General features: G+C 43.1%; 1 protein-coding gene across 1 annotated transcript; it reads left to right on the plus strand.

Moving 5' to 3' along the window:
- Positions 1 to 587: 587 nt before the first annotated feature.
- Positions 588 to 55,595, plus strand: LOC311233578 (choline-phosphate cytidylyltransferase A-like; the record flags this gene model as incomplete). Its single annotated transcript, XM_084320545.1, has 8 exons — positions 588 to 1,439; positions 17,450 to 17,549; positions 20,259 to 20,375; positions 44,264 to 44,415; positions 47,917 to 47,995; positions 53,050 to 53,192; positions 53,631 to 53,819; positions 55,449 to 55,595. The coding sequence occupies 8 exons, from the start codon at positions 588 to 590 to the stop codon at positions 55,593 to 55,595; spliced, it is 1,779 nt and encodes a 592-aa protein (XP_084176671.1).
- Positions 55,596 to 144,179: the final 88,584 nt, after the last annotated feature.

Raw genomic sequence — 144,179 nt, forward strand, 5'->3', positions numbered from 1 at the left:
AGACATCTATTCAGCTGACAGCTAGGCAACCAGATAGATCAGACTGGAATAGGTCAGACAGAGGGGGTGTGGACGCCTCATGGCAACCAGATAGGTCAAGGTCAGACAGAGGGGGTGTGGACGCCTCATGGCAACCAGATAGGTCAAGGTCAGACAGAGAGGGTGTGGACGCCTCACGGCGACCAGAAAGGTCAGCCCAGACTGGGTCAGGCAGAGAATATGTAACCACCCAACGACCAAGGGATAGGATAGTGATGTTTGAAGAGCAGACGGAGCGAACAAGAGTGATACAAGCAGCTGAGAGAAAGGGTAATGAAGGCTATGAGGCAATGTTAAGAGAGAAAGAGTGGGAAAGGGTGAAGAAGGCCCATGGTCAGCCTCAGAGAGAGTGTAACCCCCAGAGAGACTACCAGAGAGAGCCTGTCCACCAGCGGGAGCACCCCCAAAGCTCCCCAGCTCATATGCCCCGTACTATATATCGAGAGCTCATTCCCCCCCAGCATTATACCTCCCCCCAACCACAGGGCCACAAGGGGGTAGCACCTGACAGTCACAAGATTGATCTCACAATACCACCACATGTGACTATGGTTGGAGTAGGTGAGGATCTGGAGTCTCTCGACATCGTACTTGGGGTACAGATGGGACGGATAAAAGATGATCTGACGGAGATAGAGCGGGGGCTCATGGACTTGGACCAAGATCAAACGGTCCTAGCAGGACAAAGACCCGGCCCTGAGGCCATGCAAGAGGAGGGGGAGGAATATCAGACATTCATGAGGACGCAGGCTGGCATTGAGGGGAAGCAAAAGGACCTAGAAGACAAAAAAGGAGAGAAGCAAGAGGCCCTTATGCGGATACAAGAGCGTGTACAAGAGCGTGTACAAGAGCGTGTACAGACAAGAGCCCAGACGAGAAACATGCAAGCCCCTATCCGCATGGCTCCTATAATAATAAGAGGACAGGACCTGGAATATCACCCCCTGAAGGTGTCGGACATGACACAGGTGACTGAGAAATTGCCACCCCTCGAGAATGGGGCCAATCCTTGGATTGCCAGACTGGAGGAGGTAATGGTTGGCACGGAATATGCAATGGGGGATGTCAAGAAAATATTGACAACCGTGATGGGAAAAGACTCCATGGAAAAGATACTGGAGGCGGCTCGCCTGCAAGGCCATGTGGGGACTGGAGCGCATGATGCGGACCTGTTCCTAGCGTACAGGGGAGTAACGTGGGCGGCCCTACGAGAAGCCTATCCAATGAGACTGCACGCAGACCAAATTCCGATTGGTCCTTTGGAGACATCAGGGCACCCCAGGCAATACGTACAAAAAGCCTACTCCACGTGGAAGAACACAACTGGTCGGGAGGCGGGACTTGACCCTATGCTTGAAGCCCAGTTGAGAACCAAGATTGAGAGCGGTCTCCCCATAGAGGTAAGGCAGAAATTGGACGAGGTGGTGTCATTGTCAAAGATGGCCGTGGAATTATATACAGATCAAATAGAGCATTACGTTGAACTGTATCGGAAGAAAGAGCAAAGAGCAAAGGAGAAGGATGCAGAGCAACAACGTAAGATCATGTACCAACAGCCGACCGAGGCAGTAAAGGTAGTGGAATACCTTCAAGCCTTAGTCCAGGCGGCCCCACGACCAAGAAATGGGACAGGATATGAAGGGGAACCACAGGGACAGAGACGGGCTCAAGTGGGAACACAAGAGGGTTATGCGCCGGACCAACAACAGAGGCCGAGAGAGTGGCAACCACGGCAGAAAGCAAGAGGACAACCCCGGAATCCGGGAGGATTCCGGCCACGGGTGGTGGTGTGTTGGACATGTGGCGTGACTGGTCATATCGCACGGGACTGTAGACAGGATTGTCAACCCGGAGAGGGAGACCAGGAAAGAACTTGGCAAGGCCAAGGTCAACCCCGAGTCCAAGACCGAAATGAGAACAATGGCCCGGTAAATCCAGCAAGAGGGCCAAATGAATCATCACTATGAAGAGGCCCAGAGAGTCCAATGGGGAGGTGTCAGCTGTCAGTGTCGTCTTTAAGGGAGGAGCCTATTGTGTGCGTAACGGTGAATGATAAATCTGTCGAGATGATGGCAGACACCGGCGCGGCTTACACGGTAGTACAACCCCAAGACGCGACGCACCTAACCTTGTCCGGTCGATATGTACGGACAATTGGATTTGAGGGAATAAACCAGCTGACGGCTGTTACCGAACCTGTGACTCTGAGATATCAAGGCAGGGAAGCGACTCTCCCTGTGCTGGTCTCGGAGAGCACACCTATTAACTTGCTCGGCCGAGATGGGCTGGGGTTACTGGGGATGGACATTAAATGTACTGCGGAGGGTTGCGTGATAGCCGAACGAGAAGACCAGTACTATCAGATGGTACAACGAATTGACAGTGAACCACCAGAGATCTATTGTCTAGGGGGATTGGACCAAGAGTTACTTGGCCCCGCCTTACAATGGGAGAAATTCATCACTGCCAATATGCCTGAAGCAAGGGATCCAAAGACCCCCTATCACTGCACTCTGCAGTATCATAGAGATGCAGACTCGTCACAGACTAAGGAGTGGCTGAGGGTGCAACCTGACAAAGTACAGCTGAATGCTACCAATATCATATTGGGGCCACAGGGAGCAGCGTTACGTATTGCACGGAGTGACTATCTGAGTAAAGAGCACGGCATAATGGATAGTGTTCCCCATGTGACTTTGAAGGTAATCAGCTCATGTGATCAACAACACATAGGCGAAATGATGAAAAAAGCTGAAGGGATTGAATTTGAACAGATGAAAGAAAACAAACGGATCTGGATAAGCCCTGATAGAAGGTTTATTAAGATCATGGTTCAAGGCACAGGGATGGGTCATCCCCAAACTGTGCAATTATCCCAAGAGACACTGGGAGAACTCCCTAATGCATCAAGCCTCCAAGAGGACATGATGGAGGCGGTGCCTGAGACGCTGTGGGCAAAGAACAGCACTGACATTGGACTAATCAAGTCCGCTCAACCTGTGAAGGTGGAGCTTAGACCTGGGGCCACCCTGCCTTGGAAGAAACAGTATCCATTGAAGGAGAAAGCAGTGGCTGGAATCGAGCCACAAATTAAAGGACTTTTAGCTGCGGGAGTCTTACGGAAAACAACTGATCCCCAGAGCAACACGCCGTTGCTACCCGTGGAGAAGCCGGATACCTCTTACCGGCTGGTGCACGATCTGAGAGCGATCAACGAGGTGTTACTTGACTATCCGTCCGATGTCCCCGACCCCCATGTGCTATTGACATTTATCCCGTCGAAAGCCGAGTACTATACAGTTATAGATTTGTGTAGTGCATATTTTAGTGTGCCCTTGAGCGAGGAGTGCCAGCATTTTTTTGGGTTTACTTATAAGGATGAACATTATGAGTATACTAGGATCCCGCAGGGACTAAAACATTCGCCACACATATTCAACAAAATCCTAAGGGAGGATTTAGAGGGGTTGGATAAAGTCATGACCTCTAGGGTCATTCAGTACATGGATGATCTGATACTGTGCGCGGACGATCAGGAAACATGTCATCGCGATTCCGTGGTACTGTTGCAACTGTTGGCGAAAAACGGCCATAAGGTGTCGTTGAAAAAGTTGCAATATTGTAAACCTAAAGTGGTCTATTTAGGACAAACAATTTCACAGGGCCATCGGGCTATTTCAGAAGAACATTTGGTGGCCATAAGGACGGCACCCAAGCCTGTGACGGTACGACAGCTAATGGGATTTCTGGGTATAATGGGGTACAGCTCTCCGTGGGTCGAGAACTATACGGAAATAGTGAAACCATTGAGAGAGATGCTGAAAGAAACGGGCGTTGATAAACTGAGCAGTAAAGTGGTATGGACCGAAGATGGCTCACGGGCATTCGAAACAATCAAGTCCCGACTGTTAGAGGCGCCGGCCTTGGCGTTGCCTAACTATACCAAGAAATTCGTACTATACGTCTCTTCTTCACCAGATCAGAAGCAGGCGTGTGCGGTGTTGGCTCAGGACACAGGGGTGGGGGCGCGGCCACAGCCGATGGCGTACTACTCAATTGCCTACTCGGAAGTAGAGATGGGGATGGCTCCATGCTACCGAGAAATGGCTGGAGTGTATACGATGTACGAAAAAGCCGCAAGTATTACAATGGGATATCCAGTGGATATCATGGTGAGGCATGACTTGAAGAGTCTGTTGGAGTCCGGTAAATATGCACTGACGATGCCTCGCATTAAACACTACTACAGACTTTTGGAACAGGAAGATGTGACGTTGGTCAGGTGTTCCGTAACGAACCCGGCAGCTGACATCCCTACGCCTGAAGATGGAGAGCCCCACGACTGTTTAGTCGAAGTCGAGAGGTACTCTAAACTCAGAGCAGACTTGCAGGCATTTCCATTTGACAGTCCAGATCTGGAATTATGGACTGACGGCTCTTGTTATCGTGTTGGCGAGGGACTAAAAGCAGGTTACTCCGTGGTAAGGTCACAGGGCGAAGGATTTGTGGTGGAAAAAGCCGAAGCATTATCACAACCTTGTTCAGCCCAGTTAGCAGAATTGGTCGCACTGACGGAAGCATGTAACATGGCAGAGGGCAGAACTGTAAATATCGTAACAGACTCCGCCTATGCACATGGTACCGCCTTCTTGTTTGGCACAGTGTGGAAAGGGAGAGGATTCAAGAAAGCCGACGGAAGCGCCATAAAACATTGTAGTCAGATTAAACGTTTGTTAGAAGCAATTATGAAACCAAAGCAGGTTGCGATAATCAAGTGTGCTGCTCATCAGTCAGACGAGTCCAAGATGTCTCGAGGGAACAGAAGAGCGGACGAAGCTGCCAAGGAAGTGACAGGGGCTGACAGAGCAGGCAAGGTATTGGTTATCACACACGGAGTTGAGTTGGAGGACAAGATAACCTACAAAGAGATTTTGACTTTCCAGGAGGAGGCTAGTCAGGTGGAACGGAACCTCTGGATAACCAGGGGAGCTAGTCAGGATGATTCAGGTTTGTGGCGCGACGCCGGTGGATTTGTGGTGGCTCCTGCTGGCCTGGTCGGACTGCTGATCCACACGGCGCACGACTTTTGCCATGCGCATAAAGGAGAGGTAAGGAGAAAAATCAGAGAATATGGCTTTTGGGCGCCAGATTTGGGCAGTCAAATTGATCATGTGTTACAAAGGTGTGTAATATGTTTGAAAAACAATATACGTAAGGGGATTAGTGTGTCACCAGGACATATCCCCACGCCCAATGGCCCAATGCGAGACCTTGTAATTGATTACATTGACATGATTAAGCCCATTAATCAGAGGAGATATATTCTTGTCGTTGTCTGTCGTTTTTCAAGGTGGGTGGAGGCGTGCGCCACCCGGCACAAGGATGCAGCATCTGTGGCTAAGTTCCTGTGCCAAGAGGTAATTCCCCGTTTTGGTTTACCAGATAGAATCTCGTCGGACAATGGAAAAGAGTTTGTTGACAAAACTGTACGTTTAATACTCCAACACTTAGGCATAAAACAGCGATTGGGGGCCGTTTATCATCCGCAGACCCAGGGGTTGGTGGAACGCATGAACGGGACACTAAAAAACAAATTAGTAAAGATCTGTCAACACACAGGCTTGAATTGGCTAAACGCTCTTCCTTTAGCTTTGATGGCTTGTCGTTCGTGCGAACTTCGCGGTCTGCGTTTGACACCGCACGAAATGATGCTAGGTCGCTGCATGGTAGTACCAGGTTTGCGCGCGACAGGCAAAGGTCCGAGTTTGGACATCCTGGACAACGACATGCGTGAGTACGTAAAATACATGTCAGAGATACACAAAAGTATTCTGGTTCATGTCTCCAGTAGACAGGAGCATGAAACCGGGGAGGAGGTGAATAGGCAGACTACACCTCAAATCATACCAGGCGACTACGTTTATGTCAAAGTATTTAGACGCAAGTGGTTTGGCGCGAGACGGGAAGGGCCATACAAAGTCGTTCGAGCCACCGAGAGGGCTTTACAAGTTGAAGGATCGCCTATGTGGTTTCACGTTACTCATTGTGTAAAAGCAACCAATACGGACCAAGAATGGGAACCTGAACCACAAGACCTTGACGGTAAGACCGGGGCGTCGCAACCGTTACACGAAGGCGAAGTGAAGGCGGCGCTAACCCCAAACGATGGGGAAGACCCGGATGATTATGGCGAGCCAGACCGAGGGGGCCACGATTGGCCACCAGTAGAAGATGAAGGTTAGGGAGGGGATTAGGCACCCCGAACCTCTAGCCTTCAACAGGCGGCAGTGGGCTCGCAAGAGTCTGGGCGCACGTTAAACACAAATCTATAGTGCTGGGGAGAAACTGAAGGCCCTCGTGCGTAACGAGGTATGAAATAACATACCACTGTGGTACCGTCTAGTCGGCCCAGGAAACGTCGCACGTAAGTTGGTGTGGGCACTGGGTGGTACGTGGGCGACAGTCCACACCTAGGAGCAGGGCGGTGCACCGTAGGGGGCACAGCTCCTGCCATGAACAGGCAAGGCTGGCGAAAACGGTCAATATTTCCATGCCCAGAGCAAGCGGGGTGGGGACAAGACCGTCGGTTTCTAAACTGAGTGGCTGATAGGTACTACGGACAGTCAGCTGCTTGGGGTCCTGACTTGATGACGGACTATGAGGTCGCTATCGACTGGGTCGCCAGCCGGTCAGGAGAGCGTTATGACCCCTGCTTATAGTCACAGATAGCGGGACGGGGACCGTGAGTGACTGGACAGTATGGGCATAAATGCACTTGGCTCAATGTACAGTCAGGCCATGGTAACCTTACTAGCCGATACAGGGTTAGTAGGCGAGCTGTGCTTCTGTGATCAGTGTTTTTGAAAAGAAAATGCTGGGAAGCAGAGGGATGAGGGGTGTCAATTCAGAGGAATCTGAATTGTCTCTCCTAAGATTGGAAAGGGACCCAGCCTTAAACTGCACCTGAAGGTAAAATAAGGGGACTTCTTCTGTTCATGTGAGGAGACCTTAGCCTGGAAGTGGAGGCCTGTATCCTTGGTTGGGTGAGAGGGGGTCCAGTGTAGGCGGCAATGCGGCCCTGAAAAAGCCGGTTTCCCCACACGTGGTATCTCCTGATCCTGGAGGGGAGAGGTGCATCTAAGTAGGGCAAGGAGTGCATCCGAACGGGAGGAGGGTACTCTTAACTGGAAGGAGGTTAGAAGGGTCAAAGCGTTTTTACAGGAACCGGACAGAGGAGAGGATTATGAATTGGAACATAATAACTTCTCCTCTGTGGACATGGAGAAGGTACCAGAAGAGCCAGAGGAACCAGTGCTTAGCACAAGCCCGGAACAAGATACTCGACCACAACGAGTCATCAAGAAGCCTAAACGATATACATAGGCAAAGGAAGGGATAGTGTAACTGATAGGCCTTGGAGAGGGCGTGTACATATTAATTTTTGATTTTTGATTTTTCATTAGCTAAGCTCTCTCCTTTTTTAGAAATGTTTAGATAGTAAATGTAATGTAAGGTCTTTTCTTTCAGAGTGAATTGCACAAAACAGACACATTTGGATAAAAAAACACATAAAGTATAGTCTAAAACCTGGTAATTGGTACGATCATCTTTTTGTATAAAGGGACGGACCTAGACGGAAGTGAAATTGATATAACTGATAACATTGTATATAACCTGCAAAATGAGTGGAAATTGTTAAACGGTGTGAGTGAATAGAGAACTGTGTAAATAAAAGATGGGTCCATAGTCGGTCAGTAGGGGAGGGAGTAATGTGGGTGTTGAAAGTAAATGATACTAACAAATACGGAAAATGAGTCAGAAGGATTCTGGAAAGGTTTGGCTCTGAGGTAATTAGGTTAAACAGTAAGGTTAAGGTAATTGTAAACAGTTTGTTTGAGGAATTACTAACATGTATCTTGGGGATTATCAATCCCCAAACCGGGGAAACTGTAGTAGAATTCCAGTCAAACTGTGTTTATTGCACTATATACCATGGAGCTCAGAATGGCACAACACCGACAGGTAATATGCATTCACAAATTCTCCTGGCTTCTCTGCCGCTATCCATTTCTATTCAACAAAACCAACAAGACGTATCTGTGGTTTGAAACAGCTGCGTGGACTCAAGGCTCTGAACCAGAGTGATTGAGACAGGCAGCTGTTGATCAAACGAAGAGATAGTCTCGTTGGGACTTCCTGGGAGTAATAAACTGAGTGATTTTTCACCCTAAGTGTTCGAGGCAAATGGTCCAATACAAAGGGACTGCTTTGAGAGACGCCAGACAGTCTCTTCTATACAAAGGGGCAGTTGATCAAAGGGTTTGGACCTAGAATCCACATCGTGACGCAATTCGATGTAAAACGTCACGATAAGGAGTTAGCCAATGAGAGTTGAGAGTAAGTGTCCTCCAATAGGAACACTCGAGGAGAGTTTGGAAAACGCCCGCTTGCCGTAAAACTAGAGGCGGAGCCTAAATTTGATATTAGCAAAGACTCCGTGCTAGTAGAGTCACAACAACACACCCGAACAGAGACCCAGGAAGCAACAGGAAACACACACCCTTTTTCTCCACAACAGACCCAGCAGGAGGAGAAATCGACGCAGCAGAATTGAAGAACGAGACGAGACATGTTTTTAGACAGAGCTTTTTATTGAGAAATTAGTCTGAATTTCTGCAAACATCCGGCATATTGGATGCGTCTTGCAGGTTCATTGCACAATATTTCTTTTGTAACATCTAATTGAAATCCTTTTTTCATTAAAAAACGGGTTCTTTTTCAAACTGCTCAGACCTCGCTTCATTTCAACGGCCGCGCCGTATTTTCAATCTGGGTAAATAGAAGGCAGTAACCAAGTTAAAACACTGGTTATCTGCATTTAGAACAGAGTGGATCCCAAGAGCTTGTAAACACAACGCAGAAAGAAGTAATAGATAGGGAATTTAAGCTGGGAATTCACTTCAGTAACATAGTCCCATCCCAAATATAAAAATTTATTTAGCAGAGCCACCAGACAGAAACCACACAAATGATAAGAAAACAAAACTATCTGACACATTGGAAAGAATCAATCCAAAACCAGAGCAGATTGGAATGCTATTTGGCCCTAAACAGAGAGTACACAGTGGCAAGAAGATCCTTGACTAGGTACAGACTCAGCGAGCACAGTCTAGCCATCGAGAAAGGCCACCATAGGCAGACCGGCCCTCATTCATCAACGTGCCGTAGAAAATGTTCTATTTCCACACGTAAGCACAGAATTTAGAATGAGTGCACGCACAAAATAAACAGGATTTACCACACGTGCGTACGTACGCAGGTTCTACGCACACCTGTCATGATAAATATCACCTTGGCCCTGCGCCGAGGCTCGTGCACACTTTCACGTATTTGCATACCAAAACCGCCCCGATTAACCATATACGGTAATGGACACCCCCATGAAATGTGGAAGAATGGACTAAACCGAGGGAAGCGTGTTATGAGACAGGCTGACAGACGTGTACACGTACGGTGATGTCGAATGTGATATCTATTAACCATTGCTGCCTGGGCAGCGCAAACACTAATAAAGACCGTGCTGGAATATGACTGCCTTTTTCCGTTTTGTTTGATTAATACCCAGGGATTAAAGTTCTCCTCAATTTTATTCCAAATCGCGACGGATTTTCCGTCAATTTTCTACCTGCTGCATATGATTTCTAGAGTCATACAATCTATTTTGATGTCAGTATTGGGTAGCCTATATAAACAATAATACGAGAGCATATACAAGAACAATGAATCTCACTGCCAATGATGTAGCCTATACGCCATGTGTAGCCTGCCTATATGTGATCAATACAAACTTGAACTTGAATTCCATCATGTCTGTGTGCGGGTCACTGCGGGAACTCACAAGGCTGTTGTCACAATGTAAATAAGAACGTGCACTGAAAAGTTACAGTATGTAGTTGGTTGATTATTTGTATGACAGTCAGTAAACCCTTGCAAAAAGTATCCGTTTTATTTAATGAATTGAAAACATTCAGCATCGCCTTCCTCCCGGCATGCAGCAACAACATGTATCAGGCAAATGCGCATCGCAACATTGACTTAGTGGAATCCCTTTCTATTCACATAACTGCATTTGTGATGGAGCTTTGACAGCTACAGTAACAGTCTATTGCTCGATCCATCTCCAATATCACGATGGACCGTGCCGGTGGCAAAGACCCGAGGGTGGAGAGGATCTTGAATGAATTCCATCATCATATTTATATGTTGTGTGTCTGTCCACTATGTCTGTTACTTTGTTATTCCCCCCCCCCTATCTATGTAAAGCGACCTTGGGTCTCTTGAAAGGCGCTATATAAAATGAAGCTATTATTATTATTGTTATTATTATTATTATCACATCTGAGCGGGAGCTCACAAATAGACTGTTAGTCTCAGTGAAGTTTCAACGGAGGTCATCTATTCTATTCTAACCAACAAATTGAAGTAGAAAGCATTTCGTGACCAATCTTATTTGGAAACATGACACACAAAATAATTCGCTTTTTATTTGAAACAATATTTAATCGCGTTTGGAGGTTGGTGTTTTGCGTCTGCCCCCCCATGCCAAACAAGCAGGCCAACCTCTTGTTCGCGTGTGAGCCCGTTATAATTACACTACTGTCGCTATTTTATAATGAACTATAATGAATTACGGGTCATACAGAAGTTGAACACTAATGCACGGAAGCTTATTTCCGCCTTGAAACTAATGCAGAACTGAGGAGCGCTTGTGCCGTAGTAACGATATTCTACCACTGGGCGTCAGCTAAGTGTGCTCAGAGCTGTGCGTACACATAAGCACGAAGTCAAGTTCAAGTTGAAATTGATGAATCCCACTCTTTGCTTAGAAATGGTCGTACGCACAGGTTAAGCACATATCTGTGCGTAAGTCAAGTTGATGAATGAGGGCCCTGGCTCCCAAGAGAAGACAGACTGTGCACCCACTGCACACAACTTAGAAGAGGTGGAAACCGAGCTACACTTCTTAACAACCTGCCCACTATACCAAGACATCAGAGCAGGCACGTGCACACATAGAGGCCAAGGGGTGCCTGAGCACCTGCCTTTTTGAGCCTCATCAAAAAAGTGCCCTTTTTGAAAAAAAATATAATTTTTTTTTTTTTTTTTTTTACTGTTACGCATATAGACTGCCCTTCCAACTGAAAAATGTCAGGATAGAATCAAAATATTAGGTAAAGAGAGAGAGATGCCCCATATTCCATTGCAGTTTGCACGGCCTCCTCAGCATGCCTCTCCGCGGACCTATATATTTTATGCATAGCGTGGGTGGTGATGATGATCATGATAGAAACCGCTGTTGAATGCTGGTATTACACTCATTGAGGGACACAAAGAAGTCAAGTCCGATGGGATTTGGGAATCTCAAATACAAATCGGGATTGGAATAAAAAATGCATTAAACAATACAGAATATACAGCACTTCTTGGGGTCTGTAGGGTAAGCACTTATTCCCTCCCCCCTGAACATTTATGGAGATGTATGGGCCTTTTAAGTCAGTGATAAAAGTGTCTTTCAAGGATAAGTGAGCTCCTGCACTGATTATTATAGTTCAATATTCAATATTTGATCACCAAAACCCCCCAAAAAGCATAAAAAGGGGGCCCCCCGCCCGAAAAGGGCCCTTAAAAATCCCGCTCGCGCGCTATGCGCGCTCGCTTAATATATATACACAAGTGTAGTGCCCTTTTCAGCCTTTGAGCACCTGCCCCTCTAAAGTCCTGTGCACGTCCCTGCATCAGAGACATATACTTCCCACAAATTGCAAACACCCAAAGAGACTTCGAAAACATGGCAAATAACGCAAAACTCCCATACCTACTGGCTGAAATACAACAATGTGCAAACACAGCAGCAAGATTTGTGAGCTGTATTGTACTACTGATTTCTTATGGTTTCTCTGTTTGATTGTTTTGTTTTGTTTTGTTTTGTTTTGTTTGTTTTAACACTGGCTTTGGCAATGTAAACATATGTTTCCCTTTGAATTGAAAAAATGTATTGAGAGAGAGAGCATGTACTGTATGTGTAGGTAGGGAGAGAGAGAGAGAGAGAGAGAGAGAGAGAGAGAGAGAGAGAGAGAGAGAGAGAGAGAGAGAGCATGTATGTTCAGGTAGAGAGAGAGCATGTACTGAATGTGTAGGTAGGAGAGAGAGGGAGAGAGAGAGGATGTACTCTATGTGTAGGTAGGAGAGAGAGAGAGAGAGAGAGAGAGAGAGAGAGAGAGAGAGAGAGAGAGAGAGAGAGAGAGAGAGAGAGAGAGAGAGAGAGAGAGCATGGCTGTGTAGGTAGAAAGGAGAGTGTTCAGGCCTGCTAATTGGCTTGTGACTTGTACTAAATTGACTACAGTGGCGTGTAGGCTCATCATTCTGTCCTCAGCCAATAGGAAAGCAGCAGTCCCCCCCCCCCCCCCCCCCCTCTCGTTCAATAGTTATGATCAGGACTATCTGGAGTCAGCTTTTATTGGCCATGCTGGCTTGAACTTTGCTCGCTGGGTTCCCTCGTCACCGGGGTCGGACTTTAAAACACACACGTACTGCAACACACACACACACACACACACACACACACACACACACACACACACACACATACTGTACACACACACACATACTGTACACACACACACACACACACACACACACACACAGGGTTAGGGTTAGCACGGTCAGCAGTCTGCAGGAAGAAGGCTTCAGGTCAGGTTTGCGATGGTCGGACGGAGACGAGGAGGACGAGGTCCTCAGCAGCAGAGAGACACGCCGAGACGCAGAGGGGGACCTCGAGCGGTGAGTACAAGTCTGGTAGTAGACACTTCACCCCCTAACTGCTCCCCATGAGCAAGGCATCTTGACTGGTCGCCTCTGCCTGTGTGAGTGGTGAATGTGAGGCAGACGCTGTAAAGCGTTTTTTGATAAAAGCTGTTATATAAATGTAGTCCGTTTAGTATTTAGTAGGGGTCACTTAACCCTTTCACTGCGACAATACACAGAAGGTTAACCCTTTACTATCACACTACAGGCGGTTAACCTTCTGTCGTGTGGTAGTGAAAGGGTTAACCCGTTGTCGCGTGGCAGTGAAAGGGTTAACCTTCTGTGTTGTCACAGTGAAAGGGTTAACATTCTGTAGTGTGGCAGTGAAAGGGTTAATGAAGCTGTTCTTCCTGCAGGACGAGTGGACAGATGTGGCTGTAGCTGTACTGTATCTGTACTGTGACTGTACTGTAGCTGTGACTGTACTGTAGCTGTGACTGTACTGTAGCTGTGACTGTACTGTAGCTGTACTGTAGATGTGACTGTACGGTAGCTGTGACTGTACTGTAGCTGTGACTGTACTGTAGCTGTACTGTAGATGTGACTGTACTGTAGCTGTGACTGTACTGTAGCTGTACTGTAGATGTGACTGTAGCTGTGACTGTACTGTAGCTGTGACTGTACTGTAGCTGTGACTGTACTGTAGCTGTACTGTAGATGTGACTGTACTGTAGCTGTGACTGTACTGTAGCTGTACTGTAGATGTGACTGTAGCTGTGACTGTACTGTAGCTGTGACTGTACTGTAGATGTGACTGTACTGTAGATGTGACTGTAGCTGTGACTGTACTGTAGCTGTGACTGTACTGTAGATGTGACTGTACTGTAGATGTGACTGTACTGTAGATGTGACTGTACTGTAGATGTGACTGTAGCTGTGACTGTACTGTAGCTGTGACTGTACTGTAGCTGTGATTATACTGTAGCTGTGACTGTAGCTGTGACTGTACTGTAGCTGTGACTGTAGCTGTGACTGTACTGTAGATGTGACTGTAGCTGTGACTGTACTGTAGATGTGACTGTACTGTAGCTGTGACTGTACTGTAGATGTGACTATACTGTAGCTGTGACTGTAGCTGTGACTGTACTGTATATGTGACTGTACTGTAGCTGTGACTGTAGCTGTGACTGTACTGTATATGTGACTGTACTGTGACTGTACTGTAGCTGTGCTGTAGATGTGACTGTACTGTAGATGTGACTGTAGCTGTGACTGTACTGTAGCTGTACTGTAGCTGTGACTGTACTGTAGCTGTGCTGTAGATGTGACTGTACTGTAGCTGTGCTGTAGATGTGACTGTACTGTAGATGTGACTGTAGCTGTGACTGTACTGTATATGTGACTGTAGCTGTGACTGTACTGTATATGTGACTGTAGCTGTGACTGTACTGTATATGTGACTGTACTGTGACTGTACTGTAGATGTGACTGTACTGTGACTGTACTGTGACTGTACTGTAGATGTGACTGTACTGTAGCTGTGCTGTAGATGTGACTGTACTGTGACTGTACTGTGACTGTACTGTAGATGTGACTGTACTGTGACTGTACTGTAGCTGTGCTGTAGATGTGACTGTACTGTGACTGTACTGTAGATGTGACTGTACTGTAGCTGTGACTGTAGCTGTGACTGTACTGTAGATGTGACTGTACTGTGACTGTACTGTAGCTGTGCTGTAGATGTGACTGTACTGTGACTGTACTGTAGATGTGACTGTACTGTAGCTGTGCTGTAGATGTGACTGTACTGTGACTGTACTGTAGCTGTGCTGTAGATGTGACTGTACTGTGACTGTACTGTAGCTGTGACTGTAGCTGTGACTATACTGTAGATGTGACTGTACTGTGACTGTACTGTAGCTGTGCTGTAGATGTGACTGTACTGTGACTATACTGTAGATGTGACTGTAGCTGTGACTATACTGTAGATGTGACTGTACTGTGACTGTACTGTAGATGTGACTGTACTGTAGCTGTGCTGTAGATGTGACTGTACTGTAGCTGTACTGTAGATGTGACTGTAGATGTGACTGTACTGTGACTGTACGAGGCCACGGCTACATTTTCCACTGTGATGGAAAGGTCGGTCAGCGGGGAGGGTTTGGCCGGCAGGTGAAGCAATCCTGTTTTCCTTAAGTTCAGTTTGAGGTGGTTGGTCGTCCTACAGGGGGAGATGTCGGACAGACAGGCCGAGATCCGCTCAGAGACGTGCATATCTGAGGGAGGAAAGGAGAGGTAGAGTTGGGTATCATTGGCATAGCAGTGATACGAGAAGGCATGAGACGTGATAATGTTACCCAGAGATTTGGTGTAGAGGGAGAAGAGGAGGGGTCCAAGGACCAAGCCCTGGGGGACACTCGTCCGCGGGGGGGGGCGACAGGGTCCCTCTCCATGACACTCGGTAGGAGCGGACGTCGAGGTAGGATGTCAGCCATGTCAGCACAGAGCCAGCCACTCCCATTCCTGCGAGGGATGCGAGGAGGATCTGATGGTTGACTGTGTCGAAGGCTGCAGAGGAGGAGGAGGAGAGGCCTTTTGCTTTTGCTATGTGAAGTGCCTCTGTCACCACTATGAGGGCCGTCTCTGTGGAGTGACCAGTCCTGAAGCCTGACTGATTAGGGTCTAGGAGGTCATTCTGTCAAAGATAATCAGTAAGTTGGTCCTATACCTGTCTGAACCCATCACACCATATTATCCTACCTGTCTGAACCCATCACACCATATTATCCTACCTGTCTGAACCCATCACACCATATTATCCTACCTGTCTGAACCCATCACACCATATTATCCTACCTGTCTGAACCCATCACACCATATTATCCTACCTGTCTGAACCCATCACACCATACTGTCCTACCTGTCTGAACCCATCACACCATACTGTCCTACCTGTCTGAACCCATCACACCATATTATCCTACCTGTCTGAACCCATCACACCATATTATCCTACCTGTCTGAACCCATCACACCATATTATCCTACCTGTCTGAACCCATCACACCATATTATCCTACCTGTCTGAACCCATCACACCATATTATCCTACCTGTCTGAACCCATCACACCATACTGTCCTACCTGTCTGAACCCATCACACCATACTGTCCTACCTGTCTGAACCCATCACACCATACTGTCCTACCTGTCTGAACCCATCACACCATACTGTCCTACCTGCTCTCTATTCTGTCTCCTCCTCACTGTCCTACCTGTCCTGTCTGGTAGTCAGAAGGTTAGGGTAACTTAGACAGTGACTCAGGAGGTAGAGCAGGTCGTCTGGTAGTCAGAAGGTTAGGGTAACTTAGACAGTGACTCAGGAGGTAGAGCAGGTCGTCTGGTAATCAGAAGGTTAGGGTTAGACAGTGTCTCAGGAGGTAGAGCAGGTCGTCTGGTAATCAGAAGGTTAGGGTTAGACAGTGGCTCAGGAGGTAGAGCAGGTCGTCTGGTAATCAGAAGGTTAGGGTTAGACAGTGGCTCAGGAGGTAGAGCAGGTCGTCTGGTAATCAGAAGGTTGGGTTAGACAGTGTCTCAGGAGGTAGAGCAGGTCGTCTGGTAATCAGAAGGTTAGGGTTAGACAGTGGCTCAGGAGGTAGAGCAGGTCGTCTGGTAATCAGAAGGTTGGGTTAGACAGTGTCTCAGGAGGTAGAGTCTGGTAATCAGAAGGTTAGGGTTAGACAGTGGCTCAGGAGGTAGAGCGGTCATCTGGTAATCAGAAGGTTAGTGTTAGAATGTCATAAATGTATAGATGTAGCAGTACTGTCTATCTGTATGTCATGTATGTCATATATGTTATGATGAATTGAAAATGGGGGACCCTGATGTAAACAAGACGAAAGTCTTTCTCTGGTCTGCATCCCCTTAACAATTGTATGTATTGAGCTGTACTGTACTGTACCCATTCTGCAATCTGTTAATAAAGTTTTCAATCAATGAATCAATCAATCAATCAATCAGACAGTGTCTCAGGAGGTAGAGCGGTCGTCTGGTAATCAGAAGGTTAGGGTTAGACCTACCCAAAGCTGTAAAGGAATGTGAATCACTACCCACTTTCAAAACCACTCTCAAAGAACACCTACGGGAGACTGCAATTCGAGACTGGCCCCTGTAAATGTCCTAACCCAACCCCCTCCAATGTACAGTAAATGACCTATGAATACACGAGACCCTCCTCTTGGAACCAAGTATGGTTTCGTCAATATTCCAATGTACAGTTTTGCTTGTACAGTTGTACAGTTTGATTTGTACCTGGTTTGATTCTGGCTCCTCCCGGCAAGGTGCCGAAGTGTCCTTGAGCAAGACACTGCACAACTGCTCCCGATAAGCAGGTTGGTAACTTGCACGGTTGCCTCCGCTGTCGGTGTGAATGTGAGGCATAAGTTGTAAAGAGCTTTGTATAAATAAATAAATGCAGTCCATGATGTACCATTCCGTTTACCAAGAGTGTTTTGTAAGTGCAATCTTACAAACACAAACTGAAAAGCACTGGTTCAAACTTGATAAAAACTCTAATCCCCTCCCTTGTTTCTGTCTTTGTAATCAGACTCTCAAGGAGCCGGCTATATTTGCTAAGGCCACAGGCTGTGAATTGGGCCTCCCCCACGAAAAGCTGACCATCGCCCAGGCACGGAGGGGCACTCCAGGTTAGCGATCTCCATTAGCTACTGTGTCCATGCTGCTATACTGTCCAGTGTCCAGGTTAGCTAATATATCTACTAGTGTACATGGTGCTATACTGTCCAGGTTAGCTATCTACTAGTGTACACGCTGCTATACTGTCCTGGTTAGCTATATATCTACTAGTGTACATGGTGCTATACTGTCCAGGTTAGCTATATATCTACTAGTGTACACGCTGCTATACTGTCCAGGTTAGCTATATATCTACTAGTGTACATGGTGCTATCAAGTTCACGTTCAAGTTCAAGTTTGTTTTTATTTGTCAGAACAAAATACAGGATACTTTATAATGAAATGCTTGTTTCTTATGAGCCCCTGAGAGTGTGCTACATACAGTAAAGTGAAAGTAAGTACAAAATTAAGAAGTTAAAAGTAGGTAAAGTCAATATATATACAATATACAATACAGAGTAAAATGAGTAACAGTGAGGTACAATGCAGAGGTACAAAACTTGGGGTAGGGTGCAAACGAGGTATGAATGTGGTGCAAATCTCTTAGATAGATAAATATAAAGTGTGTTAAAGTGTCTAAAGTAAATAAAGTGAGTGGTAAGGTGAGTGTTTGTTTAAAGTGAGTGTGTACATGTGGATGTGTGTGCAGTGTGTGTAGATGATGGGTTGTTACATAGTCTCATTGTCATTGCATCCTGATGGCCTGGGGATAGAAGCTCCTTCTGAGTCTCTCTGTACTGGCCATGAGACTCCGGTAGCGCTTGCCTGACCGCAACAGTTCAAAGAGGCAGTTGTTTGGGTGACTAGAGTCTTTGATTATTCTCTTAGCCTTGGCCCTGCAACGCTTGTTATAGACGTTCTGGAGAGTGGGAATCCCACCTCCAATTGTGCGCTCGGCTGAACGGGTCACTCTCTGTAGTCTGCTGCGGTCAGGATGCTCTCTATTGTGCACAAGTAGAAGTTCTTGAGGATCTTCTGACTCATTTTTTACTTCCCTAGGCACCTAAGGAAGTAGAGGCGTTGCCGTGCCTTCTTCACTACACTGTCAATGTGTGTGGTCCATGTCAAGTCCTCGGATATGTGGACTCCGAGGTAGTTGAAACTGCTCACTCTCTTGACCGGTGCCCCGTCAATGCTGTAGTCCCTGGCCCCCAACCTCCTAAAGTCCACAATCATCTCTTTCGTTTTGCTGACGTTCAGGGAGAGGCTGTTCTCCTGACACCATTGCACCAGGTCCTCTACCTCTTCCAGGTAGGCCCTCTTGTCATTTGCAGAGATCAGGCCCACCACGACTGTGTCATCAGCAAACTTGATAATTGTGTTGTTGTTCCGCTGTGCCACACAGTCATGTGTACAGCGAGTAGAGGAGGGGGCTCAGAACACATCCCTGGGGGCCCCCTGTTGAGAGTTGTGATGGATGAGGAGATTAGAGTTAGACAGTGGCTCAGGAGGTAGAGCGGTCGTCTGGTAATCTGAAGGTTAAGGTTAGACAGTGTCTCAGGAGGTAGAGCGGTCATCTGGTAATCTGAAGGTTATAGTTAGACAGTGTCTCAGGAGGTGGAGAGGTCGTTCTGGTAATCTGAAGGTTAGAGTTAGAGAGTGGCTCAGGAGGTAGAGCGGTCGTCTGGTAATCAGAAGGTTAGGGTTAGACAGTGGCTCAGGAGGTAGATCGGTCGGCTGGTAATATTTTTTTTTTTTATCCACTTTTTCTCCCATTTTCTATTTTTCTCCCATCCCAATTTCGTATCATCCAATTCAACCCTCCCCTGTCTCGAACGCTGTTTCTTGCCTCCCACAAGCCGGCTGCAATGTGGACTAAGTCATACATAACACGAGTCCCCTCCGATACTCGAGGTAACAGCAGTCGCATCTTTTCACCTGCGTTAGCGCGATCTTTCAGCGTCAGGGGTTTGCGCTTTGGAAGGGCGCCGCCTCCATCACTTCCTGATTCTACTACGCAGGCGCACCAACCGACCTGTAGGAGTCGCTGTCCACAACGCCCGATCCCCACCCATCAGTTTCCCACCCCCTAATACTGCCAATGTGTATTAGTACGGACGACCAGCTAAACTGAAAGCAATGTGGAGCGCTGGGCTCGAACAGGCGAACCCAGCGTCTCCAGTATTCGTGGTGAGCGCCTTGCCCACTGCACCACGTAGCCGCCCTGGTCGTCTGGTAATCTGAAGGTTAAGGTTAGACAGTGCCTCAGGAGGTAGAGCGGTCGTCTGGTAATCAGAAGGTTAAGGTTAGACAGTGTCTCAGGAGGTAGAGCAGTCGTCTGGTAATCTGAAGGTTAGAGTTAGACAGTGGCTCAGGAGGTGGAGAGGTCGTTCTGGTAATCCTTACCTTAAGGCACTTTAACCCTAACCAACCTGGCTGTGAGCAAAGAGCAGCATTCTTATCATCATGGGGCGACAGTAGCTCGGGAGGTAGAGCAGTCGTCTGGCATTCCGGAGGTTCGCGGTTCGATTCCTGCTCCTCCCCGGCAGCGTGTCGATGTGTCCTTGAGCAAGACACTTAACCCCTAATTGTTCCCGATGAGCAGGTTGGCACCTTGCATGGTTGCCTCCACCGTCTGTGTGTGAATGTGTGAGTGAATGTGTGAGTGAATGGGTCAAATGTGAGTAACAAATTGTAAAGCGCTTCGGATAAAAGCACTATATAAAAAACCAGCCATTTACCATTTACCATGTATAAAATGCCCTCTTCTCTTCCTGCAGCTCACCGTCCGGTCCGGGTCTATGCAGACGGGATCTTTGACCTGTTCCACTCGGGCCACGCCCGGGCTCTGATGCAAGCCAAGAACCTGTTCCCGAACACACAGCTGATAGTAGGAGGTGAAGCACACTATTAACATGTGAAAGACAGATCATCAAGCTATATGTCACCAAGATAATCAGCAAGCTCAGCGTTACATGGTACCACTGGGTGATATCATCAGAGAACATAATGTAGGTTTCCACGGCTATGCAGATGATACACAGTTGTACATATCTGCTGAAACAAATGATACAGCTATTAACTCCATTACCGACTTATTGCTTATTGGCAATAAATAAATGGATGAGTATAAACTTCCTTGAAACTAAATGAGAACAAAACTGAAATTCAAATTATCTTCCCCAAAACAAAAACAAATAAACGGTAATTAAGAACCTGGGAGGATTAACCCCTTGTATAAAATCTGAGGTCACAAGTCTTGGGGTTATCATAGATTCAGAACTGAACTTTCTCTTATTAACAAAGTGAGCAAAACATTGTTCTTTCATCTCAGAAATATTTATAATCTGACCATTTATAAACCATTTATAAATCAAACAATGCTGAGAAGCTAATTCATGCATTCATATCTAACCAGTTAGACTACTGTAATGCACTTTTCACAGGTCTCACAGGCTTCTATATGAATTGAAAATGGGGGACCCTGATGGAAACAAGACAAACGTCTTTCTCAGGTCTGCATCCCCTTAACAATTGTATGTATTGAGCCGTACTGTATTGTACCCATTCTGCAATCTGTTAAATAAAGTTTTCATTCATTCATTCATTCATTCATTCATTCATTCATTCATTCATTCATTCATTCATTCATTCATTCATTCATTCATTCATTCATTCTCCCTAAGAAAACCACAGAGAGGCTTCAGCTAATCCAAAACTCTGCAGCCCCACTTCTAACCAAAACCAAAAAGAGAGAGTACATTAGTCCAGTCTTAGCTATTTTACACTGGCTTCCTGTAACATTTAGAATTGACTTCAAGGTCCTTCTCCTTACATACAAAGTGTTATGGTTTGTAACCGACCCCAATCGCACAACACAAGACAGGTATGAGAGTAAGCCAAGAACTGGGCATTTATTGAAAACACAAGGAAAACGGCACTGTCCCTTTAAGGGAGAACACAAAATAATGGATAACAAGAAAGGGAAAAGGTACAGTGCCTTTAAGAGGCGAGCTGGCTAAGGGGAAGGCTAAGGGAAGGCTATCGGAAAACAGGGCCGGGGCAAGGGAGGAAAGGGAGGACTAGGAGGACTGGACAGGGAGGACTAGGAGGACTAGAGAGGGGAGACAGGGACAGAGGCCCGCGGAGGCGGGCTGGGGACAGGGAGGACTAGGAGGACTAGAGTGGGGAAAACAGGGACAGAGGCCCGCGGAGGCGGGCTGGGGAGAGGGAGGACTGGAGGGACTAGACAGGGAGGACTAGGAGGACTAGAGAAAAACAGGGTAAGAGAAAAACAGGGTAAGGCCTTGGAACAGGGCGAGGGCTGGAGCTGCTTACAGGGACAGAGAAAACAGACAACGCCTGGGATAAGCATTAATTAATGTTGCTGCTCTGCAGCTTCTCCCGGGATGGTAGTCTGGGGAAGCAGACGATGACGTCAGAGCCGCTCTGCAGACTTCTCTCGGCAGAATCTCCGAGGTGGTAGCGGGACTGAGAGGGAGAGAGGGAGCGAGTTAGCTCAGAGTGCAGTTGGAACAGAGCAGGTGACAGGAGAGGTGACTTGTACCCAAAAACAGAGTAATCCAAGTGACAGAATCTTCGGTGTATATACACACTGTGAGTAACGTCCCAAACACAATTCCACGTGATAGAAATCTTCTGTGCAAAATAAACACTGTGAGCGAAGTCCCAAAATACAAATCCAAGTGATAATATCTTCGGTGTGTAAACACACAGTGAGCGATGTTAAGGCCGAAATATTATCCCAATGAAACAATCCAAAAAAGCTGAACGCTGGGTGAGTGACTGTCTGATAAAAAGCAGGAAATCTTCAGTGTTATATAAACACACGAAAAACGGATAGGATCAAAGACAGTCATAAAAACTCACCCAGGCGCTGTGCGTAAAGAGAGTAGGATCAAAACAGGGCGCCACCGGGGAACCGGTTGTCCAAGCGGAGGTCAGAGTGGTGCGCGACTGCTTGGAGTACGCGCCGGTACGAAGGGCGCATCTGGCGCGGAGGTCTGAGTGGTGCGCGACTGCTTGGAGTAAGCGCCGGTACGGAGGGCGCATCTGGCGCGGAGGTCTGAGTGGTGCGCGTCTGCTTGGAGTATGCGCCGGTACGGAGGACGCATCTGGAGTGCGTCTGAATGCGCGTCTGGAGTGAAGAGCGCGTCTGCGCGGAAGAGCGCGCCGGCTCGGAGAGACGCATCCTCCCGTAGAGTATTAGGAAGCGATGCGCGTCTGGGGTGCAGAGTGCGTCTGCTGGGCGGAGGTCTGGATGCGCGTCTGCGCGGAAGAGCGCGCCTGGCTCGGAGAGACGCATCCTCCCGTAGAGTATTAGGAAGCGATGCGCGTCTGGAGTGAAGAGCGCGTCTGCTGCGCGGAGGTCTGGATGCGCGTCTGGGCGTCTGCTGCGCGGAGGTCTGAATGCGCGTCTGGGCGTCTGCTGCACGGAGGTCTGGATGCGCGTCTGGACGTCTGCTGCGCGGAGGTCTGAAGTGGAACACTGGAATACCTCCCGTGGAAGTTCTAGAGAGCGCAGTCCAGTGTCTCCTTTCAGGCAAACGGAGACAGGAGGCGAAGGCTAGAGTGCATCTCACGCCGGAGATGAAAGCAGCATAAACAGACAGAGAACCTCCTGAAGGAGTCTTGGTGATAGGGATATGATACGGAATGATACGGGACGACCCGACAAGGGACAGAGGGGAGAGCCAGGTACTTAAAGCCCACAGGGGAACTAATTAGAATGCACATCAGGTGCGGGAGGTAATTGATAATCGAACTAGAAGCGTGTGTTCGGCACCAGACCAATCAACACATAATGACAGGTAGTCCAAGGGTGTGGTTGCCGAAGAGCAAACGAACGCGAGGGTGGGGGCTAGTGAGGTGAGCAATGGACAAAACCTCACACAAAGCTCTAAATGGATAGGGACCTAGCTATACATCGCCAACACTCTAATAAAATATAGGCCAGCAAGAACACTGCGATCATCAGCGGCTGGGCTACTAGAGGCTCCCAGAAACAGTCAAAAGAGGATCTGTGATGCAGCCTTTATCAACTATACCCCAAAACTATGGAACAAACTACCCAAAAACATCAGGGAAGCCAACTCACTAAATATCTTCAAAATACATCTCTTTGCTCAGGCATTTCAATAATTTGTATGCACTTCCTGTCAAATTCATGTGTCAGTTCTATGCAAATGTTCTTACTACCTCTGTAATTTAGAACTGAACACCATTTCCGCTGCGAACCGAACTTTGTAAAGAAACTCAAAGTGTTAAGAGTGATGCACTGCTCTGTTGTAAGTCATTTAGAACTGACTTTTCTTTTTTACAAACTTGCAGTGAGGGGAACGGCTCCCTCCTACCCCTGGTCAATGATCTCTAATTACACACCCTCAAGACCCCTACACTCTGCATCTTCTAACTACACACCCTCAAGACCCCTACGCTCTGCATCTTCTAACTACACACCCTCATGATCCCTACGCTCTACATCTTCTAACTACACACCCTCAAGACACGACACTTAACAGACTAAGGAGTTGACCCATTCGCTTCTTAACGTTGTTTGATCTTTATAACCATACCTCTGTCCACTATGGTTAACGGTTCGTCTCTGGATTTACCTGGCTCATCATAGGTGAGTCTAATTATTGGCTTTATTGCTCGTTTAGGCCTGGTTTGTGTCTCAGGCATAACTTCTTCTTCAGAGCTGCTAGCATGCTCTCCTTGTATGTCCGATTCAGACTCAGGAGACTCTGACTCAGGAGATGGCTCCTCTTCGCTCTGTTCATCCTCGTATGTGTCAGGAGCTCTGACTGGTTCTTCATCAGGGATGACGACAACTGGCTGTCGCACAGTCCTTTTCTTCAGGATCCCTTCCAGGTATGTACTGTAGGGTCTGCGCTCCCTTACCCTACTTTGAAGTAGAGTACTACTTCAGAGGATGAGTCAGACGTCGGCTCACTCTCTTCTGTTGTAGGAGGAGACGGTATACGATGTTGCTTCTTGATAGTTCCTGCCCTAGTTCTTGGTTTCACAGGTGTGTTGTGGTCACTCTCCATTCTTGGCATCCGTACCAGTTGTCCAATGGGTAGGAGATGATCTCTGTGTAGGGTCCTTGTGCATCCTATTCCATCTTCCGGACTCAATCAGTAAACAGGTAAGTTGGGCATTTTGCTCACCACCACGTGAGGAACAGCACTCCATCGGCTTTGGAGTTTGTGTTTTCCTCTCAACCCCAGGTTTCTCAACAACACTGTCACCAGGTTCTAAGGTTTGGCAGGTCACTCTCTTGTCGTAGGACTTCTTGTTTCGCTGGTGTACTTTATCAGCTGCGGCAGAAGCTAGTTCAAAGGCTCTTTGCAGGTCTTCTTTCAGCTTAGCCACATACTTGATATGGTGACCCCCTTCCTTGCCATCCGGCGACGTACCGAAACACACATCCACGGGAAGTCTTGCTTCTCTTCCGAACATCAAGAAGTACGGGGAGTATCCGGTGGCGTCGCACTTGGTGCTATTGTATGCATGCACTAAGTAAGGTACTTGCTGACTCCACTGCTGCTTCTTTTCTTGACTCAGCGTGCCCAGCATTGACAATAGCGTGCGGTTACATTTACATTTACATTTACATTTAGTCATTTAGCTGACGCTTTTATCCAAAGCGACTTACAAGTTCTGTACGACAAGCCATCAGGAAGGGCACAACTCTATCAGCTGAGCAACAATGTTCATCAAAGTGTTGAGTGCTACAGTGTAGGTTAGTTTATTAGGACAAGTGCATGACAGTACGGTTAGTTAGGGTTAGATTTTTTTTTTTTTTTTTTTTTTTTTTTTTTTTTTATTCAGATAATGGTTGAAGAAGTGCGTCTTTAGTCGACGGCGAAAGATTGGACGTGATTCGGCTGTCCTAACTGGGGTGGGTAGTTCATTCCACCATTGTGGGGCAAGGACTGAGAATAGGCGACTTCTCTTTGATGACCCTCCCGGAGCTTGGATAGGAGTAGGTCTGAGGCGGCCAGAAGATGCAGAGCGTAGGGGTCTTGAGGGTGTGTAGTTAGAGACCATTGACCGGAGGTAGGCGGGAGCGGTTCCCTTTGCCGCACGGTATGCTAGGTCGAGGGCCTTGAAGCGGATTCGTGCAGCAATGGGGAGCCAGTGCAGGTCCCTAAGAAGTGGGGTGACATGGGCCGACTTCGGTAGGTTTGAGATCAGGCGGGCCGCTGCGTTCTGAATGAGTTGAAGAGGCTTAGTGGCAGTGGCCGGGAGGCCAGCGAGCAGTGCATTGCAGTAGTCGAGGCGGGAGATGACTGTTGATTGGACGAGGAGTTGGGTGGCTTCTTTTGTCAGGAAGGGGCGTATCCTTCTGACATTGCTCAGGAGGAATCGGCAGGTTCTGGTCGTCGCTGCGATGTGAGCAGAGAAGTTCAATTGGTCGTCGAGGACAACACCAAGGTTCTTGGCGGTCGGGGACGCAGTCACAGCTGCATTCTCGACTGTGATTGAAAGGTCGGTTAGGGGGGAGGATTTGGCCGGCAGGTGGAGCAATTCTGTTTTGCTTAGGTTCAGTTTGAGGTGGTTGGACGTCATCCAGGCTGAGATGTCGGACAGACAGGCCGAGATCCGCACAGAGACGTGGATATCTGAGGGAGGGAAGGAGAGGAAGAGTTGAGTATCGTCGGCATAACAATGGTAGGAGAAGCCATGAGACGTGATAATGTTACCCAGTGATTTAGTGTAGAGGGAGAAGAGAAGGGGTCCTAAAACCGAGCCCTGGGGGACACCCGTCCGCAGGGGGCGGGTGGCCGACAGGGTCCCTCTCCATGACACTTGGTAGGAGCGGTCATTGAGGTATGATGACAGCCATGTCAGCGCAGAGCCAGCCACTCCCATTCCTGCGAGGGCCGCAAGGAGGATCTGGTGGTTGACTGTGTCGAAGGCTGCAGATAGATCTAGGAGAATCAGGACAGAGGAGAGGCCTTTCGCTTTTGCTAAGTGAAGTGCCTCTGTGACCGCAATGAGGGCTGTCTCTGTGGAGTGACCAGTCCTGAAGCCTGACTGATTAGGGTCTAGGAGGTCATTCTGTAAGAGATAAGTAGTAAGTTGGTTGGATACAGCACGTTCAAGTGTTTTAGAAAGGAAGGAGAGAAGAGAGACAGGACGGTAGTTGCCTATGACAGTAGGGTTCAGGGTTGGTTTTTTTATGAGCGGCGTGACTCTGGCTTGTTTTAGGGAGGTGGGGACCACCCCCGAGTTGAGTGAGGAGTTGATGGTTGCAGTTAGGAATGGGAGGATGTCTGGTGCTATGGTCTGGAGGAGTGGGGAGGGTAGCTGGTCCAGCTGGCAAGTAGTCGGACGGTTTGACGTTACCAGTGTCAGGGTCTCGGTTAAAACGTTCGGACTGTGGGTCTCCTTGTGGGTGATACGGAGTGCTTCTGGATTTCCGTATTCCCATCATTTGCAGCATCTCCCGGATCAGTCGACTTTCAAAGTCACAGCCTTGGTCCGAATGGATTTTTTTTTTAATTTCTTTATTGCAGGAAAAGTAGTACATACATTTACAATCGTCAATATTATACATTTTCCATATTTTCTTCTTTTCTTCCCCTTTCATTTCCCCTTCCCCTCCCTCATACCCACCCCATCCCCCCCACACCGAGGTTTTTGAAGACACACCTGCCAAACATCCAAACATACAGCATAGATTCTACTGGGAAAGAAAAACAAAAAAAACAAAAACAAAAAACAATAATAGTATCAATCAGACCTATTAGAAAATAGGAATAAAATAACGATAAAAAATAAGGAAGTGCAACTAGAGGTGTAAAGCTCTATCCTTTCTAAGTCTCTTCATTGATAGTCAGGGTATCGATGTGTTGCAGAAACGGTTGCCAGGTCACTTGGAATGTTTCAAGGGAGCCCTTTAGGGAGAATCTGATTCGCTCAAGCTTAACGCAATGTAGTATCTCATGTATCCATCTGTTGTGAGTGGGCGGGGAAGGGTGTATCCACTTAAAGAGAATAAGTCTCCTAGCGAGGAGGGTAGTAAACGCCACAACTCGTTTTGCAGCCCTAGATATTATCGTAGGGGTATTCGGGATTCCGAAAAAGGCAGTGAGTGGATCTGGGTCTAACGCCACTCCCAGGACCCTACTTAGTGTATTGAATATTGTAGTCCAAAACTCTGTGAGTTTGGGGCACATCCAAAACATGTGCATATAATCGTCTGGAGATTGTTTACATCTATTACACGCATCCGTTCTATCCGGGTATATCTTTGCTAACCTTGCATTGGTGTAGTGAACTCTATGCAGTATCCTACACTGCAGCAAACTGTGTCTTGCACATATAGAGGAAGTGTGTACCAGGTCTAGTATATGATCCCATTGTTCATCTGTAATGATAATTCCCAGATCCTCGTCCCATTTGGCTTTCAGGGAGTCTAAGCAAGTTGGGTTCATTCAAAATATTTTATCATATAAAATTGAGACGAGCCCTTTCCGCCCGGTACCGAGCGATAGGAGAGGGTCAGTCCTAGAGTCTGGAGGACGGCCAGGGAATTGTGGGAATTGGTTCTGAACAAAATGTCTGATCTGAAAAAAACGGAAAAGGTGGGAATTTGGGAGACCAAATTTTTTCAACAATTCTGCAAACGACGAGAACACACCTCCGGAGTAGAGGTGGTTAATGGTTAGCAAACCTTTGTTTGCCCAGCTTCTGAATACAGGATCCGAACAGGATGGTAAGAATAGGTGATTACGAGAGATTGGAGCTAGCCCTGACGGAGCGTGTAGGCCAAATTGTTTCCTAAACTGACTCCAGATTTTCAAAGTTTTTGTCACAATTTGGTTCTGAGCCACCTGTTTAATAGGGATCGAAATGAGTAATTGGGATGTTGCCACAGACCAGAGTGAGTACTTTGAAGAGGAGACCTCCATCCGAGCCCATTGGGGTTGGTCTTCTTCCTCCCTCCTGGTCCTCCAGTAAAGGAGTTTGTTTATATTACATGCCCAGTAGTAATAGCGAAGATTAGGCAAAGCCAAACCCCCTTCCGATTTGGGAAGTTGCATAATCGTCCTCTTAATACGTGCTCTTTTGTTGCCCCACAGGAATGAACCTATAAGTTGATCAATCGAAGTGAAAAAGGCTTTATTAAAGGTGACATGTACTATAAATGTCATTTTTCAGTCTCTAGCATTGTATTATAGTAATAGAAGTTCGTATCAATGTGTTTTAGTGTCTAAATACCATATTGGCGGATTGCTATGATTCAGCTCAGCCCCTTTCCTCCTCCAGTAAATCAGGCCATTTTGATTTGAACGGCTGATATATGTCATACGGCCGCTGGGTGATGCGATTGGCTCTGTGGTTGGAGCTAATGCCCGCCCCCATTCTACCTAGACTAGACAGCGAGTGGAAGAAGCCACTTCCTCAATGCTGCGAGGCGGAGTGGGGCCCGTGCGCTCTGGAGGGAGAGAGACATGGAGAGAGAGGGGGCACTTGGGGGGGACGGGGGACGGACACCTGCTGCGCGGCACACGCGAGTGTGTGCACTGCAGAGGTGTCGGGTTTCGCTCTGGAAGAAGCTCTCTCTCTCTCTCTCTCTCTCTCTCCCACCACCCCCTCTCTCTCTCTCTCCCTCCTACTCTCCAGTGTGTGCAGAGGTGTCGGGTTTCGCTCTGGAAGAAGCTCTCTCTCTCTCTCTCTCCCACCCCCCCCCTCTCTCTCTCTCTCTCTCTCTCTCTCTCCCACCCCCCCTATCTCTCTCTCTCTCTCTCAGTCCAAGCATGGCTTTGTCAGTATTCCAATGTACCCAACCCCCCCCCCCCCACACCTCCAATGTACAGCCCCACCCAACCCCACCCCACATACCCAACCTCCTCCAATGTACAGTTTCTATGTCAAATGTATGTCAGTATTCCAATGTACAGTGTAGCAGACTGTGTGGGCTGACTGTCACTCAAAGTGCTTATGGGCGGAGCCAGGCCATAACAGCCTGAAATCTTGAAGCTGGAAAATGATGGTTTTGAGTACTAGATTAGAAATATAAAACAATGCATTTTTTTGAAAAAAACCTTACAGATGTCTTCAATAGACTAACAGGAATTGTGTAAAGTTGCCCAAATAGTGCTAGGAATAGCAGTACATAGCCCCTTTAATAAATATCGGTATATGCTGAAAAGGGTCAGAATGGATTCTTGCTGGCAGCCCATAATGTACAAAGTATTTTTCCACCAGTACTTTTGCGACAACATGAGCTTTCTGGCTTCTGGTGGGGAAAGCCTGAGCACATTGCTTATGTCTTTACTGTCCTGTTCCATTAAGAGAAAATCAATACACACATGATCCATTGGACCTTTGCTCACAATCTGGTGTAGTGGAGCTGCTCGCTGAGGAAGGGACTTGCACTCTCCACAGTTCTTAATGTACTGTTCCACTTCTACAGACATCTTCGGCCAGAAGAATCTGCTCCTCAGTTGGTCGACAGTTCTCTCAATGCCAAGGTGTCCTAAATCATTGTGCATGGCCTTCAACACCATTTCTCTGAACTCTTTTGGGAGTACAAGCTGAGTGACAACATCTCCAGAAGGTCGCTTGCTCAACCGATACAACATACCTTCTTTTATGGTCAACTTTCCCATCTCTCGTTTGAGCTTAGAGAGTTCTGGACTTGCATCCTCATCTGCAAGCCACTTTCCCTGCTTCACGGCCTGGATAGCAGGTCCTATATTGACATCCTCTTCCGGAGCTCTCTTAAGCTCTTGCTTTGACATCTGTTTCAACGACTCGGATTCCAAGTGGGTTGGAAACGCATAGATGTCTGGGATGCACTGAGGGGAAGCTCCGTGGGCAACTGAGAGTCTCAGGGATAGAGATTCGCTGGCCGATGGCCTTTACTCCAGTCTGTGATAGAGTCACCCATTCATTACGGTTTTCTTCCTCAGGCATGATCCGGGACAGTAGGTCTGCATCTATATGGTGTCGGCCCGGGGGATACTGTACATCAAACTCATAGGTGGACAGGGCAGCCAGCCATCGATGCCCTACTGCACTGAGCTTTGCTGTGGTGAGCACGTAGGTGAGGGGATTGTTATCCGTACGTACTGTGAATCTGGCTCCGTAGAGATAATCATGCAATTTGTCTACTACAGACCACTTTAGCGCCAAGAACTCCAACTGGTGGATCGGATAGTTCTGCTCAGATGCTGCGAAAGCCACTGGTCGCAGGCCCTCTGTGTACTCTTGGTAGAGCACTGCTCCAAGTCCCTTCAAGCTAGCATCAACGTGTAGGATGTAAGGCTTTTGGGGGTTTGCTAATGCCAACACAGGTGCATGCGTCAGACAGTGTATGATCTGGTGAAACGCATCTGTGCAAGGCTGATCCCATCGTTCTCCAAAGGGCTCGGACTCTTTGATGTATGCCTTACTCCTATCGTGGGCGTTCTTTCTGCTCTTCTGCGTAGGTGCATAACCCTTTGTCAGCTCCGTCAGTGGTCACACAATGGCTGCGTAATTGGCTATAAAACGCAGATAGTAGCCACAGAAACCTAAGAAGGATTGCAAGGTCTTCAGATTCGTCGGGCGAGTCCAGTTGGTAACCACTTCTATTTTTTCTGAGTCAGGTTCGACACCCTCGGCGGACACAATGTGACCCAGGTATTCCACTCTCGGCAGGCAGATTTGACACTTGTCTATGGAGAGTTTCAGTCCGACTTCTCCCAGGCGATCCAGGACCTTGAGCAGCCTTTCTTCATGCTCCTCTAGAGACCTCCCGATCAGGTCGTCAAGGTACACCAACACCTGGAGTAAGTTCATGTCACCTACTGCTCTCTCCATTAACCGCTGAAAGGTTGCTGGGGCTCCACTTATGCCCTGTGGCATCCTCTCAAACTTGTAGAATCCTAATGGGCAGATGAACGCTGTCTTCTCTCTGTCGTCACCGGAACACACTGCACAGCAGGGAAGAGGTTCTTCCTTGAGGCCTCATACTCCTCCTCTGAGCATATATCCTTCAACAGCTGAAGAAAGGTAGGCGGTGCTGCTTTCCTCTCTCTTAGGCGGAGATTAACGAGCATTAGATCAGAGGCCACTGCACCTCGCAACAACTGCTCTATCCGTGCTCCATCCACATTCGTTGGTAGAATACCACCTCGCTGGCTCACTTTGTCTAGTGACTGCTCCAGACGTCTCAGAAAGTCGGAGAGTTTCTCACCTGGCTGCTGCTGCATCATTTGGAACGAGATGTACAAGTCATCTCCAGACTGCACAGTTCCAAACACATGTTCCAGGGCTTCCAGGCATTCTTCAGGACTAACATCAGGGTTGCTGGCTCGTGCAGATTTCACTATTTCTAGTGCAGAGCCTTTGAGATTTTCCATCAGCCTCCGCCTCTTTTACTTTGTCCATTAATTCACTAAGTGCGCGCAGGATGGATTCGGTTGGGCTAACGGGAGAGTCTGCTCTCTGAAACATGTTCTGGAGGAACTTTTTTCGCCGTGTACTGAACCACCTGCCTCTGACACGCACTCGCCCCAGACATTTTACTGTCTCCAGGGTCTTTTCTATGTTAGTGACATCAACATCTTCTGAAATGAGGACCATAAGCGTATGAGCGACATTTAATTCCTCCCCACGGCACCAGTCTTTAAGCTCCATCACAAGCTCAGCTTGAGTGTCCATTTTATCCATTTAGAGATTTCTTTTTCTTTTTGTAAATTAAACAATATATATATATTTTTTTCTATAGTGCTACTGGCTTGATTTTCAACCTATATTTAGTTATAAACCCAAACAGATCCCAGCAGTTCCTCCATTTATGTAGCCCCTTTTACCCCGGTTGAATTAGAGGGCAGGGCCCTAAGTTCTTTATGAAATACAATACCTAGCTCTTACTAATCTAATAATACGAATATATGAATATCTGTTTGGGATATAACATCAATACATTTAAAATAGAAATGATCAAGCCAGACACTTAACTTTAAATATAAAAATAATCTGTATTGAACATATAGTGTTATATATTACATACACTGTACACATTACCGAATAAAGAAGATTAGTTAGTTAGTTAGTTCATAAATAAAGTATTGTCTTAAAGGGGAACTATCTTATAAATGGCCTTTTTGAGTGTTTAGCATTGTTTCCTAGCTATGTGAACTTATATTAATATGATCTATGTCTCAAAATTTTTCTTCCAATTCTCCTCTCACAATATTCACCCTCACTGAACTGAGTCGTTTGAAAATGTGCCTATATGTTATGTCATATAGTCACTGCTGCATGTTAATGTTCAGGGGGGCCGGCACGGTGCCGTGGTTTAGGAGCCCAGGCTCAAAACAGCTCGAAATCTTGAGGTAGAAAAATGCTGTTTTTGAGGACTTGATTAGAAATACAAAACAATGAATAAAAAAAATATATATATTACAGAGGTGTTCCATAGACTCACAGGAATTGTGTAAAAGTGCCCAAATAGTGAAAGAAATAGTAAAATAGTTCCCCTTTAAAGGCACCATGTGCTCAATATCAAAAAAGGAAATGTAAACGAAAACCTATATCCAAAATGGCATTAATGATACAGCTAATCACAAATGAAATATCCTGTACAATAATACAATATACTATATACCTAAGCCGGCATCTAATAAACAAAACCAAACAAACAAAAACCCCTGTTGCAGGCCTGATTGAGGGGAAACTCACAATCCCATTTAATCTTCATCTCTAACGAGCCAAAGTAGTCACGGTCCGGAGTCAGTGTTGTTCAGGTGGGGGGGGACGGAGAAAGTGCAGATGGAGATTGAGTGCGATGCAATGTGAAGTCCTGGTGCGCCTCTCACACCGCCAGAGGAAGTCTGTACAGGCCCTGGTAGCACAGACCGCTATCTGGTTCTCTCTACTGTAGTGGGTTTCTGGGTTAGCTACCCGGGGCCTGCTACTGTTTACCTAGCTTAGCCAGCTAGCCTCAACACCCAGTCCGACGTGGAGCAATTGATTGGGAATGCCTATCTAACATGCACAAATACCCCAACGTCACATATAATGTTCAGCATGTGTCCTAGGCCAGAACACTTACCACTATACAACTGGATAACTTAGCAATGGTCTGTCAAACATTTGCACACTCTTCCACCTGCTTCTCTCACCCTCACTCTCTCTCTGGCTCTCGAGAGCTCAATCACCACACCTGGTTAACCCAGTCCCATCAACCCTGACCTTTCTCCTGATTGGTTCTACATATTACCCATACATGAAATAACAGGTAAATTATAATACAATACAAAATAATAACATATATTTATATAAGACAACAACTTGGTTTATATTAACAGGGTAATCACTGGGTTAATATGACCAGGGTTAGTTAATATTACCAGGGTTACATACACACCCTCAAGACCCCTACGCTCTGCATCTTCTAACTACACACCCTCAAGACCCCTCCGTTCTGCATCTTCTAACTACACACCCTCAAGACCCCTCCGTTCTGCATCTTCTAACTACACACCCTCAATACATTCCCTGAGATCCATAGATGTCCCTAGAATCAGATACCAAGAACATGCAAGTGGACCATATTAAAAAAAAGTCTGATGAGATAAAAAAAATATTGAATTTTATTTTTATTTTTATTTTATTTTGAGTAAATTTTCATAACGCGATAATTTGCTGTGTAATTAATTAATCTAATTAACACGATAAACTGACAGCCCTACAAAAAAACAGAAATAAAGTAAACTAATACTAATACTAAAAAAAATAAACGAATCGAACACAGGAAAAAAGGTACATAATGTGCGTTATGTTATAGCCATAAGTAATATATTTACATCTTGTATCATCAAAAATCTAAAACAGACACTGCGACCAGGAGTCAAACCACCAATGTTTGTGGGTGAGTGCTCTCACCACTAGACCAAGCCACCCAGCCACGCTGATACATACACGGCAATACTATGATGATGGTTCGTTTTAACATTAAGGCCTCCTGGTTGAATCTGTCTAAAGATCATGTGTTAGTTAAGGTCTTCTGGTTGAATCTGTCTAAAGGTCATGTGTTAGTTAAGGTCTTCTAGTTGAATCTGTCTAAAGAACATGTGTTAGTTAAGGCCTTCTGGTTGAATCTGTCTAAATAACATGTGTTAGTTAAGGCCTTCTGGTTGAATCTGTCTAAAGAATGTGTTAGTTAAGGCCTTCTGGTTGAATCTGTCTAAATAACATGTGTTAAGGTCTTCTGGTTGAATCTGTCTAAAGATCATGTGTTGGTTAAGGCCTTCTGGTTGAATCTGTCTAAAGATCATGTTAAGCATTAAGGTCCCCCTATAGGGGGACCCTGCTTTTCTTTATCATAAATCGATCAAGATCCCCAATTATCATATCATGGGGGGGGGGGGGGGGGGGGGGGCGGGGTTCGTCTCGTTTACATAGGTACATTATACATAGACAGTAATGTTACATCTAGACATGTAATAATAGAGTAAACTTGTACCCATACAGTGTTACATCTAGACATACCAGATCTAGTAATAATAGAGTAAACTTAACTTTCGTCTCAGTAACAATGTTCATAAAGTGTTGAGTGCTACAGTGTAGGTTAGTTTATTAGGACAATTCCACCATTGTGGGGCAAGGACTAAGAATAGGCGACTTCTCTTTGATGACCCTCCCGGAGCTTGGATAGGAGTAGGAATAAACTGTACATATACAGCACTGTTTGAACGTGGCACACAACATACTTCACATGTCATTTTTCTTTTTGTTATTCCACCATTGTGGGGCAAGGACTAAGAATAGGCGACTTCTCTTTGATGACCCGACTTCTCTTTGATGACCCTCCCGGAGCTTGGATAGGAGTAGTTTGAACCTGGCACACAACATACTTCACATGTCATTTTTCTTTGTTATTCCACCATTGTGGGGCAAGGACTAAGAATAGGCGACTTCTCTTTGATGACCCGACTTCTCTTTGATGACCCTCCCGGAGCTTGGATAGGAGTAGGAATAAACTGTACATATACAGCACTGTTTGAACCTGGCACACAACATACTTCACATGTCATTTTTCTTTTTGTTATTCCACCATTGTGGGGCAAGGACTAAGAATAGGCGACTTCTCTTTGATGACCGACTTCTCTTTGATGACCCTCCCGGAGCTTGGATAGGAGTAGGAATAAACTGTACATATACAGCACTGTTTGAACCTGGCACACAACATACTTCACATGTCATTTTTCTTTTTGTGGAGACGAAGATGATGAGTACCGGTCTTCTCCTCAGACATAAAATCAGTTTTTCAATACAAGTACGACTCAAGACACAGAACATTAGTATGCAAAATAAAAAATGAACACAGATTTTGAGTGTGAATGAAAACTTTATTGCAACAAGATTGCAGAATGGGTACAATACAGTACGGCTCAATACACACAATTGTTAAGGGGATGCAGACCAGAGAAAGAAGTTTTGTCTTGTCTTCTCGTACTGAAAACGTGACTGTTAGCACAGAGACGGCTGCAGTTACACACAGGGCCATTTCGTTTCGTTTTCAGGGTCAGTTTCGCTTTTCAGAACGCAACGTAATGGCAGGCAAGTTGCCCAGTCCACACGAGCGCTGGATTTAATATAACCATGATTGTATGTGCGCAGTTGCACTGTTCGGCCACACACAACCGGGGATTTGCTACACTGCAACCCCGGTCTTTGAAAACCGGAGTCCAGGGTGAAGTTTTGCGGTTTTGTGTGGGCATAGCAACCAAGGTTCCCAGTGTACAGCAGAGCTGTCGTAATTATGTTATGGAAGCAAAATTAGTGCAATGATTAAGTTTTAATTTCCATGTACATTTAATAAGTTGTTGAGCCACAGTTTCTAACCTGTAACATATTCCTCAAGAAAAGGCACAATGGTAGATCAAGGAGAACACTGTCGTTGAAGTTGTGTAGACCATCTTTCCATTCCTGGTAACGGTAATGCATTCTACATTGTTTGCAGTATTTGTAGTAGGTGGCAACATCTAGAGATGGAAATATGCAGCATTACACTTGATGCAGTACTTTCTCACATGGTTGATTTAATTAACACTGTACATTTCAATATCATAATCAAAATACCTTGAATAATTTTGGTGCTAGTCAGGATTTTGGCCTTTGTAGTAATAAGGACAGGATCCGAGAGGGGCACATTGTCTGGGCATCGCTGGCACATCATCTCCTCAGGAACTAGGCATGGTGGATAAACAGTTTCCACTGAAGGAAGCCTCAAGTTTTCTGGGAGCACAGCGGGGATCATCTTTTTTTCCTGCATGTACTCAACCATGCTCTGCAGTTTGTCTTTCGGTGGATAGTACATGTCACAATCACCTTCATTCTGTGATGCATGTGGTACAGTGCTTGGATCCAACTCTGTGCTTCTGGCTGTCCTGAACAATTGACTGTCCGTTTGAAATAAGTACCATTTTGCTATGTACTTGTGGATACATGACTTTTTGGGTTTGGCGCATGGACAGTGCCACGTATTGATCTTGGCATCGTACACAACCATGACTCTTCCAAGGCGGCTGTACCATGAAGCTTTGGGCTCATATACGGAAATGTACCTCTTTGACGGAGGGATTGCAATTTTAGAAAAAACAGAAAGTGGTACATATTGGGCTACGGCTTTGATGATTAAGGCAGTCTCTCTTCTTATCTTCACCAAACCATTTTTCTTGCACCATCCTAGAGAGCGTTTCTTCGGCTAGCACTTCAATGGGAGCGTTGGATGTGCAATAGTCAAGTGACCTCAGATGTATACACTTGAAGGAGTTGAATCCACTCAGCCATGCCAACTTCATATTTTGTTGGCACTCCTGTGACTCACAACCAACATCAATGTTTTCCACCCCAAATTTTTGCACGACATGCAGTGGAGTACTCGCCCCCTGGAATGACTTGAATACTATGAACATTCTATTCTTTGAATCTATGCACTCACTGGTAAGGTGATGCCTTGCTGTTATGTCATGCGTTTGATCCGTGTGTTTCCTTTCGATGTGTTTCTTCATATTTCTGGTGTTCATGGTAATCTTACACATCGGACACTTCTTTTGAATGACTGGCCGCCTTCTGGCCCGACTTGGGGATGTTTCTGCAGCCAGAGGTGGTTGAGGAGATGGCAGAGTCGGTTGAGGAGATGGCAGAGTCGGTTGAGGAGATGGCAGAGTCGGTTGAGGAGATGGCAGAGTCGGTTGAGGGGAGGGCTGGCTCTTACATGATGATATATGGACCAAAGCCTGTATTTTGGTTACAAATGTTGCCTGGCAGTAGAGGCAGTGGTAATGATAGTCTGGGCTGTCTGGGCCCTGTTCCCCGTACCTGGTTCAACTAAGTCGATCAAGATGTCATTATCCAGATTCAGTTAACCCGATGTTTGAAGCCGGGATTTTCCTGTTCCTCGAAGGTGGATTCAGTCTCGTTAACTCAAGCCAGACTTGAGACCCAGGATAAGTGCGCGCGGCCGCTCCAGTTGAAAAGCCAGCACGTATCGATAGCAGAGATCCTGATTCTCTAGCGGCATTGATTGATTAATTGATTTAGAACTTTATTAACATATTGCAGTACGGCTCAATCGCCTCGCCGACAAGTTAAATGCGTTATCTATAGGCTAATTTTAAGTCCCTCATTACCTCAATCAATCAGATTACACCAGACTACAGGTGGTGTAGTGGTTAACACTGTCGCCTCACAGCAAGAAGGTCCAGGGTTCGAATCCCGCTTGGGGACCAGGTTTCCATGATGCCAGTTACCCAGGTGGGGTATCTCCCAGGCCTTTCTGTGTGGAGTTTGCATGTTCTCCCCGTGCTCGCAAGGGTTTCCCCCCCCGATAAGATAAACCCAATGGAAAAACATGCACAACAACAAGATCGCTAACGCTGTGGCGTCCTTGACGAAGACGGACAGGAGCACTTGGATTGGTCCCCTGGCGCGGCTCACGTGGCGCCTGTCTGCTCCCGGCTGCCCTTGGGGGGGAAGGACGACGGGATGGGTTAATCGCAGATACGCATTGTATGCATGGTTCGCATGTGTGCCAAATGGTGACCTCGGAGCAGGTCCTAAATTATTATTATTAAATTATTATTATTATTATTATTATTATTATATTTCTTTAAACTTGCCTGCTGGATTGAATAATCAAATGAGATCTTGCTAGCGAAAATAATTAGTTAAACTGTTATACAGAATAACGATACGGCTCTCTTCCCATTGATTGATGTATGGTCGATCTTTTACTTATCTCCACTGTGGTGTAACAGGTTCTTCTTTTGACTTTCATGCAGACGACCGGGGTTCGAAACCTAGTCTTTTCCTTCTTTTTGCGATGTAGGAATAATTCAATTTGGTGCACGTTGAGAGCTGTATAAAGAATGACATCCTCAATGCATGTAGATTTATAATATTTTAACTTAAAACTAGGCTACTTTGGCGTATAATCATTAATATTATATTCCAAAAAATTATATTGGAAACACGGGGTTTCGAACACCGGTTGCTGGGTTGCCAGGATTGAGCACTACCGCTGCGCCACTGTGCCAGATGGGATAAATTCATTGTTTATACATTAATGAACGAGAGACCCGTGTTTAGAATATTCTTTATTTTGAATGAAGTTTTATCTCTTTATCCTCATTCATTAATGTGACGTCAACGGCTCATTCAATTTCTCAAATCCGTCAAACAGCGCATCTCATCAGACATCTTAATCCCAGTTACAATTAAAATAACCACATAATGTGTACATCGCACCGAGCGAGCGCCATGGTATATATAACGTGCATTATTTAGGACAAAGTGAATTTAGTATCAGCATTTTGGGTCTATTTTACATTTCAAAAGCCCCCTCTGGAAGAATGGAGCACAAAAACGTAATTCAGAATGGTATAATGCAGATCGTAGACTGTGGGAATAATTTCAGGAAACGGGCTGTCACTTCTTTGCGGGGGCGTGGCGATGGTTCATCCGGCTAACTTGAACTTAAACCCTGCTTTCGACCAGGCTCAAACTTTTGGATCTGTTGTCATGGTGATTTGGACAATCCAGATTCGGGGAACCGGAAAGTCCGGCTTAAGTCAGACTTCACCGAAAGTTATCCGGCTAACTCAGTTATCCAGGTACGGGGAACGGGGCCCTGGTCTGCAGTCCAATCCACATCTGAGCAGGGGCTTGCATGATAATATATGGTGCGAAGCATTTTTTTTTCTTACAATTGTTGCCTGGCAGTAGGGGCAGTGGTAGTGATAGCCTTGTCTGCAGTCCAATCCACATTTGTGTATAGTGTATTCTGTAACACAAACATGAAAAGTAATAAAAGCATAATGTGACCACTGACCATTATTATTTTTTTTTTTTTTTTTTTTTTTTTATTATTGCAAAACAAAACTTATTAAAAGTCAGTACTCAACACACAATGTATAATGAAACTTTCAGTAAAGGTGGTTAAAATATATGCAAGTACAGAAACAGGATAAAACAAAAATAGTCAATAATAACATTTTAACCGTATACAGTGTATATCCAGCGAAGTTACAATTATATAAATGTTAGTATATAATATACCCCTAATACCTATTTTCTAAAACCCTACACACATATGCTCCAGCTCAAACCCCCCCCCTCCCGGACCCCCTCTTGGATAGTACCTCCATTATCCCTCACTCCTAACCAGACACTACCATTATAGGCTAGCTTTTATTCTCTCCACCACTTCTAACCACATTGACATTTTGGATTCATTGAGCCCCAGAATTCTTGCTGTAGATATTTCTTGATATATCACATCGAGATATGTAAGAAACCACACTTTCCGGCACATTTTTTCCGGTTGAAACCAACGTGATGCGATCAGTTTTTTAGCTACTGTGATACCCGATAAAACCAATCTTTTTAGTTGTGGATTCACTGCAAACTCAAAAACATCATTCAATAGCAATACCGCGGGGTGTACAGGTATATTCCAAAATACGAGTATTGATAATTGTTGGGACACATCTTTCCAGAATGCCTTAACTGGTGGGCAGTCCCAATACATGTGCATAAATGTTCCTTCGTCCCCATTTGTACATTGGGAGCATTTGGAGTCTTGTATAAGCCCCATTTTGCACAGCCTTATAGGAGTCAAGTATGTCCTGTGAATATAGTTCAGATTGATTTGTTGATGATCCGGGTTCCTTGATGTAAGTCGGACATTTGCCCAGGCTCCTTGCCAATCAAAGTCATTTTCCAGGTCTGGTATATCCCTCCTCCAGACATTGTCTAGTTGAAGGGTTTCATACGAGGACGTTAGTAATTGATAATAAAAACCTGATACAAAACCTCCCAATGTATCTCTTTCATAGAAAAATTTGTGGTATCTGTGGTGTTCAATTGGTATGTGTAATGGAACACCGTGAGATCTCATACAAAGTCGTAACTGTATGTAAAAAAGCCATGTGGACTCGGTGAGGTTAAACTTTATGCATATTTCGACATAACTACAGAGGCCCTTGTTATTAAAAATATCCCCTAATGAGTGTATGCCTCTCTCTTCCCATATAGGGAATCTTATAGGTCGTTTTCCCATTAAGAGAGCATTGTTATTGAATATGGGAGTGTGATTATGCCATACTTGAGGGTTAGGAAATTTCCTTTGTGTTTCCCGCCATGTCCTGATTGCATGGGTAATTATTGGGCCAAATTCTCGCTCACAATGCTTGATTGAAAGTTTAGTGTATGCTATGTCTTTCAATCTCTGTGGGGCTACTATGTTTTCTTCTAATTTTCTCCAAGATACCAAAGCCTCGGGGTCAAACCATATCTTCTTCAATGGTCTTAATGTGAAGGCATTAAAATATTGTAAAAAATCTGGGACTGCCATGCCACCGTCTGCTTTATTTCTCTGTGCGGTGGATCTTTTTATGCGAGGTGGTTTGTTATTCCAAATAAATTTGTATGTGGAGGTTTGTAATCTTTTCCAGTAGCCCTCTGGAGGAGGTAACGGAAGCATTGAGCTGAAGAAATTGATTCTTGGTAATACATCCATCTTAACTATTGATACCCTTGCCTGTACTGAGTTTTTAAGTTTTGCCCACCTGTCCAGGTCGTCTTTGATTTTGTTCTGTATTTTTGTGTAATTGTGCTTCACCGTTTGTCTTATGGTGGGAAATATTTCCACACCCAAGCATCTGAAATGTTTGACCATGGGTATCGCACCTGGGAGGGTTGTCTCTTTTTTTGCACTGGTGTTAAGAGGAAGAAAAGCTGACTTAGGCCAATTTATTTTAAATCGCGATAAATCACCAAAGTTCTCTATCAACTTGAGTATAAGCGGCAATGTGTTGTTGGGGTTTTGCATGAACAATATTACGTCGTCCGCATATAAACTAATTTTATGATGTGTGCCCTTGATTACTATTGGTTCTATGTGTTGGGATTGTCTTATAAATTGTGCTAAAGGTTCTAATGATAGATCGAATAGTCCGGGACTAAGAGGGCAACCTTGTCTGGCTGAGCGTGATACCGGAAAGATATCGGAGATGAATGTGCCTGTTGTAATCCTGGCCGATGGGTCCTTGTATAGTACTTTAATCATATCAATGAAACCTTTTCCTAACCCCATCCTTTCCAATACTGCCCATAGAAACGACCATTCCAACCTGTCAAATGCTTTCATAGCATCCAGGGATAGTATCGCCTTAGGTGTGATGTCCTCTTTGTCTGTATCTAGTACGTGCAGTATTCGCCTTATGTTATCATTGATCAGGCGACCTTTTATGAAGCCTGTTTGGTCCGGATGAACTAAAGACGTCATATGCTTTTGCAATCTGATGGCTAATATCTTAGAGTACAGTTTGACATCGGTTCCGAGGAGGCTTAAAGGACGGTAACTACCGCACTCAGTGGGGTCTTTGTCTTTTTTGTGAAGAACTGAAATGAGTGCGGTATTTTGGTGTTCAATGAAGCTTCCCTCTTTGACTGAGTATAAGATCATATTTAGTAATAAGGGTCCAAATATGTCCCAGCAAGAAATGTACATTTCTGATGGGATACCGTCAATTCCCGGAGCTTTGCCGTTTTTCATTCCGGATATGGCCTTCTTGAGTTCTTCTAATGTGATCGGTACTTCTAACTGTTTAGCGTCTTCCTCCGTAAGTTTAGGGAGAGTAATTTGATTAAGATATGTGTCTAATTTGTCTTGATCAAAGGTTGTTTCTGAGTTATATAAATCGGAGTAGAATTCTTTGAATGTATCGTTTATTATTTTGGGTTCTGTTACTAGAGCTTGTTGTTTCCTAATGGCAGTTATATCTGCAAATTTTGCATTAATTCTTAGTCGCATGGCTAATAGGTGACTAGGTTTAGAACCTTGGAAGTACTGCTGTTGTCTAGTGCTGCGTATTTGCAATTCCGATTTTTGTCTGTACATTGCTTTGATCTCTGTCTTTAGAATGTTAACTTGGTTATCTAGTCTAGTAGAGTTGTTGTATTTTAAAGAATTAAAAAGCGTTGAGTAAAGCGTTTCCATTTCAGACAGTTTTGTGTTTTGATTTTTGCGCAATATGGAGGTAAATCTATCCGAGAAATCCTTGATCATATTCTTTACCGACATCCATAATATTCTGGGATCTTGCACCGAGTTAGCATTATCTTGTAGGAATACTGTGAGAGCTTCTTTAATTTGTGTAATGAATTCCTTGTTGTTAAGCAGCATCGAATTAAAACGCCATCTTGGGGCCCGGGCAGATAGTGTACCAAATGTTGCTTTCAGGATTAAGTAGCAGTGATCTGATAGCGCATTGACCATTATTATTATACATGACCACCGTATGCGTCGGCTCAGTTATGCTCATTGCCAGAGGCAATGGGAGAAATGTCTAACTTTACCTTGATGGATAACTACTGTTGAAAAATGGATTTGCAAATGGCTCTGCACTTTGCCGAGTCTGGTAGGCTTGAAAAGGGAAGGCGCACAAAACGGGCAGTGATAGTTGCTGCAACAGGATCTGTATTCCACTACTGGTGGAAGTGACTGGCCTCTTCGTATCGTTATGTGGTCCTGGAAAAAAGAGAATATAATAACTTTCAAAATATGAATAAAAGGTTGTGCCTCTAATCACCACATCACTTGCCCACTTGGAGATGGCTTACTACTACACCATGTACTTGCAAGTTTATATTTAGTAAAGATAGCAGAGAGAGCAGAGAGAGAAAGAGAGAGCCAGTTAGCTAATTAAATTCAATTGCACAGGTGGTCTGTGGTGGCCTTGATAAGCAAACCTAATGTCCAAAATAGCGAAATAGGTACTTACATTTTTACTGAAAGACATCTTGTTCAGCCTGCGCAGTGCGTGCACACCACACTGTGAAAGAGTTCGTCTTCTTCTTGTTGTGATGTGAGAAAGAGTTCGAAAAAAATGGACTCTTTATACTCTCACGTGCTCTAGTCCACACGCATGCGCACACACATTGAGCTCAGTAAGCATTTTCTCCTACCCGTATACATTTTTGATCATCATCAAAATCATAAATCATAATTAATCATAATTAATTTATTCATTACAATTGAGTTGACTAATTACTAGTAACAGACACAATATTTCTGACACTGGAAATACATATCCCCAGGTCCCTAGATGTTCCTAGATACCAAGAACATGCAAATTGGCCTTGCAGAAGTGGAGCAATCTTCCATTTACTTAGGCATGTACCTTTAGGCGAAAACAGTCTACAGATTAACAGGTTAAGACCTTCTGTGTTTGCTTTGCATCAGTCTGCAGTGATGAGTTGACTCATAAGTATAAAGGATTCACGGTGATGTCGGAGGATGAACGCTACGATGCTCTGATACACTGTCGCTACGTGGATGAGGTGGTGAGGGACGCGCCCTGGACCCTGGACAAGGACTTCCTCACGAAACACCAGGTCAGTGAGACAAGGACTCCCTCAAGAAACACCAGGTCAGTGAGACAAGGACTTCCTCAAGAAACACCAGGGCCCTCATTCATCAACGTGTTCTACGCACAGATTTGTGCTTACCCTGTGCGTACGATCATTTCTAAGCAAAGAGTGGGATTCATCAATTTCAACTTGAACTTGACTCCGTGCTTACGTCTATGCACAGGTCAGACCACACTTAGCTGACGCCCAGTGGTAGAATATCGTTACTACGCATAAGCACTCCTCAGTTCTGCATTAGTTTCAAGGCGGAAATAAGCTTCCGTGCATTAGTGTTCAACTTCTGTATGACCCGTAATTCATTATAGTTCATTGTAAAATAGCGACAGTAGTGTAATTATAACGGGCTCACACGCGAACAAGAGGTTGGCCTGCTTGTTTGGCACGGGGGGGCAGACGCAAAACACCAACCTCCAAACGCGATTAGATATTGTTTCAAATAAAAAGCAGATTCTTTTGTGTGTCATGTTTCCAAATAAGATTGGTCACGAAATGCTTTCTACTTCAATTTGTTGGTTAGAATAGATGACCTCCGTTGAAACTTCACTGAGACTAACAGTCTATTTGTGAGCTCCCGCACAGATGTGATGATAATAATAATAACAATAATAATAATAGCTTCATTTTATATAGCGCCTTTCAAGAGACCCAAGGTCGCTTTACATAGATAGGGGGGGGGGGGAATAACAAAGTAACAAACATAGTGGACAGACACACAACATATATATATGATGATGGAATTCATTCAAGATCCTCTCCACCCTCGGGTCTTTGCCACCGGCACGGTCCATCGTGATATTGGAGATGGATCGAGCAATAGACTGTTACTGTAGCTGTCAAAGCTCCATCACAAATGCAGTTATGTGAATAGAAAGGGATTCCACTCAGTCAATGTTGCGATGCGCATTTGCCTGATACATGTTATTGCTGGATGCCGGGAGGAAGGCGATGCTGAATGTTTTCAATTCATTAAATAAAACAGATACTTTTTGCAAGGGTTTACTGACTGTCATACAAATAATCAACCAACTACATACTGTAACTTTTCAGTGCACGTTCTTATTTACATTGTGACAACAGCCTTGTGAGTTCCCGCAGTGACCCGCACACAGACATGATGGAATTCAAGTTCATGTTTGTATTGATCACATATAGGCAGGCTACACATGGCGTATCTGCTACATCATACATGGCAGTAAGATTCATTGTTCTTGTATATGCTCTCGTATTATTGTTTATATAGGCTACCCAATACTGACATCAAAATAGATTGTAGTATGCCTCTAGAAATCATATGCAGCAGGTAGAGAATTGACGGGAGATCCATTGCGATTTGGAATAAAATTGAGGAGAACTTTAATCCCTGGGTATTAATCAAACAACACGGGAAAAGGCAGTCATATTCCAGCGCGGTATTTATTAGTGTTTGCGCTGCCCAGGCAGCAATGGTTAATAGATATCATATCCGACATCACCGTAAGTGTACACGTCTGTCAGCCTGTCTCATGACACGCTTCCCTCGGCTTAGTCCATTTTTCCACATTTCATGGGTGTATTCCATTACCGTATATGGTTAATCGGGGCGTTTCTGGTATGCAAATACTTAAAACAGTGCACGAGCTCAAACGTAGGATCAAAGTCATATTCATCATGACAGGTGTGCGTAGAACCTGCGTACGCACGTGTGATGAATCCCGACTTCCCTGTGCGTACACTCATTCTAAATTCTGTGCTTACGTGTGGAAATAGAACATGTTCTACGCACACGTTGATGAATGAGGGCCCAGGTCAGTGAGGCCCGCCCACATGGACACAGTGAGGCCCCGCCCACATGGACACAGTGAGGCCCCGCCCACATGGACACAGTGTGGCCCCACCGCGTGTAGCATAATGCCAGCGGAAGAGTGCAAGAGCGCTTCCACATTCTTCGCCACGCATGCGCATGAGGTCCTCGCTTAGTTCAGACGCCCCATTCAACACGGTGAATCCCAAACTCGAAACTCCGTTAAGCTCCAGAGAGAGAGGCTGAAAACCGCCAGTTCTTGCCCGACGGATGGGAGCCGAATCGCGGATCCGAGTTTTCTGATGAATAGCCCCAAAACATGGAGGTCGCGAACGGCGCCGGCTTCGCTGACCAGAGCTCTCTCAGATTCAAAATTTTAATCGCAGCCTGGAACATACATGTTTCGGAACCAATGTGTAACTAGACAGTTACAATATAACATTTATATTAATTAACCCAGTTAATGCCTTAAAAGAAAGAGTCTGGTGGTCAATTACTACGGAAATGTTGTGTCTTACTAATAATAACTAATTCCGCGGTCAATAGAAGTCTCTGTGATACTTTCTGAATATGATTTGGGAATGGGCAGGGTTATAATAGAAGAAAGACAGTGTAAACAATATAATTAACTCTGAATATAATAATGACGAAAAATAAACAGGATACACAACAAGGTGCATGCGATGAGGTTATATGTAGTGCACCTTGTTGTGTATCCTGTTTAATTAATATAAATGTTATATTGTAACTGTCTAGTTACACATTGGTTCCGAAACATGTATGTTCCAGGCTGCGATTAAAATTTTGAATCTGAGAGAGCTCTGGTCAGCGAAGCCGGCGCCGTTCGCGACCTCCATGTTTTGGGGCTATTCATCAGAAAACTCGGATCCGCGATTCGGCTCCCATCCATCGGGCAAGAACTGGCGGTTTTCAGCCTCTCTCTCTGGAGCTTAACGGAGTTTCGAGTTTGGGATTCACCGTGTTGAATGGGGCGTCTGAACTAAGCGAGGACCTCATGCGCATGCGCGGCGAAGAATGCGGAAGCGCTCTTGCACTCTTCCGCTGGCATTATGCTACACGCGGCCCCACCCTCATGGACACAGTGTGGCCCCACCCTCATGGACACACAGATATCTTTGAAACCTTCTGTCCACACATACACTGATATCTTTTAAGTCTTCCGTCCACATGGACAGTGATATCTTTGAAACCTTCCGTCCACATGGACAGTGATATCTTTGAAACCTTCCGTCCACATGGACACTGATATATTTGAAACCTTCCGTCCACATGGACAGTGATATCTTTGAAACCTTCCGTCCACATGGACACTGATATATTTGAAACCTTCCGTCCACATGGACACTGATATATTTGAAACCTTCCGTCCACATGGACAGTGATATCTTTGAAGCCTTCCGTCCACATGGACAGTGATATCTTTGAAACCTTCCGTCCACAATGGACAGTGATATATTTGAAACCTTCCGTCCACATGGACAGTGATATCTTTGAAACCTTCCGTCCACATGGACAGTGATATATTTGAAACCTTCCGTCCACATGGACACTGATATATTTGAAACCTTCCCTCCACATGGAGGTTATATTTTGTTTTTTTTATCTGATATAGGTTAATACTGATATCTAAAGTGATTGTAAATGTAGTTATGTAACCTTCACAGATTGATTTTGTGGCCCATGATGACATCCCGTACACGTCTGCCGGGTCACATGACGTCTACAAACACATCAAGGAGGCCGGTGAGTCATCTCTGATCATGTTATTTATGTCATTTATCATGTGATCATATTCAAATAAAATAAAATAAAATAAAATGCATTTGTAAGGCCCGGCGACAACACACGTTAACTCATTGACTGCCACACTGTTTTTCCATCTGTACTCCCTGGCGCCAGCGTTTTTGACCATTTTCACGATGTTTGCAGACCCATCGTATATTCTATATTATAGCTATGGAGACAATAGTATGGCTCATTTGACAGGCAACGTTATAGTTGGCTCTAGTCTGGGGTGCTCTCAACTCTGTTGTCGGCGACAGATAATGTTACATGCTCTGCCAGTTTGACTATAGTATTTTTATGATTTACCAGAAGTGCTGAGTCCAATGTAGTCTGGTGAAAATCCATAAGTGTGATTGCTTTGTCCTCTTCATAATAATCTACAATAGTTTGCTGGCCATTGCATAGGCAGTTCGCAGGCTAGTGGCTACTACTCTGGCCAGCAGTGAGTGAGTGAGCAACCCCCCCCCCCACAGTAAACTAGCCCAGTTCAAAAGGTAGGCGATGCTGCCACCTATCGGGATTCGATCGTCATTTCAATTTGAATTCACTCAGAGGTACCAGGATCACACAACAAGGTCCGGCTGACTGTTTGATATAATAATAATAATAATAATAATAATAATAATAATAATAATAATAATAATAATAATAATAATAATAATAATAATAATAATAATAATAATAATAATAATAATAATAATAATAATAATAATAATAATAATAATAATAATAATAATAATAATAATAATAATAATAATAATAATAATAATAATAATAATAATAATAATAATAATAATAATAATAATAATAATAATAATAATAATAATAATAATAATAATAATAATAATAATAATAATAATAATAATAATAATAATAATAATAATAATAATAATAATAATAATAATAATAATAATAATAATAATAATAATAATAATAATAATAATAATAATAAATAATAATAAAATAAAATAAAATAAAATAAAACTAGATCAGATCCCTTCTTAGATGTCAGTGATAGTAGTGTTGCTATAAAACAGGCGAAACAGTTGGTAAGCATGTACATATACGTGTAATGAAACACAAATAAGTAATAGCAACTGGGGTACATAAGAACATTTTGAAAGATTGAAAATAGAGCTGATGACGGATCCATTTGAGGTACAGTATGGGGGCGGTGTAGGGAGGATCGCATCCTCCCGGCCATCACCACGGGACGTCCACCACTCCGGTCATCACCACGAGACAGCCACTCACAGGAAGACGGGGACAGGCGTTAGACAGTCCGCGTGTTTGTGATGGACGGACATAGCATATTAACCAATCCATTCCTTTATCATATTAACCAACCCAATCCTTTATCATATTGTTAAAGATTTTCTTTTTTTTTTCTTTTTATATTTTCTTTTTTTTATAATTTTTTAAACATACACATAAACATAAACATAACAACATAAAATTAGATATACAAGCATTAATTAACAGTACACCTCCAATTAAATCACCATTTGAATAAATGTATTATACGAGAAATATACCTAATACTTGCTATCTAATACCCTACATACATATGCTCTCGCTCGCTCCCCCCCCCCCCGGACCCCCACTTGGATAATCCATCCATTATCATTCGCTCCTTTCCAGGCACTACAATTCATATGCTAGCTTTTATTCTCTCCACCACTTCTAACCACATTGCAATTTTGGATTCACTGACACCTAAAATCCTTGCTGTAGATATTTCTAGATAAATCACATCGAGATATGTAAGAATCCAAACCTTCCTACACATTTTTTCCGGTTGAAACCATCGTGATGCTATCAGCTTTTTAGCCGCTGTGATACCTGATAAAACTAATCTCTTTAGTTGTATAGGGACTGCAAACTCAAAAACATCATTCAACAGCAATACAGAGGGGTGTACAGGTATATCTAGAATTAAAAGATTTGATAATTGCTGGGACACTTCTTTCCAGAATATCTTAACTGGTGGGCAATCCCAGTACATGTGCATAAATGTACCCTCATCCCCATTTGTACACAAGGTGCATCTGGAGTCTTGTTTAAGGCCCATTCTGTTCAATCTTATAGGAGTCAGGTATGTCCTATGAATATAGTTAAGATTTATTTGTTGATGGTCCGGGTTATGTGGCGCAAGTCGAACGTTTGCCCAGGCATCTTGCCAATCAAAATTTATTTCCAGGTCTGGTATATCCCTCCTCCAGACTGAGTCTAGGGGGAGGATTTCATACGAGGACGTTAGTAATTGATGATAAAAATCTGATACAAAACCTCTCGATGTCTCTCTTTCATAGAAGAATTTGTGGTATCTGTGGTGTTCAATTGGTATCCTTAATCACTCACACGCACCTGCTTCTTTCACCTCAGAAACATTGCAAAACTGCGCACCATCATATCTCACTCTGAACTAGAACTATCCGTGCATGCTTTTATTTCCTCTAGGCTTGACTACTGCAACTCACTTTTCACCTGTCTCACCAAATCATCCACAGATAAACTACAAATGGTCCAAAATGCTGCAGCCAGGCTACTCACAAGGTCAAAAAAATCATGTCACATCACTCCCATTTTGGTATCCCTGCACTGGCTCCCGGTACACTATAGAATTCACTTCAAAGTCCTCACTTTCACTTTCAGAGCACTTCACGGTCAGGCCCCTATCTACATCACGGAACTCATCCATCCCTACACCAACACCCGCTCACTCAGATCTGCCGATCAGCACCTCCTAGTGATCCCCAGGACCAGGCTAAAAACAAGGGGTGATCGAGCCTTCGAGGTGACAGCACCAAGGCTCTGGAACGCTCTCCCCCTGGACCTGCGAACTGCCCCCTCTGAGAACTCTTTTAAAAAACAACTAAAAACACATTTGTTCAGGCAGGCTTTTGATCACACATAGGCGCCTTTTTCTTGTCCTCACTGTTCTATAGTGTTGTTTTAATTAGTGACTCATGATTTTATCCAAATTCTTTTATTCCTTTATTCTACTTTTTCTATCTGGTTTCACTGTTTTTAACTGCTGTTTGTCTGTTGTCATTTATTTCTGATTTTGTTTTTATTGTGTTTTTATATTAAGCTGTAATGTAAAGCACCCTGTGCATTCGTGCTGTGAAGGGTGCTATATAAATAAAGGTCATTCATTCATTCATTAATGGGACTCCATGAGCCTTCAAACATACCAATAACTGTGCGTAAAAATAATACGTGGATCTGGTGAGATTACATTTTTTATGTATTTCTTCATATCTACAAAAACCCTGTTTGTTGAAAACATCTCCTAATGTGTGTATGCCCTGCTTTTCCCATTTAGGGTATCTTATAGGTTGTTTTCCAATCAGGAGTGCATTGTTATTGAATATGGGAGTATGACTATGCCATTTATGTGGGTTAGAATATATTTTTTTGTGTTTCATGCCATATCCGGATTGCATGAGTAAAATGGGGCCAAATTTCAATTCGCATTGCTTAATTGATAATTTGGTGTATACTATGTCCTGCAGTCTATGTGGTGCTACTATATTTACTTCTAAATTTCTCCAGGATACTGATGCTTGGGAATCAAACCAGGTTGTCAGTGGTCTTAAAGTGTATGCCTTAAAATTGTTAAAGATTGTTTATAGTAATACTGTGCATGATCATTACACTAGGTTCCAGTAATGGGCAGCTTGAATTACCAAGTCCAAAAACCAATGCTTTAATCTTTTATTTTTAGATCATTAACTCTTTGGAATAACCTGCCTCAAAACCTCTGCTGCATTTACAGTAGATTCACTTTTTAAAATAATCTTAAATTGTATTTAACACTGTAAAGTATTTTGTTTTGTTTTTTTGTTTTCTGTTTCTTTGCTTGTATGTCATTTTAGCCATCTTAATTATTAGTTTCATTATGCATTGTGTGTTGAGTACTGACTTTTAATAATTTTGTTATGCAATAATAATTGTTTTTGTATGTTTTTTTTTGTGGACCCCAGGAAGACTAGCTGGTTGCTATGGCACCAGCTAATGGGGATCCTTAATCAAATCAAATACAAATATTAACCAACCCAGTCTCACTCCATGGAAGTATCTGAACATCTGATCGAAAAAACTACAAATGATTAACCACAGATGACACGCTCGGTCCAGGAATGTGCTCATATGACGTTGTGGGACACGTTGCATTTAGTTTGCATTGTGCTTGGAAGCTATAGCACTGATGGGTCAATCCTGAACAGCTATTGGTCTATATTATTTGAAGCTATTACTGTTACAATAATAAGTAATAATTGTTAGACTAGAAGTCTTTATTTGTCCTGCAGTTTTAACACACACACGCGAGATGGGCGACCCACAGGAACACACACACACACATGCACTGAGTCGCCGATGAAATGTCTCTCTGCACTTTTCCCATCCCGTTGTCCTTCCCCCCATGGGCAGCCGGGAGCAGATAGGGCGACAACGTGAGCCGCGTCCCGGGGACCAATCCAAGTGCTCCTGTCCGTCTTCGTCAAGGACGCCACAGCGTTAGCGATCTGTTGTGCATGTTTTTCCCTTGGGTTTATCTTATCGGGGGGGAAACCCTTGCGAGCACGGGGAGAACATGCAAACTCCACACAGAAAGGCCTGGGAGATACCCCACCTGAGTACCTGGCATCATGGAAACCTGGTCCCCAAGCGGGCATCGAACCCTGGACCTTCTTGCTGTGAGGCGACAGTGTTAACCACTACACCACCAAGCTGTTACTGTTACAAGCTGTTACTGTTACAAGCTGTTCCAGAGTCAATGTTGAATAGTGTATTCATACCTTACTCAGTAGCTTCATTATATATAACAGTTTATATTCCACATAATCTCTTGTTACATTGTTATATTGTTAATGCACTTTACTGTTACCTCGCACTCTACTGTACTTGTGCTGTGACAATACATCGACTCTAATCTAATGTAATAATCATATCGAATCTAATAATCTAATCTAATATAATAATGCCTCTGTATGTGTTCCTCTCAGGTATGTTTGTGGCCACTGAGAGAACTGAAGGCATCTCCACCTCTGACCTCATCACTCGGATCGTCAGGAACTATGACATCTATGTTCGACGCAACCTGCAAAGAGGCTACACAGCCCGGGAACTAAACGTGGGCTTTCTCAAGGTAAGATAACCTATTTAAACACATCGTCTACAGTAAAAACATGTTGTCACGTTAGCTTCCTCAATGTAAGATAACCTTTCATTTAAACAATATACAGTAAAACATGTCCTCATCTATATAGGATGCACTCAGACAGCAGTTACTAAGATTAAAAGTTACATTATGTAGGAGCAAAGAAAAAGGTTTCGAGGACTGTAGGTAGCAGAGTAGTCTCTCTCTCTCTCTCCAGGTAACAGAGTAGTCTCTCTCTCTCTCTCCAGGTAACAGAGTAGTCTCTCTCTCTCTCTCTCCAGGTAGCAGAGTAGTCTCTCTCTCTCTCCAGGTAACAGAGTAGTCTCTCTCTCTCTCTCCAGGTAACAGAGTAGTCTCTCTCTCTCTCTCTCCAGGTAACAGAGTAGTCTCTCTCTCTCTCTCTCTCTCTCTCTCTCTCTCTGACAGGAGAACAAGTACCGTCTGCAGGACGGCGTGGACAAGATGAAGGAGACTGTCCGGACCGTGGAGGAGAAGTCCAAGCACTTCGTCTACCGGGTGGAGGAGAAGAGCCACGACCTCATCCACAAGTGGGAGGAGAAGTCACGGGAGTTCATCAGCAGCTTCCTGGAGCTGTTCGGTCCAGACGGGGCGTGGGTAAGATGACCTTTAACCCTAACCCTAACCCACGGGGCGTGGGTAAGATGACCTTTAAGGCAGTGAGCAGACAGGGCATGGTGGGTAAGATGACCTTTAACCTCTGTGATCAGACAGGGTGTGGTGGGTAAGATGACCTTTAAGGCAGTGAGCAGATGGGGCGTGGGTAAGATGACCTTTAACCTTTAAGGCAGTGATCAGACAGGGCATGGTGGGTAAGATGACCTTTAAGCAGAGAGGGAAATTATACAGCCGGAAAAGTTAACAATAATTAACACATTTACTACAAGTCGTATTAAGTTTTGCAAATAAAGAAACAGATAGAGAACATTTCAAAGCACTCAAAAATGTCAATATCTCTATTTCGACCTATTTCTGAATCGAGCAACGTTTTCGGCTTTTCTGAAAAATCTTCTCTGCCGGCACAATCCGACCTAGACCGTGCCGGGTCACAAATATCTCCGTGCATCCCGGCGGTAACCGGATGAATTAGACGCGAGGAGGTAACGCGTCATGAAAATGTTGTAGTCCTAAAAGAGAGGAGACTCAGGGCTTTCGGAATTTCATAAAACTACACTACCCAGCTCATACCAGCCTCTGTCAAAGCTGTTGAAAATATTATTAGTGAAATATTCTGATGTTATATTTGTGATTATATCTCACGGGTCGAACAAACCTGAACATTATTGCCATAAAATAGAACGTAGTGGGCGCCCCAGTGGCGAACCACATAGCGTGCTCAGCCGCGACACGGCCGACCCGGGTTCGACTCCCGAACCTGTCGTTATTTGCCGAATGTCTTCCCCCCACTCTGTATCCCATTCCTCATCTGTCTCTCCCTACTGGACTGCCCAGTAGTAATAAAGCGATAAAACGCAAAAAAAAAATCTTAAAAAAAAATAAAAATAGAACGTAGTTTGTTTCTTTACCTTTCTGTGAACGTCTAGAAATAAATGCGTCTCAGTCTGATGAGAAATGGTGGAGCTATTTACATTATAAAAAGGTAAGATTTCATTCACGGTTTGTGAATCATGCCTGGTGATACTAAATCCAGATTGAACTCTGCCATTTTAAAGAGTAGATTTGGCCCGATCCATAGATGTGCGACTTATAGGCCTGCTCATATTCTATATTGTATATTCATATTTCAAATGGCATGTGTTCGGATGGCAAAATTCAGGACTGTATCTGCAAAAACCCCTGTAAATCATCTGCCCTTTATTCATGTGCTTAGATTTTTTTTGTACACGTGATCTCAAGAAGGTGCTGAATGAGCTCAGTGGCAATTCTTCACCGTCAAAGATGGAAAATGAAATAAATATATAATGATTTATATTCTCCTTTACAATTTACTCAAGCCTAGTAACAGACACAATATCTCTTAGGGTTAGGGTTAGGGTTAGTGTTAGGGTTAGTGTTAGGTTAGTGTTAGGGTTAGTGTTAGGGTTAGGTTAGTGTTAGGGTTAGTGTTAGGGTTAGGTTAGTGTTAGGGTTAGGGTTAGGTTAGTGTTAGTGTTAGGGTTAGGTTAGTGTTAGGGTTAGGGTTAGGGTTAGGGTTAGGGTTAGGTTAGTGTTAGGGTTAGGGTTAGGGTTAGGAACATGTGGTCATTCTTTTCTGTCTCTCTCCAGAATGCCATCCAGGAGCGCAGTGGGCGTGTGCTGCAGGCGCTGTCCCCCTACGCCTCGCCACGCGGCTCTCCCAGCAGCTCCCCCACCAGAGGCTCCAGGTCTCCCCTTCACTTCCACGGCAGCAAGGAGGACGAGGTGGAGACATGAGGGACCGCGAGGACGAGCTGGAGACATGGCAACCGGGCTCAAATTAACCCTTTCACTGCCACACTACAGAAGGTTACCGTCGGTAGTGTGATAGTAAAGGGTTAACCTTCTGTAGTGTGGCAGTGAAAGGGTTAACCTTCTGTGTATGGTCGCAGTGAAAGGGTTAACCGCTTGGTAGTGCGGCAGTGAAAGGGTTAAGACTTGAAAGTGTTTAACGACATCTTTGAAATCTGTTTTAGGATTCTCGGGACACAATAAAGTACAGCAGGTCAAACGTATGACTCTTTCATTTATTTACACATCTTATTAGAGAAGAGTTTTACACATCTGTCTATTAGTGAAATAGCCAAATACAGTAGCTTACTTAAGCATTAGCTCACGAAAGACCATGTTATATTATAGATTATAAAATGGGAAAGCTGGCGTCTTTTTGTGTTTTACTGATGAAGATTTAACTTTAACTGCAACTGTTTCTGCTCAGGCGCGGCTGGGTAGCGCAGTGGACTAAGCACTCGCCTACCACCGCAGAGACTCTGGGATCTAATCCAGCTGTCAGCGGTACCTCTGGCTTGGTCAGTCGTTCCTACTAACACAATTGGCAGTGTTAGCGGGTGGGAAGCCGGTGGGGTATGTGTCCTGGTCGCGTAAAGATTTTCCCTAACGCACTTTCAGTTCCGCGTTCGGGTTCTGCGATGATTGGCCACTGACGTTTCTCTCAGCGCCAATCGCGTTACGCCTAGTTCTGTCTCTAACAGCCTGCTAGCTAGCTAACGCCTAGTTCTATCACTGGTTAAGCTTGGCGACTCTTTCGAAGTTGGTTAAGGTTAGAGTTTGGAATCAGGGCTGGTGGTCTATCGGCGTACGCGGTCTATCGCCCTGCTCTAAACCAAACTCTAACCTTAACCAACTTCGAAAGAGTCGCCAAGCTTAACCAGTGATAGAACTAGGCGTAACGCGATTGGCGCTGAGAGAAACATCAGTGGCCAATCAGATCGCGGAACCCGAACGCGGAACTGAAAGTGCGTTAGGGAAAATCTTTACGCGTCCTGGTCGCGTGTAGTCTTTTACCAACACACTTGCAGTTCCGCGTTCGGGTTCTGCAATCTGATTGGCCAGTGACGTTTCTCTCAGAGCCAATCGCAATGCCTATTTCTGCCTCTAACAGCCTGCTAGCTTGCTAATGCCTAGTTCTATCACTGGTTAAGCTTGGCGACTCTTTCGATGTTGGTTAAGGTTAGAGTTTGGAATCAGGCAGCGTGACCTCCCACGCGTTACACTTCACCAATGAGAGCCCTCGCTGCCAGGTGAGAAGAGAGCCACTGGCTGTCGCCGCACGTGTCGGAGGAAGCATGCGGATACTTCAGGGTTCCCTTGTACCGACCAGTAGGAGAACATGCGCACAACAACCAGGTAGGGGAGGGGGGGGAATTGGCACAACGACTAAATTGGGACGGGGAGAAAACAGAGAAAAATCGGAGAAAGAGAGATACAAAAAAATATATACAACAAATAATATCAGCATTATATATCATATCTGCCATCAGCCACCCTGCTCCCATTCAGCCACTAGATGTCTCACTAGAGCACCAGCACGTGATCCAATCAGGTGCATTCCACTGGGGAAATGGGAAGTAGGAAGGGGATACATGCCTGTAACATGTAAACAACATTCATTTTGGACCCGCAAAAATATTTTTAAATGATCATGTGACGGAGCGGCTCAGTGCAGTGCACACACACACACACACACACACACACACAAATATATACACACACACAAACATATACATATACATATACACACACACACACACACACACACACACACACACACACACACACACAAATATATACACACACACACAAACATATACATATACACACACACACACACACACACACACACACACACACACACACACACACACACACACACATATACTCACACACTCATACAGAGTGACCAAACATTCCCCGCTCCCTTCTGTTACGTCAGAAACCAATGATCCATCTTTCCTTTACTGTTTCAGTAGCAACCAAGGCTGCACACCTGGGACTTCTATGTTCATTTATACAGTCATACATTTACACCAGCATTATATTCACTCACCATTATCCACTCATACATACATTTACACCAGCATTATATTCACTCACCATTATCCACTCATACATACATTTACACCAGCAGTATATTCACTCGTCACCATTATCCACCACACTTATATATTCACCATTATCCATTCAGATTCCTTTATTGTCACGTCATTCAGTACCTTACAGCAAAGAGAGTGAAATTAAAACACACTATATTAATGGATATAATGTTGTAGTAACACAAGCACTTTCTCCTCTGTCCTGCCATTATTCTGTCAGAAAAACACACTATATTAAAGAATAGAATATTGTAGTAACACAAGCACTTTCTCCTCTGTCCCTGCCATCATTCTGTCACAAAAACAGACACAATAATATTTGTTTATTGGCATCATCATTCAACACAATTCAAAGCTTCACACACCAAAGCCATGGTATCATTATAATTGATTGATTGACATTTTTATTAACAGATTGCAGAATGGGTACAATACAGTACAGCTTAATACACACAATTGTTAAGGGGATGCAGACCAGAGAAAGACTGTTGTCTTGTTTACATTAGGGTCCCCCATTTTCAATTCATCATAACAATATATGTAAACTGTACATTGGAGGAGGTTGGGTAGGTGGGGTGGGGGGGGGGGACTGTACCATGGAGGGGGTTGGGTTTAGACATTTACAGGGGCCAGTTTCGAATTGAAGTCTCTTGTAGGTGCTCTTTGAGAGTGGTTTTGAAAGTGGGTAGTGATTCACATTCCTTTACAGCTGTGGGTAGGGCGTTCCACATTCATGTGGCATAATTGCGAAACGTGTACTTAGATTGTACTTTAGTTTGAATATTGTATTGTATATTGTATATTGTATAGTGTTATTCCTCTTTTACTTACTTTTTTTTTTACTGTATGAAGCACATTCTCAGGGGCTCATACAGAACCAAGCATTTCACTGTAAAGTACATGTACCTTATACGTGACAATTAAAAACAAACTTGAAACTTGCTTCAAGAAGCTTCATCTCGCCATCACTAATTACTAGTAGTACATTACTGGTGCCTCTGTGTAAATGTAACATAGTTAGAAATGTAATTTATCTAGATGTGAATCTTACCTAAATTGAGAAACCCCAGCCAGTATGTGCTGTTTTGGAGCTACCTGTTTCATTATGACGAGACAATGGGCAGGTGTAGGCCTACTTGACTATTCATGTTAACAGCAAGCAGCGTGCGGTACATTATGATGAATTGAAAATGGGGGACCCTGATGTAAACAAGACGAAAGTCTTTCTCTGGTCTGCATCCCCTTAACAATTGTGTGTATTGAGCTGTACTGTACTGTACCCATTCTGCAATCTGTTAATAACATTTTCAATCAATCAATCAATCAATCAAAAACAGTGGGTAACATCAACATAGTACATACAGTAACATAGGCTACCACTAGGTGGCAGTGAGATCCTGTCACACCACCTGTGAAGTTTTGGGTCATTGCATATCGCGCTGTATGTCCCTGTTGAGTTTCCGTACCCACTCTATCTCGGCTAAAGGTAGGTGGTTCTTTTAAATATAGCTCCCTTATTTCACTATTTTCTGCTAAATATAACTCATTTAAGTTTTAACTTGTAATACATAATGCTTAACGTTCATTTTATTACATGATTTTATGACATTTGTGTTCATTTGACCACTAGTACTAGTTTTTTTTTTTTTTTTTTTTTTTTTACACATGTACATTATGAATTGAACATGGGGGACCCTGATGTAAACAAGATGAAAGTCTTTTTCTGGTCTGCATCCCCTTAACAATTGTGTGTATTGAGCTGTACTGTATTGTACCCAGTCTGCAATCTGTTAACGTTTTCAATCAATCAATCGATTGATTATGTACGTTAAATGCCGCAATGATTGCTATAGCATTGATTGATTGATTGATTGATTGATTGATTGATTGATTGAAAAGTGTATTAACAGATTGCAGAATGGGTACAGTACAGTACAGCTCAATACATACAATTGTTAAGAGGATGCATTCCATTCACTCCATTGTCACGTTGCTCTCAGAGTTATGTAGCCCCTTTCGTGACTTTCGGTTTGCAAGCCTGTGGCTTTTGTGACCGGAGTCACTTGCCCACCCGCCCCGATCACCCAGTAGCGAAACGACCAAGCGTCGTCAAGGGGCTCGCGGTGTGTCAAGAATACATCAGATCTGAATTTCAAAGATACCCAGCGTACAATATGGGTCTAACACAGCTTCACGATGGGGTCTGGAAGCTCGGAGTTGCTAATAAACAGTTTAAAACATTGTTACTCGACGAGTGGTATTTACAGACCGAACGTCCATCTCCGCCGTTGGTGTCACAGCGCATGCGCACCATGCCGCGTTCACGTTACTGGGAAGAAGCGGAAGAACCAGAGGACATCTCGTTGCTACAACTAGGAAGCCTTCACGCTTTGACTCTATATATATCTATGGATGAAACGCCCACATCCATACTTACGCAATTCGTGACGCGAAGTGGGAGATATGGGGTCTATAAAAGAATCCCATATGTCCTAGTAGGAATTACCACTAGGAGGCTGACGTGAATGGTTTTTCCCAGTCGGAAACTGGTTCTTCCGCTTCTTCCCAGTAACGTGAACGCGGCATGGTGCGCATGCGCTGTAACACCAACGGCGGAGATGGACGTTCGGTCTGTAAATACCACTCGTCGAGTAACAATGTTTTAAACTGTTTATTAGCAACTCCGAGCTTCCAGACCCCATCGTGAAGCTGTGTTAGACCCATATTGTACGCTGGGTATCTTTGAAATTCAGATCTGATGTATTCTTGACACACCGCGAGCCCCTTGACGACGCTTGGTCGTTTCGCTACTGGGTGATCGGGGCGGGTGGGCAAGTGACTCCGGTCACAAAAGCCACAGGCTTGCAAACCGAAAGTCACGAAAGGGGCTAAGAGTTATGGTGAAAAAACCAATGAATAGTTTAATATTGTACTACATGTAGGTATGCAAGATGTGCAGTGACCAGAAGACTCCAACGATGTTGTGTTATGTGTCTTCTGCAGGTATGTGGCTCCATGCATATTGTATGTTTATCAATGTAAATCAATGTACCTGGTAACTCTATGCACTGTGGCATTTCCTGCTATCTTCAGCAGGTTTCGCTAGTTTACCATTTCTGTTTTAAGTAATGTTTTGATTTTATTTTTGTTTAGTGTAAGAGTTTAATTGTATAAAGCTCTCAGCCATACAAATGTCTAGACTGTGAATGAATGAATGAATGAATGAATGAATGAATGAATGAATGAATGAATGAGAACTTTATTAACAGATTGCAGAATGGGTACAATACAGTACAGCTCAATACACACAATTGTTAAGGGGATGCAGGCCAGAGAAAGACTTTCGTCTTGTTTACATCAGGGTCCCCCATTTTCAATTAATCATAACATATATGACATACAGGTAGACAGTACTGATGCATCTAGACATTTATGACATACAAGATATACAAATATACAGTACTGTTTATGATACAAAAATAATCTAAAAAGAGAGTAAATGCTTTTGAGGGGGAAGAAACATTGGAGGAGGTTGGGTAGATGGGGTGGGGTTGGGTAGGCGGGTTGGGGCGGGGGGAATTGTACATTGGAGGTATGGACATTTACAGGAGCCAGTTTCTAATTGCAGCCACCCGTAGGTGCTCTTTGAGAGCGGTTTTGAAGGAGGGTAGGGATTCACATTCCTTCACGGTTGTGGGTAGGGTGTTCCACATTATTGTGGCATAATTGCTAAACGTGTTTAGTCCCTTGTTTGAGCCGAATCTGGGTTGAACATTATTTGTGGAGCTCCCTCTGGTGTTATGGTCGTGGAATTCACTGACCTTTGGGAAGTATTGGAAATACATGGGGATTTCAAGAGGGGTGGACCTCCCTCCCTATGAAGGACTAATAAACCTAGCTGATAGTGTTTTTCAATTAAATCTTTAATAAGGGTCCCGGAAGGGTCGAAACGTTGTATCTGCTGCTATTATTTGTCACAATTAAAACACCTTGGAGCATCAAAAGTGAGTTGCGAGCCCCGCTTTGTTTCATGTACTACTGTTTTTACAGTTTGGCTCAGCACCAAGGAACGGAGGATGTGCGTTATTTATTTTTTCCAGATAAAAGATAAAACATACACAACCTATATAAATGTACACACAACAGGCAATTATAACATCACTTAAAATGCACATCAATGTCCCACAACTAGACACTGTCAATGTCTCCACATAGATGAGTGGTAATGTGTGGCACTGAACCTAATGTTATCAGTTCCCACACAGTCGCTAGAGAACTGCGCTTTTCACAGACTCATCACAACTGTAGCCTAGATGTACCATGCTTTCTCCCAAAGTAGCAGACTGGCATGGGTGTAAATTATTAAGATCCCAGGACAGTTAAGTCAGTATGTTCTTCCTGTGCCCCAGGACAGTTCAGTCAGTATGTTCTTCCTGTGCTCCAGGACAGTTCAGTCAGTATGTTCTCCCTGTGCTCCAGGACAGTTCATTCAGTATGTTCTTCCTGTGTCTCAGGACAGTTCAGTCAGTATGTTCTTCCTGTGTCTCAGGACAGTTCAGTCAGTATGTTCTCCCTGTGTCTCAGGACAGTTCAGTCAGTATGTTCTTCCTGTGTCTCAGGACAGTTCAGTCAGTATGTTCTTCTTGCTGGGGCACAGGAATTCTTGTGAATTCTTAAAATGGGTGGCTTTCCAATGGTGACAGCAACAACTATTCATGTTATTATTCTGCCTCCCTCCAGACCTCCCACAGCCCTCTGTCTGTGAAGAGGAGGTTCCCCATGAACAGCAGGAGAGGAGCCCCAGTCTGGGTCAGGAGCAGACAGAGCTCCTACAGATTAAAGAGGAACAGGAGGAACTCAGTCAGGAGGGAGAGCAGCTTCAAGATATGGAGGAGGCTGATATCATCAAGTTCACATTCAACCCTGTCCCTGTGAAGAGTGAACATGATGAAGAGAAACCTCAGTCCTCATGGTTTAATCAAACCCAGACTGAGGAAAACAGAGAGACAGAGCCTCTAGCCAGCACCTCAACAGAACAGATGAAAACAGAACCTGATGGAGAGGACTGTGGATTATCAGAACCAGTCAATAACTTAGATCCAGCTGGTGATTTAGAACCAACTACAGATGGCCAGCTCCTCTCTTCAGACTGTTCTGGAACTGATACTGATGACAGTGATGATTGGCTGGAGACTAGTGAACCTCATCCTGGTTTAAATTCACTGACATCAAAGAAGACACAGAAAAACAGGGGTCAGAGTTTGTCTAACAGCAACCAGTTCAAGAGCTCTGTGGTTTCATCCCATGAGGTGAAATTATCAAACCAAATACCATGTGAGACCTGGAGCTGTAAAGTGTGTGGGAAATGTTTTCCTAATAGGAATGCTTTAATGCGCCATCTTAAAGTCCATTCTAGTGACTGTGGTTTGTGTGGAAAACATTTAGAACCCACAGAGAGCTTGAAACTTCACCTTCAAACTCACAGGACATGTACCGTTTGTGGCAAGAAATTTACTACCACTATAAACTTCGATAGACATATGAGAATTCATACTGGGGAAAAGCCCTATAGTTGCACACTGTGTCCTAGAATATTTGGTGTAAAAGGTTACCTAAAAGTACATATAAGAAGCCATACTGGCGAAAAGCCCTATAGTTGCACACTGTGTGATAAAAGATATATTACACCGGGACACCTGACTAGTCACATGAGATGCCACACTGGGGAAAAGCCCTATAGTTGCACACTGTGTGATAAAAGATTTGGTGAAAAAAGTGGCCTAAAAGTACATATAGGAAGCCATACTGGGGAAAAGCCCTATAGTTGCACACTGTGTCCTAAAAGATTTGGTGCAAACTGTGACTTAAAAGTACATATCGGAAACCATAGTGGGGAAAAAACATTTAGTTGTGAAGTTTGTGGGAACGGATTTACTCGGAAGGCATATATAAAGAGACACATGAGGATTCACACCAGAGAAGAAACAGACTCACGTTCCTCCCTCCCTCCAGACCCCCCACAGCTCTCTGTCTGTGAAGATGAGGTTCCCCCTGAACAGCAGGAGAGGAGCCCCAGTCTGGGTCAGGAGCAGCCAGTGCTCCTACAGATTAAAGAGGAACTCTGGAGCAGTCAGGAGGGAGAGCAGCTTCGAGGTCTGGAGGAGGCTGATATCATCAAGTTCACTTACAACCCTGTCCCTGTGAAGAGTGAAGATGATGAAGAGAAACCTCAGTCCTCATGGTTTAACCAAACCCAGGACCCAGAGTCCCTACAGATTAAAGAGTAACAGGAGGAACTTTATTAACTGTGTCAAGTTAGCTTGGTGTATTGAATCCACTAGTACCATCTGTCATTAAACACTATCAAGTTAGCTTGGTGTATTGAATCCACTACCATCTGTCATTAAACACTGTCAATCAAAAAAGTCAACCAACGAACAAGATTCTTGTACCGGATCTCCTCTCTGGTAAACAAGAATACCGATGTGAAAATTGTGGCCGATACCGATAACAGATATTAATATTGCTGTTCTGGCCGATACCGATATTTACCGATGTCGATATCTCTGTATAGAAAACACTTTTTTATGATAATCAAATAAAGAGCTATTTTCCAAAACGCATACTTTTTTTTACTTTTGTAACTTATTTTCAGAAATGACTGATATTTTGAAACTATTTAAGGCCAAAACATGTAAAAAAAAAAAAAAAAGATAAAAAAAAATATCGGTCCTATCTTGATATCGGACCGATACCGATGTGTAAAAAAACTGATATTATATCGGCGGCCGATATATCGTGCATCACTAAAGAATACCCTGAAGACTCTAACAGGAGCACTCATTCAAGGGTACTATGACTATGCGTGAACCTCATGGTACCAAAGCACCTCAAAGGCGCTAAAAACAAGATTACAAACATCACAAAACAAACTGGTCAGACTACTGCTTGACCTTACTCCTAAAACCCACCTCACCCCTGCCCATTTTGACAACCTAGGATGGCTTAGAGTAGACGACAAGAGTACAGCAACTTGCAATGAGCCTGGTCTACAAGATACACACACCACTAAGATACCCAATGTACATGTCGAAATACTTCCCAAAGGTCAGTGAATTTCACGACCACAACACCAGAGGGAGTTCCACAAATCATGTGCAACCCAGATTCGGCTCAAACAAGGGACTAAACACGTTTTGCAATTATGCCACATCGATGTGGAACGCCCTACCCACAGCTGTAAAGGAATGTGAATCACTACCCTCCTTAAAAACCACTCTCAAAGAGCACCTACGGGAGACTGCAATTAGAAACTGGCCCCGGTAAATGTCCAAACTGCCCCCCACCCAACCCCCTCCAATGTAGTTTCTTCCCCTTCGAATGTATATATATTTGTTATGATCTCTCTCTTAAACAGTACTGTATATTTGTATGTCATAAATGTCTTGATGAAACAGTACTGTATCTGTATGTCATAAATGTCTTGATGAATTGAAAATGGGGGACCCTGATGTAAACAAGATGAAAGTCTTTCTGGTCTGCATCCCCTTAACAATTGTTTGTATTGAGCCGTACTGTATTGTACCCATTCTGTTAATAAAGTTTTCAATCAATCAATACTCTATGTTAGAGCTCCGCCTACAGGCATAATGAAGACCACCACAGTAATATAAAAGGATTCTAGTGGGAGCATTATTTCAAGTTCAAGTTTCTTTATTAGTTGTCATACAAAAATACAGAATACTTTTATATGAAATGCTTTTTTCCGTTTTGCTCCCGAGTGTGCTAGATAAAAATAGATAAAGTATTAAATAGAAAGTCAAAAGTACGTAAACAAAAGTGTTCAATATCCATATATACAATATAAAAATAAATTTGTAACTGAGTTACAATACAATATACAGTACAATGCAGAAATGGTATGAGGTACAACTTAGGGTAAGGTGCAATGAGGTATGAGTTGTAGTGCAAATCTCTGGAAACTGAAACCCATACAGTGGCATTTTTCGACAAGGCAGCATAAATCAGCCCTGGAGTGTTAGGAGAACGCTCCCCTGTCCTCTACTACGGTTCTGTTAGGAGAACGCTCCCCTGTCCTCTACTACGGTTCTGTTAGGAGAATGCTCCCCTGTCCTCTACTACGGTTCTGTTAGGAGAACGCTCCCCTGTCCTCTACTACGGTTCTGTTAGGAGAACGCTCCCCTGTCCTCTACTACGGTTCTGTTAGGAGAACGCTCCCCTGCCCTCTACTACGGTTCTGTTAGGAGAATGCTCCCCTGTCCTCTACTACGGTTCTGTTAGGAGAACGCTCCCCTGTCCTCTACTACGGTTCTGTTAGGAGAACGCTCCCCTGTCCTCTACTACGGTTCTGTTAGGAGAACGCTCCCCTGTCCTCTACTACGGTTCTGTTAGGAGAACGCTCCCCTGTCCTCTACTACGGTTCTGTTAGGAGAACGCTCCCCTGTCCTCTACTACGGTTCTGTTAGGAGAACGCTCCCCTGTACTACGGTTCTGTTAGAAGAACGCTCGCCTGTCCTCTACTACGGTTCTGTTAGGAGAACGCTCCCCTGTACTACGGTTCTGTTAGGAGAACTCTCCCCTGTCCTCTACTACGGTTCTGTTAGGAGAACGCTCCCCTGTCCTCTACTACGGTTCTGTTAGGAGAACGCTCCCATGTCCTCTACTACGGTTCTGTTCGAAGAACGCTCGCCTGTCCTCTACTACGGTTCTGTTAGGAGAACGCTCCCCTGTACTACGGTTCTGTTAGGAGAACTCTCCCCTGTCCTCTACTACGGTTCTGTTAGGAGAACGCTCCCCTGTCCTCTACTACGGTTCTGTTAGGAGAACTCTCCCCTGTCCTCTACTACGGTTCTGTTAGGAGAACGCTCCCCTGTCCTCTACTACGGTTCTGTTAGGAGAACTCTCCCCTGTCCTCTACTACGGTTCTGTTAGGAGAACGCTCCCCTGTCCTCTACTACGGTTCTGTTAGGAGAACGCTCCCCTGTACTACCGGTTCTGTTAGGAGAATGCTCCCCTGTCCTCTACTACGGTTCTGTTAGGAGAACGCTCCCCTGTACTACGGTTCTGTTAGGAGAACGCTCCCCTGTCCTCTACTACGGTTCTGTTAGGAGAAGCTCCCCTGTACTACGGTTCTGTTAGGAGAACGCTCCCCTGTCCTCTACTACGGTTCAGGAAAAGGTAACAAGTGAGTAATATCAACAACAGCCACATAGTGTAACATAGGTTATACAACGGCATGCAAATTTCTCTATTCTGATTGGCTGAAACAGTCCATTTACACGTATGTATCCTTCATAATCCACGCTCCTGGTCCCAGGACCCGCCCACCACCGAATCACATCACTCCGCCGGATCACTCCGTCGGAAAAAACAAGATGGCGGACAATAATCTTTAACAAATGGATATGTTGATAGCGTCATAACGACTAAATATAAAGCGATTCTGTCAAGGGGAACGTGTTAGTATTTTAAACAATGTTGGATGATGTAATTGATGGGTCTTGACTCAATCTAGAACAAAAGAAAAATCGCGGATTGATTGATAGATTAATTGATTGATTTAAATTTCTTCCTTCCTACTTTCCGACTGCAGCGTTCTCTCTCACACTGTCCGACGCTGGCGTACCCACAAACACACACACACACACACACACACACACACACACACACATACACACACACACGCACACACACACTGTGACACACACACACACACACACACACACACGCACACACACACACACACACTCCTGTCTGCAACAGCGGGGGAGTCAGACTGAGAGAGAAGCAGCGCTGTTTTAAGTGAGCATGGTCTATTGAATTGATTGATTGGTTGATTGCTAATTTTATTACTGTACCCCTGGTTTCCAACTGGTTAAGTTTAGGCTAAAAGAAATAAATAAAAAAATAGGGCGAAGAAAACGTTTTTTTCCTATAGGGCAAAGAAAACGTTTTAATAAATTTTCAATCAATCATTCCAATAATACACAGTTGCATGTGTTAGTTGGTTGGATGCACTTCAAGCTGCTTCCACATGAGGCAACTTCTCTCAATCATTCCAATAATACACAGTTGGATGTGTTAGTTTGGTTGGATGCACTTCAAGCTGCTTCCACATGGAGTTGTGGGAACTACTTTTTCTGGCGGATGGTTTTTTCAATAAATCTTCGATTAATGTGTGTTTATTGTATAGAAATAAGGTTGGATGAATCTGGCAGTTGTATAAAAGCTTTACACCACGTGCAGTCGTGATTTGTGACCAATAAACCATGCCTAGGGGGGTCTAACGACCCTCGGCTGCGCCTCGGGCCTAACAACCACCCCTAGGCATGGTTTATTGGTCACAAACCACTCCTGCGTGTGATGTAATGCTTAACTACCACTAGGTGGCAGTGAGATCCTGTCACACCACCTGTGAAGTTTTGGGTCATTGCATATCGCGCTGTATGTCCCTGTTGTGTTGCCGTACCCACTCTGCTAAGGGTAGGTGGTTCTTTGAAATATAGCTCCCTTATTTCACTATTTTCTGCTAAATATAACTAATTTAAGTTTTAACTTGTAATACATAACGTTCATTTTATTACATGGTTTTATGACAGTTGTGCTCATTTGATAGTTTTATAGGTACGTTAAATGTCGCAATGATTGCTACGGCCATTTTATACATTTGATTCCATTCACTCTGTTCTCGGAGTTATGGTGAAACAACAACTAATGAATAGTTTAATATTGTACTACATGTAGGTATGCAAGATGTGCAGTGACCAGAAGACTCCAACGGTGTTGTTTTATGTGTCTTCTGCAGGTATGTGGCTCCATGCATATTGTATGTTTATCAATGTAAATACATTTACCTGGTAACTATGCACTGTGGCATTTCCTGCTATGTTCAACAGGTTGCGCTAGTTTACCATCTTAGTAATGTTTTGATTTAATTTAGGTTTAGTGTAAGAGTTTAATTGTATAAATCTCCCAGCCATACAAATGTCTAGACTAGCTTATGTACTGTGTTGTAGTAGGCAAGCGTTTTCACGGCGTCAGCTAACCGGAAGTCGACCATTTTGGAGATACTGAATGTTTACAACGCAAACTCGCAACTGTTCCTGGTCATTGTTGCTCAAAAGGGTAAATTATTGTAGTGTTTTTGGCTGTACTAATCGGTCAGATTGCCGAAAGCTATTACAAATCAGGGAGAAGAGTGCAAAGAATTGTCTGAGGAAAGGAGGCAAACACCCCCACTCCTCCTCTCCTCTCTGAACGAACTACCAAAGTACCAATCAGCATTTCGATCCAAACATTTGTACTACTAGACTATTAGAAAAAAAATCAAATGTAAAGATCAGTTGATCTAGTAATGTTATTGAATCACCTACCTTGGCTTTCACAATACACATGTCATCGATGAGCTGATACTGTGCCTCTCACCCATCCACACACCATCTGGTTGTAGGCATCCAAACCTTTGTAAGTTTTAAGGTCTTCATCTGTGTATGGGCTTGGTGAAAAAACGCAGTAGTTCACTATGTCGGGATAGAGCAGGCAATAGAAGGCAGAATTGTCTGGTCATAACTACAAGATAAAGGAGCAAGCTCGTACAGATCTTCACCACCTGTTAGTCTGAGTTGATCAGAATATCGCGCCCTTTCCTGCAGACCAAGTCCTTCTCTGTAGGTTATAGCAGCTTCCACGCGCTTTCCTGAAATTTTCTGTGGTTTAGACATCCTAAAAATCTACTTAAATCGAACATTCAGCGTGCAATCCATTCTGATGTTTAAATCCCAGTATCTCCACAATTATGGCCGCACAATGTATCTGCTGAGGGTATGCAAGATGTGCAGTGACCAGAAGACTACTACAATATGTTGTTTTATGTGTCTTCTGCAGCTGAGGTACAATAAATGTTGTTGCGGCTACATGTAGGCTGTCATAAAGAAGCAGCAAGGGGCTAAACAGAGGATTATAAACACTGACACGCATCATGTAATAATTCCGTTACACATCCAGAATATGCTTTTCAACTTTTTATTCTTTCACTTAATGAAACATACGTAAATACATAAACTAATACTGTTGTGAACTTGCGCTTTTGCAATACTTGCGCTCTTGGATATACTCGCGCTCTTGCGATCAATAGAAAATATACGCTCCCTGAGCTCACCCCCTCTTTCTGTAAACTGTCAACACCAGTGAAAAGGTGAATGAAATCCCATATGAACACTCCTATTGCCGCCAAACCCCAGTGAACACGCCCACCACCTAGTGTGACGGTACAACTAACAATACAACACCATAGAGAATACTGAAACTTACACAGTATATGGCTCCTACAAATGTCAAAAAGCAGTTCAGAGTCACTCTTCGGTCTCTGACTGAATGAGAACTGTTACATAAAGTAATCTACTAATCTAGCAGTCTTGCCTCTATGTAAAGTAATCTAGTAAACTAGCAGTCCTACTCCTACCTCTATGTAAAGTAATCTACTAGTAAACTAGCATGCGGTATGACATTTTCTCACGGTTGTGTATGTGGCTAATCACCGCAGGATGCGGTGGTACCGCACTTCTATTCAAAAGGAAAAAAAGTTTATTTTTAAAGATATTTTTCTATATATACCTGTATATATTTTTTTATTATTAACACTTTCTTCACCAGGCTTATGTACATCATTATACCATCCTCTGCCAGCTCTATTTGTCTATGGAGAAGTTCCCCTTCTTAGCAGGGCTATAACTTTTTTAATTGTATTGCTAAATTGACATTACTATGGCCCATTCAACATCAAGTATCTATTGTTCAGGGTGTAGCAACGTTATACTTTTTCATTCACATATTCATACTAAAATACGGTCTAAAGTATAAGTATGTTTTTATCGTTTTCTGCAGCTTTCTGCAGAACGTGATTTATAGCCCTAAATGCTAGGGATGCACCGACATTTCGGCTACCGAAATTTTTCGGCCGAAAGAGTTTTTTCACCGAAAGTATAATACCGAAACAGAAACAACCTGTAACCTAACGCGTGTTGTTGTGATGATGTCGGGAGTCGCGCTGTTTCTATGTAAACTCTGCGCACAACACGTCCAATAAATGCGTCTTTAACATCCTTATTTACTATATGCCCGTCGCGGTTAATCACTGAGTGATCTAATATGCATATTATTCAGAGCGAGAGGGGGGGGGATAGTGTTTCTCACATTGACGCTGTCTGTCGTTGATAATATAATCTTTCTCGAGCACACACGTCGCACGTCTACTGTGCCGAGTCAAGAGAGCACATTCAACTGGGGACTAGAAAGGTGCGCTCAGTAGAGCACAGATGTCCGCCGCGGCAGCCAGAGAAAAGATGGAATTAATGTGCTGCTGTATGCATTCAGAAGTGCTGAATAAATGTTTTATGGACCCATAATAGTGATTATTTATTATTTAAGTTAAGTTTTGCCATAATCATATATTTTTCCACAATCATAATGTTCCACAACATTGGTAAAAAAAATCTATTCTATGAATCATTTTCGGTCTTTCGGCATTCGGTTTTCGGCCAACTGTTTTCTATTTTCGGTATCGGTTTCGGCCAAGCATTTCCCATTCGGTGCATCCCTACTAAATGCATTATATTGATGATTGTATACAGTTTGATAGCGATCGGCGCAAGATAAAAAATTTCAAATGGATGTGCTTCTAGAAGTTACTACTTATCATCTGATGTTGACCGGATGGGGGGGGGGTCGTTTATAATTCCGTGGCCCACGTTAGATGATTCATCTAGTGTGGGTGATATGATCATTAGAGCAGTTTGTATCGAACACGGTAAAAAAAAACGCTGAAACTCACCGCAGCTTCCTCGTAGCGTTGGGCGATGAGCGTGGAGCAAAAATATTCCTATTATGGGATGTTGAAATATGCGATCCATCTCCAGGTTGTATAATAGTATATACGTCCAAATCATGTTGTTTATCGAGTTATTGGTAACGGATTGCTATCCATTGTGTCTAGCTCGAGTCCCGGGACTATTAGCGAGTGATTGGACCGAATTGGAATGAGCACCAGTTTCGGTTTCCGGTTTGGGCGATCGGCCACCAGATGGCGCTCTTGAACCGTTGGAGAGTTGAGAGGGGATCAACAGTAGATCTCAAGTCTCCGGGGGAGAAATATGATTGCGATCACAGATTTTTGAAATATTGATCTCAATGACGTGTTACGGCGTCATTGGCAGAATGAGCATGGCAGGGAATGACGAGTTTAGGCGTCCTTGGCAGAGAAAGTGTTAAGACATGTGAGTTTACCCACGATCGTGATTAGAAACAAATTCTAAGGTCGTAGGAGTCCCGAAACTATTTTAGACATGTTTGATAATCTATCCATTTGTCCCTCAACGTTCTGAAATGTGATAAAAGTAGATTAGGGTGTTGCCTGCTCCTTTAACCCATTCAGTGCCAACCACAAGATTAGTCGGGTTAACTCGCCATGCATTGAGTGTCAAGACCAGAGAAAACTCGGGTTTTAATCGTTATTTCTTTTATTAGCAATATCCATTCATTTTTCATCCATCCAGCCTGACGTTATCATTGGGAATGGGTCTGCGCTCGAAAAGGGCAAATACCGCCGCCTATCGTCTCCCGGATGGTATTTCACATCATTGGATTGGATTGGATGGGACTGTGCATCAGAGAAAAACTCCGGTCCGGGGTTTTCCCATCTCGGGCAAGCAGTATCTGTTACCACATTCACTGGGGAGGCTCGGAGCAGCTTTCGATTATGTGTTTTGGTGCTATAACGTTGGATCAATAAACGCGATCAATATTTGGAATGGCGATCAGGAATTGGATTCATCTTTTTGCAGAACATCTGATGTGAGGTAAGGACTCTATGTTACTATTGGGTTAATCGGATGTTTTTTTCTCCGCCATCGCAGCGTGTGTGTGCGTAACGTTAGCCGTAACCACGGCATGGATAATCGATTTTTCAGCCCGCTTCTCTAGCGTGCATAAGTACACATATACTATCGATAATCTAGCGTTTATTTGAAAACTATTCATAATTCAGCAAAAAAATTACGATGTGTTTTGTGTATTCCAGTAAAGGGCTATTATCGCGGGATTTCTCTGGAAATTATCTGGATCTCCAAAACTATACTCGACGTATTCAAAACGGTATAAAACGAAAATGTACCAATGAAAAAACAATCCGTTTCGTACATGTTGACTGCAAGCAAGTCATTGATAAGCGAGGGGTGTTTTAGACCCATAGTCATAATTTAAGATATAGTTTAGGCGTTCGCAAATTTCCCCGACCTCCCATTGACTTCCTTACTGGCACGCTAGCCCTAATATAGTCAAATGAGTGAATGAGTTAAGAGCGATGCGTTGTGGGATATATGCCCTTCAACTTAAAATGTTATTTGAGCGAACATTTAACGTTAATATAACACTATTTTAACGTTAGTGAATGTGAATGCACATACATAGCTAGTTAAATATCACAACTTGTGTCATCATTGTTCATCATTGGGGGAAGTGCTGCCTCTCTCCGCCGTCCCCGCTACACTCGGGACCACACCAACGTTATAGATAGCTAGCCTATAGCTAACGTCATAGATAGCTAGCCTATAGCTAACATCATAGATGGCTAGGGCTGTACCGAATGCTTCGAAGCTTCGATCATAATGTTGACATTCGAATTCTAAATCAACATTTGAATTTTTTATTTTTTATATAAAATAAAAAAACTTTTTTTAATCTTTTATTTTTTTTGTCTATTCAATCTGTTTAAACCAATGGGGGTTTTCTTCACAGTTGCAGTTAAAGATTAGGCTACACTAATATTATACTATAAGTAGGGATGCACCGAAATTTCGGCCACCGGAAGTTTTCGGCCAAAAATTGCCTTTCGGCCGAAGAGTTTTTTCACTGAAACAGAAACAACCTGTAACCTAACGCGTGTTGTTGTGATGATGTCATCAAAACGCGGCTTCAGTCATTACATGCGCAGCGTGAGCTCTTCAGTCCTGCGTTCTGCAGCCTGTGATAACTCCTCTTGGGACTCTGGAGTCGCGCTGTTTCTATGTAAACTCTGCGCGCAACGCGTCCAATAAATGCGTCTTTTTTTTCTTCTTTTTTTTCTTATCTTTCTTCCCCTCCTTTTTCCCGATTTTCCTCCCATCCCACCCTTCCTGGTTGTTGCGTACTTTCCCCTACTGTTGGTCCGGGAGACCGGAGACTGTCACATGCTTTCCTACGACCAGGGCTCCAGACTAACTTTTTTCACCACCGTCCCAGAACCGTCCCGAAATACAATTTTAACCGTCCCAAAGTGAATGTAACCGTCCCAAAAATCAAATGTCGTTTCTTTACTTTGGTTTTGTCGTCTATAGTTGTTATTGCCATAAGAAACACCATTCAAATGATTAGGAAATAGATTAATTGTATTAATGCTCCCAGGTGGAAAGATTTCACAAGAATAATTATGATTAAAAAAAAATATATATATATATATATATATATTAAAAAAAAAACGTGTTTAACAAGGTGCTAGTATAGGGATATTTGGTCACGGTGCTGTTATAGTCAACCAATTGGAGCCATGTTGATTAAATGTATTTGTATTTTATTTCGTTTTAGTTTTTTTTTGTTATTACAAATGTGTGTTTATGGTTGAAAATGTTAGATAAATAAAGATCAAATCAAATCTAACTGAATAAGTTATCCTTCTTCTAACAAGAAAGAAAAACGTAGTTTAGCTTTAAACTATATAATGTCATTGCGTCCAGAGATTCCACCTTTGATAACTAAAGTAATGACACTTGACTAGTAATGAAACATGTCCCTTAGATCGCGCTGTCCTCCTGGTCGATATTGATAACTGCTGCTAAATTCCAGCGGGCCCTCCTCACTGAATAATATAGATTCATCATGTAGCTGAAGTGAAGTCGTCTATTTCTCCGTGTTCGTTTCGATAAATGTAACGTTATGCCAATTAACTCGCAATGGTAGTAACATTACGTGTTAGTATAGAATCAAATAGAAATCCTTTAATAATCCCGAGGGAAATTCGGCACTACAGAGCAGACTATGTATCGCTCACATTGAACGACAATAAACATTAGGTCAATATAGGGCTAAAATAGGAATAACAATATAATAATATTAACAATAAGAATAAAATAGTGTGAACTATGGATTAATCAGTGGCAGTCTGATACGTTAGTCAGTAACGTTAGCTATAATAAGCAGCTATAACTAGAACGCGTCGATAACTCTATACAGTTCCAATAGACTAACATTACACTTGTGTGATTTAAATGTGTCCTCACCTTAGACTCAGGGGTAGTATTGCTGGATGTGGATGCAGTTCCTTGTTGGTCAGTTTGGGACTGTTCTCCATCTTCTGCTGTGTTCACCTAGGGCTGGGCGATATGGAAAAAAATCATATCGCGATAACGATATGATAATTTTATTTTATTTCTCGATATCGATAATTATCGAATTGTTATAAGTATAATTTTTTTTTTTTTTTAAACATTTCTTTTTTTTTTTTTTTTTTCTTTTAAACAACAGATGTATGTTTATTTTGCAGCAATTCTTTGTCATTGCCGCCATCTTTAGTGTTACATCCCCTCACACTCCAGTTCTCAGGCTGCAGCTGGTTTAAAAGCTAAAGTAAACCGGCTTCTCTGCTGGCTGTGGTTTATTATTTATGCTAGTTTATTTTCGATCTTTTGGCGCTTTTTTGGTGGACAAACCACTGCACATGTGCACTGTGACTCGTGACTGGAGTCTAGTTCTGCTAGCACACATAGCCTACTGTGTACAGACGGTTTCAAAATGTATTTTAAATTAGAAAGCAAACAAAATAAATGGACAAGAGAAAAAGAAATCTGAATTTGGTCAGTATTGTCATTTGGACAAGCAAAGCCATTACTTTAAGTTGCAGGCAAGAAAGACAAGTCTGTCCACTGTCTCTGGTTTTAAAACTGCCCTGTTGCAGGTTAAAAAAAAAATGATTAAAAAAAAAAAAAAAAATATTATTTCGATATTCGATATCGATTATTAAAATATATCGCGATATTTATCGTTATCGTTATATCGCCCAGCCCTATGTTCACCCTCTTCAAATAGCGCAGCATGTTTATTGTTTACAGTGCTCGCTTCACTGAGAGGATGCCACAGTGACAGTATAGCGTGTTTTTTTTATTTATTTTACTTTTCCCTCACCTGATAACACGTTTTAATTTTTTGGAGCGAGATTAATTTGGGGTGTGATGCTGCTGCTGCTGCTGCTGCAGTGCGACTGGCTGCGGAGAGGTGGGTAGGACCTTGGTGCTGCAGCGCGACTGGCTGATGAGTGGTGGGTAGGAGCTTGATGTTGGATTAGCGTATCGCTGCCTTGGGAGACGGAGATAGACATTGGATTCGGCTAATCATGCAACGTTTAGATTCACCATTTGACAGCAATATATGCGCGCACTGACAGTCGGCTAATTTACATTTCCTGTGAAAAAAAAGAAAAAATCCTCCCCGTCCCGGTTGCGTCCCAAAAAAGATTTCTGTTTGTCCCAAATCAATATTTGATCGTCCCCGGGACGACGGGACATCGTTAGTCGAGCCCTGCCTCCGACGCATGTGCAGCCTGGGGCAGGCCAACCTGGCCGCGCAGGAGGGGTTGGGAAACACTGTACAAGCAAAGCTGTACATTGGAATATTGACAACCATACTAGGTAATTTTCTGTACATTGGAGGGGGTACTTTTATATAAAATGCTTACTGTAGCCACTACAGTAACATCATTAAGTCTGCTATAAGCTATTCTCCCTCTCATGTGTGCAGATCTTTATGCAGTTTTAAAGCACATTGGCTTTGTTCTGAATGCACTTTGTAGTTATCCTACAGAGAAAAGAAAATGCACTTGACTTGGAATTAATGTACTGTATGCATTAAGAAGTGCTGAATAAATGTTTTATGGACCCATAATAGTGATTATTTAAGTTAAGTTTTGCCATAATCATATTTTTCCATAATCAGGTAGCTGAACAACATTGGTAAAAAAAATTCTATTCTATGAATCATTTTCGGCCTTTCGGCATTCGGTTTTCGGCCAACTGTTTCCTATTTTCGGTATCGGTTTCGGCCAAGAATTTCCCATTTGGTGCATCCCTAACTATAAGACGTCACCATCACTTTCATACCAACCGTGCCCTTATTGGATTATTTATGTTGACGAAACTGATGAGTTATATTCATTAAAGAAAGTTGATTTAATAAAAGAAAAATACTAATTTAATCAGATTAATCACTTTATTCAAATTGAGGATTTAGTTTATATAAAAAGAAAATTATAGAAATTCTAAGCTTCGTTCGAATACTTCAATCGAAGCTTCGAATGTTAAAAAATGACATTCTGTACAGCCCTATAGATAGCGAACGTTAACTTACGTTTGCAAACAAAGCTAACGTTATCCAGTTGACATTACAGATCATAATAGCTATAATAACGTTAACGAAGTGAGAGTAGTGAGAAGACAAAAAAGAAGGGACTAAACGTTAATGTAGTCCCGAGTGCAGCGGGGACGGCAGAGAGAGGCAGCACCCAATCTGCGTGTAACGTTAGTCAATAACATTAAGAATAGAGAGCTGCAAACGGAAATGAATGCCCAGTCCTTGAGAGAACCGTTGTCTGCTCTACTGTCACCACCTTACAGAGGGAATTACCCCAAAGTCCGGCTAGTTATAACAAGCAAGTTACATGACCGGCACTTCAGCCTGGGAGTGTTAGAACGCTCCCCTGTACTCTACTACGGTTCAGATTAATAGAGGAAAAGGTATACATTGGGGGCTCGAGTCCGGGATATGAAAATAAATCCTGATTTCATCTCTGAGTTGTAAACTATGGAAACGTGAAGTTGGCTCATGCTACTGGAAAACGGACGCCTCGTCATTAAATTAACTGAGTTAAAAAATGATGATGCCCCTTTTTTACCGCGGTTGTCTGTTCTGCATCCGCGGGTGCCTTGACACACCGCGGTATTGTGGTGATGCGGTTACCACGACAGCCCTAAGTCCTACCTCTATGTAAAGTCATCTACTAGTAAACTAGCAGTCTTACCTCTATGTAAAGTCGTCTACTTGTAAACTAACAGTCTTACCTCTGTGTAAAGTCATCTACTAGTAAACTAGAAGTCTTACCTCTATGTAAAGTTATCTACTAGTAATCTAGCAGTCTTGCCTCTATGTAAAGTAATCTACTAGTAAACTAGCAGTCTTACCTCTATGTAAAGTAATCTACTAGTAAACTAGCAGTCTTACCTCTATGTAAAGTCATCTACTAGTAAACTAGCAGTCTTGCCTGTAAAGTCATCTACTAGTAAACTAGCAGTCTTACCTCTATGTAAAGTAATCTACTAGTAGTCTTACCTCTATGTAAAGTCATCTACTAGTAAACTAGTAGTCTTGCCTCTATGTAAAGTCATCTACAAGTAAACTAGCAGTCTTACCTCTATCTAAAGTCATCTACTAGTAAACTAGCAGTCTTACCTCTATGTAAAGTCATCTACTAGTAAACTAGCAGTCTTACCTCTATGTAAAGTCATCTACTAGACATGATAACGACAATGATGAATGAAATGAAAATGAATGCAGCAATCAAATCTTGAAATGTATAAAAGAAAACTGCTATATAAACATAAAAAGTTCGGAAATCTTTAAGTCGTCTAACACAGATGTTGTTTCAACAAATGTATTCACAAAATGGATTAACATCCAAACGTTATTGAAGACTCCTGTGACCAGTACGTAGGTACTACATACGTCTTAACTTTTACAAACCATTTTCTAACCGCAGTATTTGCTACGCAATTGTGCTACGTAGCGTATTTTTGTTACAACACAATGCGTTTGGCTTTGTTTTTAAACATGTATTTTTACACACGCACGTATCTGCATTACACACGCACGTTACATATGGTCGTTACATTTTACATTTGGCCCGTAAATTAGAATCTTATCGGCAGCTTTGGGCGGCCAAAAAAATAGCTAACGGAAACCCTGGCTGGGAGGAGGGTGGAGGTTTGTGTTTATAATTTTTACCATGCCATTGGCTGGTTAAGATTACCAGTATATTCTGAGAGATGGCATGGCGTCTATACTATCCATTTAATGCCCTTTTCGGTGTTAACAGGGTGTTTATCTCCTCTAATGCATGATGGGCTGATTTCAGTTTCAGTTCAGTCAGTATGTTCTTCCTGTGCCCCAGGACAGTTCAGTCAGTATGTTCTTCCTGTGCCCCAGGACAGTTCAGTCAGTATGTTCTGCCTGTGCTCCAGGACAGTTCAGTCAGTATGTTCTTCCTGTGCCCCAGGACAGTTCAGTCACTGTCGGTACATACTGAGGAAGAACATACTGACTGAACTGTCCTGGTGGACAGGGAGAACATACTGACTGAACTGCCCTGAGGCACAGGAAGAACATACTGACTGAACTGCCCTGAGGCACAGGAAGAACATGTGTGAATTCTTAAAATGGGTGGCTTTCCAATGGTGACGGCAATTACAACTATTCATGTTTATTATTCTGCCTCCCTCCAGACCCCCCACATCTCTCTGACTGTGAAGAGGAGGTTCCCCCTGAACAGCAGCAGAGGAGCCCCAGTCTGGGTCAGGAGCAGCCAGAGCTCCTACAGATTAAAGAGGAACAGGAGGAACTCTGGACCAGTCAGGAGGGAGAGCAGCTTCAAGGTCTGGAGGAGGCTGATATCATCAAGTTCACATTCAACCCTCTCCCTGTGAAGAGTGAAGATGAGGAAGAGAAACTTCAGTCCTCATGGTTTAACCAAACCCAGGACCCAGAGTCCCTACAGATTAAAGAGGAACAGGAGGAACTCTGGACCAGTCAGGAGGGGGAGCAGCTTCAAGGTCTGGAGGAGGCTGATATCATCAAGTTCACTTTCAACCCTGTCCCTGTGAAGAGTGAACATGATGAAGAGAAACCTCAGTCCTCATGGTTTAACCAAACCCAGACTGAGGAAAACAGAGAGACGGAGCCTCTAGCCAGCACCTCAACAGAACAGATGAAAACAGAACTTGATGGAGAGTACTGTGGATTATCAAAAGCAGACAGTAACTTAGATCCAGCTGGTTATTTAGAACCAACTACAGATGACCAGCTCCTCTCTTCAGACTGTTCTGGAACTGATACTGATGACAGTGATGATTGGCTGGAGACTAGTGAACCTCATCCTGGTTTAAACTCACTGACATCAAAGAAGACACAGAAAAACAAAGGACAGAGTTTGTCTAACAGCAACCAGTTCAAGAGCTCTGTGGTTTCGTCCCATGAGGTGAAATTATCAAACCAAATACCATGTGAGACCTGGAGCTGTAAAGTGTGTGAGAAAAGTTTTCCTAATAGGAAAGCTTTAATGCGCCATTTTACAGCCCATTCTAGTGACTGTGGTTTGTGTGGGAAACATTTAGAACCCACAGAGAGCTTGAAACTTCACCTTCAAACTCACAGGGCATGTACTGCTTGTGGCAAGCAATTTACTACCGTTACAGACTTGGAAACGCATATGAGAAGCCATACTGGGGAAAAGCCCTATAGTTGCACACTGTGTCCTAAAAGATTTAGTATAAAAGGTTACCTAAAAGTACATATAAGACGCCATACTGGGGAAAAGCCCTATAGTTGCACACTGTGTCCTAAAAGATATATTACACGGGGATACCTGAATAGTCACATGAGATGCCATACTGGGGAAAAGCCCTATAGTTGCACACTGTGTGATAAAACATTTGGTGAAAAAAGTTACCTAAAATTGCATATCGCAAGCCATACTGGGGAAAAGTCCTATAGTTGCACACTGTGTCCTAAAAGATTTGGTGCAAAACGTGACTTAAAAGTACATATCGGAAGCCATACTGGGGAAAAAACATTTAGTTGTGAAGTTTGTGGGAAAGGATTTAGTCGGAAGTCATATATAAAGAGACACATGAGGATTCACACCAGAGAAGAAACAAACTCACGTCCATCCCTCCCTCATCCAGTTCACATTCAACCCCGTCCCTGTTAACACATTGAGTGCCAGCCACGAGAAATCTCGTGATTTCATGCCATGCGTTGAGTGCCAGGGACGAGAAATCTCGTTATTTAATCGTTATTGCTTTTATTAGCGATATCCATTCATTTTTCATCAATCTAGCCTCACGTTATCATTGGACTGTATGAGCTCGAACAGGGAAAATACCGCCCCCTATCGTCTCCCGGACGGTAATGCACCCATTGGATTGGACTCAATGGAAATGCATGGGGGGGGAAATACCCGGAATCCAATGTAACCGGAGACGATTGGATTCAGTGTGGACCCTCAGAGCAGCGTGGATTATCTGTTTTGAGTACCTAACGTTGGATCAATAAACGCGATTGATATTTGGAATGGCGATCAGGAATTGGAATAATCTTTTTGCAGAACATCTGATGTGAGGTAAGGAATCTATGTTACCAGTCTTGGGGTAATCCGATGTATTTTTCACATATATCTCAACGTGTCCCCTATGTGTGTGTGTGCGGCGTTAGCGCCAGGCAGGGCATAGATAATCTATTTGTCAGCCCGCTTCTCTAGCGTGCATAAGTACACATATACTAGGGGTGGGGGGGGGGGGGGGGGGAATCGGTACGTAGTAGTATCGCAATACTTTGTGTGGCGATACAGGGACGCCAAGTATCGATATTTATTTTTTATAAAATAAAAAAATAAAAATTATAAGGAAGTTGCATTGTTCATTTCAATACCTGTAATAGTACAGTAGTCCACACACACGCACACATGTGCATTCAGTTAAGTTGGAATATGACTAATACAAACAGTTCAGTTTGTCAGGTACATGCAACACAGATTACAGTGTTTACTGTTTACATCTGTCTGCTTGAGAAAATACCATGTTCTGCAAAAAAATTATTGAAGTGAGATGAACAGACTGAACTTTATTTTATTAGATAAAACATGTTGACAAAGTTTTACTTTGCAGTTGAAAAAAGGAAATAAATCGCAATATATCGCAATATTAATATCGCAATACTCAGCATATCGCAATATATTTAGTATCGCAATACTATCGTATCGTGATAGTATCGTATCGTGAGGCCTCTGGTGATTCCCACCCCTAACATATACTATAGATAATCTAGCGTTTATTTGAAAACGATTCATGAATAGGCCGGAAAATGACAACGTGTTGTGTGTATTCCAGTAAAGAGCTATTATCACGGAATCTTTTTTTTTTCTAGTAATTTCCAAAAACGTCAGTTTTTCAAAACGGTATAAAACGGAAATGTACCGTTTCCTACATGTTGACTGCAAGCAAGTAATTGATAGGCGATAGAAAAAGCTCCGCGAAAATCATGAAATATCGGAAAATCAGTCCAAAAAGGCTGGCATTCAAGCGATAAATCGTGCGCCCCCTGCTGGCACTCAAAGTGTTAAGAGTGAACATGATGATGGCGATGATGAAGAGAAACCTCAGTCCTCATGGTTTAACCAAACAGACTGAGGAAAACAGAGAGACGGAGCCTCTAGGCAGCACCTCAACAGAACAGATGAAAACAGAACCTGATGGAGAGGACTGTGGATTATCAGAAGCAGCCAGTGATTTAATTTATTTGTGACGGCCCCCACTCTGCCTGCTTATTGGTGAGTGCTGCCCCTCCAGAAGCAAGGTTGAGTGGGGGCTCCTCAGCCCAATTAGACATTAGACTCACCTGGGCAGTGAGAGCTGCCTGTATGTACATATGTCCCTGTTTGACCTTCTCTCTCGGCTTCTCTATCTCCTCTGAACAGGTTATCCACCACCCATTGAACTATACTATTCCTACTTACACCGCACCACACTTCATTTTTCACTCATCCACACACTGCATTCATCAATTTCATCACTGATTCTTATACATCCATATTCATTGTTTTATATACTGTAGGTTTAAATAAATTATATTGTTAAATTGCTTTCACGTGTGGACTCCCTATTTGCACAATTGACCCGTTTGTGACATATTTGTACTTTATTTAACCAGGTTTGTCTCATTGAATTTAGAAACCTCTTTTACAAGAGACCTGGCGAAGAAGACTGCAATTAAGACTATTACAAATCACAATTTCATAAAATTCACAGTATAACATTTAAAGAAAAAATTAAGAAAAGGGGGACCACATCAGAGTTGTACATTGAAGGCACGCAAGATTAATTTAGTGTGACTTATTATGTAACAGCATTTACAGACTTGTTCATTTTCCTCCATGATTTTTATCCTAGCTTTAAAACATGGTAGTGATATAAGCTCCACCAGATCCATGTTTCTTTGAAGCTCATTCCAGGCCTTAGGGGCAGAAAATTGGAAGGATTTTTCTCCGTACAGAGTCCTAGAGGAGGGTTTGGTCAGCAGTACCTTGTCTTGTGAGTGTAACTGGTAAGTGCTGTTTTCCTGCAGAGTGATGAAAGAACACAGATGCTGATTTAGAACCAACTACAGATGCCCAGCAACTCTCTTCAGACTGTTCTGGAACTGATACTGATGACGGTGATGATTGGCTGGAGACTAGTGAACCTCATCCTGGTTTAAACTCACTGACACAGAAAAACAAAGCGCAGAGTTTGTCTAACAGCAACCAGTTCAATAGCTCTGTGGTTTCGTCCAGTGGTGCGTTATTGAAATCATCTGGGGTTTCGTCCCATGAGGTGAAATGATCAAACCAAATACCATGTGAGACCTGGAGCTGTAAAGTGTGTTTTCTTCTTGATTGATTGATTCAACATTTTATTAACCGATTGCAGAATGGGTACAATACAGTACGGCTCAATACATACAATTGTTAAGGGGATGCAGACCAGAGAAAGACTTTCGTCTTGTTTACATCAGGGTCCCCCATTTTCAATTCATATAGACATTTATGACATACACAACATACACTAACCCTAACCCTAACCTTAACCAATTTCGAAAGAGAGCGACTTCGAAAGAGTCGCCAAGCTTAACCAGTTTGTTAGGAGTAACGCGATTGGCGCTGAGAAAAACGTCAGTGGCCAATCAGATCGCGCAAACCGAACGCGGAAGTGCAACTCCGTTAGGGAAAATATACACGCCTCCTGTCTGGGCGCAGTGATATCACGTCACCGAAGCCCCGCCTAGGAACGCGGCCAGTGTTTACATTTTCGTTTCATTCAAACGATCCGAACCGATTGAATTGAAGCTATCGCTACCTGCTCTGATATCTCAACTTTACAATTATGGTGTATTACTGTGTTGTAAAGAGTTGTAATAATAGACAATCGAGGCCAGGTTATTTTTTTTCGTTTCATAAAATTCCAACTAATCCCGAAATGATGAAGATATGGCTACTTGTTCTGAACATAGATCTCAACACACCAATTGAAATAATCAAAAAAGCACGTGTTTGCTCAGAGCATTTTGTAAAGGAGGACTTTCGTGAAACAATGTTACTGAATTACCAAACAACTCGACGTTTTCTGAAGGATACAGCGATCCCATCCATCGGCATCGCAAAGCGAGGAGAAAGTGAAAAACTGACTGGTGAGTTTTCAGTGATTATTATGATGATTATTGATGATTATTCAGTTTTATGATTGATGTATTCCACCTGTCTAACGTTAGCGAATATTGTGAGACTTGACGCGACGATGAATATGACGTAACTTTGCTCGACTACTAGTATAAGTTAACACACACACCATGTTCAATCAAGCATTGATTGATTGAACATTTTATTAACAGATTGCAGAATAATGGGTACAGTACAGTACAGCTCAATACACACAATTGTTAAGGGGATGCAGACCAGAGAAAGACTTTCGTCTTGTTTACATCAGGGTCCCCCATGTTCAATTCATCATAACATAATCATACAAGATGACATACAGATAGACAGTACTGCTTGACCTTACTCCTAGAACCCACCTCACCCCTGCCCACTTTGACAACCTAGGATGGCTTAGAGTAGACGACAGAGTACAGCAACTTGCAATGGGCCTGGTCTACAAGATACACTACACGACCAAGGTACCCATGTACATGTCAAAATACTTCCCAAAGGTCAGTGAATACCACGATCACAACACCAGAGGGAGCTCCACAAATCATGTTAAACCCAGATTCGGCTCAAACAAGGGACTAAACACGTTTCGCAATTATGAATGAATGAATGAATGAAAACTTTATTTAACAGATTGCAGAATGGGTACAATACAGTACGGCTCAATACACACAATTGTTAAGGGGATGCAGACCTGAGAAAGACGTTTGTCTTGTTTCCATCAGGGTCCCCCATTTTCAATTCATATAGACATTTATGACATACACAACATACATGACATTTATGGCATAGGGACATATAGGTATTTAGTACTGATACATTTGTGACATAAACTGTATTCAAATATACAGTACTGTTACCCCTAGATCCTGACAGAGTATATACATATGATGGGGAGGGGACTGTACATTAGGAGGGGGTGGGTGGGTGGGAGAGAGATATACATACGGCGGGGAGGGAATATATACATGCGGTGGGGAGGAGACTGTCTATTAGGAGGTGGTGGGGGTTTTGGGCATTTACGGTGGCCAGTTTCGAATTGCAGCCTCCCGTAGGTGCTCTTTAAGAGCGGTTTTGAATGTGGGTAGGGATTCACATTCCTTTACAGCTTTGGGTTGATGTGATGTGACATTGACATTGATGTGGCATAATTGCGAAACGTATTTAGTCCCTTGTTTGAGCCGAATCTGGGTTTAACATGATTTGTTGAGCTTCCTCTGGTGTAGTGGTTGTGGTATTCACTGACCTTTGGGAAGTATTTTGACATGTACATACATGGGTACCTTAGTCGTATAGTGTATCTTGTAGACCAGGCCCATTGCAAGTTGCTGTACTCTCTGTCATCTACTCTAAGCCATCCTAGGTTGTCAAAGTGGGCAGGGGTGAGGTGGGTTCTGGGGGTATGCCACATCAATGAGGAACGCCCTACCCAAAGCTGTAAAGGAATGTGAATCACTACCCACTTTCAAAAACACTCTCAAAAAACACCTACGGGAGACTGCAATTCTAAACTGGCCCCTGTAAATGGCCTAACACAACCCCCCCCAATGTACAGTAAATGACCAAGTATGGTCTTGTCAATATTCCAATGTACAGTTTTGCTTGTTCAGTTGTACAGTGTCCCCCACCCACCCCTCCTACCCAACCCCCCCCCCACCCACCCAACCACCTCCAATGTACAGCCCCCCCCACCTACCCAACCTCCTCCAATGTACAGTTTCTATGTCAAATGTATATACTCTCTTTTCTGGACTCTTTTCGTATCACAAACAGTACTGTATTTGCAAATCTGGTATGTCATAAATGTATAGATGTAGCAGTACTGTCTATCTGTATGTCATGTATGTCATATATGTTATGATGAATTGAAAATGGGGGACCCTGATGTAAACAAGACGAAAGTCTTTCTCTGGTCTGCATCCCCTTAACAATTGTATGTATTGAGCTTTACTGTACCCATTCTGCAATCTGTTAATAAAGTTTTCAATCAATCAATCAAAACTGTTGCATCTAGACATTTATGAGTACAAAAATAGTCTAAAAAGATATATAAATTTGAGGGGGAAGAAACTGTACATTGGAGGAGGTTGGGTAGGTGGGGGGGGGGCATGTCTATGTTCCCCGGGTTCTATGTTCCCCGCTTTGATTGATTGATTGAAAATTTTAGACCACCAGCCCTGATTCCAAACCATAGCTGTCAACATTGGCAGGAGAAAAAACATGCACATTTTAGCCCCGCCCCCTCCCACCGGCCCCGGCCCGCCCCCTCCCAATGGAGCTGCCTCGTCGCTGCCATCTGCTGGTCAAATCAATTTCCTGTATTAAGGAAATTCACTGTATTATTACAGATTACTTTTGTTTTCCTACTTTAAGTGTAAATGCTATAAAAAATACAGTAAATGACCTTTTATCAAAATATTAACTGTTGTGAAGGGCCAGATTAAACCGAATATATATATTTATTTATATATATATATTTAATTGTATTTGTATATTCTCTAATATTCCCTGATATCCCTTGTATATTCCTTGTACAATATGCATTGAATATCCATTCTAGCCTACTGAACATCCCATAATAGTCTCCATTCTACTATTGGTCGAGACCTTGGTGCCAGGCTGCCATACCCCCCAGACCCAGTTCAAACGTACCGCTCAACATGTACGAACAAGTCCTAGTTCCGCGTAGGAATCTGGCTACCGCACCACTAACGGTACTATTTGTTCATAGTGCGTATATATACTGCGCTACTAAAGTAGGACTTCCTTTTCAGTCCAGTTTCTTACCCTCCAATAGAGTGACAGACGTAAAGCCTCCCCGCGACGCCACGTGTGGGAGTAAGGCCAAGTTCGGCCTACCATCGGTATTGAGACATTGTGTATATTAATATTTGAATAGTCATATTTGGCACTATATCGTCGAGTTGGACGTAGTCTATTAAGCTAATAATAGTCTGTTAATATATAGTGCTTCGTGCGGTGAGAATACTACCGTAGTCAGTACCCCATCGTTTCGGGCAGAGAACTGGCTGCTTATCCAGGATGGTCGACCCCATGTGAGACTGCATCCGAGGAGCCCCAGAGCCGACGAGCGAGTGGACCTGTATACCGGATTATTCTACCGACGACAGCCCGCCTTCCCAGGCACGGATTATGCTTTGTGTACAGTGATTATTCCATGGATAAAGACCCCAGACACTGCCGTGTGTTGGAACCCCCCCCCTTGGAGAGGACGCAAGGTGAGGAGACGCTCTGCAAGACGAGGTCGCTTCACGTCTCTCCCCCGTGGACCGGAGAGAGCCGGCTCACAGAGAGTCCACCTGCTTTCATCTGTGGTCCAAGGATCGCTGGCGCATTGAACTGCACTACTGTGGGTTCACCCAGGATACCCTTGGCCGGACGAGGCAGCCAGACTCTACCCCCCCCCCCCCTCCTACTCCTGTTGTCTTACAAGCGACCGGATTACCCCCCTTAGTGTATCCAGTCTTATAATCATTAAAGTATCATTGCTGTTATTCCTTAACTATTCCAGGTCGTATATTTACCGCCTGCGCCACCAGAGATTGGACATTCTCTATTGATATACCAACGAATACTCTTTGCCATAAAAGTGCATACTATTTCAATTCATAAATGTAATTAAGTGATTAAGTGCTTGCTCTACACACCATTGCTGTGTAGGAATAAATACATACTTCGACTTCGTACATTTGTGTTGGATCCGTTTCATCTACGTGAGAGTGTTTATCATAATATATTTATGCCGAGTACTGGGTGGCCGAATATAAAGTACAAAGGTAGTGGTAGTAAGTATCATATCTAGTAATACAGTCAGGGAATTGTACCCCTCAGTTACAATTGGTCCTTCGAGCCGGAGGGTAATTAGTGTAATATTAATATAGTGTTATTAATATTGAAATGGCCTATGATGAACACTCCACGAAACGATCCTCCTAACCAACGCCCGCAGCGCGAACGACGGCTCCCTCAGTACTTAGAGGCTTACGCTGTCAGTCAACAACCTAGTCTTCTACTAACAGTAAACGCGGTAAAACTAGAAAGTAAAAGTATGTCTAACCCCAACGCCCAGACTACCCCGACCATAGAGGCCCCTACGGGTTCTAATGTAACTGACCAAGTTCACGGTGGGGACCAGTGGGAACCAGACATGACTTCAAACCCCGCCAGTACTGAAGAAGTAGTCCCCGATGAGTCCCGGGAGGAATACAACGCTACCGAGAGAGAACTCGGCACGGAAGAAGACGGGGAGAGCACCGTGGAGATAGAGCTCCAAGGCTCCGCAAGGAGTACCCCGAGGGAAGGCTCCCCTATACAACCGCCTTCTCCCAGCGAGGCAGAGAGGACCCTACAGCAGGCCTTCCTCATCAGCCTGAACGCCGCTGCTGAACGCGACCGACTGCAGATCCAGCAGCGGAGCGAAGAAGAGCATATACGTCTAGAAATAAGACGCATTCAGAGGGAAGAGAATGTGGCCCGAGACCGAGCAGACAGCCAGCGAGCAGCTGCTGGTGCTCTACGGGACGCAGAGCGCGACAGACAGCAAGCGCAACTAATAGAACAGCTGATCAGACGGACAACACCCTCTCCCTCCGCCAGAGGCTCCAGGAACTCGTCTAGACACACCTCCAGGGCGGCATCCCCTAGCCGAGTAAACAACCCTGAACTTGACCAACAGACGAGGTCTATACCCCCCACAGACCACCTCCCCCCACCGGTCCAAGCGAGACCTAGCAACCGGGAAGGAGCAGCATATCCTGTGGAGAGGCTAAACCAGAGACTACAAGCACTGGATGACCTAACTGAAGACGAAGAGGAAGAGGAGGAGAACCACGCCCGACGACGGCACAGTACTCTACCGGACCAGGAGGTCCGGTACAGCCCAGGCTATACTCCCGCGGAGCTGCGCTACAGACCCCCGACTCTATACACGGGTGAGCACGACGCACGACCCGCACCGAGGAACAGCACCTGGACAAGCGGGCCATGGTACACTGCCGGTACCAGCCCATACCAAGGAGCGGGAGTTAGACTCGCCTAGGAGGCCTCTCCCCCAACGCTCGCCGATGTATCCACAGTCAGCGTCATACATTGGCACGCCTATGGTACCCGACTTCACCCAAGAGAACCGGGCCCAGTATACAGAACTCCGCATGTGTCTGGAGACCATGTTGGTGGATGTATTGGATGAACGCCATAAATACGCCATCCTACTGAAGCACTTAAAGGTACCCCGCGCACATAATATAGCGCTCGCCTACGCGACTTCCACCACCCCATACACAGCAGCGCTGGTAGCATTGGACCAGAGGTATGGGCGCATATGGGATTACGTGATCCAGGAGATCCGACACATCGACCGCTTACCCCCAGCAATAGACAATCGAGCACTGGACGACCTGTCCATCAGAGTGCAGTCCCTGGTAGGGATGTTGGGAGCGCAGAGAGAGAAGGGGAGGCATGAACTTTACGCCAACTCAAATGTGGAAAGGATCTTGGAGAAGCTGCCGCCCGCTCGACAGGAGCGTTTTAGGCGGCAGAGAGACCACCGAGACCCGAATGGCCCCGAACCGAACCTCCTCGATCTAGCAGACTTCCTGGCGAGAGAAGTCAGCAGCCTACGGCTAGATACATTCGGACGGAGCACCCCTGGCTCCAGAGAAGGAACCAGACGACTAAATGATGGAAGAAGATCGGTGACTGTGATGCACCAATCGGAGTCAGTACCGAGCAGCAGGAGCCACAGTACCCCCTCCAGAACGGAGAAGTGGAAGATAGTGTGCCCCTACTGTGAGAAAGAACACTGGCTAGCGCAATGTGACTCCTTCCCCAAGCTGAACGCGGAGGAAGCAAGTCAATGGATAAAGTCCAACAAGCGCTGTTTTCGCTGTGCGCGCTCACACATGGCAGCCGAATGCCGCTTAAAGAAAAGGTGCACCAAGTGCGATGGAGCCCATCTGGACATACTTCACGACAGTAACAGACGGCGCCCTTCACCCGCACCATCCAGCAGCAAAGCGAGCGTCATGTACATCGATCCCGCCAGCAGCAGTGGAGCCCGAGTACTCCTAAAAGTAGTGCGTGTGACACTAAGCTACCAGAATAAAGTCCTGGACACTTACGCCGTCCTCGATGACGGGTCAGAGAAGACCCTTCTGCTCGCCTCCGCTGCGGCCCAGCTAGGGCTGCGGGGAAGCGAAACCCAAATGACAATTCGGACAATAAGACGAGATTTGAAGACGATAAAGGGCGAGAATGTCTCATTCTCTATCGCAGCAAGCGGCCAGCCTGAGCGACGGTACCAGATTACAGACGCTTTCACCAGCCAAGAAATAGGACTGTCGCGGTACACATACCCCGTCGCCAAGCTGATGGAGAAATATGCACATCTGCAGGGCTCTACGCTAACCTTTTTCACTAGGGGCACAGGTGCTCCTAAATGAAAAAATGTAGGAGCACACAAAGAAATTTAGGAGCACCCAAAAATATTTAGGAGCACAGTGAAAATATGTCAAGTAACAGAGTTTTTTTTTTTTTTTCAAAAATAAATGTATATTTGTACTGTGCGTGTGCAAACGGGAACGGGACACATCTGTGCAATAGTACATACCACCAAAGTCACTGGCCCACTGTGTGTGTGTATCATCTGCGTGTGCAAACGGGAATGGGACACAGACATTTGAACTATTAATTAAGTGATTAATGCCTACTATGGCAAAGTTGTAGCCAACAACTAGGCCTAATAAGAAAGGCAGTGACATTGAACAAAAAGGAGACACTGGCTTTACAACCAAGGCCATCAGTAGAGGGGGGAGCTAGTGTTGCTCTTTTAGAAAAATAATCCTTTCAGGGTTGCCTATTGAAATACTGTACACCTCCAGTACAGTAGTTTGCGTGTCAGGTAGACCATTGATTGACAGTCGATTCTGCCAATTACGACATCACACCGTTGCACTCTGGCCGTCCGGCGCTGCAGCTAGACCCTATTGCCACGCCGCTTGCACTCTGGCCGTCCGGCGCTACAGCTGGACCCATTGCCCACCTCTGCGGTTGATAACGCTAGCCAAGTTAGCTGTACACACATACACAGTGGGCCAGTTGTAGGGGTGTAACAATGCATCGCAATGCATCGATCCTACTTTGCAATATTTACAAAACATGACATTGTTTTCGAACTCTAGCCATGGGGAAATGTTTAGCCAATTCACGTTAAATTTGTATGTCTTCCCTCCGGCTCCAGTGGGTGTAGCTTCGCTAGCTACAGTGGCTACATTGGGTGCTACAGTGGGTGTAGCCTTGCTAGCTTGGCCAACTCCGCTAGCATGCTGGCTAGCGTCAGTATCTTGGTTAACGTTAACGTTAACCATCACCTCTATAACATGAGCTGCCTCGCCTGACTACTCATTCTCCGGTATCTTTCGCGCAAAATAAAAATGAATGGGCTTCGACATGGCTATATTGTCTGACTCAGACAGTGACGCTGATCGTTACTTTCGGTTTCCAGTCGCGTGACCACAGGAAACTCTACTGTGATTGGAACGTTTATGCGGCTGTGAACTGTGGGACTTGTAGTTTTTTAACGATTCTCGCAGCGGAGGAAAAAAAAGGACGAATGAGGCTGTACTCTGCACTCGCCGGCCCCACTCGCACACCGTGCGAGTACTTGATTTTGCATGTTCGCACGCACATATTTTTAGGGGCATATGCGAGCAATATGGTCGCACTGTAGAGCCCTGATCTGCGCAAGTTACCGATCCCGCTCATAGACAATGCTATGCCGACCCTGTTGATAGGCTCCGACCATGCAGACCTCATTGTCCCGATAGACCGGGTTCATACCGGACCCCGAGGCTGTCCTGCAGCAGTCGAGACCCGTTTGGGATGGACTCTCCAAGGCCCGCTCGCCAAATCTCTCAACCGAAGTACAGCCACTAGATGTCTCCACTCCCGAGTCACAGAGGGAGAAACCGCACTCCTGCAACACGTAGAGCGGCTATGGACCTTGGAACAAATGCCCTTTAAGAACGGAAAGAAAGACATTCGCTCTAAAGATGACATTTACGCCATTCACCTCCTCGAGACAGGGACCAAGAGAGTCCCGGTCAACGGCGTGTTGAGATACGCCACGCCACTCCTGCGGCGAGAAGGAATGCCTACTTTCCACGCTAAGACAGACGCCACAGAACGGTACCTGCTGAACACGGAGCGGCGCTTAGCCAAGAACCCCGCCCAAGAGAGTGTATACCGCGCTGAGATTGAGAAGCTCATCACAGCGGGACACGTCACAAAGATGGACATTAAAGAGGCTGACCAGACCACTGAATCGTGGTACGTGCCTCACCACAAGGTCCATCACAACGGTAAAGACCGCATAGTATTTAACTGCAGCTACCAGATCGGATCCCAAAATCTGAATAAAGAGTTACTGCCCGGTCCCACACTCGGCCCCTCCCTACTCGGCGTTCTACTCCGCTTCCGCCAGGAAAAGGTGGCCATCAGCGGGGACATTAAAGGAATGTTCCTGCAGGTGAGATTAGTAGAGGAGGACAAGCCCCTGTTACGGTTCCTATGGAGAGAGAAGCCAGGAGATGAGCACCCAGCCATCTACCAATGGGGAGTCCTCCCCTTCGGAACGACGTGCAGCCCCTGCTGTGCTACATTTGCACTACAGAAACATGTAGCAGAGGACCCAGCAGCGGACGAAGAGGTCCGACACAGCGTAAAGAACAGCTTCTACGTAGACAACTGTCTACAAAGCCTTTCAACCCAGGAAGAAGCCGAGGCTCTCCTGATTAAACTCCGCGCCTCATTGATCAAAGGCGGCTTTGATCTCAGGCAGTGGGCCAGCAGCGATCCGCAAGTACTGCGCAGCCTCTCCTCCGAGGACAAGGCAGCCAGCAGCGAGACCTGGATGGCTACAATCCCGGGAGAAGCCCAGGAGATGACCCTGGGATTGGTGTGGCGATTCAAAACAGATTCGCTTCACTACAGACACAAGCCCCTGACTACGGAGCAGGGAAGGCCGGCGGCGGCGCCGACCACCAGACGGAGTGTGTACACAACACTCGCCCGACAATATGACCCGCTAGGATGTATTCTACCGTACACCACCAGGGCAAAAATGATTGTACGAGCATTGTGGGACAAGGACCAGGGCTGGGACGACCCCATTCCCGCACACCTTGCATCCACCTGGAGAGAGTGGGAGATGGAGCTCCACTCACTCCCAGGCGTTAATATGCGCCGAAGCTACTTCCCACCCACGGTGAGGCCAGAGACATGTAAAATGGACTTACACGTCTTCAGTGACGCCTCAGAGGTCGCATACGGATCCTACTAGCCTACTTGCGGGCCCAAGAAGAGGGGGGAGAGATCTACACAGCATTTGTCCTCGCCCGCTCGAGAATAGCCCCACGCAAGCAACAATCTATCCCACGTCTAGAGCTCTGCGCAGCCCTAGCTGAAGCGCACCTAGCCACGCTCATCCAACGTGAGCTCACCATACCGGTGTCTAGAACAATCCTGTGGTCAGATTCCACGACAGTACTCGCCTGGATCAAATCGGACTCATGCAAGTACAAAGTCTTCGTGGGAGTCAGAGTCACCGAGATTCAAGACTTAACCGAAGAGTTAACCGGAGAAACAGAGTGGCGCTACGTTGATACAAAACAGAACCCAGCTGACGTCATCACCCGGGGAATGCCCCTAGATGACCTCACCCGTCGCAATGTCTACAGTGACGGCCCAGCATTCCTAAAGCTCCCGGAAGGAGAGTGGCCCACGCCTATCCCGAGGGAAGCCAGTCAGGAGGAGGCTGAGAATAAGAAGCCTGTGTTCTGTGGATTGAGCACTGTTATCTCCGCAGACCCCAACATAGATGATTGCACTACCATAGAGAGTGCACAACAAAGTACATTCCTACTGCACTACCTACCGTCTCTACAGACCCGCCAGAAGTGGGTAAAGGAGAGAGACAATTTGACAGAAGGAACAGTCGTCATGATTATTGATCAATCACTGCCCAGAGCTATGTGGCCGGCCGGCCGCGTAAGCAAAGTGATCACCGGTGCCGACGGCAAGGTCCGAGCAGCTGAAGTGCTTGTCCAGGGTCGCACTTACACCCGTCCCGTGGCGAGGCTCATAGAACTGCCCCGACTCCCAGACACAATCGATGATGACCATGACCCTATAACCCTATGACTTTGTGAAGTTGACTGACCCCTACAGCAAACCCTTATGTATAAATAGACAACGCGATTAATCTGTCTCTGCTTAACTGATTAGGTCTGGGACCAATCAGGGGGTGGCTGTTGTGAAGGGCCAGATTAAACCGAATATATATATTTATTTATATATATATATTTAATTGTATTTGTATATTCTCTAATATTCCCTGATATCCCTTGTATATTCCTTGTACAATATGCATTGAATATCCATTCTAGCCTACTGAACATCCCATAATAGTCTCCATTCTACTATTGGTCGAGACCTTGGTGCCAGGCTGCCATACCCCCCAGACCCAGTTCAAACGTACCGCTCAACATGTACGAACAAGTCCTAGTTCCGCGTAGGAATCTGGCTACCGCACCACTAACGGTACTATTTGTTCATAGTGCGTATATATACTGCGCTACTAAAGTAGGACTTCCTTTTCAGTCCAGTTTCTTACCCTCCAATAGAGTGACAGACGTAAAGCCTCCCCGCGACGCCACGTGTGGGAGTAAGGCCAAGTTCGGCCTACCATCGGTATTGAGACATCGTGTATATTAATATTTGAATAGTCATATTTGGCACTATATCGTCGAGTTGGACGTAGTCTATTAAGCTAATAATAGTCTGTTAATATATAGTGCTTCGTGCGGTGAGAATACTACCGTAGTCAGTACCCCATCGTTTCGGGCAGAGAACTGGCTGCTTATCCAGGATGGTCGACCCCATGTGAGACTGCATCCGAGGAGCCCCAGAGCCGACGAGCGAGTGGACCTGTATACCGGATTATTCTACCGACGACAGCCCGCCTTCCCAGGCACGGATTATGCTTTGTGTACAGTGATTATTCCATGGATAAAGACCCCCGACACTGCCGTGTGTTGGAACCCCCCCCCTTGGAGAGGACGCAAGGTGAGGAGACGCTCTGCAAGACGAGGTCGCTTCACGTCTCTCCCCCGTGGACCGGAGAGAGCCGGCTCACAGAGAGTCCACCTGCTTTCATCTGTGGTCCAAGGATCGCTGGCGCATTGAACTGCACTACTGTGGGTTCACCCAGGATACCCTTGGCCGGACGAGGCAGCCAGACTCTACCCCCCCCCCCCTCCTACTCCTGTTGTCTTACAAGCGACCGGATTACCCCCCTTAGTGTATACAGTCTTATAATCATTAAAGTATCATTGCTGTTATTCCTTAACTATTCCAGGTCGTATATTTACCGCCTGCGCCACCAGAGATTGGACATTCTCTATTGATATACCAACGAATACTCTTTGCCATAAAAGTGCATACTATTTCAATTCATAAATGTAATTAAGTGATTAAGTGCTTGCTCTACACACCATTGCTGTGTAGGAATAAATACATACTTCGACTTCGTACATTTGTGTTGGATCCGTTTCATCTACGTGAGAGTGTTTATCATAATATATTTATGCCGAGTACTGGGTGGCCGAATATAAAGTACAAAGGTAGTGGTAGTAAGTATCATATCTAGTAATACAGTCAGGGAATTGTACCCCTCAGTTACATTACAGTTACAGTTACATTAAATAAAGGTTGTAATCTGTAAATGTATTTGATTTTACTGTAATTTGACAGTATTTGGAAACCATTGATGCCAGACATTTAGTTTTTTTGCAGCTTTTTTTCTTACAGTGTACAGTCAGTGAATCCTAAATCTCCACTAGGCAACCACTTATCAGTCCAACAAGGACTGGGTGAACTAGTTGCTACATTCAATTAATCGGATACCTGGTTGAAAGTGAAATGCTGTGAACATCCCTGCATTAAGTGTAAGACAAATTCAGTATAAATTCAGTTTATGTAGTAGTAGCATTAACATGTTCATATTTATTGAAATCTTACAATTCATACATAAATGTTATGATGAATTGAAAATGGAGGTAGAAGTCCTTCTCTGGTCTGCATCCCCTTAACAATTGTGTATTGTGCCATACTGTATTGTACCCATTCTGCAATCTGTTAAAGTTAGCAATCAATCAATGTATTACCAGTGTCTTTATACCTTCATCACTGTAGGCTACATATTAATACTGGTAACAGAGCGATATTGACCAATCACAATCAAGCATTTTGATCGCCACTAGATGGCACCATCTACCAGGCTATGCACAGCTCAGTGCATGTTGTGCTGTTGTGAGGAGCCACAGAAGTTAGAACAACTGCGTCTGCATTTTATCTCGTCTTGTCGATGGTGTAAAATGAATTGGGTATATTGTTAGTAAGTTAGCCATGTAATAAGCGGAATAATGTATAGCTATACTCTGTCATTGTCGCAAAATAATTGACCTTCACTGCGTTTAGGAACACCGTGTCGGTCAATGATTTTGCGACAATGACCTCGTAGCTATACATTATCCCTTACTTTTTTTTTTGTATTTTATTTTTTTATTATTTTTTAAACAAACATATAAACAAACATGACAACACACGATAAGATATACAAGCATTAATTGTCAGGGCACATCCAATGAGATCACCTTTTGGTTAGTTGTTTTATATAAGATATACCCATAATACCTGTTATCTAAAAAAAAAAACCCTACACACATATGCTCAGCTCGAACCCCCCCCTCCCGGACCCCACCTTGAGAAGTACCTCCACTATCCCTCGCACCTAACCAGACACTACCATTATAAGCTAGCTTTTATTCTCTCCACCACTTCTAACCACATTGACATTTTGGATTCATTGAGACCCAGAATTCTTGCTGTAGATATTTCATGGTAAATTACATCGAGATATGTAAGAAACCAAACTTTACGGCACATTTTTTCCGGTTGAAACCAGCGTGATGCGATCAGCTTTTTGGCTACTGTGATACCCGATAAAACCAATCTCTTTAGCTGTGGATTCACTGCAAACTCAAAAACATCATTCAACAGCAATACCGAGGGGTGTACAGGTATATAATCTTATAGGTCGTTTCCCAATTAAGAGAGCATTGTTATTAAATAAGGGAGTATGATTGTGCCATTCTTGTGGGTTAGGATTTTTTTTTTGTGATTCACGCCATATCCGGATCGCATGAGTAATTATGGGGCCAAATTTTCGTTCACAGTGCTTGATTGGTAGTTTAGTGTATGCTATGTCCTTCAGTCTATGTGGGGCTACTATGTTTTCTTCTATTTTTCTCCAAGATGCTAATGCTTGGGAGTCAAACCATGTTGTCAATGGACTTAATGAGTACGCCTTAAAATATAGGAAAAAATCTGGAAATGCCATGCCACCATCTGCTTTATTTCTCTGTGCGGTGGATCTTTTTATACGTGGTGGTTTGTTATTCCAAATAAATTTGTATGTGGAGGAGTGTAATCTTTTCCAGTAACCCTCTGGAGGGGGTAACGGTAGCATTGAACAGAAGAAGTTGATTTTAGGTAGTACATCCATCTTAACTATTGATATCCGTGCTTGTACTGTGTTCTTAAGTTTTGCCCATCTATCAAGGTCGTCTTTGATTTTGTTTTGGATTTTTGTGTAGTTGTGCTTCACCGTTTGTCTTATGGTAGGGAATATTTCCACTCCCAAGCATCTGAAATGTTTTACCATCGGTATCTGTCCTGGGAGGGTTGTATCTTTTTTTGCAGGGGTGTTAAGTGGAAGGAAAGCCGACTTCGGCCAATTTATCTTAAATCCCGATAAATCACCAAAGTCCTCAATCAACTTGAGCAGATGAGGCAATGTGGTGTTGGGGTTTTTCATGAACAATATTACATCGTCCGCATATAAACAAATTTTTTGTTGTGTGCCCTTGATTACGATAGGTTCTATGGATTGGGATTGTCTTATATATTGTGCTAAAGGCTCTAATGATAGATTGAACAGTCCGGGACTAAGAGGACAACCCTGTCTGGCAGAGCGTGATACCGGAAATATTTCAGAGATGATTGTGCCTGTTGTAATCATGGCCGATGGGTCTTTGTATAATACTTTAATCATATCGATGAATCCTTTTCCTAACCCCATCCTTTCTAGCACTGCCCACAGATACGACCATTCCAGCCTGTCAAAGGCCTTCATAGCATCCAGGGACAGCATCGCCTTAGGTATGGTGTCCTCCTTGTCGGCATCAAGTACGTGCAGTATACGTCTTATGTTCTCAGTGATCAGGCGGCCTCCTATGAAGCCAGTTTGGTCCGGGTGAACTAAAGACGTCATATGCTTTTGTAATCTGATGGCTAATACCTTAGAGTACAGTTTGATATCTGTTCCGAGGAGGCTTACAGGTCTATAACTACCGCACTCGTTGGGGTCTTTGTCTTTTTTAAGGAGGACTGTTATGAGTGCAATATTGTCAATTTTATGGAAGTTCCCCTCCTTGACTGAGTATAAGATCATATTTAGTAATAAGGGGCCAATTATGTCCCAACAAGAAAGGTACATTTCTGATGGGAAACCGTCTCTTCCTGGAGCCTTACCACTTTTCATTGCGGTTATGGCCTTCTTGAGTTCCTCTAGTGTGATCGGTATTTCTAACTGTTTAGCGTCATCCTCTGAAAGTTTAGGGAGAATAATTTGATTAAGAAATGTGTCCATTTTGTTTTGATCGAAGGTCATTTCTGATTTATATAAATCGGAGTAGAATACTTTGAATGTATCGTTTATTTTTACAGGATCTGTTACAAGTACTTGTTGTGCTCTAATGGTAGTTATATCTGCAAATGTTGCATTAATTCTTAATCGCATGGCTAATAGGTGGCTGGGTTTGGAACCATGGGAGTACTGCTGTTGTCTTGTGCTGCGTATTTGTATTTCCGATTGTTGTCTGTATATGGCATTGATCTCTATTTTTAGTACGTTAACTTGATTTTCTAGTCGAGTTGAGTTGTTGTATTTCAGAGAATTAAATAACGTTGAGTAAAGCGTTTCCAGCTCATCCAGTTTTGTGCTTTGATTCTTGCGCATTTTGGAGGAAAAGCTATCCGTGAAGTCTTTGATCATTCCCTTTACCGACATCCATATTATTCTGGGGTCTTGCACCGAGTTTGCATTCTCCCGTTGGAATACTATAAGAGCTTCTTTGAGTTGTGTAATGAATTCCTTGTTGTTAAGCAGCAACGAGTTAAATCGCCATCTTGGGGCTCGGGAGGATAGTATACCAAATGTACCTTTAAGGAGTAAATAACAGTGATCTGATTGGGTATCATTTCCACTTCATAATTATCAAATAGTCTCTGTGATGCAAAGACATAATCTATTCTGGATAGTGTCTTATGTCTCGCAGATCGACAAGAGTACTTTCGGGTCGTGGGATTAAGTAACCGCCATAAGTCCTTTACACCTGTAATCTTTGACCAATCCTTTAATGCCTTCGATGAATTCTTTTGTTCGCTGGAAAAGGCGAGGTAAGATTTGTCTATCCTTGGGTTCCAGATGGCATTAAAATCCGCTCCTATTATAAATGAGTAATCGGGAATGTCTAACATTGCATTGGTTAGTGTAGTGAAGAAATCTTCTTCGTACAAATTTGGGGCGTATACCGCTATCAACGCTATTTTCCTGTTCTTATGTTCAATCTTAGCTATAGTTATCCGACCTTCTACATCAGACCATACTCCCTTTAGTACAATATTCAACTTACGTTTAACGACTATTGCTACACCCCGAGTTCTCGTACCAATAGAGGAGTGACTGATATTATGGTATATGTTGTCCGCTAATTTACCTATGTCTTTCCCTAGAATGTGTGTTTCGCTTAGCAGAGCAATGTCCACATGTTCTTTTTTCATCAGTGTGAGCACGCTTTTGCGTTTGAGTTGGTTATTTATTCCCCCGGTGTTCCATATCATTATATTCAAACTAGCCATAGTCTATACATGTTGCATTGTAATTTTTGGTAATGCTTCTAGAGTGCGAGGCAATAATAGATATACATCCCACTAGTGAGGTCCCGTTGAGAGCCGAGCTTAAAAACATACATATATACAAATAAAAATCCCCTACCCTTCCCTCCCACCGAGAGTCGTACAGGATTGTGTTCCATGAACACAACCTTTGCGTATGACTCTCTCCCTTGCACCACCGGATATCCCAGAATGATCCAATTATCCTTAACATTCCTATGTATACCATAGGATCTAACACTCTAAATTCTACCATAAGTAGAATGTCGACTGTGGCTTGGCCACTTACCCGTAAAAAATAAATAAATAAAAATTTAAATGAGATAAACTAAAAATAAAGACCAAAAATAAGCTTCAATTGTCATGCCTTAATCACTTACATTTTATATGAACTTGTAATTTATAGTAATTTATAGTAACCCATGAATAATATGAAGGTATTGAACTGAAGAGAGAGCCTCAATAAATCAGAGAGAGCGGATGAAAAAAAAAAAAAAAAAAAAACCAAACAAGTAAAAGGAAGAGAACATTAACTTAGATCTTAAAAGAGCATTGCTATGCTTAAACATCTAAAGTATTAATTGGAGAAGTAGTGAAATTATTTCCCATTAATAAAAAACAATTTTTAAATACGTATATGCAGCATTTCCCCCGACCGGGGTGGGCGATGATCGTTGTGTAGAGTGATCTTTCAGCCGGCCGGCTATGATGGCTCTGTGGTTCTGCATCTAGATAGCTGTTGATTATTCCCCCGAGGGGCTTCTGGTAGAATGAATGACCACGTATTGCTGATATTCCAGAATGCTCCATATATCAAAGAATGCTTCGATGTTCTAGATTATTCCAATATGTCATTTTTACATTGTCTGAATGTTCCAGTATGTTCTGGAGTGTTCCAATCTTAAATCCAATATGTCCGCAATAATATAAACACGTCGGGGAAAGCATTCAAAAACTCTGAGCACGTAGGTCTCTCTGTCCCAAATCCTCGGTTATTAAAGGTTGTACTATATGGTGACCTTGCATAACTGAAATTTAAAAGGCCATTTATACACTATTCTGCTCCTGTTCAGACAGGAATTTGGCTGCATCTTCAGGCGAGTTGAGGAGAACCTTTGCTCCTTGTTTGTCGACAACGCGAAGTATTGCAGGGTATATTAGTAGGGGTCTGTATTTCCCCAGGTATAGTTGAGACATCACCGTCTTGAACTTGGCACGCAGTTCCACTACCTCACGACAATAATCTTCAAAGCAGTGTATTGGTACCTCCATGTATTTCAGATTGCCTTTCATCCTGCGAGTTTCACGCATAATCATTTCTTTTATTCTGACTTGGCGCAGTATAACTAATATCACTCTGGGCTTAGCGTTATTGCCAATGGAGCGGGGACCCAATCTGAAGCACTCATCCACCTCCGGTATTTTAGGAAGGATTCCTGTTCCCAAGATTTTCTGTAATTCTGTGGCAAACTCTTCAGGGTTTTCACATCTCACTGATTCGTCCAGACCGACAATACGAATATTCAGCCTGCGTTTTTGATATTCCATCTCGAATATTTTGGCTTTCTGTTCTTTATTGATTCGCGTGAGCTCCAACGTTATTTCGCTGAGCTCCGTCTTGATTTCATTGTAGTTCCCCTTCATCTCAGCAGTTAGGTTAACTGTGTTAGCCTCTACTTCCTTGTAGATGTGAGTGAAATTGATTTCGTGGGCTTCCACTACTTTCTCCAGAGCCTCGGTGCGTTTATTCTGTGCGTCGGCGTCCGCTCTCAGCGCATCAATTTTGCCTTCAATAGATTCTTTAATAGCATCTACTTTTTGAGTTATTATCTTCTCCGACAGTTGTGATTGGTGGATCATTTCCTTCATTATTGTCTTCCCCATTTCCTCCATTTTCCGGATGATATGTTCGGTATCTGCGGAGGTGTTTGATGGGGATGAACTTGAAGCGGCCTCTGTCAAGTCAATATTTTCTGCTGTCCGCTGTACGAATCCTGGGTCCCGCGGCGGGACCTCTTCGACTGGTTTTGCACTCGTTTTATCTCTCTTTGGTGACATCTCGATTCTTTTGGTCAATATAGTTAGTTGATAGTCTCAGTTGATATATGCGTCAAGTTTTAAACGCATTAATGGTATATAAATATGTTTTTAAAACGAAAAAAAAATAACGGGTGAGCAGCTGTGTCACATGCGACCTACTCCATTCTAAAGCTAAACCGGAACATTATCCCTTACTTAACTGGAAACTTCTAATATCTACCCGTCTTTAAAAAGGGCTATCTTGGCGAGATATTTGCAGCCGCTCCTCTTGGCTTTCTTAGCTGGTGGAGCCGCACAATCCTCTATCAAGTCCATCGTAGAATGTAATAAATTTGCCCTAAACCCCTCCTTTATCCGGTCGCTGTTCTTATTCTTCTTCGGGTCGCAACCGTCTTCCGGTCTGACTTCCTGTGATAACGTTCTAATCTACACTGCTGCCACCTGTCGTCACGGAGGGGAATTGCAGCCATTTTGTAAAAATTAATAAGTTAAAAAAACGTGCCAATTCCGTGAACAGGGCGTGAAGAAGGTTGAAATACAGTACAATCCCGGGAAAAACGGGACTGTTGACAGGTATGTTCCAAACTCTAACCTTAACCCGTTCGAAAGAGGGCCTAAGCTTAACCGTTCGAAACAAGGCGGACATTAATAATTAATAAAATAATAAAAATTTATAAAATTTTCAATCTATTAATCAATCAAAGCGGGGAACATAGAACCCGGGGAACATAGGACCCGGGGAACATAGGGATGATCCCGGGGGGGGGAGGAGGGGTAGGTGGGGTTGGGGCGGGTAACTGTACATTGGAAGTGGTTGGGGGGGGGGGGATTGTACATTGGGGGTTGGGACTCTTCCAAAGTCGGCCATGATTAGCAGCAGTCAAGTCAATATACTAACTATTAGCTAGTCTATCTGATGATATCCACTTCACTCAATGAAAGCGTGTCCTGTCGCTAAGCTACTAGTCACATTGGTAAACACTGGCCGCCTCCCTCGACGTTAGAAAGTAGCACTGGTGTTAAAATGTTAAAAATATATATATTTTTTTTTAATACATTTAGCTTTTGTTGCTGGTTGATTCTCCTCAGCTTCTCTCTGGTACTATAAGAGAAGATAAATATAACACTTTTAAAACCCTTATCGTTAGATCACACATTTAGAAATAACTGTTCATCTCACTTGAATAATTTTTATTGCAGAACATGATATTTTCTCAAGCAGACAGATGTAAACACTGTAATCTGTGTTGCATGTACCTGACAAACTGAACTGTTTGTATTAGTCATATTCCGACTTAACTGAATGCACATGTGTGTGTGTGAACTACTGTACAGGTATTGAAATGAACAATGCAACTTCCTTATACAAAAAAAATATTAATAATTTTTTTATGAATAATTAATAACCCTTTACCCACCAAAATCGCTGTTCAGCGTTATTGCTCGCCATGCGTCGTCTGCCAATATCGCTGTACAGCGTGTTTCAAGTTCATATTTCATATTTTCGTCATGGAATTCATATTTCACCCACGGAGCCTCGTCATATTCTGCGGGAGCCATCACAACTCTGCAACGCTTCAATACTGCCACCTGCTGGCTGATCGGCGAGTTGCAACCGGAAGTCGATCTCTTGGGTTCCCGGTGCGTCTCACTATTCCGTCCGGGCACTCGTTTATCGTCCCTGGACTCAAGACACACACCGTGGATATCGATCCGTTGCCATAACTCAATAATCCACATGATTTGGGCGTATATTAGTATTATAAACCGGAACTGGATTTTCTTTATCATTTTCGATACAAACTGCTCTGATCTATATATCACCCATACTATACATAAATCATTTAACGTCGGTCACGGAATTATAAACGACCCCTTCCCCCCCTCCGTTCACCCGCGGATGATCAGTCATAACGTTTAGGACCATGTACAGTTGACATTTTTAATATAACGTTGATCGGTATCAAACGGCATTTGATAATCTAATATATGCATTTATGTCTATATCTCACGTTCTAGGAAATACTGCAGAAAACGATAAAAACATATTTATACTCTAGAGTCTAGACGGTATTTTCGTATGAATGTGTGAATGAAAAAGTAAAACGTTCCTACACCCTGAACGATAGATAATCGATGTTGAATGGGCCATAGTAATGTCAATTTAGCAATACAATTTAAAAAGTTATAGCCTTGCAAAGAAGGTGAACATCTCCATAGACTTATAGTACTGGCAGAGAATGGTTTAGGATGATCAAAGTGGTGGCAGAGAATGGGTTAAATATCGATATTTCGGGAAATGAGTATTGAAACCGTTTTAAATATTCAGAATCTCAATTTCAATATTTTTGACAACACACAGTGGAATCACTGCGCCCAGACAGGAGCGGTTTGGCAAAGAATAGTTCCGAGTATATTATCTGCTTAGAAAACGGAAATGTCCAATACAATTATATTTTATTTCTCCACGTGGTAAAGACACAGGTCACAACATGTTTACAGGAACGTTTTGGAGTGTCGAAATACTTCCCAAAGGTCAGTGAATTCCACGACCACAACACCAGAGGTAGTTCCACAAATCATGTTCAACCCAGATTCGGCTCAAACAAGGGACTAAACACGTTTAGCAATTATGCCACAACAATGTGGAATGCCCTACCCACAGCCGTAAAATAATGTGAATCTTTACCCAGCTTCAAAACCACCCTTAAAGAGCACCTACGGGAGGCTGCAATTAGAAACTGGCCCCCGTAAATGTCCAACCCCCCCCCCCCCCCCCCCCTGTATGTCGTGTATGTCATAAATGTCATGATGAATTGAAAATGGGGGACCCTGATGTAAACAAGACGAAAGTCTTTCTCTGGTCTGCATCCCCTTAACAATTGTGTGTATTGAGCCGTACTGTATTGTACCCATTCTGCAATCTGTTAATACAATTTTCAATCAATCAATATAGTACATATAATGGTAACATCGGCTACCACTAGGTGGCAGTGAGATCCTGTCACACCACCTGTGAAGTTTTGGGTCATTGCTATCGCGTTGTATGTAGGGATGCACGATAATTATCGGGCCGATATCAGCAATTATGACGTCATCCCGATAAACCCGATAACGTTATTAATAGCTCCGATAATATAATATATTTTTTGGTAAAAAAAAATGCGGTGTGGGTGAATTGGAATGAAGTGCGTTTGTTTTGCCTGTAGGCTCCTCCCGTTTTGTCAGTACTGTGCTACGACTGTCAGCGTGTGGTTTAGGAACAGGGCGTTTTACACAAATCCAGCGCTCCCTTTCTTGGCTGTGACGTAGCCACGCAAGTTAACGTTAACAACAAAGATGGCGGCCGCGTCGGTACTCGGAGTTTCAGAGGAAAAAGATCGCTTGCTATTTGTAATAAATGCAATTCAGAAGTTCCAAGAGGGAAAAGGGCAACAACTTGCAATACATCCAGCCCGACGGGTCATCTGCGGCATCACCACCGCCACGACGGTGTGTTATTGTGTTAACTTAGAAGCCCACGGCGAAGCGAGGAGCTAAGCAAAGCTAGCCCCTTTCGTGGCTGTGATGCAACCCTTGGTTGAATACGCAGTCACTTATTGCTCCGTAGTAGCCAGGTTAATTTGCACCACCAAGGACTGCTTAAAAGCTAGCGGCTTGAGCCCTTGGGTCATTTCTGTCAAACTTCTTTAATTTAGCAAACGACTCGTCAATAGGTACAAGCGTGCTCGCACCGTCGTCGCGGGCCCCCAACACCGTGGCGGTGGTGATGCCGCTGCAGGTGACCCGTTGTTGTGGTGGTGATGTGAGGTGGTGATGTGTCCACTCAAAGCCTCTTTTTCAAGGCTCCGCTTTGAAAAAAGAAGAACAAAAAGCTTCGAGCGTCTTAGGTTGGATGCACCACAAGCTGTTGACGGATTGTGAATTTTCATTTGGAAAAATAAATATGGTCACTTTATCAGTCAGAACTGTTGTCTTGGCTTTTGTTTCTGTTGTCTGGTTAGGTCACATTTAAGTTGGTGTTAAGTTATTGTCCTGGGAAGTCTTTGTAACTGCAGCTGTGTCATAGTGTAATTCCAGTTAAGCTGCAGTGTGATGTCATAGTAGCACCGGTTAGAACAGGCTAGAACGTTCTGGAACATTGTGAGGTCATAGCGGTGATGTCATAGTAGTCCCGCCCAAGGGTATAAATAGAGAGCCGCTACAAACTCTCTTTATGTATTATTATTGTATTGTGATATGTTTTGTTTCATGTTGAAAAAAAAATTTTGATCAAAAAAAATATATACATTAAAAAAAAAAATTATAATACAATAAATATCGGTTATCGATATCGGTTATCGGCTTGAGGAGCATAAAGTTATCGGTATCGGTGTCAAAAAAGCAATATCGTGCATCCCTAGTTGTATGTCACTGTTGCCGTACCCACTCTCTGCTGAGGGTAGGTTGTTCTTTGAAATATAGCTCCCTTATTTCACTATTTTCTGCTAAATGTAACTAATTTAAGTTTGAACTTGTAATAATGCTTAACGTTCATTTTATTACATGGTTTTATGACATTTGTGCTAATTCGACCACTAGTACTAGTTTTATAGGTACGTTAAATTACGGCCATTTCATGCATTCCATTCACTCGTTGTTCTCGTAGCTATTATGGTGAAAAAAAACGAATAAATAGTTTAATATTGTACTACATGTAGGTATGCAAGATGTGCAGTGACCAGAATACTCCAACAGTGTTGTTTTATGTGTCTTCTGCAGGTATGTGGCTCCATGCATATTGTATGTTTATCAATGTAAATTAATTTACCTGGTAACTCTATGCACTGTGGCATTTCCTGCTATGTTCAGCAGGTTGCGCTAGTTTACCATTTCTGTTTTAAGTAATGTTTTGATTTTATTTTGGTTTAGTGTAAGAGTTTAATTGTATAAAGCTCCCAGCCATACAAATGTCTAGACTGTAGCTTATGGGTTAGGAGTTAGGTGTGGAGTGATCTTTTTTGCTGAAATTCAGAGCTTAGTTTGTTAGTAGAAAGAAAAGAGGAAACCTGGTCAAACACAATTCTTTCCATGAGTTTGCTAAGCACTGGAAGAATGCTGATAGGATGGCTATTAGCACCTGAAAACATGTCCTTGTTTTTGGGTAGTGGAATAACTTTTGCAGCTTTCCATGCCAATTAAATGGACATACACCTTTCAGTAAGCTTAGATAAAAAAAAATTAAATATGGGTAGTAGGGCTGAGCAATTAATCAGAAAAAATGTGCGACCTCGATTCATAGACCTATGCAATCTCATTTCTAAGTTATGGCGATTTCTTTTATTAAAAAAAACATTATTTTTTACTTTACTTTTTAAATGATTTTATTGAAAAAAATAAGAATCGTGAGAGAATCGTGATCTCAATTCTTAGAGAGAAAAATCGTGATTCACATTTTAGCAAGAATCGCCCAGCCCTAATGGGTAGTGCAATAGAGCCAGAAACCATACCCAAGAGTTTCCCATCTAGGTTATCTAATCCTGATGGTTTTTCGGCATTTACACTACTAAGAAGTGCTTCTACTTTATTCACCTGCACAGTTTGAAAGTCAAACTCACAATCTTTATTTTTCATTAGTTGGTAATTAATCAATTGTTTTGAAAGATTATCTGATGTTGTCTCACTTTTTAGTTTCTCTATCTTCCCAACAAAAAAAGCATTAAAGTAGTTTGTAGGGATGCCCCGATCACGTTTTTGGCCACTGATACCGATCACCGATCGTTTTTGGTTTTATAAAAAAAAATGAAATATATTATTATTTTTTTTTTTTATTATAAAATATATATATTCTATAATCATACTTGTAGTTTTATTATCTGCGAGACATCGCCACCACGCAACAAGTCGAATCAATGTTATAAGATAGGGCTGGGCGATAAAACGATAACGATAACTATCGCAATAAATTATTTCCTCGAAATAAACATGAAACGTGGTCGCAAAGTTTCGATATATCGATTTTCCAAGCTTGGATATGAGCACACGCACTAACAACCAATCAGTGAAGGAGATGGCCGACAGCGGAAGGAGACCCGGAATCTAGGACTCCAGTAGTCAACAGGCTGGCTAGGATGATTAGCTTGCACGGCGCTATTTTATAGTTTACCTGCCGAGTTGGTGTGTGTTTTGAATTCTGAGGGTAACTGTTGTAGTGTGGGATATACGGTGGACGTTGTTGCAATGTATTGGGGCGGAACAGAGTATTTCATGGTCATATTTAGTACATTGTCATGGAATACACTGCTTTGAAACGAGGCTGGCTAGTATAATTAGCTTGCACGGCGCTATTTTACAGTTTACCTGCCGAGTTGGTGTGTGTTTTGAATTCTGAGGGTAACTGTTATAGTAGTGTGGGGTATACGGTGGACGTCGTTGCAATGTATTGGGGCAGAACAGAGTATTTTAGGGTCATATTTAGTACATTGTCATGAGATACTCCGCTTGCTCTGGCTAACTGCTAACGTGCGCGGACTGATGACGACATCAACTCGACTCTCGAGACATTCGCAGCAGCAAAACAAGTCTATTAATAGCCCGTCCATCGGCGCCGGGCATAAAAAGTTAATTAAACTTGACGGACATTATATCGACGATAATTATCGATATCGAGTTATATGAAAATAATTGTATAATTTTATCGCGATAACGTTTTTGGCCATATCGCCCAGCCCTATTATAAGACATTGATATCAGGAGCTATCTGTAGCTACTGCTAGCCGGCTAGATAACGTTAAGACAACGCCTCCGTGAACTATTTAGTAGGGCTGTACCGAATGCTTCGAAGCTTCGATCATAATGTTGACATTCGAATTCTAAATCAACATTCGAATTTAAAAATTTTAATAAATTTTTTTTTTTAATCTTTTTTTTTTTGTGTCTATTCAATCTGTTTAAAACTTTAAACCAATGGGGGTTTTCTTCACAGTTGCAGTTAAAGATTAGGCTACACTAATATTCTACTATAAGCGTCACCATTACTTTCATACCAACCGTGCCCTTAAACTGATGAGTTATATTCATTAAAGAAAGTTGATTTAATGAAAGAAAAATACTAATTTAATCAGATTAATCACTTTATTCAAATTGAGGATTCGTTAAAAAATAAATAAATAAAAATTTATAAAAACTATTTTTTTTAGTACTTTTTTTATAGACATTTGAAGCTTCGTTCGAATACTTCAATCGAAGCTTCGAATGTTAAAAAATGACATTCGGTACAGCCCTACTATTTAGTTTACTGGGACATTTCATATAAACAGCGAGCTAACGTGAGCTACCTAGCTAACGGAGGTATCATGCACTCGACTAATTGCTGGAGCATTTGTTGATATCAGGAGCTATCAGTAGCTAGCCAGCTAGATACCGTTAGACCAGGGGTGGGCAATTATTTTTCCCAGGGGGCCGAATGAGCAACTGAAAATATGTTGGAGGGCCGGGCCAAAATTCCAAACTCAATTATGCATAATATACATTTTATTTCTATATAAAAAGCAGTAAATGGCATTGTTTTGACCCCTGGTAAGAGTGTATGTTATTATTTGGCAATTAAAAGGTGAGGTTAGCTTTCAAAAATATCATTTATTCAAATAGAATTTATTTCCAAAATGATAAACAAAATGTGAAACATTAACACTTTAACTGCCGGGAACGTGTTTAGGCGTCTTTCCTAGCCATGCTCAAGTTGCAGAGGACGCCGTAAATCGTCTTTGATATCAATATTTCAAAAATATGTGATCGGAATCATATTTCCCCTCTGCAGCCTTGAGACACACTGCTGATCTCCTCTCAACCCTCTAGCGGTTCAAGAGCGCCATCTGGTGGCCGATCGGCAGATCGAAACCGGATGTCAACCTTTGAACCGGCAGGACTCACTCCATATGTGGTCCGGGCACTCGCTAATGTTAGAGAGACTCCGTCTTCACACAGTGAACATCGATCGGTGGAAATAACTCGAAAAAACAACATGATTTGGACGTATATACTATTATACAACCTGGAAATAGATCTGGCATTTCAACATCCCATAATTGAAAACTGTCTACTCCACGCTGATCGCCCAACGGCCCGAGGAGACTGGGGTGAGTTTTAGCGTGTAGTATTACCGTGTTCGATATAAACTGCTATGATGAACATATGACCCACATTAGATGAATGGTATAACGTTGCCCACGGAATTATAAACGCCCCCTCGCCCATCCGGTCAACATCAGATGACGTGTAGTAACTTCCAGAACCACATCCAGTTGAAATGTATTATCTGGCACAGATCGCTATCAAACTGTATTTCATCATCAATATAATGCATTTGGGGCTATAAATCACGTTCTGGAGAAAGCTGCAGAAAGAGATGAAAACATACTTATACTTTAGACCATATTTTAGTATGAAGTTTAACGTTGCTACACCATGAACAATACATATAGGACATTGAATGGGCCCTAATAATGGCAATCTAGCAATAGAATTTAAAAAGTTATAGCCCTGCAAAGAAGGGGAACTTCTCCATGTTAAATAGAGCTGGCAAGGGATGGTATATCATGAATTTAACCTTGGGCAGTTAAAGTGTTAATAACAAAGGGCATTTTGAGTTTCATATACTATTGAAACAAGGATTTTCTTAGCTTTCTAAAGACATCACATCATCTTATAGCAAAAATAAACAAGACATGTCACTGAACTGTGTAAAGAAAAGTGTCCCAGTTTTGTAGCCTTTTTTACTTTACATGCCTATATTAAACATTTAATGTTTTCAGAACTGTGCAAAAAAAAGAAAAAAAAATCAAGTGTCCCATTTCACTTGTTATATTTCCACATTTTAGTGTTCTTCAGTTTTTTTTTTCATTCAGTGTGAGAAATCCAGTCTCTGTTGAGCTTTAACAAGTCCATCAAAGTCAGGTTGCATGTCCAGGCATTAAAGCGTTCCGTCTTGAGACGGATATCCGTCCATTTGATTAGGAGATTCCGTCATTTGATTCGGAGTCGTGACGGAATTTAACCTGAGCCAATCAGAGGCGTCATATATCATTTTTTTTCTACCGCGGCCGCGCCAAGCAGTCATTTGCGAGCAATCGGCAAATTCTCAGGCAAATGCAACCAACCAGAAGACAAGATTGTTCTGAGTTACAGCGCTTTCACCCGCCTCCGTGTGCTCAGCATCAATGGGAAGCGCCCATATGCTTTTTGAGTTTCTGAAAGTCCGCCAATGCCGCCATTGCTCTCAAGCTCTACTTGAGAGTAAACTTGATTTAACAACATTGACATGCGGCAACTTTTCAGAGACGGTAAGTTCATTTGACTTATTCTAGTCTAAAGAAACTTATATTACGATTGCTATTGATAAATCTATGTAACGTGAATGCCACAAAACGAATGCCTTTTGTTAATCAGAGCGTTATTAGGTGTGTTGTTGTTGTTGCGTGTGTGTGCTTGCGCCGCTCGATTTCCGTGTATGATAAATGTACATATGAATGTTGATAAATCTAGGTAACGTTAATGCCACAAAACGAATGCCTTTGTTAATCAGAACGTTATTTGCGTTATCAATTGTTTTTAAGCTCGATAAACTCTTGACCGGAATTTCTCCCATTTGTCCGGGAGATTGAAACAAGACGAACGTCTTTCTCTGGTCTGCATCCCCTTAACAATTGTGTATTGAGCCGTACTGTATTGTACCCATTCTGCAATCTGTTAAATATTGATTGATTGATTGTTATTAACAGATTGCAGAATGGGTACAATACAGTACAGCTCAATACACACAATTGTTAAGGGGATGCAGACCAGAGAAAGACTTTCGTCTTGTTTACATCAGGGTCCCCCATTTTCAATTCATAGTGACATTTATGACATACACAACATGCATGACATCATGCCATTTGTGACATAGGGACATACATGACTTACAGGTATATAGTACTGTTACATTTGTCACATATACAGTACTGTTACCCAGAGATCCTAACAGTAAATATATACATATGATGAGGAGGAGACTGTACATTAGGAGGGGGTGGGTGGTAAAAAATATATACAAATGGTCGGGAGGAGACTGTCCATTGTTGTTGTGGCATAATTGCTAAACGTGTTTAGTCCCTTGTTTGTATGATAACAAGCCGTTTAGTTCATGGTTCAAAGTAATGGGAAAAGGGTGCTAGCTCGCCATCAATCAGAAGCTAGCCACAAGACTTGCATTCACACTCTCCAGCACACAGCCTCCCTGCCTGGCACAACAACCACAACAGTAGGGTATATAGTCACAGTCAGGACAGTAGGCTCTACAAGTAGGCTCCCTTAAAACGCTAACGCTATTAAAAAAAAATACAGTGTGGAGGTTAAAATAAGAATATGACTTGGCCAGAAAAAAAGTTCAGTCAGGAGAATTTTTTTTGCTTTAATCCCTGCATGTCTGAGGTGGAGATGCGAAGCACAGCTGCCAGATGTTCATCAGTGAGAGAGGATCTGTACCTGGACTTGGTAAACATCATGACTGAGAATGTCTGTTCACATATGTAGGTGGATCCAAAGAGAACCAACATCTTCTGAGCATGTCTCCTCATGTTTGGAAAGTTCTCCTCCTTGAGAGCAGAGTAGAACTCTAGCAGTGATGCTGACTTAAAGTGCTCTTTCAGTAGTGAATCAGACTGCAGGTCAATGAGTTCAAGCTGAACAACTATCAACACTGCAGGTAAAGGGAGAGGAAACCAGCTGCATTTCATCCTCAACCTTTTAGAAATCTTGAAATCGCCTTGAAAATTCATCATGCAGTGGTCCCAACATGGATGAGTACCTGTGCCGGTGATCAGCTGATGGTTTGACTTCTTTCAGGGTTTTCATGTGTTTGAGATTGTTGCTGCCTAGTTGCCTTGAAATGAATTGCAACTTTGTCATGAAGGCTTTCACATGGCTATGCATTTCATGAGCAAAAATGCCCTTGCCCTGCAGTTGTGTGTTCAGTAGGGATGGGTACCGTTCACATTTGAACCGATACGGTACCGGTACCTGTGAATCGATACCGGTACCCAACGGTACCTTTTTTCTGTACTTTAGTCTCTAAAAATGTAATCTACCTACCTCAGTTGTGAGAGAAAAAAATCCAAACTTCAAATAACCACACTTTCGACCGTTTTCGGCTTGCCCCGACTGCTTTGTTGTTGAATCAAGTCAAATCCTAGGTAAGCGTATATTGTGCGTGTGAACGTTGACATGAAAAGAAAAAAGAAAAAAGAAAAAGAAAAAAATATTAAAAAAAATATTTCTTTTATAATTTTTTATTATCATGTAATCTTTCGCGGGCCGGTCAGAATCATCCGGCCCGCGGGCCGTACAATGCCCAGGTCTGCGTTAGACAATGCCTCATGTATCAAACTAAAAGTGAATAGTTGACTGGGTCATTTTGTTTAAACAGTAACGAATACGATAGCTAGGTAGCTAACGTTAGCTCACAGAGGTCCCATGCACTAGACTAGAGCAGACTGTTGCCGGAGGCAATAGGAGCCTCTGTTGACACGGGTCTGGGAGGGGCAGGAGGAGGGGGAGGGGCAGTGCGCTGCAGCTCTGTGTGCCTGAGAGAGAAGTCAGCGAGTGAGAACTCCGCTAAGAATTGGATCATGTTTTTCTATCGGTTTTCACGATCGGCGAAAATAAAGCATTATTGGAATTCACCAATCTCATATTTATACTGAATATCGGCCGATACCGATCGCTGGCCGATCGATCGGGGCATCCCTAGTAGTTTGCTATATCTAGAGGTTTAGTAATGAAGGCACTGCCTGACTATAAAGGAGGGTGTGTTGTCCCCTGATCTGCCCATTAGCTCATTTAATGTTTTACAGTTTCTTTCCATCAGTTTAATCTCATTTATCCTATTTTGATAAAACACTTTTCTTTTTCCTATTTATTTAGAAAGTAAATGTTATTGAGCCATTACAAAAGAACAGAGCAGTTTGCCAGTTCTGTATCTCTCTGCTGAGGGTATGCAAGATGTGCAGTGACCAGAAGACTACAAATATGTTGTTTTATGTGTCTTCTGCAGCTGAGGGACAATACATGTCAAAAAGCAGTTCAGAGTCACTCTTCTGTCTCTGACTGAATGAGAACCATTACATAAAGTTATCTACTAATCTAGCAGTCTTACCTCTATGTAAAGTCATCTACTAGTAAACTAGCAGTCTTACCTCTACAGGGCTGTACACTGCGACGAGATGATCGCAAATTGCCCCTTAATTTGGCCCGTGCGAGTGGAAAATAATATTTGGGGGCAAGCTTGCGAGTTGTGATTTCAACCCTTCATTCCCATTTCACTCCTAAATTAATTAGGGATGCCCCGATCGATCGGCCAGCGATCGGTATCGGCCGATATTCAGTATAAATAATATATATAAATATATATAAAATATAAAACCGATCGAAAAACATGATCCAATTCTTAGCGGAGATCTCACTCGCTGTCGCTGACTTCTCTCTCAAGCACACAGAGCTGCAGTAGCGCACGGCCCCTCCTCCTCCTCCACTGCCTCTCCTGCACTTGTGTAAACAAGAGGCTCCTATGCCTCCGGCAGTCTGCTATAGTCTGGTGCATGCGACCGTGAGCTAACGTTAGCTACCTAGCTATCGTTACTGCTTAAACAGAATGACCCTGTCAACTATTCACTTTTAGTTTAATACATGAGGCATTGTCTAACGGTATCTAGCTGGCTAGCTCCTGATAGCTCCTGATATCAACAAATGCTCCAGCAATAGTCTAGTAGTAGTGCATGATACCTCCGTTAGCTCGTTAGCTCACTGTTCAAAACGAAATGTCCCATTAAACTAAATAGTTCACTGAGGCGTTGTCTTAACGTTATCTAGCCGGCTAGCAGTAGCTACAGATAGCTCCTGATATCAATGTCTTATAACATTGATTCGATGCGTATTCGAGCCTCTGGCTTGCATCGCAGTCACGAAAGGGGCTAGCTGAGGGAGTAGGGTATATCTGCAGAGCCGCAGATACCCTGCTGAGGGCATGCTGAATGTGATTTGACCAAAGCAGAGTATACACACAGACAGTGGAGATAGCGAGCATTTTGACATAAAAAATACCGTAGTAGGCCTCTCAATTCTTATTAAAAAAAAAGTCCTGGATATACATAAAACATTAATTGGCATAGATCTCTATAAATGGCCCAACACATTGATCACTTTAGGCACACCCTGAAACCAGTAACATCACAAATATGAAGCAGGTAATTACCCATAAAAATAATAAACCTTTCATGGGGTTATTTACAATAATAATAATTCATTTTATTTATAAAGCACTTTTCATTGTGAAACAAAGGTATGCAGAGTTTCTTGTCCTCCTGATTAATGCAATGGTGTGTGGTGATCTCATTCAAGGAGCACTACACAAGCGCGCGCACACACACACACACACAGTTTGTTGTTTTTGTTCTATTAGTGATTTACACACTTTCTCAGTTGGTTCATTATAAAAGATACAAACCTGAAAACAAACACACTTAAATGTTAAATAAAAGGACCACAGTAATGAGGCAGGAGGAACATATTTTTTTGCACTATAATGGTAAAATTGTTATTTAAAAATTTGCCCCTAAAAAATATTCTGTGCCCCTAGTGAAAAATCTTAGCGTACAGCCCTGCTCTATGTAAAGTCATCTACTAGTAAACTAGCAGTCTTACCTCTATGCAGTGTTAATTTTGGCAGCTATTTTCATTTTAGTTTTAGTCTTAGTCATGTGTCAAGTGCTCCTTTTTCGTTTATCATATTTAGTCATCTGCATTTATTTTTCGTTTAGTCAGTTTTAGTCAACTAAATGTCTGAGCATTTTAGTCTTAGTCAGTGTTAGTCTCGATTTTGTCTTTGTTTTTGTCTAGATTTAGTCGCAGAAAACTGATGATTTGTCTAGTTTTCTCTAATGAAAAAAAGGCATTTTTATATTGTAAATAATGCAATTCTATTTATTAAGTATAGTCTAGCCAAAACCCTATCAGCTGATTCACAATACGTTCAGTAGAAGGCTAGAAGCCCAATAGTAACCAAACATTCCTTGAAATGGTCAATAGATTCAGAAATAGTCAGACATGGAACATATTCTGATTTAAATAGCCTTTTTTTTTTTTTTAAACCAACAAAGCAACATTATTAGGGTAGTGTAAATACACAGTACACACTGATTGCAATTATCACTGGGACCTACTGTACAAATTCCACACACGTCACACACACATTCCCTTTTGTCCCTCGAGTCGTACCGTAGATCGCTGACGTGACTTTAAACTTAAAACTAGGGGTGCACCGATGTATCGGTCGGGTATCGGTATCGGCCGATAAGTGCCTTGTTGACTGCAATCGGCCTATCGGCCGATAAGCTCGAATGTGCCCATGGCAGTAGCCGATAAATTCAGTCGCGTCCTGCACAACGGCGCCGCCCCCAGTCCCCCACACACACACACAAGGTACTGCATCAAAGTTACTACTAAATATTCAACATTCTCTTTTGAGACTCCGCTTCAGACTCTTATCATTTGGCACTAAAAGCTAAACATTGTCATTGTGTACGCGAGGTGGTCGCTCGGTGACTACGTTAACATGAGCTAGGTTAGCTAGCATGAGCTACCGGGAGATGGAAGACTAACGTTACTGGTGAAAATGTGATTTACGTTGGAATACTCCTTTGCCAACTTGCTGTACTTTGCTTGCAGGTCTGCAGCCATTATTGCTGGATTATGAATAGCCCCAACTTTAGCCAAGGTAACGTTATGGCTAAACCTTTAACGTTAGTTAACGCTAGCTTTCGGTTAGCTGTTCAATGCTATTAATAACACAACCAAGCGAACCCATCACAGCTCCCCGTCAACACCCCTCTCTCGGGAAGATGGCATTTAAGAAAGTATCTGCTGTTAAAATGACACAAACATTCGTTTTGTGGCATTAACGTTATATAGTTAGTGTTACACGTTCAATAACATCAGCATATTATTTACCCGAAGATAGCAAGTAAGCAAGGCATTACTCCGTTCATAGCTCGGTTCCATTCCGTTGCTCATTCCGTACCCAACTACCCATTCTGCAATCTGTTAATAAAGTTTTCAACCAGACAAATGTATAGAAAGGCTTTGTTTTATTATAACATTTGTTGCAGTAAAATCATTGTGTCTTGTTTGGTCATCTTGTGGAGCGCTGGTCGGCGGGCAGCTAACATATTAGCTTGTTGTGGTTCTCGCAAGCAGATCAATGGCGGCATGCCCGGAAGTAGAAAATGAATAAAAGCTTGCCGATTGGTGGTAAGAACAGCAGGAGGTGGGTGCTAGCCTAGCGATGTGATGTAATTGGCCAAATCGACTGTCAATCAAAATGATTCTATTGCATTGGTTGAGAGCGCTGGTTGAGAGAATAGTATCCATCTGCAGGCCGCCAGACGATACTGGGAGAGGGATAGTGCTACATGGCATGGTGGAATTAATACCATAAACATATTTCTTGATGTTTCCTTTTTTAAGTAAGTAAAGAGGCCTACAAATACAAACATACACATACAAATATACAGTAGTTTCATTAAAAAATTAAAAAAATTACAAAAGAAAATATTAAAAAGAAAATATATATTAAAAAAAATTACAAATACTTATTTTTTGCCACAAATATCGTTATCGGCCGATTGTGTTAGTTGAACAATCGGTATCGGTGGCCAATTTTCATATCTGTGCATCCCTACTTAAAACACAACATTAGCTTAGCGAACCTGCCACTGCACTTCTATGTGCATAAAGTATGGTAACAAAATATCACAGCCCCTAAGACTAGGAGCGTTCTACTCTACTGAGCATGCCATGTACCCAACATTATATGAAAAATAAAGTCATTACGATGTTTTAGTGCACTTCAAGCGCTAAAGGGATTCATAACAACTTATAGCAGGGTCAATCTCAGTGTTAGTACTCGTCTGTTTCTTTTCTTTTCATACCAACATTACCTTTTTAAGTGAACGTGGTTTTGTCCTTGTTGTATCCATGTGTAATGTTGATAGTAGTGGGTGTACACAGATGAAAGAGAGCAAGTCTGTGTCTGGGATATAGGTCCTGATTCCCAGGCTATTAGCCTAGCCATCCTCTCAGCCGCCGTCATCTTAAATGCTATGTTCTTTTGGTAGAACTGTTTGGCTGCCGCAGGAGTGTTGAGAGAGTAGCAGATTTCGTTCATGGTTATTGGTATAAGCTGTAGTCACGAGAGACCTGGGACGTGGTTTTTAGCCTCACGTATGTAGCTTGGCTTTTAGCCATAAACGCTGCAGAGCTTAACCCGGAAACGTAAATGGGAAATGCTGAAATAATAACGTGAATTATTCTAAAAGTTATAATTATTTTGTCTCATCTTGTTTTAGTCAACATAAATTAAGAGAATTCGTCATGGTTTTTGTAAATTACATTTTTGTGTCCTCAGTTGTGATCAACGATATTTAATTAACTATTTAGTCACATGGTCTTCAATAACGTCACGTCACGTTAGCGTCATGAAAAAAACCTTCGTTGGCGAACATCTTTCGTCCTAATTTCCGTTGACAAAATTAACACTGCCTCTATGTAAAGTCATCTACTAGTAAACTAGCGGTCTTACCTCTATGTAGTCATCTACTAGTAAACTAGCAGTCTTACCTCTATGTAAAGTCATCTACTAGTAAACTAGCGGTCTTACCTCAATGTAAAGTCATCTACTAGTAAACCAGCAGTCTTACCTCTATGTAAAGTCATCTACTAGTAAACCAGCAGTCTTACCTCTATGTAGAGCTGTCCCTGAAGCCTATTTTTAAGATTCGAACTTCGGCAGGGTTTTTCGAACGGACGTTCGAAGCATAGTTTTTTAATGAATTAATTTAATCATTATAGATCCTATGGGGGGCGACATTGCATAGTCTTATCGGGGCACGGAAATTGCCAATGGTGGGCATCTTTTAGGTTTGGCGAGTGACACAGAGGTCTGTCCGCCACGTGGCGGGTAACAAAATGAAAATAGTAATGTAAAATAATTAAAACTGCTGTGTGTTTTGGTCTTACGACAGTCGCCTTTTAGCAAATCGCAAAGCCTGCGATTTGGGATACGTTATACAGCGAGTTTGATTCAAGTTTTTTTCTTGCGTGTCATGCTTACCAATCAGAAGTGCTGTGCTCTCATTGCTCACCAATCAGAAGTAGCCCAAGGTAGCTAGACCTCTCAAGTCAATCGGCACTTTCTCGGCCAAGCTATAGTCGCTTTTTTGCACCTACTCCCGAACTACGCATGCGCAGATTGCCCACGGAGTCTAGGTCGTCAATCTGTGAATGCGTAGTTCGGGAGTAGGTGCGAAAAAGCGACTAGCTCGGTAAGACTAGAGGTAAGACAGCTAGTTTACTAATAAATGACTTTACATAGAGGTAAGACTGCTAGTTTACTAGTAGATGACTTTACATAGAGGTAGGGCTGAGCCCGAACGTTCGGACATTCGTTTGTTACGTTGGCATTTTAATCTTAATTAATGGGTTCGAACCTCCGCATTTTTTTATTTTTTATTATTTATTTATATTACACGAAAAATATATATCCTAATGTGATATATATATATATATTATCAAGAATATCACAGTACTATGTTGTGTTTACAATAATTTAAAAGTCACGAAAGTCAATCAGCGTCTTCAAATGTATTTGTAAGGCCCGACAACACACGTTAATGTCCCCATGGGCCGGACACATCTTCTTTAAACAAGTCAAGAAGAAACATCACAATAAGTCAAGAACAAAACAAAAACACCATAAAGTCCAAAAAAATTTAAATAAATGCAACACTCCCAACACAAGGTAAGGAAAAAACCTAGCAATAGGAAAAAATGCACCACAGGCAATGTGGAGGAGAGAAACCTTAGAAGGGCCAATCAAGGGGAGATCTCCCTTCTTAGATGTCGGTGATAGTAGTGTTGCAGTAAAACAGGCCAACAGTTGGTAAGCATGCACTCATATGTGTGGTGAAACACAGATAAGTGCATGCGATAGCAACTGAACATTTTGAAAGATTAAAGATAGAGCTGATAGCGGATCTATTTGAGGCAAAGGGGCGGCGCAGAGAGGGTCGCATCCTCCCGGTCATCACAGGACGTCCAACACTCCGATCATCACTCCGAGACAGCCACTCACAGGGAGACGGGACAGGCATTAGACAGTTTGCGTGATTGTGATGGGCGGACATAGCAATAGATACAAGTGGTAAGCATATGTGAATAGAATAGATATATGTAGTAAGCATATTATGTGAATAGAATAGAAGTACTTAACCCAGCAATGAACTCCACGTCTAAACCACGTTGACAGACCACGGACAGAAGACGGTAAGAAGCTGATCCATGGCCTCGGTGATGCACGTAGAACAGTCACTGCAATCTTGGCCAAGACCCCGAGACATCCACCACCTTGGTCAACACTACGAGACAACCACTCAGAGAGATGGGGGGCGGGGGGGACAGGGGTTAGAGAGTTCCCGTGTTTGTAGTGGGCGGAAATGGAGCAATAAATACATGTAGTGAGCATATGCATGCATGGTAACAGTAGAACCATAGTATATAAGAAAATTGTGAAATTGAGTAATAGATAGAACTACTGCAGGCGTATGGATACAGGATGAGATACAAGACAATAGCTCAGGGCCGTATGCCCCGGGGGGCAGGAAAAGCCACTCAGAAGGTTCAGCACTGCAGGCCAGACAGAAGGCGTTATGAAGCTGTTTCATGGGACCGGTTGAGACAGAGACAGAGGTTAAAAAGGTTCTCCCATGTCTGCAGAAAAGCAAACATGGGAGCAAATAGACATCCTAACTAAACTAGACAGATTAATCTAAGGGTCAGTCCCCGAAAGGGCGATTAATTTAGCACCCCAAGCAGAGTCAGTGTGTTAGGGAGTCGGGACTGACGTGATGACGACAATGATGAACGCAATGATTAAAATTAATGCAGCATCAAATGTTGAAATGTATAAAAAAAGCTATATAAACGTAAAACAAAGTTTGGACATTTTTAATATAGCAAGAGCCGTCTGCCAACACAATGTTGTTTCAACAAATTTATTCACAAAATGGATTACCATCCAAACGTTATTGAAGATTCCTGTGACCAGTAAGTAGGTACTACATACGTCTAACTTTACAAACCATTTTCTGACCGCAATATTTGATACGCAATATGCGCAATTGTGCTATGTAACATATTTTTGTTACAACAGAATGTGTTTGGCTTTGTTTTTAAACATGTATTTTTGCACACGCACGTATCTGCATTACACACCCACGTTACATATGGGCGTTACATTTGACATTTGGCCGGTAAATTAGAATCTTATCGGCCACGTTGGCCGGCCAAAAAAATGGCTAACGGAAACCCTGGCTGGGAGGAGGGTGGAGGTTGCCGTATCTGGGGAGAGAGCAGAGAAGGTGTTACTATACGATGGTGTGTGTTTATAACTTTTACCATGCCATTGGCTGGTTAAGTTTACCGGTATATTCTGAGAGATGGCATGGCGTCTACTATCCATTTAATACCCTTTTCGGTGTTAACAGGGTGTTTATCTCCTCTAATGCATGATGGGCTGATTTCAGTTTCAGTTCAGTCAGTATGTTCTTCCTGTGCGCCAGGACAGTTCAGTCAGTATGTTCTTCCTGTGCCCCAGGACAGTTCAGTCAGTATGTTCTTCCTGTGCCCCAGGACAGTTCAGTCAGTATGTTCTTCCTGTGCTCCAGGACGCGTGTATATTATCCCTAACAGAGTTGCAAGTTTCCGCGTTCGGTTTGCGCAATCTGATTGGCCACTGACGTTTTTTTCAGCGCCAATCGCGTTACTCCTAACAATGGCGCAAGCAGGCTGTTACCCTAACCTTAACCAACTAACCCTAACCTTAACCTTAACCAACTAACCCTAACCTTAACCAACTAACCCTAACCTTAACCCTAACCTTAACACTTGGGAGCCAGCCGTGTTTTCCTTTTTACCCCCTTGAATGCCACCATCCACTCCCAATGTTAACTTAATATCGCCTAATCTATGTTTTAAATTATGGCTATGTGTCTACTCTGCCCGTCGCTTATCAAAGACTCATTTTCCAGTCAACATTGTCAAGGCAGATTGTTTTTTTATTTCCGTTTGATAGCATTTTGAAAATCACTCGTTTTCGCGGAAAAAACAACCCTATGATGATAATCGTCTTTTACTGGAATATTCCAGAACGTTGTCATTTGTCGGCCTATTTATGAATCGTTTTCAAATAAACGCTAGATGATCGATAGTATATGTGTGCGCACGCACGCTTGTGCCGCGCGCTGATAATCGCTGCTCTTATTTCCTGATGGCTTTTACAGTCAAAGCTATATCACATATAGGGGAAACACTTATATATCCGTGAAAACAAGTCTGATTATCCTAAGACTGATAACATAGATTTCTTACCTGAGGTCAGATGGTATCCAAATGGTTTATTCCAATTTCCGATCGTCATTCGAAAAAATCGATAATTGTATTGATCCACCGTGTGTACAGTAGAACACATATTCGCCGTGGCACCAAGGTTCCAGAATGAACTCTGGTAGACCCCGGTTACATCAGTGAGAAGTAAAATGTGGAGTCAGAAATCCGTTCTCCCATTCACTTTCATTGAGTCCAATCCAAAAGGGTGATTTACCATCTGGGAGACGATAGGGGGGCGCTTTTTTCTCATCTGAGCGCCGGCGGTGCCTGGATCTCCAACGGTAGGCTCGCTTGATGCAATATGATTTCAGAACGCTAATAAAAAAATTAAAAATTAAATAAAAACCAGAGAATACTCGTGACGTGGCATTCAACGGTCGGGGGGTAAACCAGAGAAATCTCGGGCGTGGCGCTCAAAGTGTTAACTAACTTTGAAAGAGAGCGACTTCGAAAGAGTCGCCAAGCTTAACCAGTTTGTTAGGAGTAAAGCGTTTGGCGCTGAAAAAAACGTCAGTGGCCAATCATATTGCGCAAACCGAACGCGGAAGTGCAACTCTGTTAGGGAAAATATACACGCCTCCAGGACAGTTCATTCAGTATGTTCTCCCTGTGCCCCAGGACAGTTCAGTCAGTATGTTCTTCTTGTGCCCCAGAACAGTTCAGTCAGTATGTTCTTCCTGTTCCCCAGGACAGTTCAGTCAGTATGTTCTTCCTGTGCTCCAGGTAGTGCTGGGCGATATGGCCAAAAACGTTATCGCGATAAAATAATAAAATAATTTTCATATCACTCGATATCGATAATTATCGTCGATATAATTTCTGTCAGGTTTAATTAATTTCTTCTGCCCGGCGCCGACGGGCCATTAATAGACTCACTTGTTTTGCTGCGGTAGAACGGAGACGAGTTGGAGAGCCGTTGCGTGTCGAGCCAACCCTTTGAGAAGCGTTGTGGTCCTGGCTTGAATTCTCCATGAATGTGTCCAAGTCCATAATCCATATAAATCCATTTTGTTATATCCAACACAGTCTGAATGAATGTTTCTTGTGATTATGCCGTGTGATTTCAAACAACCAAAACAACTGAATGTCTCGAGTTGATGTCGTCATCAGTCCGTGCATGTTCTTCTACGCAGTATACTAAACACCCCAGTGCATAGATTATTATATCCCACCAGGGGGCAACCTACCGCCACTGGATCATATGCATTATAAGAATGGAACTAACAGTTAGCCAGAGCAAGCCGTGTATCCCACGACAATGTACTAACTATCACCCTAAAATACTCCGTTCCGCCCCAATACATTGCAACGACGTCCACCGCAGCATACCCCGGCCCACACTACTCTAACCGTTACCCTCAGAATTCACGCCACACACCCACTCCGCACGTAAACTATAAAATAGCGGCATGCAAGCTAATAATCCTAGCCAGCCTTGTTTCCTACCCAGAGATGCACCGCGGGTCTCCTTCGCTGTCACCATCTCCTTCACTGATTGGTTGTTAGTGCGTGTGCTGATATCCAAGCTTGGAAAATCGATATCGAAACTTTGCGACCACGTTTCATGTTTATTTCGAGGAAATAATTTATCACGATAGTTATTGTTATCGTTTTATCGCCTTAGCTCCAGGACAGTTCAGTCAGTATGTCAGTACATACTGAGGAAGAACATACTGACTGAACTGTGCTGGGGCACAGGAAGAACATACTGACTGAACTGTCCTGAGGCACAGGAAGAACATACTGACTGAACTGTCTTGGGGCACAGGAAGAACATGTGTGAATTCTTAAAATGGGTGGCTTTCCAATGGTGACAGCAATTACTACTATTCATGTTATTATTCTGCCTCCCTCCAGAACCCCCACAGCTCTCTGTCTGTGAAGAGGAGGTTCCCCCTGAACAGCAGGAGAGGAGCCCCAGTCTGAGCCAGGAGGAGCCAGAGCGCCTACAGATTAAAGAGGAACAGGTGGAACTCTGGACCAGTCAGGAGGGAGAGCAGCTTCAAGGTCTGGAGGAGGCTGATATCATCAAGTTCACTTTCAACCCTGTCCCTGTGAAGAGTGAACATGATGACGACGATGAAGAGAAACCTCAGTCCTCATGGTTTAACCAAACTCAGACTGAGGAAAACAGAGAGACAGAGCCTCTAGCCAGCACCTCAACAGAACAGATGAAAACAGAACCTGATGGAGAGGACTATGGATTATCAGAAGCAGCCAGTAACTTAGATCCAGCTGGTGATTTAGAACCAACTACAGATGGCCAGCTCCTCTCTTCATACTTTTCTGGAACTGATACTGATGACAGTGATAATTGGTAGGGATGCCCCGATCGATCGGCCAGCGATCGGTATCGGCCGATATTCAGTATAAATATGAGATCGGTGAATTCCGATAATGCTTTATTTTCGCCGATCGTGAAAACCGATCGAAAAACATGATCCAATTTTTAGCAGAGTTCTCACTCGCTGACTTCTCTCTCAGGCACACAGCTGCTGCAGCGCACTGCCCCTCCCCCTCGTTGACCCGTGTCAACAGAGGCTCCAGCAATAGTCGAGTGCATGATACCTCCGTTAGCTAGGTAGCTAACGTTAGCTCACGTTAGCTCACTGTTTAAATGAAATGTCCCAGTAAACTAAATAGTTCACTGAGGCATTGTCTTAACGTTATCTAGCCGGCTAGCTACTGATAGCTCCTGATATCAACAAATGCTCCAGCAATAGTCGAGTGCATGATCCCTCCGTTAGCTAGGTAGCTAACGTTAGCTCACTGTTCAAATTAAATGTCCCAGTAAACTAAATAGTTCACTGAGGCGTTGTCTTAACGTTATCTAGCCGGCTAGCAGTAGCTACAGATAGCTCCTGATATCAATGTCTTATAACATTGATTCGATGCGTATTCGAGCCCCTGGCTTGCATCGCAGTCACGAAACGGGCTAGCTGAGGGCATGCTGAATGTGATTTGACCAAAGCAGAGTATACACACAGACAGTGGAGCTGTTTGCAGATAGCGAGCATTTTGTCTTGTTGCGTGGTGGCGATGTCTAGCAGATAATACAACTACAAGTATAATTATATAATATATATATTTTATTAAAAAAAATTATATTTTTATTTTTATAAAAACCAAAAACGATCGGTATCGGCCGATATGGCTCATAGACGATCGGTGATCGGTATCTGTGGCAAAAAAACCTGATCGGGGCATCTCTAATAATTGGCTGGAGACTAGTGAACCTCATCCTGGTTTAAACTCAGACATTTTTACATGTTTAGTTGTGAAGTTTGTGGGAAAGGATTTACTCTGAAGTCATAAAGAGACACATGAGGATTCACACCAGAAAAGAATCAAACTCACGTCCGTCCGTCCGTCCCTCATCTAGTTCATTCAACCCCGTCCCTGTTAAGAGTGAACATGATGATGACGATGATGAAGAGAAACCTCAGTCCTCATGGTTTAACCAAACCCAGACTGAGGAAAACAGAGCCTCAAGCCAGCACCTCAACAGAACAGATGAAAACAGAACCTGATGGAGAGGACTGTGGATTATCAGAAGCAGCCAGTGACTTGTTTTTATTTATTACATGGCGTTTTAACATTCGCAGAAATGCTTGATTGTGATTGGTCAATAGCCCCCGACAGCGGTGAATTGTTTTTCGATAACCACCGGTGATTATTGTTTTTCGCAGCTGGAGTAATCAAGCCCCACTGACACACACTGTTTCAGTGCAATTAGACACACCTGCCGGGCTGCCGGCGATAATAATAATCACTTTATTTGGGCTGACAGAGCCACAGAACAACTGCGTCTGCATTTGATCTCCTCTTGTCGATTTTGTAAAATGAATTCGGTATATTGTTAGTAAGTTAGCCAATAAGCGGGATAATGTATAGCTATACTCTGTCATCATCGCAAAATAATTGACCTTCACTGACGTTTAAAACACCTCGCCGAGGCGGCTCGGTATTTTAAACTCTGTGTCGGTCAATTATTTTGCGACAATGACCTTGTAGCTATACATTATCCCTTACTTAATGTATTTGTGACGGCCCCCACTCTGCCTGCTTATTGGTGAGTCTGCTGCCCCTCGTGGAGAAAAGTAGAGTGGGGGCTCGTCAGCCCAATTAGACTCACCTGGGCAGTGAGAGCTGCCTGTATACATGTGTCCCTGTTTGACCTTCTCTTATCTCCTCTGAACAGGTTATCCACCACCCATTGAACTATACTATTCCTACTTACACCGCACCACACTTCACTTTTCACTCATCCACACACTGCATTCATCACTGATTCTTATACATACATATTCATTGTTTATATAAATGATTGGTTGTGTTATATAGGTTTAAATAAATTATATTGTTAAATTGCTTTCACGTGTGGACTCCCTATTTGTCACAATTGACCCGTTTGTGACATATTTGTACTTTATTTAACCAGGTTTGTCTCATTGAAGTTAGAAACCTATTTTTACAAGAGACCTGGCCAAGAAGACAGCAATTAAGACAATTACAAATCACAATTTTAAAAAATTCACAGTATAACATTTAAAGAAAAAATTAAGAAAACAGGGACCACATCAGAGTTGTACATTGAAGGCAGGCAAGATTAATTTAGTGTGACCTGTTACGTAACATAGCATTTACAGACTTGTTCATCTTCCTCCATGATTTTTATCCTAGCTTTAGAACATGGTAGTGATATAAGCTCTTCCAGATCCATGTTTCTTTGAAGCTCATTCCAGGCCTTAGGAGCAGAAAATTGGAAGGATTGTTCTCTGTACAGAGTCCTAGAGGAGGGTTTGGTCAGCAGTACCTTGTCTTGTGAGTGTAACTGGTAAGTGCTGTTTTCCTGCAGAGTGATGAAAGAACACTGATTGTGATTTAGAACCAACTACAGATGGCCAGCTCCTCTTCAGACTGTTCTGGAACTGATACTGATGACAGTGATGATTGGCTCGAGACTAGTGAACCTCATCCAGGTTTAAACTCACTGACATCAAAGAAGACACAGAAAAACAAAGCGCAGAGTTTGTCTAACAGCAACCAGTTCAAGAGCTCTGGTTTCGTCCCATGAAGTGAAATGATCAAACCAAATACCATGTGAGACCTGGAGCTGTAAAGTGTGTTTTCTTATTCCTTAACGGTCCATGGGCCTGGTCTACAAGATACACTACACCACGAAGATACCCATGTACATGTCGAAATACTTCCTAAAGGTCAGTGAATTCCACGACCACAACACCAGAGGGAGTTCCACAAATCATGTTCAACCCAGATTCGGCTCAAACAAGGGACTAAACACGTTTCGCAATTATGCCACAACAATGTGGAACGCCCTACCCACAGCTGTAAAATAATGTGAATCCCTACCCAGCTTCAAATCTGCCCTCAAAGAGCACCTACGGGAGGCTGCAATTCGAAACTGGCCCCCGTAAATGTCCAACCCCCCCACCTACCGACCCCCTCCTAATGTACAGTTTCTTCCGTCCAACCCCCCCCCCCCCTCTGTATGTCATGTATGTCATAAATGTCATGATGAATTGAAAATGGGGGAACCTGATGTAAACAAGACGAAAGTCTTTCTCTGGTCTGCATCCCCTTAACAATTGTGTGTATTAAGCCGTATTGTATTGTACCCATTCTGCAATCTTTTAACTCTCTTAAAATGTTCAATCAATCAATCAACATAGTACATACGATAACATGGGCTACCACTAGGTGGCAGTGAGATCCTGTCACACCACCTGTGAAGTTTTGGGTCATTGGCATATCGCGCTGTATGTCCCTGTTGTGTTGTCGTACCCACTCTCTGATTCGCCACTGACATGTTTGCCCAATCGCGTGACGAGCTGTGTCTTTGCCCATTTCCGGGTCTAACAGCAGCAAACTACCTAACGCCTAGTTTATCACTGGTTAAGCTTAGGCGACTCTTTCGAAGTTGGTTAAGGTTAGAGTTTGGAATCAGGGCTGGTGTTCTATCGCCCTGCTCTAAGACAAACTCTAACCTTAACCAACTTCGAAAGAGTGCCTAAGCTTAACCAGAGCCGTATAGAGTTACAGTGGGTGACAATATTGTCACAAGGAAAGATGAAATTACCTACCTGGGTTCCATCCTAGAGGCTAATCTCTCCTGTGACAAAATGGCATCCAATGTAATAAAAAAAGTCAACCAACGAACTCGATTCTTGTACCGGATCTCCTCTCTGGTAAACAAGAATACCCTGAAGACTCTGGCAGGAGCACTCATTCAGGGGTACTACGACTATGCTTGCACCTCATGGTACCAAAGCACCTCAAAGGCGCTAAAAACAAAATTACAAACATCTCAAAACAAACTGGTCAGACTACTGCTTGACCTTACTCCTAGAACCCACCTCACCCCTGCCCACTTTGACAACCTAGGATGGCTTAGAGTAGACGACAGAGTACAGCAACTTGCAATGGGCCTGGTCTACAAGATACACTACACGACCAAGGTACCCATGTACATGTCAAAATACTTCCCAAAGGTCAGTGAATACCACGATCACAACACCAGAGGGAGCTCCACAAATCATGTTAAACCCAGATTCGGCTCAAATAAGGGACTAAACACGTTTCGCAATTATGCCACATCAATGTGGAACGCCCTACCCAAAGCTGTAAAGGAATGTGGATCACTACCCACTTTCAAAACCTCTCTCAAGGGACACCTACGGGAGACTGCAATTCAACACTGGCCCCTGTAAATATCCTAACCCAACCCCCTCCAATGTACAGTCATTTACCTAGTATGGTTTTGTCAATAGTCCAATGTACAATTTTGTTTGTTTGTACAGTGTCTCCCCCCCCCCCCCCCCTCAATGTACAGTTTTGCTTGTATATAGAGTGTGCCCCCCCCCCCCCAACCACCTCCAATGTAGATTACCCAGTATGGTTGTCAATATCCCAGTGTACCCAACCCCCCCCCCCCCCACCCAACCTCCTCCAATGTACAGTTTCTACGTCAAATGTATATACTCCCTTTTCCTGACTCCTTCTGTATCACAAACAGTACTGTATTTGCAAATCTGGTATGTCATAAATGTATAGATGTAGCAGTACTGACTATCTGTATGTCATGTATGTCATATATGTCCAGATGAATTGAAAATGGGGGACCCTGATGTAAACAAGACGAAAGTCTTTCTCTGGTCTGCATCCCCTTAACAATTGTGTGTATTGAGCTGTACTGTATTGTACCCATTCAGCAATCTGTTAATAAAGTTTTCAATCAATCAATCAATCAGAGCCCTGAGCTTAACCAGTGTAGAAACAGGCGTCGGCCAATCAGAGAGCGTCTCCGAAAAATGCGGCTAGGTTTAAAAAATAACGCATCTCTGCTGAGGTAGGTGGTTCTTTGAAATATAGCTCTCTTATTTCACTATTTTCTGCTAAATGTAACTCATTTAAATGTTAACTTGTAATACACAATGCTTAACGTTCATTTTATTACATGGTTTTATGTCATTTGTGCTAATTTGACCACTAGTACTAGTTTTATAGGTACGTTAAATGTCGCAATGATTGCTACGGCCATTTTATGCATTTGATTGATTGATTGAAAACTTTATTAACAGATTGCAGAATGTGTACAGTACAGCTCAATACATACAATTGTTAAGGGGATGCAGACCAGAGAAAGACTTTCGTCTTGTTTACATCAGGGTCCCCCATTTTCAATTCATCATAACATATAGAGATGACATACAGATAGACAGTAATGCTACATCTATACATGTATGACATACCAGATTTGCAAATACAGTACTGTTTGTGATACAAAAATAGTCCAGAAAAGAGAGTATATACATTTGATTCACTTGTTGTTTAACAGCAATCTGTTAATAAAGTTTTCAATCAATCAATCAATCAGAGCCCTGAGCTTAACCAGTGTAGAAACAGGCGTCGGCCAATCAGAGAGCGTCTCCGAAAAATGCGGCTAGGTTTAAAAAATAACGCATCTCTGCTGAGGTAGGTGGTTCTTTGAAATATAGCTCTCTTATTTCACTATTTTCTGCTAAATGTAACTCATTTAAATGTTAACTTGTAATACACAATGCTTAACGTTCATTTTATTACATGGTTTTATGTCATTTGTGCTAATTTGACCACTAGTACTAGTTTTATAGGTACGTTAAATGTCGCAATGATTGCTACGGCCATTTTATGCATTTGATTGATTGATTGAAAACTTTATTAACAGATTGCAGAATGTGTACAGTACAGCTCAATACATACAATTGTTAAGGGGATGCAGACCAGAGAAAGACTTTCGTCTTGTTTACATCAGGGTCCCCCATTTTCAATTCATCATAACATATAGAGATGACATACAGATAGACAGTAATGCTACATCTATACATTTATGACATACCAGATTTGCAAATACAGTACTGTTTGTGATACAAAAATAGTCCAGAAAAGAGAGTATATACATTTGATTCACTTGTTGTTCTCGTAGTTATTATGGTTAAAAAAAATAACGAATGCATTGTTTAATATTGTACTACATGTAGGTATGCAAGATGTGCAGTGACCAGAAGACTCCAACGGTGTTGTTTTATGTATCTTCTGCAGGTATGTGGCTCCATGCATATTGTATGTTTATCAATGTAAATAAATGTACCTGGTAACTCTATGCACTGTGGCATTTCCTGCTATCTTCAGCAGGTTGCGCTAGTTTACCATTTCTGTTTTAAGTAATGTTTTGATTTGATTTTGGTTTAGTGTAAGAGTTTAATAATTGTATAAAGCTCCCAGCCATACAAATGTCTAGACTGTAGCTTATGGGTTAGGAGTTAGGTGTGGAGTGATCTTTTTTGCTGAAATTCAGAGTTGAGTTTGTTAGTAGAAAAAAAGAGGAAACCTGGTCAAACACAATTCTTTCCATGAGTTTGCTAAGCAGTGGAAGAATGCTGATAGGATGGCTATTAGCACCTGAAAACATGTCCTTCTTGTTTTTGGGTAGTGGAATAACTTTTGCAGCTTTCCATGCCAATGGACATACACCTTTCAGTACGCTTAGATAAAAAAATATGGCATATGGGATTGGGTAGTGCAATAGAGCCAGAAACCATACCCAAGAGTTTCCCATCTAGGTTATCTAATCCTGATGTTTTTTTTCGCCATTTACACTACTAAGAAGTGCTTCTACTTTATTCACCTCCACAGTTTGAAAGTCAAACTCACAATCTTTATTTCTCATTAGTTGGTCATTAATCAATTGTTTTGAAAGATAGTTATCTCATGATGATGTCTCACTTTTTAGTTTCTCTTATCTTCCCAACAATAAAATCATTAAAGTAGTTTGCAATATCTAGAGGTTTAGTAATGAAGGCACTGCCTGACTATAAAGGAGGGTGTGTTGTCCCCTGGTCTGCCCATTAGCTCATTTAATGTTTTTTTTACAGTTTCTTTCCATCATGTTTAATTTCATTTATCCTATTTTGATAAAACATACTTTTCTTTTTCCTATTTATTTATAAAGTAAATGTTATTGAGGCATTACAAAAGAACAGAGCAGTTCTGTATCTCTCTGCTGAGGGTATGCAAGATGTGCAGTGACCAGAAGTCTACAAATATGTTGTTTTATGAGGGACAATACATGTCAAAAAGCAGTTCAGAGTCACTCTTCTGACTGAATGAGAACCGTTACATAAAGTAATCTACTAATCTAGCAGTCTTTCCTCTATGTAAAGTCATCTACTAGTAAACTAGCAGTCTTACCTCTATGTAAAGTCATCTACTAGTAAACTAGCAGTCTTACCTCTATGTAAAGTCATCTACTAGTAAACTAGCAGTCTTACCTCTATGTAAAGTAATCTACTAGTAAACTTGCAGTCTTACCTCTATGTAAAGTAATCTAGTAAACTAGCAGTTTTACCTCTTTGTAAAGTAATCTAGTAAACTAGCAGTCTTACCTCTATGTAAAGTCATCTACTAGTATACTAGCAGTCTTACCTCTATGTAAAGTCATCTAGTACAGTGGTTCCCAAAGTCGGGGTCGCGACCCAAAGGTGGGCCGCGAGCAGCCACGGGAGGGCAGCGAGATGATTTAATTCTTTTTAATTATTTTTTTTGTCAGGCCACTGAACTTAGAAGCAGGCCAGGACAGTGTTTCTAGTTGTATTCTAAAATTCTATTCTATTGTATTCTAAAATGTGACTATATGGTTTTATATTAACTTAATAAATAAACAAAAACGAAAATAATACTTATTTCAACGAACATTTCAAACTAAATAACAGATTATGCACATAAAACGCTGAAAACAACCGAAGCAACAATAGTATTTTAATGAGGCTATTATTATTATCATTATTATTTTGCAACAAGTTAGCCCTCTCATAAATAGCACATATAAATGAATAACTAACTTGAACTAACTTAATAGGATTGAAGTGATATTTGTCTTAAAAAATCGGTCACCCGGCAAAAAAAAAGAAAAAAAAAAAAGCCTGACGCCTTATTTTCTGGGTCCGGGTCTGAAAAGTTTGGGAACCCCTGATCTAGTAAACTAGCAGTCTTACCTCTATGTAAAGTCATCTACTAGTAAACCAGCAGTCTTGCCTCTATGTAGAGCTGTCCCCGAAGCCTGTTTTTAATATTCGAACTTCGGCAGGGTTTTTCGAACGGATGTTCAAAGCATTGTTTTTTAATTAATTAATTTAATCATTATAGATCCTATGGGGAGAAACATTGCATAGTCTTATCGGTGGGGGGAAATGTTGTTTCCAGTGGTGGGTGTGTGGGCGGTATTGTCTCCCAGAAGAACATCGTTGTGATTTGAACATGTAAACGAAGCACTCACTCAGAGAAGAAAATAAAGGGAAAAGACAACCCGTGTCCGGGTCTGACAGCACTATTACATTTTCATATCATAATTTCATAACGCAGAGGCTGAGACTCACTTATTTTCGCTGCCGGTAGAACAAACTTTCCATGAATGTGTCCATAAATCCATTTAGTTAAATCCAGCACTGGATGTATCTTGTGATTATTATCAATTTGTGACAACGATGACAAAAATAACTATAGCATTAGTTATTTCCTGGTTGACGTGAATCCGGGCATGAGGTCACACGCTCAGCCAATAGACCACCGCAACACTTCCGGGATTCTGAAATAATGGGAGAGAGAGCGGGGGGAGAAAATGAATGAATGTGGATGAGAGCCTCGACATTAAGTGTTTGTCGCTACGGCTGTGGGGGTGCGGGAGACATGATCCAATAGATATTTATACGCCTGAGTCTCCTGGACATGGCGCGACTAATCCCAAGTTGATCGGCACTTTCTCGGCCGAGCTATAGTCGCCTTTTCGCACCTACTCCCGAACTACGCATGCGCAGATTGCCCACGGAGTCTAGGTCGTCAATCTGCACATGCGTAGTTCGGGAGTAGGTGCGAAAAAGCGACTATAGCTCGGTAAGACTGCTAGTTTACTAGTAGATGACTTTACATAGACGTAAGACTGCTAGTTTACGTTTGCCAACCTAACGTTCTGACCTTCGTTTGTTAGGTTGGCATTTTAATCTTAATTAATGGGTTCGAACCAGAACCAGTCAGAACATACTGACTGAACTGTCCTGGGGCACAGGAAGAACATATGTGAATTCTTAAAATGGGTGGCTTTCCAATGGTGACAGCAATTACAACTATTCATGTTATTATTCTGCCTCCCTCCAGACCCCCCACAGCTTTCTGTCTGTAAAGAGGAGGTTCCCCCTGAACAGCAGGAGAGGAGCCCCAGTCTGGGTCAGGAGGAGCCAGAGCTCCTACAGATTAAAGAGGAACAGGAGGAACTCTGGACCAGTCAGGAGGGAGAGCAGCTTCAAGGTCTGGAGGAGGCTGATATCATCAAGTTCACATTCAACCCTCTCCCTGTGAAGAGTGAAGATGAGGAAGAGAAACCTCAGTCCTCATGTTTTAACCAAACCCAGGACCCAGAGTCCCTACAGATTAAAGAGGAACAGGAGGAACTCTGGACCAGTCAGGAGGGAGAGCAGCTTCAAGGTCTGGAGGAGGCTGATATCATCAAGTTCACATTCAACCCTCTCCCTGTGAAGAGTGAAGATGAGGAAGAGAAACCTCAGTCCTCATGTTTTAACCAAACCCAGGACCCAGAGTCCCTACAGATTAAAGAGGAACAGGAGGAACTCTGGACCAGTCAGGAGGGAGAGCAGCTTCAAGGTCTGGAGGAGGCTGATGTCAAGTTCACTTTCAACCCTGTCCCTGTGAAGAGTGAACATGATGAAGAGAAACCTCAGTCCTCATGGTTTAACCAAACCCAGACTGAGGAAAACCGAGAGACAGAGCCTCTAGCCAGCACCTCAACAGAACATATGAAAACAGAACCTGATGGAGAGGACTGTGGATTATCAGAACCAGTCAGTAACTTGGATCCAGCTGGTGATTTAGAACCAACTACAGATGACCAGCTCCTCTCTTCAGACTGTTCTGGAACTGATACTGATGACAGTGATGATTGGCTGGAGACTAGTGAACCTCATCCTCGTTTAAACTCACTGACATCAAAGAAGACACAGAAAAACAAAGGACAGAGTTTGTCTAACAGCAACCAGTTCAAGAGCTCTGTGGTTTCGTCCCATGAGGTGAAATTATCAAACCAAATACCATGTGAGACCTGGAGCTGTAAAGTGTGTGGGAAATGTTTTCCTGATAGGAAAGCTTTAATGCGCCATTTTACAGCCCATTCTAGTGACTGTGGTTTGTGTGGAAAACATTTAGAACCCACAGAGAGCTTGAAACTTCACCTTCAAACTCACAGGACATGTACTGTTTGTGGCAAGAAATTTACTACCATTACATTCTTGGAAGCACATATGAGAAGCCATACTGGGGAAAAGCCCTATAGTTGCACACTGTGCGATAAAAGATATATTACACGGGGAACCCTGAATAGTCACATGAGATGCCATACTGGGGAAAAGTCCTATAGTTGCACACTGTGTGATAAAATATTTGTTGCAAAAAGTTACCTAAAATTGCATATCGCAAGCCATACTGGGGAAAAGCCCTTTAGTTGCACACTGTGTCCTAAAAGATTTGGTGAAAAACGTGACTTAAAAGTACATATCGGAAGCCATACTGGGGAAAAAACATTTAGTTGTGAAGTTTGTGGGAAAGGATTTACTCGGAAGTCATATATAAAGAGACACATGAGGATTCACACCAGAGAAGAAACAGCCCGTATCCCCAGCCGATTAATCGATTTTATCAATTCAATCGAATTACTGATTTAGGACGATTCAAAAAATATATAATAATAATCATTTATCCCAATTAGGGAAATTCATTCTTGTTTGATGATCAAGAGGCACCTTTTATTGGTTTTAACCCTTGTGTACCCCTGGTCATGAAAACTACTTTTTTGAAATATTTTGAGTGTGTGTGTGAGCACAGCGGTGTCTGTGTTTATTATTATTTCATGAAATTGGGAAAATATCTTAATTTTACATATATGTTCATTGTGTCAAAAGCTTATAATATGAAACACTCTAGAAAAATAGTTATAGTATTTAGTGCCTTGTTTACCCCTGGTCATGTTTTCTACTCCCATCCGCTCCAATGTTAAAACGGCATTTTTAACCATTTTTAAATCTGCTCTCATTCGTTAAATTCTCGATATATTTACCATTGCTTTGCATATTCCACAACCTAATGACACAGACTAACGTTAGGGTGTGCTGTTACCGATGTAAAACACATGGTGGGGTAATTGCTCTACAGATAACTTTGCCACAATTCAGGGGAGGGTGAGAGAGCCTGTTGCGGGCTTCTGTGATTGAAACAGCGGATACATGGGGCGAGTGAGTGGATTTTCAACACAGAACCAGAAGCGAACCGGACCCCGTAGTCCACAGCGTGCCATACGCCGAAACACGAGCCCCCCATAGCCGGCGCGCTCCAACGAGGAAGTGTACTGCACGGAGCACGTCTGGTCCTCCTCCCACCAGCGACCAGAGTTCAAGATTCCAGCCGTCGAACCTGCGTCGAACCACCGCAGGACATTTAGGTATTTATGAGCGCTTAGTAACATTTCGCCTCAAAGCCATTTCTGGCCGAACTAGTCATCGAATCTTTAATCTTTTTTTTTATTCGTATTCAGAGGTATTTCGTCGAGATATTTCGTCGAGTAATGTTGCGGCGGAAATGTGTAGAAATATGGTAAAAAAAACGTATCAAACAAACACAGATTTGAGTGGTTATAATTCCGAAATATGAGTAATCTGTTGAGAGATATATTGAGATTATGCTATTACTGTTAATCATGGGGGGAAAAAAGTTTTAAAAATAGTAAACAGTTAAAATTATATGGCTTTAAACATGAGCCATCATTTCATCTCCTAAGCCCAGTGTGTGTCAGCAGTTCTAGGGAGGCACAAGGGTTGAAAAAGCAATTTATTGCACTATAAATCCCAATAGGGACATTCATCTTTGTTTGATCAAGAGTAACCTTTTAATATATATATCAGTGTTTCCCTTATATGCTGCGCCGCTGCTATGAACTAGACTACCCCAGAATTAAAAGAAAAATATATAATATAGAGGGTGGGAAAGCCGGTGGGTGGGGATTGGACGTTGTGGACAGCGACTCCTACAGGTCGATTGGTGCGCCTGTAGAGCAGAATCGGGAAGTATCGGGGGCAGCGCGAGCCTCCCACACGTTACTCCTCGCCACTGAGAGATCGTGCTGTTCAGGTGAAAAGATGCGACAGCTGCCTCGTGTACCGGAGGGGACACGTGATGCAAGGCTTGGTCCTCACTGCAGCCGACCAGTGGGAGGCATAGTCTAGCAACGTTCGAGACAGGGGAGGGGAGAATTGGCGATGGGAGAAAAAGTGGATCAAATATCTTTAATTTTTTTTAAGTTATAGCCCTGCAAAGAAGGTGAGCCACTCCATAGGCTTACACATGCATTAAAGCATTCCGTCTCCAGACGGATTTCCGTCAATTTGATTGGGGAGATCCGTCCATTTGATTCGCAGTCTGACGGAAGTATTTGCATGATTTGTAGATGCATACAGATTGAAACAAAATTGAGCCAATCAGAGGCGCCAAATATGGAAAAGGGCTTTTTTTTCCTATCGCGCCAAGCAGTCATCATCACTCAGCGACTCCAGAGACAGGTCGCTTTTTTTGTAGCCTCACGCGTCAACTGCTTGTTTACCAACGTCACAGCCACCACGCTGCTTGCACTCGCTGCTATATACCGATTAGCTAACGTTAGCTTAATAGCGTCTGTTAAATGGAAGGAGTAAGCCGGCCACTAAAAAGAGAACCCACCGCGGGGTTCTCAGATGAAAAGGATGAGCGGGACCACCTAACAAAAGAAAGTTTAGAGAGGAGAGGGCGTTTGAAGAGACTGGCTAGGCAGCGCTACTGGGGGCTGTAGTGGTGAGTTAACTTGTTCCGTGTGCCGCAACGATGTCAAAAAGAAAAACAGAAACAACACGTTTGTCATTGTCGTGTTACTTCACAGTACAATATGTGAGTCCCCTGCTGTGGTTGTGAGTATACGTTTATTAGCTTAACTCCGTAGCAACATCACACAGGTGTGTCTGTTGACAGTCTCCTCCCCACCGTATATATTCTCTCTGTCAGGATCTATGGGTAACATTACTGTATATTTGCATATCGTATATGTCACAAATGTAACAGTACTATATACCTGTAGTATGTCCCTATGCCATAAATGTCATGATGTCAATGTCATGCATGTCATAAATGTCACTGAATTGAAAATGGGGGACCCTGATGATGTAAACAAGACAAACGTCTTTCTCTGGTCTGCATCCCCTTAACAATTGTGTGTATTGAGCCATACTGTATTGTACCCATTCTGCAATCGGTTAAATATTAATTGATTGTTATAACGGATTGCAGAATGGGTACAATACAGTACAGCTCAATACACACAATTGTCAAGGGGTTGCAGACCAGAGAAAGACTTTCCTCTTTACATCAGGGTCCCCCATTTTCAATTCATCATAACATATATGACATACATGACATACAGATAGATAATACTGCTACATCTATACATTTATGACGTACCAGATTTACACAGTATTGTTTGTGATACAATAAGAGTCTAAAAAAGAGAGCATATACATTTGACGAAGAAACTGTACATTGGAGGTGGAGGGGGGGGGACTGTACATTGGAGGTGGTTGGGGAGGGAAGGGTTGGGTAGGCGGGGTGGGGGGGTAACTGTACATTGGATTATCGACGAAACCGAAACAAGTAGGCTCCCTTAAAACGCCAACGCTATTAAAAAGAAATACAGTGGAGGTTAAAATAAGAATATGACTTGGCCTGAAAAAAATTTCAGTCAGGAGATTTTTTTTTGCTTTAATCCCTGCTTACAGCACTGGCAGAGAGTGGTAAAGATGGGCATACTGCATGGCACCCAATGTGTTAAATATGTGCACATTTATGGATGCAAGCAGGCAAAATGAAGTAAAATAAACAACTAAATGTGTGTTATTGTCACTAGTTTCATAGAAGACATGTTTAGGAAGCAAAATATAACAAAAATTTTGGGCGTGCTGTCTCGCCTTAACACTTTGAGAGCCAGCCATGCGGAGCGCTAAAAGGCTCCGTATGCCAGCGTCCACTTCAATGATAGAGCTCTCATATTTGCAAACGCATAAACTATGTCTTAAATTATGGCTGTGTCTAATCTGGCCGTCGCTTATCAATGACTTGTTTGCAGTCAACATTGTCGAAACGGATTGTTTTTTAATCGGTTCATTTCCGTTTTCAGGAAAATATAAAGATGCTGTGATAATCGCCCTTTACTGGAATATTCTGGAATACACATTTTTCGGCCTATTTATGAATAGTTTTCAAATAAACGCTAGATTATCGATAGTATATGTGTACTTATGCACGCTATAGAAGCGAGCTGAAAAATCGATTCTCTCGTTTCCTGATCAGCACACACACACATAGGGCACACGTTGATATCTCTGAAAAAAGTTCTGATTATCCTAAGACTGGTAAAATAGATTCCTTACCTCAGATCAGATGTTCTCCAAAAAGATTATTCCAATTCCTGATCGCCATTCCAAATATCGATCGCGTTTATTGATCTAACGCTGGGTACTGGAAATATGTATTCCACGCTGTTTTGGGGCTCGGCAATGAATCTGATCCTCTCGGGTGACTTGTCTGAGAAGTAAAATGAGGAAGCTGGATCCCCCCCCCCCATGTGTTTCATGCAATCCATTCCAAAGGGATGCAGTACAACAGGAGAGATGATAGGGGGCGGTATTTTCCCAATGGAGCTCAGAGAGTTTGCAGCACTAACGTGAGACTAGATTGATGAAATATGAATTCAAATCGCTAATAAAAAAAACTAGATTTATCGTCGCTGGCACTCAAAGTGTTAAGTGAAGATTGGTGAAAGTTAGGTTTGCACTTCAATCCCAATAGGGAAATTCATCTTGGTTTGATAATTTTTGTGTCAAATAAAAACAAAGCTTATTTGAATGATTTCCTTGGCGTTTCTAGTTTTTAAGAGAGAAAAAAATATTACATTTTTAGGCCATATCGCCCAGCCCTAATCCCCATCCCTGTTCTCACTGGGCCACGCTAAAGATAGGCATTTTCACGGTGCGTCACAATGTTTGCAGAGCTATATCTATATTGTAGCTATGGAGACAATACTATGGCTCATTTGACAGTCACTATCGCTCGTCCAACATGTAAAAAATAGTTAATTTCTTCATGTATACGTTCGTGTGTTATCCCGTGGTGAATATTGTATAGTTTCAGAGTGATCCAGGCTAATTCCTGGAAGTTATGGGGCGCTATGTGAATTTTGCTAAAGTCGTTCGCGTTGCTCACCTGGACGCGATCCTGTTTCCAAATCAAAGGTATATAATAGGTATTATGTTTCATCGTTTTGTGATGCTCTGATCATCAGCAATGGCATACGTTTTGAATACTACATATCAGGGTTAGAATTTTTTTTTTTAAATCCCAGGGCTTTTTTTGCCCCCCTTAATTGATTTTCGGGGGCTTTTTTTGTATTTCGGGGGCACCGAATTGTTATGATGAAAATGAACATAAAGATTATTTGCATTGCATTACATTGTCGACACTTCTTTTTACAGTCTTCGTCCCTGTTTGATAACGTAATGTTAATGTCTCCATATATAGGGCTCTATGCTAACCTTTTTCCAAAGGAGCACATGTGCTCCTAAATACAATTTAAATAAATAAAATCTAAATAAAAATGTAGGAGCACACAAAGAAATTTAGGAGCACAGTGAAAATTGTTCAAGTAACAGAGTTTACTATTTCATGCATATTATACTGTGCGTGTGCATACTAGGGATGGGGGCGTGATTAATCGATTAATGCCAGACAGTGTGAGAGTGAGCTCTGCAGTCAGGGGGAAGGAAGAAAAAATTAAAAGAAAAATTGCAAATAATCAATCCGCGATTTTTCTTTTGTTCTACAATGACTCATGACCCATCAATTACATCATCCAACATTGTTTAAAGGACTAAGACATTCACCGTGACAGAATCGCTTTATATTTAGTCGTTATGACGCTATCAACATATCCATTTGTTAAAGATTATTGTCCGCCATCTTGTTTTTCCCGAAAAATCCGCACGGCGGAGTGATGTGATTCGGTTGTGGGCGGGTCCTGGGACCAGGAGCGTGGATTGTGACAGATACATACGTGTAAATGGACTGTTTCAGCCAATCAGAATCGAGAAATTTGCATGCCGTTGTATAAAACCAACTACAGATGGCCAGCTCCTCTTCAGACTGTTCTGGAAGTTAACTGATACTGATGATTGGGTGGAGACTAGTGAACCTCATCCAGGTTTAAACTCACTGACATCAAAGAAGACAGAAAAACAAAGGACAGAGTTTGTCTTAACAGCAACCAGTTCAAGAGCTCTGTGGTTTCGTCCCATGAGGTGAAATGATCACACCAAATACCATGCGAGACCTGGAGCTGTAAAGTGTGTTTTCTTCTTATTAACGGTCCATGGGCCTGGTCTACAAGATACACTACACCACGAAGACCCATGTTGTACATGTCGAAATACTTCCCAAATGTCAGTGAATTCCACGATCTCAACAACAGAGGGAGTTCCACAAATCATGTTCAACCCAGATTAGGCTCAAACAAGGGACTAAACACGTTTCGCAATTATGCCATAAGCCCACAACAATGTGGAACGCCCTACCTACAGCCGTAAAATAATGTGAATCCCTACCCAGCCTCAAAACCGCCCTCAAAGAGCACCTACGGGAGGCTGCAATTCAAAACTGGCCCCCATAAATGTCCAACCCCCCCACCTACCGACCCCCTCCTAATGTACAGTAAGATACAGACTAGTTATCATGGGCTGTGGAAGGGGTCAGATTTCTTCCTCGTTGGTGCTTTGAAGCGGTGCTGAGCTCGTTCATCTGTCCGTGTGATTTTGATTTGATTTGAAATCTTTATTTCGAACATGCAATGAATACAAACAAACAATAACAAAAGCAAAACACAACTCAATCTACATGTTCGAAAAGGAGTAGGAAGAAGTATACACTTATTTAATCCTACTCCTTTTCCACTACTCAAATGAGTGTACTATTTTAAAACATAAAAAAATATATATATATATATATATATATATATATATATATATATATATATATATATATAGGGCCTATATGCAAAACAAAAACTATGTAAAACATGAAAGAAATAAAATAAAAATGTAAACACCCGTGAATATCAAGTCCCTTCCTCATCCCTGTACCTCGTGAACATCATTTCCTTATACATCAGTTCGAATTGTCTCATGTTTGGACATTTCTTTAGCACCACATTTAGACTGTTCCACAGTTTCACTCCACATTATGTGTGACGGCACCTTATGAAAGTCACTCTCCGACGCAGAGCTGTCATAGGCTGTAATGGAAGTCTTTGAGTGAAAATAAGATGCTGTCTCTTCCTCAGTAGACCACTAGATGGCAGTATACAGCCTTAAACCACACAAGCTGCCAAAAGGGCCAGGAGATGAATGAATGAATGAATGAATGAATGAATGAATGAATGAAAACTTTATTTAACAGATTGCAGAATGGGTACAATACAGTACGGCTCAATACATACAATTGTTAAGGGGATGCAGACCTGAGAAAGACGTTTGTCTTGTTTCCATCAGGGTCCCCCATTTTCAATTCATATAGACATATATGACATACATGACATACAGATAGTCAGTACTGCTACATCTATACATTTATGACATACCAGATTTGCAAATACAGTACTGTTTGTGATACAGAAGGAGTCAAGAAAAGGGAGTATATACATTTGACGTAGAAACTGTACATTGGAGGTTGGGTGGGGGGGGTTGGGTACATTGGGATATTGACAACCATACTGGGTAATTTACATTGGAGGTGGTTGGGGGGGGGGGGGGGCGGGGGGCATACTGTATAAACAAGTAACACTGTACATTGAGGGGGGGGGGGAGGAGACACTGTACAAACAAACACAATTGTACATTGAACTATTGACAAAACCATACTAGGTAAATGACTGTACATTGGAGGGGGTTGGAATGATTGGGTTAGGATATTTACAGGGGCCAGTGTTGAGTTGCAGTCTCCCGTAGGTGTCCCTTGAGAGAGGTTTTGAAAGTGGGTAGTGATCCACATTCCTTTACAGCTTTGGGTAGGGCGTTCCACATTGATGTGGCATAATTGCGAAACGTGTTTAGTCCCTTATTTGAGCCGAATCTGGGTTTGACATGATTTGTGGAGCTCCCTCTGGTGTTGTGATCGTGGTATTCACTGACCTTTGGGAAGTATTTTGACATGTACATGGGTACCTTGGTCGTGTAGTGTATCTTGTAGACCAGGCCCATTGCAAGTTGTTGTACTCTGTCGTCTACTCTAAGCCATCCTAGGTTGTCGAAGTGGGCAGGGGTGAGGTGGGTTCTAGGAGTAAGGTCAAGCAGTAGTCTGACCAGTTTGTTTTGAGATGTTTGTAATTTTGTTTTTAGCGCCTTTGAGGTGCTTTGGTACCATGAGGTGCAAGCATAGTCGTAGTACCCCTGAATGAGTGCTCCTGCCAGAGTCTTCAGGGTGTTCTTG

This window comes from Notolepis coatsorum (genome assembly GCF_963971535.1).
Source record: "Notolepis coatsorum genome assembly, chromosome: 8".
NCBI classification, from domain to species: Eukaryota; Metazoa; Chordata; class Actinopteri; order Aulopiformes; family Paralepididae; genus Notolepis; species Notolepis coatsorum.